A 143656-nucleotide genomic window follows, 5' to 3' on the forward strand; every position below is an offset into this window, starting at 1 on the left:
TTTCTGCTGAGCTGTCCTCAGTAGAAGTGCCCAGAAACCTCTGGCAAAATTTCTCTGCCAGCCCTGGAATTCACATATCCCCTGTGGCACCAGGGATGTGAATTCCTGCGTGGTTCTGGACTCTCTTGCAAGGAAGGGCAAATCCTTAAAACCTGTCTGGCATCTGACCCCTTAATATGTTGATTATTAACTGCCTAAAATGTATACATGTATCTGGCTAACTTTCCTTTGCCAAGCACAAACCCCACAGACCGGTATGTCTGAAATGCAAAAAAAGGGCAGGTCTTTGGGTGGGGGGACAGACGACGGGGCACGGACAGACACCGTTGAACAGTGGGTTCGTATCCTGCATGTGCCGTGTTGAGCAAAGCTCAAGCCATCTCCGACTTCCAGCCCACTGGCGCGGAGAGATCCGCGGGCAGGTGTCTCAGCTGCATGGGCAGGGCGCTCCCTTCCTTCTGCTCTCTGCGCTGCCTTTCGCTCTGGCCGTTTGCTGCCCCGGCACCGCCCGTGCCGACACACGTACAGCCCGGGCGGGCAGAGGATCTCGACGCCCCTCGCCCTCATGGAAGGGTGACGCGGGACCGCGAGGGCCGAGCTCCGGCTGCGGTCGGGACGTGCCGCTCGCTGCGGCGGAGGCGCGGAGCGGGCGCCTCGGCCACATCGCTGCCGCGGGGACCCCGCAGCGGGCGCGGGCCCGGCGCCGGCGGCAGTGCCCGCGCGAGGCCAGCAGAGGGCGGCGGCTCGCAGGCAGCAGGCGGCCGGCGCGTTGCGGGGCCTGGCTGGCGGCTCCGCACAGCTCTTCCCGAGGGCCTGGGAGCACCCTGGTGGTTTCCCTAAGGCCGGTTTCCCGATTCACACTCTTGGTTTCCTGCCACTGAGGCCTTGACGTGACTTCCAGCGCGCTGTCCCCGAGCACAGAGACCACCTCATGTATTATCGGCTCTTAGGCACCCTTAACCAGGCAGCTGGTCTTCCATGTAGCCCATTGAGGATGATGATGGAGCACGTGTCCACCTGCAGCCCATAGAAGACCCTGTGCTGCTTCTTTCTCAGCTGTCTGGACAGAGCTGCTGCTTCTTCAGAGAGGCCCCATGAGGAGCAGTGGGGGATAAGAGCTCATGAACACCAGCCCTGTAAGTTGGTCAACTGATGGATGTGCCTCCAGTGGGGGAGCTCGGTAAATCGGTGACAAATTATGACTTGATTACAAGTTAGAAGAGCGCCCCGTGTATTATTCACTGAAAGCTCCTCTGCTGTGTCAGTGTGTCACAGGACGGGCTGTCATGAGTGAACACAATGAAACTTGAGTGCAGTTTTAGGACCGACCAGCTGAAACCTGGGTTGCTTTTTGATTTGGTCCTCAAACCGGGGTGGGTTGTCTCAAGTGAAACCTTCCCTTCCCTTGCCATGCCATAGCACTGGGGCTTCCACAGTGGTTACTCAGGAGCTCCCCACAAGTCCAGTCACCTACAGCATCATCTCCCTTTGCAAACTGCAGTCAACAGAAGCCAGGCACACTCTTCTTAAAGATACAGGATGTTTATTTAATCTGAGTGAAGAAAAGAGGTTTGAATAGAAGATGTGAGCCAGCTGGGCTGCGTTACGGCACCAAGGTGAACGCTGTCTGTCAGGCTGGGGCAGGGGCGGTCTGTATAGCAATTTTAATACCTTCAATAAACAAGTCCCAAGAAAATACTCAGTGACATCACAGCCAATGTTATATTTATTAATCTTACAGCCAAGCACGGGCAAAAATAGGGAAATGCAAATCCATTCTGCGTGTTTTCAGTCCTTTGGTTCTTTTCCTGCCTGGCTCTTCTGGAGCCTGTGCTTCCCCGTTGTTTGTGTTTTTCTGCCCTTCAGTTTCTTCATTTCTCACACTCCTTGAAAATCAGTGCATTTTAATCTCCGCATCATAAATATATAATAAATGCAAATATATTCCATTTAACTTAATCAAGGGCAATCTTTGTCATTTCTAAACCTAAACTCTAGATTTTTAGGTTTGGTATCGCGGGGTGATCTGGTGTTGGGTTTTGTTTGGTGGGGTGAGCTGTCAAAGTTTCAAAAAAAGGTTAAAAACACTGGAATGAAAACAAGGCCGTGAAGAGCCCCAAACAAAATCACAAGGAACATGATCTTGAAAAACGTCCTGAAGATGTAGGTTTTTGCTGCAGCCAGGACAACTACTCCCAGTATAGTAGAAACTGCACCTTGTAGTATAGGGTAGCCCAGCAGGGACAGAGCGTCAACTGCCCTTTTATTGGCGGACGACTCTCCACTCGTAACAAAGGCATAGGAAATATGAGCCGAAAAATCCACGGAGAACCCTATGCAAATGACCAGGTTGATCATGGATATGGAATCCAGATTGACTTTCCAAAACGCCATGAAACCAGCAACACCAACTATAACAGAAGCGATGGCAAAAGTCACCCACAAGCAGCACAACGGGTTGGGAATAAGGAAAAGGGAGACGACGAGCATTGCCCCAGCAGCAATGACAATGTTCTGAATGGTGTTCTGCACTACCACCAGGTACTGATCGTAGTAGATGAACGCTGGGTGGTACACCATGAATGGAATACTGCACTGCTTGGCTGTCTCTCTCAACTGATTGAGAAGATTCTTCTCATCAATGGCTGAGGTCACGTTCACGGTCTGGATGAAGAACTGTGAAGCTTCTATTTTATCCTGAGTCCTGCTTTTTGATTTGGTCCTCAAACTGGGGTGGGTTGTCTCAAGTGAAACCTCCCCTTGCCATGCTGCCCAAATATGCTCCGTACAGCAACACCACAAGTAGCTGGATCCCTTTAGTTCTGAAGAAAGGGCCATAATACTTTTTAAAGAAGATACTCATTGGATGCTTGCCTTCTGGCTGAGAAGGCTTCCTAGAGCAGCTGCCTGTGCAGCAAGCGTTGTACAAGCAGGACGTCTCAGCCCCATCTTTCTCCACTTCCACCGGCACGCATGTTAGCCGGTGTCGGTTTCCTTGCTCCCTTTTATGATTTAGGACAATACTTGCCCCAAAGAAGGTCATGGTATATATGTAGCAGAAGACAAAAGCAGTGCCTGTATAGAGACAAAATGATCTCACGGACGGAAAAGCAGTCCAGGTGCCAATGAAGAAGGCCAAAACATCCGTGAGAGTGGTGATGGTCACAGAAAGGGCTGCTTCTGCGTAAGTCTCGGCCAGCAGAGTTTTGATGTTGGATTTCTCTTTTTTCCTCAAACTTTGTTCCCAGGAAGCGATCATGATGAACATGTCATCAACACCGACTCCTGCAAGAGGAGAAAAAGTTAATGCTTCACTGCAAAAAGCAGCTTCCACTAACACCCAAGGAAAGCACAGAACTAATCCCATTCAAGCCCTTTTCTGACATCAAAGTCAGAAAAGTAAAGTCAGGATATTCACATTGCTTTAGGGCTGAGGCCGGATCAACAGATACAGGAAAACACATCCTTTCTGTGTCGCTGAATGTCTCACATTTCAGAAACCCCTGGTGACCTGATGGGTTGCTGAGCCCTCACCCTCCTCTGCTGAAGCACTGAGCACACCTAGCCCATCTCTGACCACGTTGCATCTGCTGTCCACGTCTCCAGTAATACAGATTACAGAGATTTAAATAAATTGTTTATTCTGATGCTCATCTGGAAGAGTTCCCCATTACCTCTGGAATCTCTTCTTCATCACTGAGGCAAATTAGACCAGTAATATCTTTCTCTGACTTCAGCAGACAGGGAGAACAGTTACTTTCACATGGGAGAACAGTGATCCCAGTTCTCCAGTGGTTTGGGGGTTTTATGCTCTTTGCTCTCCACTTTTCTTCTCTCCAGTTTACCTTTGAATATTTCTTCATGAGTTATGTTTGTTTATCTTTACGTTTATACTGATGCTCCTGCTTGTATTATCCACCAGTCCTGGGAAACCCTGCCAGGAAGGCTACAGGTCAGACCTTTCACTATTTTGCCAATTGTACTTAATCTTCTATTCCCTAAAAATTAACCATGCAAAAAGGGGAGGCAAGCCTGCCTGGACAGAGGAGCAAGCGCAGACAATACAGCTAAGCATAAAACAGAGAAAACCACTAATTGTAGCCTGAACAGGGAACTGCCAGTAGACATGCAAAGACGAGTTAAGTCACCAGATAATAGGGGATGGCAGCGAGCCAGGCTGCTTCTGGAGGGCAGGCAGGCTTCAAAGCCATTGTCTAATGGACTGATAATTTGGTTGTTTTAACACCAATTAGACAAGTCTGCATGTCATTTACACCAGGTAAGGATTTTAAAAGCAGTAATCTGCTTGCAGCAACATTAACTCCTGGTATTTGGATAGTGCAGTGCTGTCTGTCAAGCAGTCGGTGCAACTGTGATGCTACTAACTTCCTTGCATTTTGGGAGGAGATGGTTGCACAAATGGTACATCACTTCACTTGTACAGCTACGTGAGATCTTTTGGACACAGTCAATATATCACAGAGGAAATTTCACCTCTTCACCAAATGAGATGGATTTCTACTTGAAATCACAGACAGTCCAGCTCACTGCTTCAGGCACGGTTTTACCTGAGCAAAGACTACACTCTGAAAATGGGATACAAAAAGTTAGGGCAACTCACTTCCCAGAGTCACCTCAGAATACAGGTACTGGGTTAAGCCAGTACAAGTGGAGCACGAGCTGCACACGGGACACATGTTCCAAGGTGTCCCTGTTGAGCTGCCTGGAGGTGCCACTGTTGAGCTGCCTGGAGGACGACTAACAGCAGAGAAGTGAAGATATCTCCCTGTGTTGCAAAAAGTGGTAGCCAAGAGGTGGAGGCTTTGGGGGAGGCTTCTGTACCTGCTTAAACTGCCGACAAATTCAGTAGTCTCACAGAACAGCCCTCACAGCAAACTCTTCTGGGGTAGACAAACTTACCCAGAGCTAATGATACATATAAATGCTTTCTGTACTATGCCTCTAGGAAAGAGAAGAGGACGAAACAGGGAAATACGGTGAGGAAGGAGCTCAGAGAGGCTCCACCTCCACGGTCTTTCTGTCTGAATCCGAGTCGCTCTGTCTACTTACCGAGAATAAGAAATGGTGCGTTTGCTACAGTGACCACAAACGGCACTCCACAGAAGAGCATCAATCCAAAGCTGCTTAATACAGCTAAGCCGGCAGAGACCACTCCACAGCACGCGAGCCAGACATTATTTCTTATACAGCTCAATCTGAAAATAGTTTGAGGAGCATCTTAGTTACGTGTCAAGCATTTCACCAGGATGTTTGGCATGGCAAGTGCACAGATAGCAACGACTGTCTGTGAAAAGAACTCTTGATGCAAGCTGTGATCTGTAGGAGAGCTCTCAATTCTCCGTGAGCTGTGGAACCCTTTCATAATGAAAAGCATTTACTCTGTCAGAGTGTTTTTCAGTTATTCAAACAGTTCCCCAACCATCTGCTACAAAAAGGATTCTTATGAGGCAGGGACTACAGAAAGGTCTGATGGCTTCAAAGAACTGACAAATAGATCCGAGCATTCGGAAAGCTCTGCGTGTCTGAACCAAACACCTGTTCAGGTATTCGTCTGGTACTTTCCATGAACACCATTTAAGCAGTTGGGAAACACACACCCAAGGAGGAGAGAATCAGCAAGGCCATACACACTGCCTGTTACTCCGTGAAGCCTGCAGCTTCAAGAATGACTTTGCTTTACAAGCGCAGAAGCAGCTTAGGCAAGGTGAAGAAGAGCAGAGGTCACCCCTCATCGATCCGTAGCTTAGAAGAGGTTTTACCTTAGGCAAGAGACGATGGAAAAGGTTATTGTCAAGAAGTATGTTACAGAGAAGAGCGGGATCACGCTCTCGGTATTTCCTTCAAACTCCCGTTGCCTCGACAGTGAGGTAAAGTAAGTCACCTGCCAGGGAAACAAGGAGGAACATGAAGCACTCGCGGCTCTTTTTCTCGGTCTCTACACACACGCACCGGCACCGATAAGCAGCGTGGTGGCACGGCGGCACTTCCGCGGCCCTCGCAGCCGCCTCAGGCGCTGCCTGCACCCAGCGCAGGCCAAGGCAGGTGCCTGGCATGGGCAGCGCGGAGCGGAGGGCGCTGGAAGCCCCGCTGGGAGCGCGGCAGACAAGCCAAGAGACCGACCCAGCCTCTCGCCACCCTCCACCATCGGCCTTCTGGCGACGGGGTGGCCCCTCTACGGCCGCGGACCCCGCTGCCTTACCTGGACTGAGGCGAGGCGCATCTCCTCCAGTTCGGACGGGATGTCCCGCAGGAACTCCTCCAGCCACCGCTGGCTCTCCGCCGCCGCCGCGGGACCGTCCTCCCGCAGGTAGTACAGCAGCTTCAGGGCCCGCGCCGACAGTACCCTCCCGCCAGCGTCCGTCTGCACACCGCCCAGCGCGGCCCCCAGGAAGGTGCGGCCGCTGAGGGGGAAGGTGAGGTTCTCCAGGGCAGCGGCCGCCGCGTCGCTGAGCAGCGGCAGCAGCGGGTTGGCGCTGGCGCAGGTGTGGCCGCTGCGGGCGCACACCTGCTCGTAGCCGCAGGCGCGCACCGCCGCGTCCAGCTGCAGCACGTCGAGCCGCGCCGGCCGGGCCAGGACCGAGCTCCCTTCCGCCGCCACGGCCACGAGAGCGGCGTAGGCGCCCTCGGTGGGCAGCCGCGGCGCGGAGAAGCGCTGCGAGTCGTCGGTGGGGAAGTGCCGCCGCACGAAGTCGCGCTCGGCCTTGGCCGGCCCCCGCGTCGGCGTGAACTGCCCCTCGATGTCGTTCGCCTGCCGCTGTGGCAGGAAGAGGAACCCTATCCCCAAAGCTGCCACCAAGAAGAATTCTAGGATCACCTGGCAGTAGACCAGGTTGTGGGTGATCCACAGACATTGTATCAGGCATGAGGAGACCATGTTCATCTCAATGGTTTCACAATAAAAAAACAAAACAAAACAAAATAAAAAACCCAAGAAAACCAACCATAAAACTGACATTTTAAAGCCCAGCAAGGCAGAAAATAAAAATTGACCACTTGTGCTAGCCAGTTTCTGCCCCCTCAGGACCTGGAGACAATCTCTGGTAATGGGGAGGAGGTAGGAAATGGCCTGGTGGCAGGCGATGCCTGGTTGAGTACCCAGTGCATTGGGCACAGGTAGGTGCCTGCAGGTTAACTCTTCGTGAGGCTTGTGGGTTTGTCTGGCTTATGGCATGGGAAGATGGCTCCAGTAATGCACAGTTCAGTGTGGTACGTGTCAGTCTTTTCTCCAAGAATCTGCATTCTTGTCCTTGTTGCCCAGCCTATTCATGCATTTTATCTTAAATTCTAATAGGATAAACTCTGAAATATTCCATGGGACAGGGCCCGGAACTGGACTACAGGGCTTCCAGCAAGTCAAGCTTTCCTGTGTTTTTGGATGAAAGCACAACCTCTCTCCTGAGAGGTTTACTGGATGGAAGACTACTCGAGAGAAAGACAAAACTGAGTGCAGATCTCCCTTTCAATGGGCATGTGTTTTCTGCTAGGCTAGTAGATAAAACCCCCAGGTGATACTGCTACCTTTTGCAGCCAGGTTTGGCAAAGAAAGTGGCTGCTGTTCTCTTTCTTTCATAATCCAGTTGACAGTTGTTGGGTGTGTGCTGTGGTTAACAGGATCAGTGGCTTTTCAGGGAGGCTTCATACAGTTTGCATTTCCCCACTGGCTTAGAAGGGATTTGGAGGCGTGATGCTAAAGTCATGGTGTTTCTCTGTGCGTGTGTTTGCAGAACGCAGGGACTTGGATCCAGATACTGTAAAAGATGAAAAGATAGGAAAGAAGAGAATTCAGACTTCCTGGTTAGAACACCATCTCTGAACTTTGGTGCTTAGACTGACTTAGGCTGTATGTTAACTGTAATCTTTTTCTCAGTAGTGGAAACAAAATCAAATCTGACAAATACAGGTTGAAAGTACCTCATGAGGACTGTGACAAAATGCAGATATGGTTTCCTTGTGTGGATGTCAGGCAGTGCCAGTGCCTTTGCTGTGGACATTTCCAAGTGAGGTCCCAGTGAATTACAGTTTGGGAATATTACTACATAGGTCCATATTCACAGTAGCACATTTTTTGGGTGTTTCCCAGTGCTACTGGAGTGGTGACAAGCAAAGCAGCCATAGGCCTGACAAACCAAGAAGAGAGCTGAGTGGGATACCCAATGCTGTTCCTGCCTGTGGACGTGATCTGTGGGGACTGAGAAAGAGAACCAATTAACTTCTGACATCCCCAGTGAACTCCTCTCTAAATGGTGTCAGAAAGTGCCTAAGACAGATACATTGTCCACCTCAGGCCCACATAATCCAGTCAAGAGCAGCTGTGGAAACCAACTATGAATGAGAAATAAAACCAAACAAGCAGGGCCTGTTCAGGTGGGGGAGTTGCCTCCCTGTTGAACAGCACGCAGGGTCAGACCATTTCCTAGGAGGGTTGGAGACCTGTGTTCACAGAATCACAGAATCACAAGGTTGGAAGAGACCTTTGAAGATCATCGAGTCCAACCATTCCCATCCTATGCTAAACCATATCCCTGAGTACCTCATCTACCCTTTTTTTGAACGCATCCAGGGAAGGTGACTCAACCACCTCCCTGGGCAGCCTGTTCCAGGCCCTGACAACTCTTTCAGTAAAACATTTTTTTCTAATATCTAATCTAAACCAGCCCAGGCACAGCTTCATGCCATTTCCCCTTGTTCTATCTTCTGTCACCTGGCTGAAGAGACCATTGCTCACCTCTCTACAACCTCCCTTCAGGTAGTTGTAGGTGGTGAGAAGGTCTCCCTTCAGCCTCCTCTTCTCCAGGCTAAACATCCCCAGCTCCCTCAGCTGTTCCTCATATGATTTGCCCTCCAGCCCCTTCACCAGCCTCGTTGCCCTTCTCTGCACTTGCTCAAGGACCTCAATGTCCTTCTTATGGTGGGGAGCCCAGAACTGCACACAGTACTCAAGGTGTGGCCTCACCAATGCCGAGTACAGGGGTACAATCAGCTCCCTAGACCTACTGGCCACACTGTTTTTGATACAAGTCAAGATGCCATTGGCCATTGGCCATTGGCCTTCTTGGCTGCCCAGGCACACTGCTGGCTCATATTCAGCCTGCAGTCAACCAACACCCCCAGGTCCTTCTCTTCCTGACAGGTCTCCAGCCAGTCTCCCCCAAGCCTGTAGCACTGCATGGGGTTGTTATGTCCCATGTGCAGCACTCTACACTTGGCCATGTTAAACTTCATCCCGTTGGTCTCAGCCCATTGGTCCAGTCTGTTCAGATCCCTCTGAAGAGTCTCACTAGCCTCAGGCAGATCAACACTTCCTCCCAGCTTAGTGTCATCTGCAAACTTACTGAGGGAGCATTCAATCCCTTCATCCAGGCCATTGATAAAGATGTTGAATATGACCAGACCCAGGACTGAGCCCCGGGGGACGCCACTCGTGACCGGCCTCCAGCTGGATTTGGTTCCATTCACCATCACCCTTTGGGCCTGGCCATCCAGCCAGTTTTTAACCCAGTTGAGGGTCCACCTGTCAAGGCCAGTGGCAGCCAGTTTCTCAGTCAGAATGCTGTGAGAAACCGTGTCAAAGGCTTTACTAAGTCCAGGTAGACTACATCCACAGCCTTCCCCTTGTCCATTAAGCGGGTCACCTTGTCATAGAAGGTGATCGGGTTAGTTTGACAGGATCTACCTTTTGTAAACCCATGTTGACTAGGCCTGATCCCCTGGCCATCTCACATGTGCTGCATGATAGCTCCCAAGATGACCCTCTCCATGATCTTCCCCGGGACAGAGGTCAGGCTGACAGGCCTGTAGTTTCCTGGATCCTCCTTCTGGCCGTTCTTATATATGGGTGTCACATCTGCCAGCCTCCAGCCGAGTGGAACTTCCCCAGTCTGCCAGGATTTCTGGTAGATGATGGAAAGGGGTTTGGCTAGTACATCTGACAGCTCTCTCAGCACCCTCGGGTGAATCCCATCTGGCCCCATTGACTTGTTAGTGTCTAACTGACACTGTTCAACCCTACCCTCTAACCAGGGTGCCAGAACCTTCTCTCCTCCACAGTGAGGCCCACCAACCAGCACAACCACATAACTGCAGGGCAGTTGTACCCCGCAGGAAGCCCAGAGAAAGCAAGCATTCAGCCTCGCTCTCCCTCAGGCATGGCCCAGGAAGATTGACAGGTGCAGGCAAGGCTTTGGTCATGGCTTGAAGGTCACAATGGCTCCAGGGCTGAACCAGCTCCTGGCCCAAGAAACAGCAGGGTAGGGAGAGCACACTCGGTTTCTGGCAGGTGGTAGATACTCCACAGTGCTTTGAAATGCAGAATCAATCTATGCCTGGCTGGTGCGACTCCCTGTTGTGCTACATTTTGTGTCTGAAAGCTGCCTTTCAGTTTGCCTCTTCAGGCTCTGTTCCCCTCTCCTCAGAGCAGGAGCCAGCTGTAGCTGTGCTTGCCTGTCATCTTTGCTCACAGACTGTGAGAATAGTTACTTACCTGCAAGGGCAGGCTGGCTGTCCTCAGTAATGCAGAGAGAAACATGTTCTGCTCTGCCTTCCAAACCTCTCCTGGGACTGAAAGTGATTCAAACAATTCTGTAGAGTCACAGAATTTGACTGGCGCTGCAAAGGCTCTGTGGGCCCCATGTCATCTGCGCCCCTCTCAGAGGAGGGCTGGCATGGGCATTAGGCCAGATTGCTCAGGGCTTTGTCCAGCTGAGTGTGGAGCACCTCCAAGGACAGGGCTTCCAGAGCCTCTGGGCAACTTGTTCAGTGTTTGATAGCCTTCATCATGATTCCACCCGTCCTCCCCCCTGCCATGTTGTCAAGGTTTTGGTAGCTGGGCTGCTGGGAGGGCCCTCTGAGGAGAGACCAGAGGCTGTCCTGAGCCGGTCACAGATGGTTCCAGCTGGCTTCAAAGGATCCTTGGCAGGACACCCTCATGGGGAGTCTGTGGCACCTCTGTGAAATTATCTTAAAGGGGTGAGCACCAAGCAAAAGGAGAAACAAGGCCTGAGCAGGAGGACAAAAGAGAGAAGACCATGCCTGGGCTGGACCTGGAGCTATGGGGCTGCTTGAGCAGGAGCCAAGAGGTGCAGCCGGAAAGGGTTGCTGCCAATGAAGGAACCACCATGCACATGCTGGTCGCAGTCTCCTGGGCCACCCAACACCTCACCAAAGGGGCTGAGCATAGTGTGTGGTGAAGGGACTGAAGAGCTAAGGGTGGGGAGAAGTGGTGTCTGAACGGAAGGAGATAGGGGTGATTGTCCTAAGGGCTGGTTGGTTGGTTTCTCTCTGCCTTCATACCAGAATGTGTAATTAAACGATTGTTAACTGGCAAATGAATTACAGTAATGGAAATTCCCTGTATGAGGATAAATTGTTTTTCCTGTGACAGTATGTTACTGGAATCTCTCTTGATACAACTTGTGGCAGTTGGTTCTTGTCCTTTCCCAGGCACATCTCCTAGAACAGCCTGGCTCTGTCTTCTCTGCACCTTTCTATCACATAGCCAAAGACAGCATGAAGATCCTCCCCAGCCTTGAACTTAATTACAGACGGAATTACAGCTTTCTTGGCCTGGTACGTATGTGCTTCAGGACCCCAGCCATCATGGTGGCTCTTCACTGGTCTCACTCCAGTAGGCTGAGATTTGTCTTATACTGGGGAGCCCAACCTTGAGCATAGCAGTACCAACGAGGTGTGCTGTGCCGAATGGAGGAAGAGAATCACTTCCCTTCAAGTGCTGGCTACTCTTTTGCTAATTCAGCCCACTGTATGGTTGGCTGTTGCCACCACAATGTTATGTTGTTGACACATGTTGATACACTGCTGACTCATGCCTAGGTGGGTAGCAGTATAGGCTTAAAATAAAATTAATGTCTAAATTCTTACGACATAAGGTGGAGGAGATGTCAACAATCTCAGCTCCATGAGTATTTATTTCCAAGCACGCATTAATGAAAATCCCTATCTGTTCTGTGTTTCTTTGGCAAAAATATCTCTGTGATTTCTGTTGTTTCAAGAAATTGTGCCCAAAATAGTACCCAACAATGACAGGGTAGTTGCCTTGCCTTGCCTTGTCTTGCCTTGCCTTCCTTTGCCTTGCCTTGCCTTGCCTTGCCTTGCCTTGCCTTGCCTTGTCTTGCCTTGCCTTGCCTTGCCTTGCCTTGCCTTGCCTTGCCTTGCGTTGATGAGGCAGGAGTGCTGTGTGGACTGTCCAGCTACTGCCTCTGTTTGCATGCATCCCTGGGTGAGACAGGTGGACGTCGCTACCCCTGCTAGGCAGTGACAGTCTGTGGCCCCGGGGTTACATGACTGCAGATGACATGGGAAATGCAGCACTTTAACCCCCTGTATCCAAAGCAAATAGTCTATTTGTCAAGCTGTGGGCTGTCACCTGGGAGATGTGTGTCCTCTGTGCCCTCACTAGCCAGAGTGCAAGAAAGAATCGTGTTTCAGGGAAATGCACACACAGGATCATGGGTATGGCCTGATTATGAGGGTGGCCAGATGGGAGGTGAATTCCTGGTTTCCTCCTGGGTGTCTTATCTCTTCAGAATACATAATTCCAAAGAAAACCTGGAATTTATTCTGCAACCAGGACCCGGAACTAACAGATGTTCATTCGCATTGAAGGTCTGCTCTTCCTCTCTTTGGGAGCACATGGTAACTCTTGCAGTTGCCATCTGCTGAGAGCTGGCAGGATGGGTGGCTGCAGTAGGGCACAGGTGCAACACAGAAGCAGCTGTGTTGTGCAAAGAGTTGTTGCTGCCTTACGTGAGCTGGCAGTATGTGTTAGGCATGTTCTGGGACCCTGTTGGTATGAGGCTGTTCAGGAATTTCTGTGCTCATTTGAGTTTTCTTTTGTATTTTTAGTAAGAATGAAGTGACAGAAGTATTTTAACTGTCTGGGTGATACGCTGTTTCTATTGTACATCATAGTGATAGACAGAATTTCAGCTTATCAGTATAGGATACAGGAAAGGCAAGGTGAGCTGCCAGATTTTCTTTATTTCTTTTCAAGCTGACATAAAGAAAAATTCCTATCTCCACTTTGATTTAATAATCATGTGGTTTTCCACGAGGACCACTCTACACTATACTTTTAAAACCATGGAATTCTATGATGTGACGTGAGGCTACTGAAGTACCTAATCGAAATTCGTACATGGCAATCCTCACAAAACATCCATAAAAGTTTCCTTTCCTTAATGCATATAAACGATTTCACAACCACTCCCATGAGAGCTGTAAAAATTGTACCTCTCTAAGCTGTATCTTATTAATGAGGAGTATATTATCTTTCAGGCTGCTTTTTTGTTGTGTACATGCTTATAAGCTTACTCTAAAAATGGTCAGGTCTAGAGGATCTTCAGGAACTCCTCGTGCACCTTCTTTACGGAGAAAATCTGCAGAGCAAAACTACAGTGACAAGTTTTTCTCTGGTGTCCATTTGGGCTTTTTTCATAGTTTTGTTATTTTTTTGAAGCAGCAACTTGATATTTTGAATATTTATGTATTAGAGAATGCTGATCTGAGCACAGGCTAAACTTTGATTCAGCAGAGCTCAAATACACAACTAAGATATCAAAGGGGCTAACATGAGCATTTTCTCTGCTATGCATGTGAGGAATGCCCTATTGTAGCCCTCCACATTTCATTTCTGAAAGGTAATTTTATAGATCCCTGAGATGGAAAGTTTCTGGCAACAACACAACCAACGTAATCATCACCCCTCTGCGCCAGTGTTTCTGTGCCAACAGGATGTTAGAGATGGTATCTCCTTCTCAGAGCAATCCAGGCTCACCTGCCAGGCTCACCTGCCAGTTATCTTTATTTTAGGTATGCATATCAGACTAGTATCTTCTGTTGCTGATAGAAGTTCAGAATTGTATGAAGTGGATAATATGTGTGGATAATACCTGTGCCTATATATGTTTTTATTGACATGTGGTTTTAAACCACATTAAGAGGGACTTGCGCAAGCTCAGAAAGTGAGCTATGTGAACCTCATGAGGTTCAACAAGGCCAAGTGCAGGGTCCTGCACCCGCATCAGGGCAACCCCTGGTATTGATACAGGCTGGGGATGTGTGCTTGCAGCCCAAAAAGCCAACTTTGCTACATAAAAGGAACCATGGCCATCAAGTTGAGGGGAATAATTCAGCCCCTCAACTCCACTCTAGTGAAACCGCAGCTGGAGCGCTACATCCAGCTCTGGGGTCTTCAGTACAAGACAGATATGGACCTGTTGGAACAAGTTCAGAGGAGGGCCACAAAAATAATCAGGGGGCTGGAGCACCTCCCCTATGAGAAAAGGCTGAGAGTTGGGCCTGTTCAGCCTGGGGAAGAGAAGACTCCAGGGAGACATTACTGGGGTCTTTCAATGCTTAAAGGGGGCTTATAAGAAATATGGGGACAGATTTTTTAGTAAGACAAGGCATAATGGTTTTAAACTAAAAGAGATTCAGACTAAGTAAGAAATTTTTTTACTGTGAGGGTGGTGAAACACTGGCACAGGTGGCCCAGAGAGGTGGTAGATGCCCCATCCCTGGAAACATTCAAGGTCAGATTGGAATGGGCCCTGAGGAACCTGATCTGGTTGAAGATGACCCTGCTCATTGCAGGGAGAGTTGGACTAGATGACCTTTAAAGATCCCTTCCAACCCAAGTCATTCAATAATTCTACAATTCTGTTTCAGATCCCTTTGAGGTCTCATGCATTACTGAGAATGGACTGAGTTAAAAAGTCAATAAACAAAAGACCAACAAGCCAACACATTCTTCCTTTTTGAGGAAGACTGTATTTTGGTGTGGAATAGAACTTCAGCAGGCAGACAGACCAAAGGAGTGATTAGTTTTGGCACAGCAGCATGTTATTTTTCTACTCCCAGAGTCTCCTTGAACTCTTTTTTAGCTTTGTGATTGCCCTCTCAGAGAGTGCTTGTCATGCAAGATACATGAGATAGTATAACCCTGTTGGGGAGTGTCCTGTTAAGGGATAAGCAACATAATCCTTCCTTCTTTAGGGGAAAATTGGGTCAAGTATGCATCATCTTCGTTATGCCTTCATTTGGAGCAATATGGTAATATCTGTCCCTGAATGGGATCTTCTCTGTGCTTTTGAAGTTTCAACAAGGCTTCTTGTTTCCTCCTTGTTGTCTGGGTATCTTTGGTCACTCAGGAAGATATGTGGGTGCTGAAGATTAGATCATGATTCTTTTTAGACTAATTTTCTATGACATAAGTTGTCGAGAAATGCCATTTCACTTGACATTTTGAATATTTTCTACAGCTTTCAGAAGAAATCATAAATAGTTTGAAATTTGCTCAGTATTTCAGTATAATAAAAGGAAATAATCAGCTAATTTTTCAGGAAGCTCTTATTTTATGTGACTTCAGTATAAAGTCTGTAATTACGGTCATGGTAAATCGTAAGTTTATGACATTTTTCACTTTAAAACTAGCTGTGTCAACAGTGACTGTTACGAATGCCTTGGAAGGATACGTCCCATAGAATTTTAAAACAAAGTATGTTATAACTTTATTTCACCTTCAAAGAGAAACTTTTTTTTTTGATGTAGGGAAGACCCAGGTGTTCAAGGCAGCGTAATGTGGTTTCTTTGTGTTTGAATGCAACAGAGAAAGTCCTTGTCCTCAGTCCAGCCTCTATCATATCTGTAACATGCCTTGACCCAGTTCCACCAGAGACAGAGACAAAATGGTCAGTGAATTTTTGACACTGCTCAGCCAGTCCCTGAGTAGTGGCCTTTCCCCAAACCTCACCCCCTAGTTTTACTGCGGAGCATGATGTCGTATGGGGTAGGGTATCCCTTTGGTCAGATGGGGTCAGCTGTTCCAGATGTGTCCCTTCCCAACTTTTTGTGCACCCCCAGCCTACTCACTGTCGGGGCATGGGAAATCATGCAGAAGCAGAGGAGCAGAAGACATCTTTATGTTGTATAAGCACCGCTCAGCAGTAATTAAAACATCGCTGTGTTGTCAGCACAAATCCAAAACATAATCCCTTAAAAGCCGCCATGAAGAAATTTATTCCAGCCATAAGTACAGTGAACTGGGAATTTTTTTGAGGAATTGCTCCCTAAGTGTACCTGGTCAGGACCCTCTATACATTTGCATACAGCTTCCCTGTGTATGGGGCAGGAAAACATAATCATGCTTTTGCGCTTGGGGCTCCATCACAGCAGAAATTTCCAGATATTCACAGCACTGTCTGAATTCTGTTGGTACACCTCCACTGGCTGTGTGGGGAGACAGGAAGGGTAAATCAAAACCTTTGGGACCTGTGCCATTTTGACATTGCTTGCTGAAGAGAACTGTGGATTTATAAGGAAGACTATAGCCAGAAAGAAAGAGAAACTTGGGTGCTGTGCACTCACCTAGCTGATACATTTACAGCCCGAATCCAGAAGCTAAAGGTACGTGGCTATAGTCCCCCAGTAGAGTGAGGAGACAGGAGCCTTAGAAGGGGCCAAACAACAACAAATACAGAGATTAAGGAGTGGGAAGAAGTCCTACATACTAGTGAAAGAGGAAATGACAATTCGGGGTGGCAGTCATCATGTGTTTTGCAGGCTGCAGATGGATACTTCTGTGTACATGGAACTGAAAAGAAGTGAACAGCAACAAGGTGAAGAGGTGCCAGTTTCTTCAACAGTGTCTTATTGGTTACAGCCCCTATCCAAGAAGGGTAAAGCATGGGTATAAGTCTCGTAAGCTGGGTGGCTGCATATGGAGAATGAAGAGGACACCAACTGGGCAAGCTTGAGGGAGCTTTGTTCTTCAGTCTAGAGGCTAGGCTCGTTTCATATGGGGAGTGGAAATGATTGTTTCAGGTTCCCAATCAAGACTTAAGTGTTTTATCTGAAACAGTTACTGACTCAAATAGCAAAATAATTCAGTGTAGAAGGGGTAAAACCTTCCTAGTGATTCCCTGATGCGTAGAGACACATGGAGGGCAGATGACTTGGGACCTCACTGTGGCGAACAGTTTATTAGCTCTGACCAGTAGCTGAAAATGTGTGTGACTGTCTTCAGTGAACAAAGCTAAATGCATGTTACCAATGCTGTGTTTTGAAATGACACATTCATGTTGGTTGAAATAGGTGTACACAGGGCCTGCTAAACCAGATTGAATTCGTAGGAGTGTCTAGTGTGTCTGACTGGAACCTCATAAGCTTGCATTGTTGCTTACCTTTTCAGCTCAGAGCACTTGCTGGTGCAACAAGAAGACCACAGGGATCTTTTAAAGTAGAGGAATCCTGTCAGTTCACCTCCAGGTGAGCAAATTTGTTTGTTTGTTTATTTAATTAAATTTATCTTTTAAGTGCCTAACATTCACTGAAATCTTGAGATTGCTCTTGAAATATTTATTTGGATCCAGTCTGTGTTGTCTTCCAGTTGACAACAGTAGATGAACACATGCTTTAATCAGAAAACACAAAATGTTGGAGTTTCAGAATGGAGTATAAAAAATAAAAGGGTCATTGCATGCAGGTATCTATACCAGGGAATGCTTCTTTTAGGTAAGTCATATTTTTTTTACTCCCATTGCTGATGTGTTTTGGAGCCTCACCTCAACTTGCCTGTTTTCACGGAACTCTTCTGACTAACTTTAGGTGTAACTGCTTGAGCAAAGAAGTTGAGCCAGATAATCTCCAGAAGTACTTTCCAAACTGAACTATACTGTGATTCTATGAAAACTTGCATTTCCCACATCTTTTGTTGACATGCCACTTAGTCGTGCTTGCGGGGAAATGAGTAAATGAGCTCGTAGGTGAGAAAAAGTCATCATCCGTCTTTTATTTCTCCCAGGCTGTTTCTTTCTCCCAGTCTTTTGTTCCTTGTGTTGGAGATAGTGCTCTTAAGAATTACAAGTAAGTGCTGGAAGTGTACCCTGAACTGCGATTGTCTGAGGTGGATCTTAGAGGAGCCTATAACTAATAATACATCTTATGAATTCTTTTATCAGTGAGAAGCACTGTCTGTTAGCCTGCTCACTTTTTACTCTCAGAGATATCTCTACAGTGGAGTGTTTATCTACAAGTTTAGGTATATGCTCCCTGGCTGGCTTTTGTTTTGTGGTGGGTATTTTTTACTTTAAATATGAATGTGTGTACTTGGTGTATCTGAGATCCTGCAAATGGATTATTTCATTCCTTTGACTTTGGTTATCTCTCTGTTGGCTAACAGCCCTTTGTGCTTCATAAACTGCTGTCTGGAGTATATGTGCATGGCTTGTGTGGGAATGTATGTGAAGTTTCTTAAAACAGTGAACATTGCTGTCTACAAGACTGGCAAAACAACCTAGACTTCTAGAAACTGCCTTTGGAAATACATATGTATATTTAAACAGAGCTACATGGTACTCTCACCACTTGCACAAGATCCTTATAAATTCCCAGAAGATGCAGTTTCTGTGAAAGGTTGTTTGCTGTCTGTAATCCTGTAACAGCCTGCCACTGTGCAAGGGCCAATAAACAGCCTTGAGCCATTTACGGGTCTGTGGGGCCAGGAAGAAAACCAGCTTTTCTGAAAGAAACAGTGCTGGGTTGGTTGAGCTGTTAATTGAGACCTAAGGGTACAATTTAACTGTCTGTTGTACTTACCTTATTGTCCTTTGCTTACAGGCTAGGTTTAAATTTGCACAGTTTGTTTTTCCATTAAAAACTTAATTATCCAGTAATTTAATTGTGAGAAAAAGTATAAATTATCTGCTTTAGAATATTAAGGAAAGTTGGTGAGGTGTGCAGCTGTGGCAACAGTAAGTTCTGTGGCTGAGGGCTAGATCGAGGTGTACAGGTGTGTCCCTGGGGCCAGGGGGATCCTGAGGAAGAACAGAGATCCCCCTGGGAGCCAGCAGCTCCTAAGAGAGAGGCTGACGTGGCTTGGGCATTGGCAGAAGCAACCGTGGGAGATTTTCGTGTCCCTAGAGAGTGCTAGTGACACAGAGTGCTGTGATGGGGTGTCCAGGCAGGGTTCGAGAGGGCGCAGCAGACTTCCCAGCAGTTTGCACAGTGTTTGTGGGCCCACAGCCCAGGGAAGTGCCAGGGAAGTGTCTTTGCCATAATGGCGGGCACTTGCCTCAGAGGTAAAACTAGTGTTTCTACAGAGAAAGCCCTGGAGATGTCTGATGCTTCAACCCAGATGGAACTGCTAAGGAAGGGGACTTTAGTACAGAGGGGAGGTTGCTAGGATCCCAGACACTTCTCCTAGAGAAAAGATAAGTACCTGTAAAAGATGTGTACAGCTTGATGATCTGTTGTGTCAGGTGGTCAAGCTTAAAAGGCTGTGCAGTATTAGAGGGGCCTAGAAGGAGGTGGATAAGAACCATGCTGCTGTGGTGGGCACCACAGAGAATGAGGAACCTTGGACGCTGGTGACCTACAAAAGCTGGACTCTGCTTCAGTCCCACCTTCCAGCATTACAACAAAACCCAGGTATGAAGCTTTAACAGCTGTAGACGCTCACGAGCAAGATCTTGTTGCAGTTTTGTGAGGCTGTGCTGCTGAGACGGTTTCTTTAAGCAGCAGTTAGAGTTTTCTGCCAGCCTAACTATAAACAACGAGCAATTCAAGGCCAAAGCCGCCGCACAAGAGATAGTCAAGCACCTCTGTGAATCACATATAGGAGAAAACAACCCGGAAGCAGCTGCATTTTGCCACTGGAGAAGGGAGCGAGGAGATGTAACGAGTTGTGCAGACACCAAGGCCGGAGAAGGGCGGGGGAAGAGGCGGCCCAGGTGCCAGAGAGAAAGATGCCCCTGCAGCCCATGGAGAAACCCATGGAAAAGGCCGAGACCCCACCTGCAGCTCGTGGAGGGGCTCCACGCTGGATGGAGCAGGTGGAGACATAAAGGAGATGCTGTGACCCTACGTTGGAAGAAACCCCTGCCAGCACTTGCAGCCCATGGAGAGAAACAGAGACACAGAGATGAGTGAGAGAGAGATTTGTACTGGAACAGGTTTGCTGGGGGAGGCTGGTGACCCCACAGAGGACTGGGACTGAGAGACATTGTGATTTATGACTGCCCGCCATAGTAGTGACCCACGCCAGGGCATCTTGTGAATAGATGAAGCCCTGGGGAAAGGATTCATGTTGGAGAAGTTCGTGGAGGACTATCTCCTGTGGGTGGGACCCCATGGTGTAGCAGGGGGAGGGTGTGGAATGAATGCCCCCTCCCTCCCGGCCGAGAGGGAAACCAACTTGCAAGGGACTGACCGTAGCCCCCATCTCCCAGTCCCTGCCCCCTTGTGCTGCGATCAGGGGGAAAAGGGAGTGAAGTCATGGCTAGAGTGAAGTCTGCTAAGAAGGGAGCAGGGGGGAGGTTAGAGGTGTCTTAAGATCTGGAAAAGGAAAACAGCTCATGAAGAAGTAACTGAGAACCCCATTTTTTTTTCCCAGTCCCTGCCCCCCTGCACTGTGAACAGGGGGAAGAATGGAGCAAGATCATGGCTAAAGGGAAGTCTGCTTAGAATGGAGGGGTGGAGAGAAGGTGCTACCGAGAACCCCATCTTCCCCAGTCCCTGCCCCCTCTGTACTGCGAGCCGGGGGGAAGAAGGGAGCAAAATCCTGACTGAAGTCTGCTAAGAAGGGAGTGGTGGGGGGAAAGTGTTTTAAGATCTGGTTACATTTGTTTTAAGATCTGGTCACGCTGCCAAATCCGTTTTTTCTTCACTGTTCTTTGTAGTTGTAGTGTAGTGTAATAGAGTAGAGTAGTTTCTCTCTTCACTTTGTGTTGAGTCTGTTTGGCCCACATCGTCGATGACAGAATGATCTCTACCTGTCCTTATTTTGACTCCTGAGCCTCTTAATATATATTTTTTCTCCCCTGTCCAACTAAGGGGAGTCATAGACTGACTTTGGTGGACGTCTGGCCTCCAGCCAGGGCGAAACCACGACAGATCTGCAAGGAGAAACTATACTAGCAGCACACAGTGAGTACCACAAAAGGAATGCCAAGTGCTCATAGTGATTCTGTTAAGGGTCATTGAGGTGCCCATCTGCCAGTCTGACAGGGAGTCACAAGAGGTATGCTGCCTCTACAAGTACTAAGGTCTGAAATGATGCCAAGAGGGTGTAATAACTTATCAAGAGCTCAGACTACTATCCATTGCTAGTCTTTCATGTGAATAGCTGCTTCCTCATCCAAATGTTAAATGGGCCAACCAGGACTGGGGCACTGCTGGACTTGCTACTCACAAACCAAGAAAACCTGCTTTTTAATATCTCTGCTAATGATATCCTTGGCTGTAGGGATCACAGTATTGCGGGGTTTGGGATCTTGCTAGGCACACTCAAGTTTAGTGCTAAGGCAAAGGGTTTAGATTTTAGAAGAGCAAAATTCTGTTCACTCAGAGCTCGTGGAAGCTTCTCTGTAGGAAGCTTCCATGGAGGATAAAGGAGCTAGTGAATGCTGGGAGTTTTTCAAGAGCGTTCTCCTGGAAGCACAAAAACCAGTTCATCCCTATAAAGGCAAGGGGAGCAGAAGGAGCTTGACTAAACCACAAGCTTCTGACTGCTCAAAACCAAAAGACAAGCATAGCAGAGATGGAAAAGCAAAGGAATGCCCATTGAGAGCTACAGGGGCATTGCCAGGGTGTGCAGAGATGCAGTTAGAAAAGCAGAAACTCATTTTGAGAAACGTAAAAGCTCGTCTCGAATTGAAATTGGGCAGAAATGTGAAAAACTGCAAGAAAAGGTTCTTCAGGCATGTAAACAAGTAGAAACACAATGAAAATATTGGCCTGCTCTTAAACAGGAGAGGTGAATTAGTCACCACCAACTGAGAAGGCTTCTTAACCTTTTCTTCATGTCTGAGCTTGTAAAAAGAGCTGGCTGATGTTTTGTGAGGCCATCATCTTTGAGAAGTTATGGAGATCAGGGAATATCTCAGACAACTGGAAGAAGGCTAATGCCACTCCCATCTACAAGAAGGGCTTAGAGGAGGAACCTGGAAATTATAGGCTCATCAGTCCCTGAGAAAGTTACAGCACAAATCCTCCTGTGGGCTATCACAAGTCAAATGAAGCATGTGATTGGGAAAAACAGCACAGATTCACCAAGGGCAAATCATGTTTGACAAACCTGATCACCACCCACGACAAAGTAAGCTGCTCAGTTGACGTGTGGTGAGTGTTGGACATTGTCTGCCTGCCTCCTAGGCTTTCAATACAGGTTCCCACACCCATCTCCTAGACCAACTGATGTGTTGTGGTCTAGTCAAGAGGTCTGTATGGTGGGTAGGAAGTGGTTGACAGGCTGCACCTACAAAGTGGTGGTAAATAGCTCCTTTTCAATCTGGCAACCTGTCACAGATGGGGTCCTGCAGGGATTGGTATTTGTCCCAGTGCTGTCTAATGTCTTCCAAAGTGGTCTGAACTATGGGATCAAGCATACCCTGATGAAGTTTGCTGATGATACCAAACTGAGTGAGGAAGTGGACACTTCGGAAGGGAGAGCGACCCTGAAAGAAGACCTGGATAGGCTAGAAGAGTGGACTAACAAAGCTCAACAAGGACAAGCGTAATGTCTTGCACTGGAGAAGACATAATCCATGAGTGTAGCCAGGGAGTAATTCTGTGGAAAGGAGCCCGGGGGTCCTGGTGGACAACAAGCTCAACGTGAGTGAACAGTGTGTGGCTGTGACAAAGAAAGGGCATCATCAGCAGAGATAGAGTCATTATCCCACTCTACTCAGTGCTTGTCTGGCCACACCTGGAATATGGTGCTCAATTTTGGTCCCACAAAAAGATGTGGACAGGCTGGAGAAGGTCCAGAGAAGGGCAACAGAAACGGTCAAAGTACTAGGTAGCCTGTATATGAGGGAAGGCTGAGAGAACCGAGTTTGATCAGCCTTGAGAAAAGGCAGCTTCAGATAGACAGTACCACCACATTGCTGTATTTAACAGGTGGCTATAAAGAAGATGAAGACTCCCTTTTTACAAGGAGCCACAGGGAAAAGTCAAGGGGTAACAGGTGCAAGTTACTCCTGGGGACACTCTCAGTGGACACAAGAGGAAAATTTTTCGCAATGAGAACAATGAGCCATTGGAATAATTTCCCCAAGGAAGTGGTGGGTTCCCCAGCATTGGATACTTCAGCTGTTCACAGTGCTGAGCCATCTTGTCCAGACCGTGCTTTTTCCAAGAAAGGCTGGACCAGATGGTTGTTGAGGTCCTTTCAAACCTGATACTCTCTGTTTTTATGAAAATCCATCTTTGTATTTATTGTAAAGACTGCACATGGCTTTTCCCAGTGGTTGAGTGTAGTTCTACTTTTTTTTTTTTAAGTGTATGTATTCATGCAGAGTATTGTGCTATTAAAAAAACAAACCCAACAGTTTGAACATCTCAGTTTAAGCCTTGATGCCAGATGCTATTGCTTAATAGTAGAATTACCAGGGAAACATTTTGAAATGGCTAAATGCAACGTCAGGAATCAGGAACAGAGAAAATTGGGGATTTTGACAGGATGTGGTATTACTTTTGAAGCTGTGAATCTTAATAGGAAACTGGTAGTCTTGTTATGTAACCAGGTTATTTCAGATCTCAGATTAAGTGATTGATAAAAAGAATTAATGACATTCCTGTATATATTAAAAAGAATATTGAGTAGGTATAGACATTCATCAGTCATAGTGGCTTTATCTAACTTTAACCATCTAAATTGATCTAATTTTCCCCCTGCAGGCTTTTTATCTATTGTCTTTGAAGAAGGCGGCTAGGTAGCTCTAACATAGTCTATGTACCTAATGTTTAAGTAGCTCAACTTAAATAAGATCATAGAATCACAGAATCACAGAATGGTTTGCATCAGAAGAGACCTCAAAGATCATCTAGTTCCAACCCCCCTCGCATGGGCAGGGACGCTAGACCAGGTTGCCCAAAGCCCATCCAACCTGGCCTTGAACACTTCTGGGGAGGGGGAGCCACAGCTTCTCTGGGCAGCCTGTTCCAGTGTGTCACCACCGTCACAGTGAAGAATTTTTTCCTTATATCTAATCTAAATATACCATTCCTGATCTTAAGGTCATTACCCCTTGTCCTACAGCTACACTCCCTGATAAAGAGTCCCTCTGCATTTTCCTGAAGGCCCCCTTAAGGTACTGTGGGAATGCAGTAAGGTCTCCCCTGAGCCTTCTTTTCTCCAGGCTGAACAAGCCCAACTCTCTCAGCCTGTCTTCATAGGAGAGGTGCTCCAGCCCGCTGATAATCTGGCCCTCCTCTGGACTCACTCCAACAGATCCATGTCTTTCATATGTTGAGGGCTCCAGAGCTGAACAGAGGACTTCAGGCGGGATCTCACAAGAGTGGAGTGGAGGGGGAGAAGCACTTCCCTCAAATCTGCCGGTCACACCTCTTTAGATGCAGCCCATAACACAGCTGGCTTTCTGGGCTGCAAGTGCATATTGCTGGCTCATGTTGAGCTTTTCATCCACCAACAACCCCTAGTCATCCTCCTCAGGGCTGCTCTCAATCCCTTGATAAATTGAATCCAAGGTGAACTCTATTCATGGCCCAGCAATGTGCCCTTACAGCAAAGAAAGCCAATGGTCTCCTGGGGTGCGTTAGACAAAGTATTCCTAGCAGGCCAAGGGCGGTCATCCTTTCTTTCTACTCAGCACTGGTGGGGCTACATAAGGAGTACTGTGTCCAGTTCTGGGCTTCCCAGTACAAGAGAGACAATGATATACTGGAGAGAGTCCAGTGAAAGGCCACGAATACAGTTGAGGGACTGGAGCATCTCTTACAAAGGGGGAAGCTAATAGAGCTGCCACTGTTCATCCTGGAGAAGGCTCGGGGGAACTGCTCAATGCATATATGCTTTGTCCTTTCCTTACTGTCCACATTTTAGGAAAATTAGGCAAACATTTTCATACTACGATGATCTCATTTCTTCTCCTTGTTGATCATCAGGACAATAGTTGCTGTTGTCCGAGTTCAAACTATCAGCAGTGGCACCGGACTCTGAACACTTAGACTGAAAGGGGCAAGGCCTGGAGATTGTGTTTCAAGCTCTCAGCAAGTTCACGCAGCCAACTTTGTGTCCTTTACTGTCATATAGAATGCTTCTTATTCAATCATAGGCGAGGGTGAGATTCCTATTAAAGCAGGGGAGGTGGGAGGGGGGCGGAATAACATCAAAGTCAAATAATTTAGAGTCCAGAAACTGCTCTTCTTTTACTTTTTTTTCCTCACCAGCCCCATAGAGCAGAGCACTGGAAACTTATAAAAGGAATGAGGAGTTCCAGACACCTTGCTCTTTGTGGTGAGGCAATTTTGCTCCAACTGGATTAGTATTCCTCCTTGGTGTCATAATTAATGCTATAACAATTACAACAGTGGTGATGATGATCATGATGACGATGACCACGACATCAGCAAAGTGCTGGAAAAAGTCATACAGCATGAAAAATGTAAATACAGCTCACTCATTCAATGACACATTAATATCCATTAATTATCATTATGTACAAAACTAATTTTTGAGATTTGACTTACAAAAAATGGTTTGTCTATAAGCCAGTGCCTTTTCTTGCTAGATTTTCACCATAAAGCAGAATAAGATATTTGTGTCACCACCTCCTAGCTGGGCAGAGCACTGCTTCAGTGAAGAAACAACTGGTAGTGATTTGCACAGTAACCCTTCTTGTGTTCTGTTTGAAGCAGGGAATCATAGAATCATAGGGGTTGGAAGGGACCTCGAGAGATCATCAGGTCCAACCCCCAGGTATTTTTGTCCTAATACCTACTTGAAACTAAAAACCTTTCAGAAGACATTATTTTTTTGCTTTTTCTTTGTGATCTGTTTATTTCATGATAAATGCATAATTGTTTGAGCTGGCTGACTCTTACACCTGTATTTTGCAGGCTGAGAGATGGAGATCGAAACTGGAGATGAAATTGCTATTGTGGGAATAGGGTGCAACTTTCCTGGAGGTAAGTTTTGGATAAAACCAGAGCAGGCTGCTGAGCAGACAGTGAAAAGCGTGCTCCCTCATTCATGCTGAGGTAGAGGAAAAGAACACATTCCTCCCTGGCTTCTGTAGAATTTGTTGCTTTGCTACTTGTAGAACCTTTTGAAAAGGTGACACTGCTGCAAAACACTTGGTTCAAATACTAGTAGAAGCTACTAAATTGCTAGCAATTATGTAGCAGCAGTGTCTTGCCATAGCATGAAATATTAGTTGTGTGCAAGCCATCTGTTGGTCCAGACATGCCAGTACAGGGACTTTTTTCAGAAACGTTCTTAATTACCTCACCATGCAGTAAGCGAACCATGTCCTGATCCTGCATTGTGCATGGTCAGAACTGTGTTTCTGAAGGTGCCCTGAAAGAGCAACGGGAGCTGTTAAAGTACCCCAGTCCAGCTATGGTGTGTGGCTGTGTCTGTGGTGATGGACTGATGGTGGGAGGGCTTAGGTGGGCGTGCTGTCCTGTGATCCCTGGTACTGACTGCTCGCTAGCACAATCCACAGCCCAGCACTGGCCCATGTCTGTTCAAAGGAGGAGGAGAAATGTGAGCCATGGTGCGGATGCCATGTTTGTTGGTTTCCAGAATAAGAAAGGGGAGTAGACATATCTTCAGGGCCTAGAGCTGGAGCTCTGGCTTTCAACCAGTAAGGACAGGGGCCCTCAAAAACCAGTGAGGTGTGGGGCTCTGTCATTGTTGAATATACACATACTTTTATGTTTGATTTAGGTGCCTTTCTAGTGCCAGAGACAAATGATAAGACCTCTGGCATTTATCATGGCATTTACCTGTCACTGATTGGCTCGGCCTTGGTCAGCAGCAGGTCCAGCCTTGAGCCCAGCTGGTATTTACTCCATCAGGCCCAGGGAAAGCTTCTAGCAGCTTCTTGCAGAAAGCCACCCCTGCAGCCCCCTACTTCTCCACCCGAACCCAGCCACGCAAAATCACCACACCTGGGACTTGTAAGCTCAGTCTGCCTTCAGAGAGCTCATGCCCAGAGCTGACCTTTTGCTGCCAGTGGAGTTGCCTGGGGAGTGGTGCTGTTCAGATACAGAAAGACTTCATCGCACTCGTGGGGGCATTGGGGACACGGTGCATGTATATAGGAGATACAGTGAGATGGGAGGAAGATGGGGGCAGCAGTAAGTTAAGGATTTTGTGGGGTTCCTTTGCCTTTAGGCAAGCAGTGGAGGGATCAGTCATGCCTTGCCATTTTCCTCTTGCCAGAGAATGATCGTTTCTTTCTCTGGTGATTGTAATTGAGCAACCCAGATGTATACGTGGAAGTTCCTTGGAACTGAGTGTGCATTTCTGAGTCTGCGTGGGGAGGGGAGCACATAATCTAACCTACTTTAAACCCTTTGTACAACAGGTGATGGAATTGACAATTTCTGGAAAGTCTTGGAGGAAGGCAGAAACTGCACAGGAGAAATTCCCATTGAGAGATTTAATGTCCAAGAGTGGTATGATCCAGATGATAACAAGCCAGGAAAAATGTGTACAAAGCGAGCTGCTCTTCTCAATGAGTGAGTCTGTTACTAAGCCATGCCACTGATTTTTTTGTTCTTCTTAGACTAACACGTCCATGCTTTCAGAGGGTGCAAGCCAAAGGGAGAGCTTACAAATGGGACCTAGGCTCTGGCTTTCTTCTGTCTCACGTGATGAACATGATTAAGCCTGGGCTTGGTTGGTTGTGTGCGTGGGCCTACTTTGAAGATTTTTCTCAAGATGAACACACATATGCATATAAAATTATTTTGAATTTGAATCTGAACCGATCCTGTATTTCCTGGTTTTAAACTGTAAAGCATCTCTGTGTGTTGTTTACAACAATCTAGAAGACAGTATTTGTTTGAAACTTGCTGAGTAAGACCCCATTACAGCAGAGGGAGTCTCATTCTGCAGATGTTCATAATCTGAAGAGTCCTGTTGGTATTAATGGGATAACCAAGTGAATAAACATTTCTAGGGGTGGACTTGTAACTCTGAAATGCAGAATCACTGATTAAAGTACATAAGTTGTGGTGGGACATAAACCATCCTTAGCCTATAAACATTTTATTCCGAATTTCAGGAGTGAGAGCTGTGGACTAAACACCACTCACCGCTTTGCTTTTCATGAAAGTGCAAAAGGGTGTGTACTTTGAGCTTGGAAGTAAATGCATATGGTAAATCAAGTCTATTGCCTGGTCTCTGTGTTTTAGATTTAATTCCTTTGACAACCACCTGTTTGGGATTAATGATCTGGAAGCTGAACGCATGGATCCGCAACAGAAGTTACTGATAGAATGCACCTACAAGGCCCTGGAGGATGCAGGAGTCCCTGTAGAAGCTATCAGTGGCACCAGAACGGGTGTTTTTGTTGGTAAGATGAAAATTTCATGGTGAAAAATGTCTGCTTGAGTCTCACAAAGACTGATGCACTCCTTCATAAACTTTCCATATGTATCTAGCACTGGAGACCTAAAGGCTGCTGTGCTATGACACTACTGGATATTTTTGCCAAGAGTTACTAGGCTACTCTCTAAGTTCATTCCATAATTCACAGATCCATTTTAGGTGTTCCTCTTAGTGTCTTCAGGCACTGAAGTTAAACTGCCTCCCCAGCCCTTCCCAGGAATGATACTCTCAAGCCAGGCCTACACTTTTTTCCAGTGGACTCTTTTCCAGTAAAACATTGTTTGAGGTGGTGCAGGGGTTAAGAGCCTCTTAAAGCAGCAGAAATCCTCATGTAGGTACCAGAACGCTGCCAAGGGGCACCTGTCCAAATGCTTGTGTTGTCAAGGTGCTAGAGTAACAGCACGCGTTTGCTGGGGCAGTCTGTGCCTAAGCAGGCTACACCCAGCTTTCCTGCATCATACACTGAGCTAAGCCATCAGGAAAGGCCTGCCATTTGGTGTGCAGGCAGAACTTTCAAGTCTTTGCTATGTTTGGGTAATTTGGGTCCTGGGGGATTGCTGGGAGATCTGGCACTGACTTGCGCTGAAGCCAGGTTTCACCACAGGAGCGCTGATGCCCTGTAGTTTACTATGAAAACAGAAACCCCAAACACATCACCAGGTTTAGAGCTGAACTTCCCTTTTGTTTCCTTGGGTTAATGTGACACATATTTCATATCTTTACAGGTCTTATGAACCGAGACTATGAAATTGTAACAAGCAGAGCAGTGAGTGAAATAAATCATTATGACGGTACGGGAACAGCAATGAGCATTGCTGCTAACAGGGTCTCATTCACGTTTAATCTGACTGGACCATCACTGACTATTGACACGGCATGTTCATCTTTTCTTTTTGCTCTGCACTACGCCTTACGAGCAATTAAATCAGGTAATGGGAGTGAAGAGATGCTGGGCAACAAAATTAGGATGGCTGCTGTTTCTGTCCGTCGTCCTGCACATCTCAACATCACTATGTTTCTGTTTTACTCCAGGAGATTGTGAGGCAGCAATCTGTGGCGGGGTGAGCTGCATAATAGATCCCCGCACCTTTGTGTCTCTCAGTAAAGCAAAAATGATCTCTCCGGAGGGAATAAGCAAACCCTTCTCCAAAAAGGCAGATGGCTATGGAAGGGGAGAAGGCTGTGGTGTTGTTTACCTCAAACCACTGAAAAAGGTAAGGCCTCTGGCGAAACAGCCTAAAACAAGACTGGTTGCTTACCTGAGTTTTGTAGCTGCAGTTTGAGCAACTGCTTTGCCAGGAAAGATTTTCCAATTCAACCTGAAGACTAATGAAGCATTTATTAAGCATTAAGCATTTAGGCATTTCACCTACCACACGGTAGGGTTCACACATTTAAATGCTTGTATGTTGCTCTCTCTTCTTCTCGGTTGTTTTGTTTTGTTTTCTGCTACACAGAAAAAGCATGAGATTGCTAAAGCAAATTTTACCTCTTCATGACACAGGCAAAGGAAGACTACAGCAAAATCTGGGGTGTTATAAACATCAGCGCAGTAAATCAGAACGGTAGGTCTGTGACTCCAATCACAAGACCTTCAAGAGTAGAGCAAGAGAAGTTACTGCGAAGTATTTATGAAGCTCATGTTGATCCTTCAGTTGTGCAGTACATTGAAGCTCATGGTACAGGAACTGCTGCTGGAGATCCAACTGAAGCTGAAAGCCTTGGCAATGTCATTTCTCAAAACCGGTCTTCACACGTTTCCATCCTGAAAATAGGTTCAGTGAAAGGAAATATTGGCCACACGGAATCAGCCTCTGGAGCAGCAGGGTTAATCAAAGTGCTTCTGATGATGCATCATGGAAAGATTGTTCCGTCCTTACATTACTCAAAGGAGATGAGCAGCTTCGATACAGAGAAATTAAACCTGGCAGTTCCCACAGCTGTAGAGCCCTGGGAGGAATCCAGTGAGTATGGAAGAGTGGCTGGCATCAACTGCTTTGGATTTGGAGGAACCAATGCTCACATTGTAGTCAGGCAGGTTAAGCAGCTAGAGCCTCTTCCAGCCTTTAAGAGGCCCCTTGAAATAGTTCTGCTGTCTGCAGCATCGCATAAATCCCTTCAGATGATGATGGCTGATACATCAGAGCAGCTGAGCACAAGAAGCTCGGTAACTCTCCCAAGCCTGGCCTATACATCTGCCTGCAGAAGAAGCCATGGCAACTACAGGTACCGAAAAGCGTTTGTCACAAATTCCCTGCAACACTTGCAGCAAGAGGTTATGTCGGCAGTGAGCAGTGAACTTCCCACCTCAAAGGTGGAACCACACCTGGTGTTTGTGTTCTGTGGCAACGGCGTAATGCTGAAGGAGTTCACTCTGTCCCTGCTGAGCTCAGAGCCAGTGTTCAGAGACAAGTGCAGGGAAATAGAAGCGCTTTTTCAGAAGCATGCTCCCATCAGCCTGCTGCCAGCAAGGGGTCACAGCCCAGAGGACTTGTTGAATCCAGAGCTTTGCCAGCCCTTGCTTTTTACCCTGCAGGTTGCCTTAGCTTTCCTGCTGAAATACTGGGGCATTGAGCCAGTCGCTGTCGTTGGCCACTCAATAGGGGAAGTTGCTGCTGCGCACTTTGCTGGGTACCTTTCCCTGGCAGATGCAGTCAAAGTGATTTATCACCGGAGCCGGCTGCAGGCAAAGACTGCCAGTGGCAGAATGTTGGTGGTTGGAAACATTCCTGTTGGAGAGATTGCTGAACGTCTGCATCGCTACTCGGGGAAGGTGTGCATTGCAGCTTTCAACAGCCCAGTTTCCTGCACCTTGTCTGGGAATGCAGACTCTGTGGATGCTGTCCAGAGAGATTTAGCTCAAGCTTTCAGCCACAGAAACATCTTTCTTCATGTGTTAAATGTCTCAGCTGCATACCACAGCCCCAGCATGGATGGGATTCTTGGGGAGTTGGAAAGGCACATAGCACCTTTAGAAAAACAGAGGGGGGAAATTGAAGTGATTTCAACCCTGACTGGGGGGGCTGTTTCTGAGAAGGACTTTGCTCAGGGCAAATTCTGGGCCCGGCATACTCGTGAGCCGGTTGCTTTCAGTCAGGCCATAGAAACCGTGGCTAGAGGGAGGGAAAATGTGCTGTTTGTGGAAATAAGTCCTCACCGAGCATTGCAGCGAAGCATAAAGGAAACGCTGGGAAAAGGCACAAAGGTCTTCTCTGCTTTGCAAACTGATGCAGAGTATCAGACACTTTTCACCCTGGTAGGAAATCTGTTCGAACTGGGATGCAATCCCAGCTGGCAGCACTTTTATAATGGGTATCAAAGTGCTCCAGTGGCCATTCCACGGTATCAGTTTGATCGCAAAAAACTCATGGCTGGCCTGAGTATCCATCAACAAGCCAAGCAAAGACGTGTCAGCTCCAGTCATGCTTTGATTTACGCCACAAAGAGTGATAACATGGAGTTTGGCTGCCTGCTGTCTCAGGACACAACATCGTACTTATATGAGCACAAGAACAATGGTGTGGCTTTGGTCCCTGGTGCTTTTTATGTGGAGCTTGGTCTGGCCTCTGTGATGCGCAGCTCAAGACCTAGGGAGCCTCTAAGTTCTTGCCAGTTGAGTATCAGTTTTTCTGCACCGTGTGTTCTCACACAGAGCTCCCAAGCCTTGACTATCAAGCTGAGTCCACAAAAAGCAGTGACAGCCTTTGAGATACTCTCTTCCTCCAACGCGGTTTATGCTGCAGGCCAAGTTATAAAGGCGCCTGAAACTGTGGTGGAAGAAAGTACCATCTCCTTCCAAGCCATCTATCAGAGATGCAGGTCAGTGGTTAGCAGAGAGGAGGTTTATGAAGCCCTGTCGCAGCTGGGCTTTCAGTATGGCTCCATATTCCAGCAGCTCAGCGATGTGCATTATTGCCAGGAACTGAAGGAAGCTATAACAAGCATAAAGGTGAACAAGGAGACCATCAGAGAGATGTACAACTACTGCATCCATCCAGTGCTGCTCGACTGTTTTCTGCAGATGACCGCTGTCACCACCTCAAAGATGTTCCCGTCCACGGCAGCCTTTCCTTCAGGGATAGGCAGCCTGGTGGTGCTGCGACCGTTGGAGGAAGAAATGATGATATATCTGAGAACAAGCAAATCCACTGGGAACTCTCTAGAAGTCTGCGGATGCTTTATGGACAAACGTGGCTGCGTGTTGGCTGAACTCAAGCGTGTTGCCATCACCTTCATGAAGGAAGCATCTTCCAGAGACAATGAGTTCATGTTTGAAAACAAGTGGAAAGAAGTCTCTCCTTCCCAGGTGCCCGGTGCTCTGGGGGCTATGCCCAGAGTCCTAGTGTTTGCAGACAAATTTGGGATAGCTGAGCAGCTCAAAAAATATTTGCATCCTGCTTCACGATATGTTATGTATGAAGACTGGGAAGCTCTCTTGGAAGGCCACGCAGAGGATAAAATGAGAGCAGAGGTTGAGGATTATGATGAAATTCTGTTCCTGTGGGGAATTCACAAGTTGAATGAAGATTACCCAAGGAAAGTGGTAGACCAGTTGGCAAAGTGTTGTGAAGCCTATCGCCAAGTTATTGTGGCATTAAGAGAGAAAACGTCCCACTGTTCAGTCAGAGTTATCACCTATAAAACGACGGAAAGAAATGTGGACCACATCAATTGCGGGTTTGCGCTGCATGGCATGACCAGAACTTGTGTCGTTGAGGTTCCAGAAATCACCTTTCAGCTAATTGACCTCAGCTCTTCCAGTTCCCTGGACATCTCAGTGCTAGCAGATGTTCTTGTCAAATGCAAAGGTGTGGAGTATCCAGAAGTTTGCATCAGCCAAGGAAGAATGTACGTGTCTGAAGTCAGACGCTCACCGTTTGTAGATGTAGATGACAGCCAACCCGTAAGATCTCTGCAGAAGTCAGAAGCATTCACTTTGTACACTTCTGACCCATACACAGCTAAAGACTTGTCTGCTGAAATATCCACCAGCACAACTACTCAGCTTGCAAAACAGAGCGTTGAAATTCAGGTGGATAAAATATGTCTGCACTCAGAAGATTATTTTCCCATCACTGTTTCTAGTCGTAACTTTGGTAGTACCCTGTATTGGAATTCACAAGCAGTAGACAAACATGGACTTTTAGCTCTTGACTTCAGTGGCACAGTAACAGCAACAGGCATCGATGTGAAGAAAGTTAAAGTGGGAGATCACGTGGCTTCATGTTATCCAGCTGCTGCGTCATCCCGAGTTCAGATTCCAGGAGCAGTTTGTTTCAATGTAAAGAAATTCCCATGCTTTCAGAATGTCCCTTGTGTGTCATACTTTATCATTGCCTGGGAAATCTTCAGTCAGAGGTTACCCAATGGGAAAAATGGCAGAACAGTGGGCATTATTTCTACAGAGCCATCGTCAGCTTTGTGCCATGTTCTTTCTGCGGCAGCAGAAGAGATGGGTTGGAGAACAGTACTTGCGAGGCCCACTCCAGACAAGTTCCAGTATATAAACCTGTGCAATGCCCTTGTTGTTCTTCCTCCAGTGAACAGCCTGTCTCGGGAGGATCTGGCCCGCATGTACTTTCTTAAGGACGTGGTGCTAGTGTGTGGCAATCAACAGCCTGAATGTATCCAGAACCTCAGTGGACTTGATCATGAAGATACCTGCTTTCATATCCTTACACTTAGCAGCATTTTCCAGAAAGCTTCCCTAAAGGAATTGCAAAAGACTGTGCAGGCGTGGATCAGTTCCATGGATATGAAACGGTTTAGACATCTCTCGGGTTCTGTTTTTCAGCAGACTGAGAACTTTGAACGAATGAATTCTGCAATGTCCTATTTTACCGACCAATCTGTCCCGCTTGCTGTACTGAGAAGGCAGAAGGACATCACCCCGCTTTCAGATATCCCATTGTATGAACCCCAGAAGAAGTTGTTTAAGCAGAATGCTGTGTACGTGGTAGTCGGGGGGCTCACTGGACTTGGCTTTGAAACGGTGAAATTCATAGCCAAGAACCGAGGCAAGTTTATTGCGATACTCTCCAGGAGAATTCCAAGCAAGGAGAAGCAAGAAGAGATAAAGGCTTTGCAGCAGCAGTATGAAGGAAGCAAAGTAGTGTACGTGCAGTGTGATGTTACTTCGACCAGCGATGTTGAGAAAGCTTTCCGCTATATCGCAAACATCTTTGCAGGGACTCCCATCAAAGGTGTGTTCCAAAGTGCTGTTGTTTTACACGATGGCTGTCTTGAAGTTCTGAACTTGGCTGACTTTCAGAAAGTGCTGAGTCCAAAAGTAGCAGGGACCCTAAATCTTCACTGGGCTACCAGAGGCCAGGAGCTTGACCACTTTGTGTGCTACTCCTCTATTACTTCCTTTATGGGCAATTCCACCCAGGCAAACTATGCAGCTGCAAACTCTTTCTTGGATGTCTTCTGCCTCTACAGGAGGAACCTTGGGCTTTCAGGCCAATCCATTAACTGGGGAGCTTTGAACCTTGGCGTACTGTTCAATCAAAACCATATTCAGAGCATCCTGGAGTCCAAGGGCATAGACGTTCTGCAAGTGCATGAAATTCATGAGTATCTCAGGAAGAGTTTAGTTATGAATAACCCACAACAAACTGTTGCCAAGTTAAATTTTCACGCTTTGGCGCATCATGTCTTGTGTCGGTTTATTTCACTCAAAAGTCGCTTCATGTCACTTATGTCAGAAGAATTCTGGAACGAACTTGAAATCTCTGAGGAACCTCAAGTCCAGGGTACTGCCATGGTCAAATCTGAAGACTATATCACTTCAGTGGTGAGTGACCTCACCGGGTTAAGCCCAGATGAACTAACCATGAATACACCACTTTCATCCTTGGGCATAGACTCTATGTTAGCAATGACAATTCAGAACCGTGTCTTTCAAGAGAGAAAGGTGGACATACCTCTTCTGAAACTGCTTGATCCTCACACAACTCTGTCAAGTTTAGTAGTAGTTTTAGAAGAAGCAAGCAATCCAAATGGAGTAGTTGAGAAAAAAAGTGCTGCAGTTGAAAGTATATAGGATGGGAGCTGGCTATAGGAGTCTTCTCACTCAGGCACTGTGTGACTTTTGAAGATACGTGGAGCATTTGTAGCATCTCAGAATATTCACTGCAGACAGAAGAGAATATCTGATGGTGCTGAATGTACTCTTCTGCACTGACCCAGAAAAAAACATTCCAGGTTCTTCTGCCACTCCACTAGCTGTACTAAATTCAGTCAGTTGTTTGTCTTGATACTCTCAGTATCTTAATTTTTCAACATTTTAAACTAGAACTGTGTGGTTTAATACCGACACATTTTCATTTGGCAAATTTCTGTGCTCAATGAACACTGCATTTTTCAAACCATATCAAAAGCTTGATGAAAATGATGCATTTGCACTTCTAAACAATGAATTTACATGTAAAGCAGTTTAGGATTACCACCCTTTTTCTCGTTATTATATTCTTAATCTGTTATTCTTTTTTGAATATTTTCAAACATGTATACATATGGGCACCTTTTCGAAAGACTTCTAGTAGTTGTGAATTTCAAAGGTTTCTCCTCAAAAATGACACGTAAGTTTTTCCTTAGTTCGGCAGGAATATTAAAAAAATACTAGTTGCAAACCATACTGTTTTTCTTTATTAGGTAAACAAATCTTTTGGAAAGCCCAAATACACAAGGGTAGTAAAACAGTTTGAAGTGGAAAACCTAAAGTGTATCCTTGTCTTATTTAACTTTTTGTCACTGACCCACTCTCGAAGTTTAAATTTTCATAATCCCAACAGCCACCTTTCGTTTAGTCTGGGGAGAAAATACAGACTTTTCCCCAAAGGCACTGAAAGAAACCGTGTTTACAGTGTCTTAATGTGGGAATGAGGTCCCTGTATTGTTCCTCCCTTTAATACCTAATTACCATTCATCCCGAGGTGTCTGTTATAGCACTGGCAGTCTTCTCCAGTGCATGGAGTACCCATGGACTGTGAGGTGACCCTGAAACCACCTCTTCTCCAGGCTGAACAAGTCCAGTTCCCTCAGCTTCGCCTCATAGCTCTGGTGGTCCAGCACCCAAGTGTCTGAGGGCCTTCTGCTGAGCTCTACTCAAACTTATCTATATCTGTGTTATACTGTCAGGCTCAGAAGTTGATCAGGGTTGCAGGTGTGGTGTAATGAGTGAAGTGTGGTGTAGTGGTGGTGTGCATTGTATCACCAGTGTGAGCTAATGAGTAAAGGTGAAGAATGCTTTCCCTTGATCTCTGGGCTACGCTGCTGTGGATATAACATGCTTCAGGGTTGCCGGTATGGGCCATGGCCTAGTGCTTACTCCACTGCTCACTGGGACCCTCTGGTCCTTTTTATGCAAGCTGCTCCCCAGCCATTCAGTCCCCAGCCTGTGACGTCGTGGAGCTTGGACTGTCTCCTGTGCAGAGCTGGTGTGGGGAGCTGTTCCACCCTGGGTGTGAGGCCTTGTGTTTGCCATGGGTGAAATTAATGAAAATTCTGTTAAGCTCTTTGTCCCTCTGAATAGTGGCCCTGCCCTTTGATGTGTCAAATGCTCTTGCCTAACTTGTCCTCCATGATTTTGCTGAAGGTGGACTCTGTCCTGTTGGCCAGGCTGTTCATAAAGACTTGTGGGGTGCTGCTAGCAACCCACTGTCAGATGGACCTGGTGCTGCTGCTATCACCCTTTGGGCCTGGCAGTCTGGGGAATGCTCCACTCAGCTTATAGTCCTCTTTGTCAATCTCTCGCATCTCAGTTTGGCTACAAGGATGTACCAGGAGACTGTGTTGAAAGCCTTGCTGAAATCATGGTGAACAACTGTCCATAGCACCAGCCTTTCCATTCTTCAAGGTAATCAGGCTCGTCAGGCATTCTGGTTGTCTCCAACCACATCTTCATTCATGTTCTTTACAGCCTGAATCATTTGAATTTATGTCTCTTGTGCTGGTTGTGGCCAGGCCAGAACTAATCTTCCCAAGTAGCCAGCCCAGGTGAGCTGAGTTAGCCTCAGCTGTTTTCCTCACCACCTGACATCACTTCCCCATAAAAGGGACTGGGTGGGGAGGGGTAATCCTGGGTGTCTCCAGGGCAGTCTGAGGGTGTAAGCTTGGTCCTCATGTTGTGCAGCGCTCTGTAATCATTGGGTTGGTAAGGTACTCTGTGTTATCACTGGGTGTGAGTATAATTGGCTGTTACTGTTCTACTTTCATGGCACTTTTGTCAGTAAACTGTCCTTATGCCAACCTTTGGAGGCTCTGTCTGTTTCTCCTTCGGGAGCGAGTGAGCGGTGTGTGGTGCTCAGCCACTGGTTGGGGCTGAACCACCAGAGTTTTTTATGGGTGGACATTCCCTTACCTTGCCCAAAGATACTGGAGGGAAGCATGGTAATGAAATGAGGAGCAAGAACCTGTATATGTATACATAGGATTGTAGAATCACAGAATGCTTTGGGTTGGAAGTGACCTCAAGGATCATCTAGTTCCAACCATCCTGCCATGGGCAGGGACACCCTCCGCTAGACCACGGTGCCCAAAGCCCCATCCAACCTGGCCCTGAACACTGCCAGGGAAGGGGCTTCCACAACATCTCTGGGCAACCTGTGCCAGGGCCTTACCACCCTCATAGGAAAGAATTTCTTCCAAATGTCTAATCTAAACCTACCCTCTTTCAGCTTGAAGCTGCTACCCCTTGTCCTATCACTACACACCTTAATGAGCAGGCCCTCTCCCACTTTCCTGTAGGACCCCTTTAAGTATTGGTAGGCTGTAGCTAGGTCTCCCTGGAGCCTTCTCCAGGCTGAACAATCCCAACTCTCTCAGCCTGTCTTCATAGGAGAGGTGCTTAAGCCCCTGGTCATCTTCACGGCCCTTCTTTGGACTCATCCCAACAGCTCCATGTGTTTCCTTCACTGGGGACCCCAGAGCTGGACACAAGACTCCAGGTGGGGTCTCATGAGAGCAAAGGGGCAGAATCCCCTCCGTGGACCTGTTGGCCACACTGTTCTTCACAGAATCACAGAGTTGTAGGGGTTGGAAGAGACCTCAAGAGATCATCGGGTCCAACCTCCCTGCCAAAGCAGCTCCCTAGGACATATCACTCAGATAGGCATCCAGATGGGTCTTGAATATCCCCAGAGAAGGAGACTCCACCACCTCCCTGGGCAGCCTGTCCCAGGGCTCTGTCACCCTCACTGTGAAAAAGTTCTTCCACACGTTGGTGCGGAACTTCCAGTGCTCCAATTTGCAGCCATTGCCCTTGTCCTGTCTCCACAGACCACTGAAAAGGGGCTGGCCAATTCCCCCTGCATCCCACACTTCAGATATTTATAAACGTTGATTAGGTCCCCCCTCAGTCTTCTTTTCTCCAGGCTGAACAGCCCCAGCTCACTCAGCCTTTCCTCATAGGGGAGATGTTCCAGGCCCTTAATCATCTTCTTGATGCAGCCCAGGACAGGGTTGGCTTTCTGAGCTGCTAGCGCACACTGCCAGCTCATGTTAAGCTTTGTCATCAATCAGCACCTCCAAGTCTTTCTCCTTGGAGCTGCTCTCAATCCGTTCTCCACCCAGTCTGTTCTTGGGATTGTGCTCACCCATGTGCAGGATCTTGAACTTGGTCTTGTTGAACTTTGTGCAGTTCACATGGGCCCATCTGTCCAGCCTGCCTAGGTCAATCTGGATGGTGTCTCTTCCCTCCAGCATGTTGACCTCATAGAGATCCACATATACAGAAAGAAACAGGGAGGATTTCAAATGCCAAGTGGTTCTGGTGTAGCAGAACCTGGCCAATAGCCAGGGAACTCACAGAGCAGAGAAACACAGAGTTATCGCTCTCGCTGCCTGTGCTGTTCCCTCTAGAAAAGCACAAGAACCTTCAAACACCGAGGGCCAGGTCAAGGCAGTAATGCAACAGAGCTGCTTTGAGCAGAATGAGTAGATTAAACGGATGTTTGTAACTATGATACAGAGGCTGGAAGATACTTTTGGGCATCAGTCTCTCGTCAGTTGATGGCTTGATGGGACACACCATGGAAAGTATGATGTCAAGGCCAGTTACTGTTAATTCAAACATGACCGTTAGTCACAAATATTGCGCTCAGGAGTGTGACGTGTGAACCAGGAAAGACGCCACAGACACCGTTGCTATAAATGTCCATATGGGTGTGACACGCTAACGGACAGAAGCAGAAGCTTCTATTGCCTTAGATGACTGTTTCTGCACCATATACTCAAATGCCAGAGGCAGCAATACCACAAATGTTGCACTGTGTCATCCTGACCATCTGAAATGATGTTTGTGTAATTAATGCATCCCACCTGCAAAGCGGCAAACTTGTTGCCTGAGTGTAATGCAGCACTGGTGAGGCCACACCTGGAGTGCTGTGTCCAGTTCTGGGCTCCTCAGTATGAGAGACACATACTCAAGAGGGTCCACTGAAGGGCCGTGAGGATGATTAAGGGACCAGAGCATCTCTCCTATGAGGGAAGGATGAGACAGCTGCAACTGTTCAACCTGGAGAAGGGAAGGCTTTCAGGGAGTCTTATTAATGTATATAAATACCAGAAGGGTGCCTGCAAAGAGCTCGGCGTCAGGAAAAACTCCTTCACTGTCAAGGTAGCCAAACACAGGTATAGGTTTCCCAGGCAGGTTCTGGAGTTTCCCTCCTTGGATGCATTCAACAGGCTTCTGGACATGGTCCTGAGCAATGGGTCTTAGGTGTCCTGGCTTGAGCAGGGAGGTTGGTCCAGGAGACCTCCAGAGGCCCCTTCCAGCCATTCTGTGATTCTGTGATAAAAGCTGCCTTCAAATCTGTAATCAGTTGTGTATTCCAAGACTCTCAGTCAAAAAAGAAATCTCCTCTTTAAGGGAGAGAGAAAACCAACATGCCACCTCTCCTGCCATGACTGGGTCTGTTAGCTATCATCCATGTGAGGTATCACACTGCTTAAGTGTCTGCGTTTGCTCTGTTTCTATACATGGATAGACCTATGTCATATACATTTATACTTTTACTGGATTTGTATTCTGAGAAACCTTTCAATCCCATACTACAGCAGCTGTTAAGCACTGCAGGGCCACATGTCACTGAGAAATCACAGTTTACACAGGTTACGGCTCTCCTATGAAGGAAGTCTTAGTAAGTATTTTTCCAGCTGCCAACAAATCAGGCCTGGCTATGGCCCATAAATAATTTCCAAAGAGCCAACTTGTGCTGGATGACAGCAAAACCCCAGCAGCAAGTCCACCAAAATGTGTCAAGTGCTCTGGAGGGGAGGAGATCAAAGGCCTGAGCTTTTGCAGGCATCCTTGTCTGCAAAGAAAAAGGTGGAGATACGTACAGTCATAGAGGGAGTAGTGTGACAGAACTTCATTGCTTCTTCAAGACAATTTGAACTCAAAAGTGGCTTCTGTGGCCTCACAGACCTTGGAGATAACTTACAGGGAGCTGCTACGCATGTATTAACTGAGACGGGCTTATATTCATGCTAAACCCATCTACACCAGCTCCTGGCAAAGCAGCAGATGTGGAAAGATGTGAGGAGGCTCAAACCTCCAGGACAAACTGTCAGCATCAAAGTTCAAAGCAAGGGCAGCTATGGTTTCTTATTTAAGCAGGAAGAGGAACTGCGAAGAGAAAATGCCCCTTGATATCTTCAAACAAAGGCCAGTTTGGGAAGCAGCCTGTTCTCAAGCTGGCCTATGGCTTGGGAAAAGAAGCAGTTCAAGCTGAACTCCCCAAAGCTCCTGCTCCATCCATAAACTCATCAGCCAGAGGCTCACCGCAAGTGAGCAGATATATTCCACAACACAAAAACCCAAGTGCTGTCATGATGTCTGTTGATGGTTTGCCCACATCTACCCAGTGGCTGATTGAGGCTTGCCAGACCACTCAGGGCTGACATGGCAGCAGGGGAGAAGCAGCAGCAACCCTGGGACACCTCATGGGAGTGGGATGGGGTGTCCCAGGGAAAACACAGCAGCAGATGTCCATGCAAGAAGCCTAGTGTGAATGGAGCCACCAATGGTTGGGTCCATGGGGTAGGCAGGCAGTGGGAATGAGTCCCAGCAGGGCTTAGGGACCCAGGAGCAGCTGCACATTGGAAAAGGATCAGTGGGAGGTGGGTTCTCCTGCCTGGTGCATTTTGGAAAGGCAGGGCCTTGGCTGGCACATAGAAATGCCTCATGCAGAGAGCAGATGAGGGCTCCCGACTGCACTACACGGGGAAGGCACATAATTATGTAGCTTAAAAAATATATCCAAGCCAGTGAATTATTAGTTTCCAGACTGTGGAATGTTTTGTTTAGATTTTTTAAAGGCATGGGTTTGTATTTGAGGGCCATTAGGTGTATTTCTCTAAACATGCTTCTATTTGCCTGCTGAGCTTCTGGTACTGTGATTGTTGCACTCTGCCCAGATACTGACTTTGGTAATCTAAGAGTTAAACCATGAAGCACACTGAAAACTTCCCTACGTTTTTATACTGATGATCTTACTATTGCTTGAAGGTGTGGAACACGTTGTTCTTTGATGCTGCCCTACATTTGAAAGGGCAATCTGTTCTCACACCGAAACAAAGTCATCCACCCTGTGTTTTGTAAGTCCTTCTTGCGTTAAGCTGACGGAAGCAGAACTGGAGGTGATTTTGTGAAACTAGAGGAGAAATGGGGAAGAGAGAAGAGAGGGAGCCAGAGCTTGACAGGGTTATAATGCACAGCAGGGTGACTCCAGAGCTTGCATCCCCAGCTCCTGAGCTGGTATGTACACCGACACACGTAGGCAGCAAAACTGTGTTGTTAAGTAGATGTGAGAATCTCTCAGATGTCTCCACACTGTGCAGTTGAAACTGAACCTATTGATTTTAGCCTTGATAAATGCAGGTCTGATTCTGTGGGACTGAAGTACCAATTTTTTTTGCTGGGTGCAGTCAGTGCTGCTCTTTGGCTTCCTCTTGCCAAAGCAATCACTCTGAAAGCTGGGTTTTCATAATCCTCTGATGGTGCTTGCATTCCGAGGTACTGCTGAAGGAGCTCCAGTCTTCTCTGTGTTTGGGTTTCGACTGCTTCCGTGGACCTGCCAGGGATATCCTGGAGGCTGGAATATTTGAATAAAAACAAGACTATCGCCAGCTCCTAAAAGTACAGTGAGAAACCTGATCAATGCTCTGGGCATTGAAACAGTGAGTTTTGGCTGCAGCCAGGGCAATCAGTGCTGCCTATTCTGACAGCAGCAGTTTGCAGCACAGGGTCATGCAGAAATGGCAGAGGAGCACTGACTACTCTTCCACTGGTGTCTGACAAATACGTAGGACACATGACCAGAACAACAGCCTGGAAAATCCACACACATGACATTACTGCAGAGATACATTCAAAGTCTTGAAATATGCAGTCAGCTGGAGAAGGAAAAGTCACCCACGAGCAAAGAAGGGGCAGCAAAAACACGGAAGCAACCTATGTTGCTGTAGGAGCGGTGACAAAGCTCTGAGCACTGTTCTGTACCGCCAGGCATCCAACCGGAACACGTGCACAGGACCCTGCAGTTCTTCCCTATGCCTCCGAATTAGTTTAAAAGGGTCTTTTTTCTTCATCAGTGCTGTCAAATGTGATTGTTTGAAGAAAGCTGTAGTTGTCCTTTCCTCATGAAAAATGATGTTCTGCTCAAAATCTGCATTGTAATTAGATAAATTACTTGTGAAACGAATCTGCATCTGTGTTTAGCAGAAGGCTTTTAGTGACAGTGTTTGGTTAACTACATGGGGTGTATTTTTAAAGATTCTCTGCTTTCAGTCTCCAAACCCTCAGTCCTGTTATCAGAGGAAGGATCCATTAGCAGGATGCATATTCAGTAATAAGACAGTCATGACTCTGGCACAGTACTTGGAAAACTATTAATTTTTCCAGTCAGACCCTCAAGTGATATAACATTTAGCCAAACTACTAAAACATCTGTGTCCCATCTCTGAGTACAACCAGAAATGCAATTACTCAGACACGTTCTAAGCAGCAGTGGCATAAAAACAGAATTAATGGCACAGAACCCTAGTGTTTCTTTGGCACGTGCTCATGGATGAGCTTCTCGCTTTCTGCCCCAGGCAGCTCAACTAAACAGCCCCTGTTGCGTCAAAGGAGCTTTCAGGCTGAACTAACTTTGTTTTCCTGCAGATAAACATATGTCTGTTTCTTGTTTTGCCTGGATCACATAATGCCTGATAACGTGCATGATGGCCCACGGCTGCGATCGGTACCCACATCAGGGGCCACAGCCAGGTTGCGGCAGGACCACAGCAGTGGCCACGGTTCTGGCAAGGGCCAGGCAATGGAGCTTGCAAGCAGTTGCCAGGGGCCAGGGCTGGCTGTGGCCTCCCCACAGCGCCTCATGAACCCTCTCTCTCCACGGTCCCAGCTGAGTACCTTGCCCCTGAGCCAAGGCAGCCAAACCTCAGGATCTTATGAAGCTGAGCCATGTTTTCTTCCTCAGATAATATCCCACAGAAGTAGGATTCAGTTGGTAGCAGCAATGCTGCTGATAATGGCAACCCTCCAGCATGTGTTGCTCCTGCACAAAGCATTGGTTATCCCTGTGGAGTAGAATTGCTGTATCCTAAATCAATCTATGTAAATGTGAATTTATTCAATGTAGCCAGCAGATTGAAATGCATCTTCCTTGACAGGCTGGTGGAATGTTGTCCTAACTCCGCAACTGACCACTTGCATCTGTGACCTCAGAGACAATTACAATAAATGATGGCATGAATAACAGAACTAGACATGCATTTTGTAGGATTCTTGGAGAGCTACAGCAACGTTCTTCACACATCTGTGGCTGTAGGGATGATTAAAGAGACTCAAGCACCTCACATAAAAGAATAAAGATGGAACAGCTATGACTGTTCAGCCTAGAGGAGGGAAGGCTCAAGGGGGATCTTATTCATGTCCATAAATACCAGAAAGGAGGCTGCAAAAGAGGACAGAGCTGAGCTCTTTGCCCAGTGATAGCACCAGAGACAATGGGCAGAGGCTGGAACACAGGAGGTTCCCTCTGTGCATCAGGAAACACTCCTTCACTGTCAGGGTGACTAAACACTGGCACAGGTTGCCCTGGAAGGTTGTGCAGTCTCCCTCCTTGGAGACACTAAACAGCCTTCTGGACATAGTCCTGGGCAACAGGTGTTAGACATCCTAGCTTGAGCAGGGAGGTTGGTCCAGAAAACCTCCAGAGACCCCTTCTAATTTCCACCATTCTGTGACTCTGAAATCTATTGGTGGGTGGATTTGATCATCTCCATTAGTTCAAATCTAGGGGAGTGTTTGACACCACCACACTAAACAGTGCCTTGTGAAAAGGAGTGATCAGTTCAGAAGCCTGTGACCAATCTCCCCCTTTCCCCTTACATCTCTTTCAACCACCCTTCGTGCTCTAAGGGAAGTCCTACCCCATGCTTTTGGAAGAAGCGCCCAGAGAGATAAATGTGACGATACGTAGAAGTAAGCCAATTCTGGAAGTTCCAGCATACTTTTTAAAGTCTTTTGGTTTAAAATCAGAGCGTTGTGTTCAGCTGCCACCTTGACTATAAGATGTTGTTTTCACATGGCTCAGGAAGCATCTTCTATTGCAAACTCAGAAGCAAATCATATGCATCAACCCAATATAGCATACAATTTCCATGCAGGCAGTCATTCCCTGTGGCTTCATATACGACCTGAAATTCATCAAGAGACAACAGTCTTATCTACTGCCTCAAACACAGACCCTCCTCAGATACTTTCTTCAGCTCAGACCAAATCATTCTCTATTTGGTAGAAGTTTGTGAGACTGGACAGGGGGCTGTGTATGACAAATGTCGGACAAAAATTCATGACAGCATTACTCAAGTCTACACATATCAGCCTTCAGTGGAAGAGTAGCTTGCCCATGCTTGTGGCATGGATGACAAGTGATGAAATCGCTTGCGCCACGGTGCTGATTTAGAAAGACTCCCTTACATTTCTCACATAGAAGTGAAATGTTGGGTTTCTTCTCAGTTCTCAGAGTATGAAGAGGGTCCTGTACAGAACTGTAATTTCTTGTCATCTGTGACTTTACTTGCAAACCATTAGGAAATCCAAAGAATGCAACATTTCATATTGACATAATGTACATTTACTTACATATATGAACTGAGGAGAAAATAGCCCATTATTCTGCTTTTTAATTAAGGAGGCCAGTCAGTGGTAGAACTGACAGTTTATGGAAGCAGACAATTCATATGGTGGAAATATTTTTATATTAAACCTTTCCAATAGTAAGAGCCAGGTAATAACCACACAAGGAGAAAATGTATAAAACATGAGCTTTCTTCCTGACAAGTCTGTCACTGTGTTGTGGTTCAGCCCCAAGCAGTGGCTGAGCACCACACACCACTCACTCCCTCCCTCTGGGAGAAACAGACAGAGCCTCCATGCGCTGGGATAAAGGCAGTTTACTGACAAAAGCACCACGAACATAGAACAATAACAACCAATTACACTCACACCCAGTAATAACACAGAGTACCTTACCCACCCAACAATTACAGAGTGCAGCCCAACACCCCAGCCACACTCAGACTATCTTAGAGACACCAAGCCCATGCCCCTCCCCAACCAGCTCCTTTTATGGGGAAGTGGTGTCAGGTGGTGTGGAAAACAGCCCAGTGTAACTCAGCTCACCTGTGCTGGCTGCTTGGGGAGGGTAATTCTGGCCTGGCCAGAACCGGGACATACTGTGATCTACAACCTCTCAGCATGGAGACTCTAATCCTGTTCCTGTGAAGTAAGTAACATTGTTATTTAAAGATGTGGTGGTTTGGCCCTGGCTAGAGGCCAAATGCCCACCAAAGTTGCTCTATCACTCCTCTTTTCAGCTGAAAAGGGCAGAAAACACATATTGTGAGGCTTAGGATTCGAGGTGAGGACAGTGAGGCATCACTCTGCAATTAGTGTCATGGGCAAAACAGACTCAACACAGAATAAAGGAAAGAAAACTAATTTATTACACTGCAACTACACATCCAGTGAAACCAGAGTCGGGTAATGAAAAGTGCGGCCAGGTCTTAAAGCACCTTCCTCCCACCTCTCCCTTCTTAGCAGACTTCATCCATGATTTTACTCTCTTCTTCACCCCTGACTCCCCAACATGGCACAGGGAGGGACAGGAAATGGGGGAATGGGGCTCTGGTCAGTTCCTCACAAAACTGCTTTCCTCCTCCAGATCTTAAACCATCTCTACTTCCCCCCACCTCTCTCCTCTTAGCAGACTTTAGTCATAATTTCTCTCCCTTCTTCCTCCCCTATTGTGGCGTGGGGAGGGGCAGGGAATGGGGAGTAGGGGTTTTCAGTCAGTTCCTCCTGAGTTGTCTTCCTTCTTAGCTGGGTGGGGGCATTCCACACCCCCTTCCCCTGCTGCACCGTGGGGTCCCACCCACGGGAGACAGTCCTCCACGAGCTTCTCCAATGTGAGTCCTTTCTATCAGAGAGTCATCTCCTCACCAATTGCCTCAGCGCGGCTCCCTTCCATGGGGTGCTGAACTTCAGGCCCAGACTGCTCCAGCCTGGTCCCCCCCAGAGTCACAAGTCCCCTGACAAACCTGCTGTGGTGTGGGTGGATCTCTTCACAGGCCGTAGATGGTCTCTGCTCCCCATCATTATCCATGGGCTGCGAGGGGACACCCGCTCCACCATGATCTTCTCCACGGTCTGGTCATCTCTCTCTCTGGCACCTGAAAGGTGTCATTCTTCCCCCCTCCTCTTCTTCCCTGGCTTTGGTGTCCGCATGGCTTCTTTTATCTTCTCACTTCCTTCTCCGGTGGCAAAATGCACCTGCCTGTGTTCATTCCTCCTAAATGTGATTCACAGAGGCGCTGTGACCATCTCCAATTGTCTTGGCCCTGGTCAGCAGCAACTCTGGCCTTGAATCGGCCAGTGTTTACAGTCTGGGGCCTGCAGAGAGCTTCTAGATGCTTCTTGCAGGATCTCTGCAGCCGCCCCTCCACCCCCCCCACCCCCCCCTCTACCAGCATGTTGCTCTACAAAACCACGACAAAAGATCAAAGGTAGGTATTTGTGTGCACACATATATGTGGACATGTATTTCACACAATGTGAAAGCTTTTCTGATGAAAAAACTGTTCCAAATAATTTCAACAAATAAGGACTTGAGTTGCCTTAAATGTTACTTGGAGAAAATATGTATACAGCTTGCTGCCTGAAGCTGAGTTATAGCAAACAAGCTCTTTGCTAAACTGCATAGACTCACAGAAGCAAAGAGGTTTTTGCTCACAGCTAACATCATTAGTAAAACCTTGCAGGGAGGACTCCCAAGGTTTAAAAGCGGGCTGGCCTGTGATTAGCAGCAAGGTATTTTGTTTTGCAGCAGAATAGTGACTACCATAGCCCAAGTCTTCAAACACCTGCCTTAGTGGTGAGCTCCTCATTAGCTGGTGTTTAGACCAGGAATGAGTATGCAGCAATTCCCAGGGCACTCTCTGATGGGAAGAGGATACTATAGAAGTCAGGCATTTCTCACACACGTAGCAGCAAGGTATTTGGAATTTGTGACACAGGGACCAAACATACAGATCCAAAGGGGTTTTGTTGCCATGAAGTCAATAGTCTTAGGGTGCAAGACAGGTTTTTTTACAACTCGAGGCATATATCTCAATAGAGACACTCGTAATGAAAATACATGGAAACACTGGAGCTGGAACAGCTTTGATAATTGCCGTTGAGCTTTCTGAATTACTATTAGGTCTATATTTTATAGATTGTATGTTGTAAATACTCATGTGGTAATTCAGAATAGATGGCCCATACTCTGGTTGCAAACACAGCTCAGTTTCAAGCAAGAAACCTACTTTTGCTCTATTTCTCAAGTTGACTCTCAATTGAGCAATCTTTACAAGTGCTTACTCTGAAGACTGACTTTGTTAAAAATCAACTAGGGTTAATCAAATTTGCTTATAAGGATGCGTACATTACATCAGTGAAGAGTTTGTTCAGTATTGGTGTTCCTTAATTATCTGTGTGGGAGAGTTATGAAGAAGTGAAACCTCCTATTTTCAGCGTCTCTATGCAAATGAGAAGAAGCCGACAAGTTCAGGACAGCGTGGGATTGAGCAAGGCTAGGTTTTGGAGAAACAAGGTCTTAAAATGGCTTATGCAAATACAAGCTTCTCCTCCCTGCAATGCAATTATTTCTCCTTTCTGCACTTGAGATTAATACCTCAAATTGATGACAGAAAATACAGCTGAGCAGCTGAATGCAAGAAATCAATTGCTTTCTCCGGATTTGCCAAGTTACTCGCACGTAGAAATGCCAAGTTTGCTACTGCTTTTCAGAAATAGTTGTTTTAGCACTCAGCAGAAGCAATACCTGTCTTCATCTTTTAAACACCCCCTTGTGTTCCACAGCTTGTATCCAGTACTACAGACCCTGGAAAAGAAAATACTGAATTTAAACCACAAGAAGTGGCTTCAACACTGCTTGGGATGGCTGCTCCTGCAGAGCGGGCCACAGAGCAGGCCACAAAAAACTTGTGGTGTGTTATTTATAGAGAAATAGGAGAAAACTGGAGAGTTTGTAGAAACACGTCCTCAAAGAGAGGTTAAGTGGTATGTCATAGACACTCAACCAAAAAAGGAGGATCAGCCTCCTTGCACGCTAACTCCAAACACCCCCAGTCAGTTTGACCTGCCCGGCAGCCTGCCTGTGCATCCTTTGCTCTTTACCTGAACCACTAATGAGAGTGTCCCAGCAGCTGTTCCATGGTACCCATCTGATCCCAAAAAACTTGTGGCCTGTCTGGCCGTTTCTGCTGCTGAGCAGTACCGGGGCTTGAACCGTCAAAGGCTCTGCAAAAATACAAAAGTTAAATAAAATATTGGCATTTTGCTCAACTGGAATTCCATTGCTACATTTGGAAAATAAAGAGAAAGAACAGGTGCAGGACATCTGAGTGTTAAAATAAAACTTGTTGCACAGTTAGGGTTGCTTTATACGGAACAGAGCGGAGACCTGGAAACAGTGACTACTGCCAGTAACTGCAGCATCTCCTACATCTGTCTCCTGAACAGTTTATTTTCCCCACAAGTGCATCCAGACTTGACAAACATGAGAACATGAACAAGCACTGCCAAGAAGCAAACCAAGGTGTGTTAGGCCAGGGGTTAGCTTGGTGTGCAGAGACCCGCGCTGTGAAACTCCGGGGGCACGGCTCCACCTGGCATGTCACCAGGCTGTGCTTTTATGCCAAAAGCATCCAGCTTCCTCATTCCTTTCAGGTGCCCCCCCACAACCACCCCAGCATGTGAGCACTTCCTGGAGGCTGACGCAGCCCCGCTCTGCAGCTGTGCATTTCAGAGCACGGTGGGAAACCCTCCGTCCATCCTGCCCTGCATCCAGCGCTGGCTGCAGTGTCCACCTGCGCTGAGCTTGCCGGGCCCATGCAGTACTGCAGCGGTGTGCTCTCTCAGAGGCTTTGAATACTCAAAGTCTTTGTCCCTGTCCTGTAACTGCCCCCAAGCCCTCCCATCTCGTGTTGCTGAAGCAGGCAGCAGTGAAGGTGACATGGCCCACCTGACTGGCCTGGCAGCGCAGGGGCTGGTGAATTGCTTTCTGCTGAGCTGTCCTCAGTAGAAGTGCCCAGAAACCTCTGGCAAAATTTCTCTGCCAGCCCTGGAATTCACATATCCCCTGTGGCACCAGGGATGTGAATTCCTGCGTGGTTCTGGACTCTCTTGCAAGGAAGGGCAAATCCTTAAAACCTGTCTGGCATCTGACCCCTTAATATGTTGATTATTAACTGCCTAAAATGTATACATGTATCTGGCTAACTTTCCTTTGCCAAGCACAAACCCCACAGACCGGTATGTCTGAAATGCAAAAAAAGGGCAGGTCTTTGGGCGGGGGGACAGACGACGGGGCACGGACAGACACCGTTGAACAGTGGGTTCGTATCCTGCATGTGCCGTGTTGAGCGAAGCTCAAGCCATCTCCGACTTCCAGCCCACTGGCGCGGAGAGATCCGCGGGCAGGTGTCTCAGCTGCATGGGCAGGGCGCTCCCTTCCTTCTGCTCTCTGCGCCGCCTTTCGCTCTGGCCGTTTGCTGCCCCGGCACCGCCCGTGCCGACACACGTACAGCCCGGGCGGGCAGAGGATCTCGACGCCCCTCGCCCTCATGGAAGGGTGACGCGGGACCGCGAGGGCCGAGCTCCGGCTGCGGTCGGGACGTGCCGCTCGCTGCGGCGGAGGCGCGGAGCGGGCGCCTCGGCCACATCGCTGCCGCGGGGACCCCGCAGCGGGCGCGGGCCCGGCGCCGGCGGCAGTGCCCGCGCGAGGCCAGCAGAGGGCGGCGGCTCGCAGGCAGCAGGCGGCCGGCGCGTTGCGGGGCCTGACTGGCGGCTCCGCACAGCTCTTCCCGAGGGCCTGGGAGCACCCTGGTGGTTTCCCTAAGGCCGGTTTCCCGATTCACACTCTTGGTTTCCTGCCACTGAGGCCTTGACGTGACTTCCAGCGCGCTGTCCCCGAGCACAGAGACCACCTCATGTATTATCGGCTCTTAGGCACCCTTAACCAGGCAGCCTGTCTTCCATGTAGCCCACTGAGGATGATGATGGAGCACGTGTCCACCTGCAGCCCATAGAAGACCCTGTGCTGCTTCTTTCTCAGCTGTCTGGACAGAGCTGCTGCTTCTTCAGAGAGGCCCCATGAGGGTATAAGAGCTCATGAACACCAGCCCTGTAAGTTGGGTAACTGATGGATGTGCCTCCAGTGGGGGAGCTGGGTAAGTTGGTGACAAATTATGACTTGATTACAGGTTAGAAGAGCGCCCCGTGTATTATTCACTGAAAGCTCCTCTGCTGTGTCAGTGTGTCACAGGACAGGCTGTCATGGGTGAACACAATGAAACTTGAGTGCAGTTTTAGGACCGACCAGCTCAAACCTGGGTTGCTTTTTGATTTGGTCCTCAAACCGGGGTGGGTTGTCTCAAGTGAAACCTTCCCTTCCCTTGCCATGCCATGGCACTGGGGCTTCCACAGTGGTTACTCAGGAGCTCCCCACAAGTCCAGTCACCTACAGCATCATCTCCCTTTGCAAACTGCAGTCAACAGAAGCCAGGCACACTCTTCTTAAAGATACAGGATGTCTATTTAATCTGAGTGAAAAAAAGAGGTTTGAATAGAAGATGTGAGCCAGCTGGGCTGCGTTATGGCACCAAGGTGAACGCTGTCCGTCAGGCTGCGGCAGGAGCGGTCTGTATAGCAATTTTAATACCTTCAATAAACAAGTCCCAAGAAAATACTCAGTGACATCACAGCCAATGTTATATTTATTAATCTTACAGCCAAGCACAGGCAAAAATAAGGAAATGCAAATCCATTCTGTGTGTTTTCAGTCCTTTGGTTCTTTTCCTGCCTGGCTCTTCTGGAGCCTGTGCTTCCCCGTTGTTTGTGTTTTTCTGCCCTTCAGTTTCTTCATTTCTCACACTCCTTGAAAATCAGTGCATTTTAATCTCCGCATCATAAATATATAATAAATGCAAATATATTCCATTTAACTTAATCAAGGACAATCTTTGTCATTTCTAAACCTAAACTCTAGATTTTTAGGTTTGGTATCGCGGGGTGATCTGGTGTTGGGTTTTGTTTGGTGGGGTGATCTGCCAAAGTTTCAAAAAAAGGTTAAAAACACTGGAATGAAAACAAGGCCGTGAAGAGCCCCAAACAAAATCACAAGGAACATGATCTTGAAAAACGTCCTGAAGATGTAGGTTTTTGCTGCAGCCAGGACAACTACTCCCAGTATAGTAGAAACTGCACCTTGTAGTACGGGGTAGCCCAGCAGGGACAGAGCGTCAACTGCCCTTTTATTGGCGGACGACTCTCTACTCGTAACAAAGGCATAGGAAATATGAGCCGAAAAATCCACGGAGAACCCTATGCAAATGACCAGGTTGATCATGGATATGGAATCCAGATTGACTTTCCAAAACGCCATGAAACCAGCAACACCAACTATAACAGAAGCGATGGCAAAAGTCACCCACAAGCAGCACAACGGGTTGGGAATAAGGAAAAGGGAGACGACGAGCATTGCCCCAGCAGCAACGACAACGTTCTGAATGGTGTTCTGCACTATCACAAGGTACTGATCGTAGTAGATGAACGCTGGGTGGTACACCATGAATGGAATGCTGCACTGCTTGGCTGTCTCTCTCAACTGATTGAGAAGATTCTTCTCATCAATGGCTGAGGTCACGTTCACGGTCTGGATGAAGAACCGTGAAGCTTCTATTTTATCCTGAGTCCTGTTCACGTCCCACTCAAAACTGGGAACAATGTGGAACAGGGTCGGTAAGCTATTCATGAAAAGGGTCTGATTTGTTATATTTACCAAGCCCCCTGCAGCAAGTTCTGCGTATACTCTCAGCCATGACTCTGAGAGGTTCTTATCCACATAGGAAAGGTCCTCTAAATTCTGCATGCAGCGCTCAATGCCAAGGCGAACAGTCTCATTCCAGTAATCTACACTTTCAGTAATGACAACCATGACCCGGGGTCCGTACGCCAAGAAGTATTTGTCGTTATCGTCATAGTAAGGAATAACGTAAGAGTCATCGCTCGCCAGGTTTCGCAGATCGATGCCTTCCCTGATCTGAGTACAGCCATAGATACTGCCGCCCAAATATGCTCCGTACAGCAACACCACGAGTAGCTTGATCCCTTTAGTTGTGAAGAAAGGGCCATAATACTTTTTAAAGAAGATGCTCATTGGATGCTCGCCTTCTGGCTGAGACGGCTTCCTAGAGCAGCTGCCTATGCAGCAAGCGTTGTACAAGTAGGACGTCTCAGCCCCATCTTTCTCCACTTCCACCGGCAGGCATGTTAGCCAGTGTCGGTTTCCTTGCTCCCTTTTATGATTTAGGACAATAATTGCCCCAAAGAAGGTCATGGTATATATGTAGCAGAAGACAAAAGCAGTGCCTGTGTAGAGACAAAATGATCTCACGGACGGAAAAGCAGTCCAGGTGCCAATGAAGAAGGCCAAAACATCCGTGAGAGTGGTGATGGTCACAGAAAGGGCTGCTTCTGCGTAAGTCTCGGCCAGCAGAGTTTTGATGTTGGATTTCTCTTTTTTCCTCAAACTTTGTTCCCAGGAAGCGATCATGATGAACATGTCATCAACACCGACTCCTGCAAGACGAGAAAAAGTTAATGCTTCACTGCAAAGAGCAGCTTCCGCTAACACCCAAGGAAAGCACAGAACTAATCCCATTCAAGCCCTTTTCTGACATCAAAGTCAGAAAAGTAAAGTCAGGATATTCACATTGCTTTAGGGCTGAGGCCGGATCAACAGATACATGAAAACACATCCTTTCTGTGTCGCTCAATGTCTCACATTTCAGAAACCCCTGGTGACCTGATGGGTTGCTGAGCCCTCACCCTCCTCTGCTGAAGCACTGAGCACACCTAGCCCATCTCTGACCACGTTGCATCTGCTGTCCACGTCTCCAGTAATACAGATTACAGAGATTTAAATAAATTGTTTATTCTGATGCTCATCTGGAAGAGTTCCCCATTACCTCTGGAATCTCTTCTTCATCACTGAAGCAAATTAGACCAGTAATATCTTTCTCTGACTTCAGCAGACAGGGAGAACAGTTACTTTCACATGGGAGAACAGTGATCCCAGTTCTCCAGTGGTTTGGGGGTTTTATGCTCTTTGCTCTCCACTTTTCTTCTCTCCAGTTTACCTTTGAACATTTCTTCACGAGTTATGTTCGTTTATCTTTATGTTTATACTGATGCTCCTGCATGTATTATCCACCAGTCCTGGGAAACCCTGCCAGGAAGGCTACAGGTCAGACCTTTCACTATTTTGCCAATTGTACTTAATCTTCTATTCCCTAAAAATTAACCATGCAAAAAGGGGAGGCAAGCCTGCCTGGACAGAGGAGCAAGCGCAGACAATACAGCTAAGCTTAAAACAGAGAAAACCACTAATTGTAGCCTGAACAGGGAACTGCCAGTAGACATGCAAAGACGAGTTAAGTCACCAGATAATAGGGGATGGCAGCGAGCCAGGCTGCTTCTGGAGGGCAGGCAGGCTTCAAAGCCATTGTCTAATGGACTGATGATATGGTTGTTTTAACACCAATTAGACAAGTCTGCATGTCATTTACACCAGGTAAGGATTTTAAAAGCAGTAATCTGCTTGCAGCAACATTAACTCCTGGTATTTGGATAGTGCAGTGCTGTCTGTCAAGCAGTCGGTGCAACTGTGATGCTACTAACTTCCTTGCATTTTGGGAGGAGATGGTTGCACAAATGGTACATCACTTCACTTGTACAGCTACGTGAGATCTTTTGGACACAGTCAATATATCACAGAGGAAATTTCACCTCTTCACCAAATGAGATGGATTTCTACTTGAAATCACAGACAGTCCAGCTCACTGCTTCAGGCACGGTTTTACCTGAGCAAAGACTACACTCTGAAAATGGGATACAAAAAGTTAGGGCAACTCACTTCCCAGAGTCACCTCAGAATACAGGTACTGGGTTAAGCCAGTACAAGTGGAGCACAAGCTGCACACGGAACACATGTTCCAAGGTGTCCCTGTTGAGCTGCCTGGAGGTGCCACTGTTGAGCTGCCTGGAGGACGACTAACAGCAGAGAAGTGAAGATCTCTCCCTGTGTTGCAAAAAGTGGTAGCCAAGAGGTGGAGGCTTTGGGGGAGGCTTCTGTACCTGCTTAAACTGCCGACAAATTCAGTAGTCTCACAGAACAGCCCTCACAGCAAACTCTTCTGGGGTAGACAAACTTACCCAGAGCTAATGATACATATAAATGCTTTCTGTACTATGCCTCTAGGAAAGAGAAGAGGACGAAACAGGGAAATACGGTGAGGAAGGAGCTCAGAGAGGCTCCACCTCCACGGTCTTTCTGTCTGAATCCGAGTCGCTCTGTCTACTTACCGAGAATAAGAAATGGTGCGTTTGCTACAGTGACCACAAACGGCACTCCACAGAAGAGCATCAATCCAAAGCTGCTTAATACAGCTAAGCCGGCAGAGACCACTCCACAGCACGCGAGCCAGACATTATTTCTTATACAGCTCAATCTGAAAATAGTTTGAGGAGCATCTTAGTTACGTGTCAAGCATTTCACCAGGATGTTTGGCATGGCAAGTGCACAGATAGCAATGACTGTCTGTGAAAAGAACTCTTGATGCAAGCTGTGATCTGTAGGAGAGCTCTTAGCTGTGAGCACTGGACTCCCAGTGGGAGACTTTGCATGTGATGCTACTGACAGCAGTACACTGGGGTGTGGGGGTGGGTTGGGTGGGAAGTTATATTTTGCAGGCTGTAGGCCATTTCTGAACCCCAACAGAACCTCTCATTTCCACAGGAAGAAGCCTGTGTTGGTGGAATTGCTCTTGTTCTGGCTGCACTCAGAAATAACTGCACGTGACACAGCAGATATCCAGGAAGTGTACAGGCTAATCAGCATGATGCTTTATGCAAGTGCTAAAGCAGTAAGTCCACCCTCCAACTAAGACTTGCATTCTGAAGTACAGCACACAAAAGCTGCCATACAGTTGTCAAATGTACGGTTCACCTTCCACCAGCACAAAAAAGGGCAGGCTAAGTTCTCTGTGGACAGCAGGTAAGGTTCAGACTCCAGTAGCAAGCAGAATGCCTAAAGCTGTACCCAGCCTTGCAGTAACCTCTGCAGCTACTGCTCTTTTAGTTGTGCTGAGACTGAGCGAGTGGCAGAAAAAAAGTGCAAACAGATCTTATCATGATATCCTTTCTCCTCCCTCCCATGCTTCCGTCCCCTTTTAAATGATCTTTACAACAAATGAGTATGTTGTGGGCAGGATGAGGCTAAAAGCTACAGAATGAAGCAAGAAACTAGCAAAACAACTTTAACAATAGCATCACTTCTTCCTTCCCTCCCACCCAATGCTGACTTTTCCATTTGACTTCTGTACATCTTTTCATGGAACATTTCCCAGGGGAATGCCACATCTGTCTGGGAAGTTTTATTCCACAGAAGTCTTCGTGCAGAATTCTGCTGCTGCTAGGCTGGCTAGATCTCATTTCTGCCCCCCTTCCACACAGGCGAGCAGTGGAACCCTTTCATAATGAAAAGCATTTACTCTGTCAGAGTGTTTTTCAGTGCCAAAGCTGCAGCACCTCTGACATCTTAAAAAGATAAAGAGTAGGAGGTTGTTTCAGTTATTCAAACAGTTCCCCAACCATCTGCTACAAAAAGGATTCTTATGAGGCAGGGACTACAGAAAGGTCTGATGGCTTCAAAGAACTGACAAATAGATCCGAGCATTCGGAAAGCTCTGCGTGTCTGAACCAAACACCTGTTCAGGTATTCATCTGGTACTTTCCATGAACACCATTTAAGCAGTTGGGAAACACACACCCAAGGAGGAGAGAATCAGCAAGGCCATACACACTGCCTGTTACTCCGTGAAGCCTGCAGCTTCAAGAATGACTTTGCTTTACAAGCGCAGAAACAGCTTAGGCGAGGTGAAGAAGAGCAGAGGTCACCCCTCATCGATCCGTAGCTTAGAAGAGGTTTTACCTTAGGCAAGAGACGATGGAAAAGGTTATTGTCAAGAAGTATGTTACAGAGAAGAGCGGGATCACGCTCTCGGTATTTCCTTCAAACTCCCGTTGCCTCGACAGTGAGGTAAAGTAAGTCACCTGCCAGGGAAACAAGGAGGAACATGAAGCACTCGCGGCTCTTTTTCTCGGTCTCTACACACACGCACCGGCACCGATAAGCAGCGTGGTGGCACGGCGGCACTTCCGCGGCCCTCGCAGCCGCCTCAGGCGCTGCCTGCACCCAGCGCAGGCCAAGGCAGGTGCCTGGCATGGGCAGCGCGGAGCGGAGGGCGCTGGAAGCCCCGCTGGGAGCGCGGCAGACAAGCCAAGAGACCGACCCAGCCTCTCGCCACCCTCCACCATCGGCCTTCTGGCGACGGGGTGGCCCCTCTACGGCCGCGGACCCCGCTGCCTTACCTGGACTGAGGCGAGGCGCATCTCCTCCAGTTCGGACGGGATGTCCCGCAGGAACTCCTCCAGCCACCGCTGGCTCTCCGCCGCCGCCGCGGGACCGTCCTCCCGCAGGTAGTACAGCAGCTTCAGGGCCCGCGCCGACAGTACCCTCCCGCCAGCGTCCGTCTGCACACCGCCCAGCGCGGCCCCCAGGAAGGTGCGGCCGCTGAGGGGGAAGGTGAGGTTCTCCAGGGCAGCGGCCGCCGCGTCGCTGAGCAGCGGCAGCAGCGGGTTGGCGCTGGCGCAGGCGTGGCCGCTGCGGGCGCACACCTGCTCGTAGCCGCGGGCGCGCACCGCCGCGTCCAGCTGCAGCACGTCGAGCCGCGCCGGCCGGGCCAGGACCGAGCTCCCTTCCGCCGCCACGGCCACGAGAGCGGCGTAGGCGCCCTCGGTGGGCAGCCGCGGCGCGGAGAAGCGCTGCGAGTCGTCGGTGGGGAAGTGCCGCCGCACGAAGTCGCGCTCGGCCTTGGCCGGCCCCCGCGTCGGCGTGAACTGCCCCTCGATGTCGTTCGCCTGCCGCTGCGGCAGGAAGAGGAACCCGGCGCCCAGCCCTCCCGACAGCAGCAGCGGCACCAGCACGAAAGGCCAGGGGCAGGCGGCCACGCCACTGCTCAGCCCTTCGAAGAGCCGCCTCAGCGGCCGCTCCACGCAGTCGGTGTTGCGGCAGGAGCAGCCCTCCGCGGGGCCCCGGGGCTCGGCCATGGGCGAGACCGGGCGTGGGCGCGGGCTGCCGGCGGCAGCTGCCCGCTGCGGGTCTGCTGCTGCGCGGACTGTTGCTGCACCGGGCGGGGGAGAACCGCCTGCTGCACGCCGTGGCCGCGGAGAGAGTGAACGTTCCTCAGCGGCGCGGCCAGCGCCTTCCCGCTCGAGCGGGCGGTCGCAGCCTTCCCGGCTGTGACTCACCGGGGTTTCCTCCGCCTCCCCGGGACGGGCGGGGACACGAGGCTCCCCCCCGCCGCGCCCGGGCTCGGGCTCGGGACAGCTACGTCTGCCCCTCCGGCTCCGGCCCCGAGGGGGCCCTGTCCCGGCGACGCTCGGTGCCGTTATAGGGCTCGCCGTGCAGAGCCCACCTGCGCCGCGGGGCCGGCTGCCGAGCGCAGGCCCGGCTCTGTCATGCACGGGCCGGCTCCTCCTCTGGGTTTCACCGTGGGCTTTACTGCTTTCCCGGCATCTGCTGCAGTCATTGCTTCATGACTAAGGATTCTTCTTTTGCCTGGGAGCGTAACCCGCGGCGTGGCGCTGTGCATCGCTCTGCGTGAGCACATCTTGCTCTCTCAGTTGACAGCTTTACGAAACCGGAGGGCTGAGGAGGGAAAAGACTGAAGTGGGGCTTAGTGACTGCACCGGGCGAGCCACAGACGCGTCAGTGCCATGGTGTGCCAGAGCTCTGTGTGTAACACTGACACCAGCATCGTCCCATGTCCAGAAAGACAGACAGCTTGCCACCGGCCGGCATAAACCCGCCAGCCAGGCTGTGAGCAGCGGGACAGATCTCGCTGTGGCCAGCTTTTGGTGCAGGTTGGATCCCGGGGGTTCCCTTTGCTGTGCCCTGAGGAAGCTGTGTCAGTTCCGAACGTCTGAGTGGGAGAAAGGCACTTAGACGGTGTTTCCTGCAGCTCCTACCTTGTTGAAATCTAGGGGGTTTCATGAATCTGACTCGAAACTGACAGTCGGCCACATTCTGTTCTCAGTTGCCTGGATTGACATCATGCTAGAGAAAGAGCTCTTGCCCCAGGAGGAATCTCTCAGAAGAAAAGGGGTAAGCTATTTGATGTCACATAGTCATTTGATAAATTGTTGTGAAAAGAGTTATGCAGCTGGAAAAGATAACTTCTCTTAAGTGGAGATAACTCCATGGAAAACCAGCCCTGTGCATGGGAATAAACCACAGAGAGACACCTATCCCCAAAGCTGCCACCAAGAAGAATTCTAGGATCACCTGGCAGTAGACCAGGTTGTGGGTGATCCACAGACATTGTATCAGGCATGAGGAGACCGTGTTAATCTCAATGGTTTCACAATTAAAAAACAAAACACAACAAAATGAAAACCAAACCAAAACCCAACAGCACCAACCATAAAACTGACATTTTAAAGCCCAGCAAGGCAGAAAATAAAAATTGACCACTTGTGCTAGCCAGTTTCTTTCTGCCCCCTCAGGAGCTGGAGACAATCTCTGGTAATGGGGAGGAGGTAGGAAATGGCCTGGTGGCAGGCGATGCCTGGTTGAGTACCCAGTGCATTGGGCACAGGTAGGTGCCTGCAGGTTAACTCTTCGTGAGGCTTGTGGGTTTGTCTGGCTTATGGCATGGGAAGATGGCTCCAGTAATGCACAGTTCAGTGTGGTACGTGTCAGTCTTTTCTCCAAGAATCTGCATTCTTGTCCTTGTTGCCCAGCCTATTCATGCATTTTATCTTAACTTCTAATAGGATAAACTCTGAAATATTCCGTGGGACAGGGCCCGGAACTGGACTACAGGGCTTCCAGCAAGTCAAGCTTTCCTGTGTTTTTGGATGAAGGCACAACCTCTCTCCTGAGAGGTTTACGGGATGGAAGACTACTCGAGAGAAAGACAAAACTGAGTGCAGATCTCCCTTTCAATGGGCATGTGTTTTCTGCTAGGCTAGTAGATAAAACCACCAGGTGATACTGCTACCTTTTGCAGCCAGGCTTGGCAAAGAAAGTGGCTGTTGTTCTCTTTCTTTCATAATCCAGTTGACAGTTGTTGGGTTTGTGTTGTGTTTAACAGGATCAGTGGCTCTTCAAGGAGGCTTCATATAGTCTGCATTTCCCCACTGGCTTAGAAGGGATTTGGAGGCGTGATGCTAAAGTCATGGTGTTTCTCTGTGCATGTGTTTGCAGAACTCAGGGACTTGGATCCAGATACTGTAAAAGATGAAAAGATAGGAAAGAAGAGAATTCAGACTTCCTGGTTAGAACACCATCTCTGAACTTTGGTGCTTAGACTGACTTAGGCTGTATGTTAACTGTAATCTTTTTCTCAGTAGTGGAAACAAAATCAAATCTGACAAATACAGGTTGAAAGTACCTCTTGAGGACTGTGACAAAATGCAGATATGGTTTCCTTGTGTGGATGTCAGGCAGTGCCAGTGCCTTTGCTGTGAAATGCTGAGGGACATTTCCAAGTGAGGTCCCAGTGAATTACAGTTTGGGAATATTACTACATAGGTCCATATTCACAGTAGCACATTTTTTGGGTGTTTCCCAGTGCTACTGGAGTGGTGACAAGCAAAGCAGCCATAGGCCTGACAAACCAAGAAGAGAGCTGAGTGGGATACCCAATGCTGTTCCTGCCTGTGGACGTGATCTGTGGGGACTGAGAAAGAGAACCAATTAACTTCTGACATCCACAACGGCCTGGTCTCTAAATGGTGTCAGAAAGTGCCTAAGACAGATACATTGTCCACCTCAGGCCCACATAATCCAGTCAAGAGCAGCTGTGGAAACCAACCACCAATGAGAAATAAAAACAAACAAGCAGGGCCTGTTCAGGTGGCCGAGTTGCCTCCCTGTTGCACAGCACGCAAGGTCAGACCATTTCCCAGAAGGGCTGGAGACCTGTGTTCAACCCTACCCTCTAACCAGGGTGCCAGAACCTTCTCTCCTCCGCAGTGAGGCCCACCAACCAGCACAACCACATAACTGCAGGGCAGTTGTACCCCGTAGGAAGCCCAGAGAAAGCAAGCATTCAGCCTCGCTCTCCCTCAGGCATGGCCCAGGAAGATTGACAGGTGCAGGCAAGGCTTTGGTCATGGCTTCAAGGTCACAATGGCTCCAGGGCTGAACCAGCTCCTGGCCCAAGAAACAGCAGGGTAGGGAGAGCACACTCGGTTTCTGGCAGGTGGTAGATACTCCACAGTGCTTTGAAATGCAGAATCAATCTATGCCTGGCTGGTGCGACTCCCTGTTGTGCTACATTTTGTGTCTGAAAGCTGCCTTTCAGTTTGCCTCTTCAGGCTCTGTTCCCCTCTCCTCAGAGCAGGAGCCAGCTGTAGCTGTGCTTGCCTGTCATCTTTGCTCACAGACTCTGTGAGAATAGTTACTTACCTGCAAGGGCAGGCTGGCTGTCCTCAGTAATGCAGGGAGAAACATGTTCTGCTCTGCCTTCCAAACCTCTCCTGGGACTGAAAGTGATTCAAACAATTCTGTAGAGTCACAGAATTTGACTGGCGCTGCAAAGGCTCTGTGGGCCCCATGTCATCTGCGCCCCTCTCAGAGGAGGGCTGGCATGGGCATTAGGCCAGATTGCTCAGGGCTTTGTCCAGCTAGTGTGGAGTACCTCCAAGGACAGGGCTTCCAGAGCCTCTGGGCAACTTGTTCAGTGTTTGATAGCCTTCATCATGATTCCACCCGTCCTCCCCCCTGCCATGTTGTCAAGGTTTTGGTAGCTGGGCTGCTGGGAGGGCCCTCTGAGGAGAGACCAGAGGCTGTCCTGAGCCGGTCACAGATGGTTCCAGCTGGCTTCAAAGGATCCTTGGCAGGACACCCTCAAGGGGAGTCTGTGACACCTCTGTGAAATTATCTTAAAGGGGTGAGCATCAAGCAGAAGTAGAAACAAGGCCTGAGCAGGAGGACAAAAGAGAGAAGACCATGCCTGGGCTGGACCTGGAGCTATGGGGCTGCTTGAGCAGGAGCCAAGAGGTGCAGCCGGAAAGGGTTGCTGCCAATGAAGGAACCACCATGCACATGCTGGTCGCAGTCTCCTGGGCCACCCACCACCTCACCAAAGGGGCTGAGCATAGTGTGTGGTGAAGGGACTGAAGAGCTAAGGGTGGGGAGAAGAGGTGTCTGAAGGGAAGGAGATAGGGGTGATTGTCCTAAGGGCTGGTTGGTTGGTTTCTCTCTGCCTTCATACCAGAACGTGTAATTAAACGATTGTTAACTGGCAAATGAATTACAGTAATGGAAATTCCCTGTATGAGGATAAATTGTTTTTCCTGTGACAGTATGTTACTGGAATCTCTCTTGATACAACTTGTGGCAGTTGGTTCTTGTCCTTTCCCAGGCACATCTCCTAGAACAGCCTGGCTCTGTCTTCTCTGCACCTTTCTATCACATAGCCAAAGACAGCATGAAGATCCTCCCCAGCCTTGAACTTAATTACAGACGGAATTACAGCTTTCTTGGCCTGGTACGTATGTGCTTCAGGACCCCAGCCATCATGGTGGCTCTTCACTGGTCTCACTCCAGTAGGCTGAGATTTGTCTTATACTGGGGAGCTCAACCTTGAGCATTGCAGTACCAACGAGGTGTGCTGTGCAGAATGGAGGAAGAGAATCACTTCCCTTCAAGTGCTGGCTACTCTTTTGCTAATTCAGCCCACTGTGTGGTTGGCTGTTGCCACCACAATGTTGTGTTGTTGACACATGTTGATACACTGCTGACTCATGCCTAGTTGGGTGGGAGTATAGGCTTAAAATAAAATTGATGTCTAAATTCTTACGACATAAGGTGGAGGAGATGTCAACAATCTCAGCTCCATGAGTATTTATTTCCAAGCACGCATTAATGAAAATCCCTATCTGTTCTGTGTTTCTTTGGCAAAAATATCTCTGTGATTTCTGTTGTTTCAAGAAAGCTCTGTAGCCTGAAGTAATTTCCATATACAAGTGCAAAGATCTTTTAGAATCATGTTATTTGAAGTAGAATGAGATAGCATTTCATGATGTGTGGTGGTTTGACCCTGGCTGGAGGCCAGATGCCCACCAAAACCGCTCTATCACTCCCCTTTTCAGCTGGACAGGGGAGAAAATGTATATTGAGAGGCTTAGGAGTCGAGATAAGGACATAGAGAGAGGTCATTCCACAATCAGCATCACGGGCAAAACAGACAACACAGAATAAAGGAAAGAAAACTAATTTATTACACTGTGCTACACATACAGTGACACCAGAGTTAGATAACGAGAAGTGCAACCAGATCTTAAAGCACCTCTCCCCACCTGTCCCTTCTTAGCAGACTTCACTTTAGTCATGATTTCCCTCCCTTCTTCCCCCTATTGTGGCACTGGGAGGGGCAGGGAATGGTGGAACATCTCCTCACGATATGTTTTCCTTCGTAGTTGAAGGGGACATTCCTCACACTCTTCCTTTGCTCCAATGTGGGGTCCCACCCATGTGAGACAGCCCTCCACTAACTTGTCCAATGTGAGTCCTTTCCCATGGGGCTTCATATCTTCACCAGCTGCCCCATTGTGGGTCACTTCTGTGGGGTGCAGCCATAAATCATGGAACGTCTCTCAGGCCCAGACTACTCCAGCCCGGTCCTTCATGGAGTCACAAGCCCCTCCCCAGGAAACCTGCTCCAGTGTGAATGTCTTTCTGTCTCTGTGTCTATGTTTTGCCATGGGCTGCAAGTGCTGCCAAAGGCTGGGGTCAGAGCATCTTCCATTTGTCTCACCTGCTCCAGTGTGGGGCCTCTCAGCAGGCTGCAGGTGGGGTCTCTGCTCCCCATCCTCTTCCATGGGCTGCAGGGGAACCCACCCCACCATGCTCTTCTCCATGGGCTACAGGGGAACCTTTCTCTCCAGAGCCTGCAACAGTTCCTCCCCCCACTTCTTCACTGACCTTGGTGTCTGCACAGTTTCTCACTGCCTTCTTTGGTGGCAGAAAGCAGCCACTCGTGTTTTCTTTTCCTCTTAAATGTGATTGACAGAGGCGCTGTGACCGTTGCTGATGGGCTTGGCCTTGATCAGCAATGACTCCAGCCTTGAGATGGCTGGAGTTTACTCCGTTGGGCCTCAGGGAAGCTTCTAGCAGCTCCTTGCAGAAGTCACACATGCACCCCCCCCACCTCCCCCTTCACCACCAGAACCTTGAAAACCACAAAAATATGCTTCCCTGCTTTTTTGAAAACATTCAGAATTTCTAGCTTATTCCATTGTTTGGAACGTTCACCTTACAAACAAGAAATGGTAATTTTTCTTCACTGGATTTTACATTATATTAATATTTTTCTTTAACTTTTATTTCTCAGCTGTCTGCTTTCATAAAAATGGGGAAATTGGAATGTTGTAATTCATTGTAAAGTGAAATAAATTTCACAGAATCACAGAATAATTCAGGTTGGAGAGACATCTGGAGATCTAGTCTAACCTATCTCACTGAAGGGTCAACTAGACCAGGTTGCTCAGGATATTGTCCTGTCCAGCTCTGAACATGTGCTGAGATGGATACTGCACAACCTGTGTGGGCAACCCATTCCAGTACCTGACATCCTTTACAGGAAAAAAGTTGTAATTTGATTCTTACAAGTATAAGGGTAGTCTAGAAAAGTTGTAAAACTTCTGGTGAATGCCAGTATGGCTCAGGAAGGTAAGGAGTAATTTTCTCATTTGTTTACTGTCATAAAGTCTCTGAACTTGGTGGTAGACTCCTGCTGTCTGGTGAAGTGCAATACAACCAAGCATCAGAAAGCGGAGTGCAGTTTTAATTTCAAAATGGTGAGCTCTGTGCTTACACCTGGGTTGGATATTTGTAGTATGAAGTTCTCAGAGCAGAGATGTCTGTCTGTCCCTCTATGGAGCACTAAAACAGAGTGGCATTTCTGTATTCAGCATGACCATGGAAAGTGCTTTGACAATTGTGTGATATGCACTGGAGCCTAGAATAAAAAAAAGGGGCATCAATTTTATCCCATTCTTTCCACCATAATACAGCATCAGTTATACCTATGCCATTTCTGAAGGAAATTTGGCTAACCTGTTCTTTCCAGCGCTACAGTAGTACCCAACAATGACAGGGTAGTATCCCTTCCCTTCCCTTCCCTTCCCTTCCCTTCCCTTCCCTTCCCTTCCCTTCCCTTCCCTTCCCTTCCCTTCCCTTCCCTTCCCTTCCCTTCCCTTCCCTTCCCTTCCCTTCCCTTCCCTTCCCTTCCCTTCCCTTCCCTTCCCTTCCCTTCCCTTCCCTTCCCTTCCCTTCCCTTCCCTTCCCTTCCCTTCCCTTCCCTTCCCTTCCCTTCCCTTCCCTTCCCTTCCCTTCCCTTCCCTTCCCTTCCCTTCCCTTCCCTTCCCTTCCCTTCCCTTCCCTTCCCTTCCCTTCCCTTCCCTTCCCTTCCCTTCCCTTCCCTTCCCTTTTCCCTCTGGATGAGGCAGGAGTGCTCTGTGGACTGTCCAGCCACTGTCTCTGTTTGCATGCATCCCTGGGTGAGACAGGTGGACGTCGCTACCCCTGCTAGGCAGTGACAGTCTGTGGCCCCGGGGTTACATGACTGCAGATGACATGGGAAATGCAGCACTTCAACCCCCTGTATCCAAAGCAAATAGTCTATTTGTCAAGCTGTGGGCTGTCACCTGGGAGATGTGTGTCCTCTGTGCCCTCACTAGCCAGAGTGCAAGAAAGAATCGTGTTTCAGGGAAATGCACACACAGGATCATGGGTATGGCCTGATTATGAGGGTGGCCAGATGGGAGATGAATTCCTGGTTTCCTCCTGGGTGTCTTATCTCTTCAGAATACACAATTCCAAAGAAAACCTGGAATTTATTCTGCCACCAGGACCCGGAACTAACAGATGTTCATTCGCGTTGAGGGTCTGCTCTTCCTCTCTTTGGGAGCACATGGTAACTCTTGCAGTTGCCATCTGCTGAGAGCTGGCAGGATGGGTGGCTGCAGCTCCACTGCTTGATGATGACACTGGTATTTGCTGGGAATATGGTAACCTGAGGCATTATGTAGGAGGACACAGGTTCAACAGTCATTGTCCTCAGTCTAGTCTCTGTCACATTCACAACATGCCTTGGCACAATAAAAGCCACACCACAGTCTGGGAGACAAAATTGCCAGTGAACTTTTGACACTGTGAGCTGAGGATTCATGTTGAAAAGCAATGCCAAAAGCAGAGCTTGCAGAACTGCTGCATCTTTTGTCTGAGACCCCTTGACCACCCACTTCAGGGTGTTGGATGAGCTACATGTTCAAACAGGGAGGCACCTAGATCTTCTTCCTTTACTGTTTATCTCAAATCTGCATGCAGTCTTTTCCTTACTCATCTTCCTCCAAAATTCAGAAAAATGACTGAGATTTACAGCTATGAAAGGAAGAGCAGAATTGGAGCTTTTCAGAGTAGGTTATGAAGCAGTGGCAGTGGCAGAATAAACTTTCTTCTTGGCACAGTGGTCTGTTGCTGACTCTTTGGAAAGAGTTGGGTCTCACAACCAGGGAAAACGTTGACCACATGAAGTCTCCTGGCTCATCCAACGCTGTGTTGCCATTACAGAGTAAGAAGAGGAAAAGGATGCGTTTGGGTGATTGGGATGAAATGAAATGAGGGGGAGTTAAAAAGCATCTAGCAGAGACCGTAGGACCTGATTCCTTCAGAGGTTTCTTCTGGATATTCTACTGTTCATTTAGCTTTTAAGAAGATAGCAGGTTTTCGAAGGAAAGCTCAATATTGCTTTTAATGTCCTGGGACATTAAATGGGATGACATAATCCATGAGCGTAGCCAGGGAGTACTTCTGTGGAAAGGAGCCTGGGGGTCCTGGTGGACAACAAGCTCAACGTGAGTGAACAGTGTGCGGCTGTGACAAAGAAAGGGCATCATCAGCAGAGATAGAGTCATTATCCCACTCTACTCAGTGCTTGTCTGGCCACACCTGGAATATGGTGCTCAATTTTGGTCCCTGCTATACATATAAAGATGTGGACAGGCTGGAGACGGTCCAGAGAAGGGCAACAGAAACGGTCAAAGTACTAGGTAGCCTGTATATGAGGGAAGGCTGAGAGAACCGAGTTTGATCAGCCTTGAGAAAAGGCAGCTTCAGATAGACAGTACCACCACATTGCTGTATTTAACAGGTGGCTATAAAGAAGATGGAGACTCCCTTTTTACAAGGAGCCACAGGGAAAAGTCAAGGGGTAACAGGTGCAAGTTACTCCTGGGGACACTCTTAGTGGACACAAGAGGAAAATTTTTCGCAATGAGAAAAATGAGCCATTGGAATAATCTCCCCAAGGAAGTGGTGGGTTCCCCAGCATTGGATACTTCAGCTGTTCACAGTGCTGAGCCATCTTGTCCAGACCGTGCTTTTTCCAAGAAAGGCTGGACCAGATGGTTGTTGAGGTCCTTTCCAACCTGATACTCTCTGTTTTTATGAAAATCCTTCTTTGTATTTATTGTAAAGACTGCACATGGCTTTTCCCAGTGGTTGAGGGTAGTTGTACTTTTTTTTTTTTAAGTGTATGTATTCATGCAGAGTATTGTGCTATTAAAAAACCAAACCCAACAGTTTGAACATCTCAGTTTAAGCCTTGATGCCAGATGCTATTGCTTAATAGTAGAATTACCAGGGAAACATTTTGAAATGGCTAAATGCAACGTCAGGAATCAGGAACAGAGAAAATTGGGGATTTTGACAGGATGTGGTATTACTTTTGAAGCTGTGAATCTTAATAGGAAACTGGTAGTCTTGTTATGTAACCAGGTTATTTCAGATCTCAGATTAAGTGATTGATAAAAAGAATTAATGACATTCCTGTATATATTAAAAAGAATATTGAGTAGGTATAGACATTCATCAGTCATAGTGGCTTTATCTAACTTTAACCATCTAAATTGATCTAATTTTCCCCCTGCAGGCTTTTTATCTATTGTCTTTGAAGAAGGCGGCTAGGTAGCTCTAACATAGTCTATGTACCTAATGTTTAAGTAGCTCAACTTAAATAAGATCATAGAATCACAGAATCACAGAATGGTTTGCATTAGAAGAGACCTCAAAGATCATCTAGTTCCAACCCCCCTGGCATGGGCAGGGACGCTAGACCAGGTTGCCCAAAGCCCATCCAACCTGGCCTTGAACACTTCTGGGGAGGGGGCAGCCACAGCTTCTCTGGGCAGCCTGTTCCAGTGTGTCACCACCGTCACAGTGAAGAATTTTTTCCTTATATCTAATCTAAATATACCATTCCTGATCTTAAGACCATTACCCCTTGTCCTACAGCTACACTCCCTGATAAAGAGTCCCTCTGCATTTTCCTGAAGGCCCCCTTAAGGTACTGTGGGAATGCAGTAAGGTCTCCCCTGAGCCTTCTTTTCTCCAGGCTGAACAAGCCCAACTCTCTCAGCCTGTCTTCATAGGAGAGGTGCTCCAGCCCGCTGATAATCTGGCCCTCCTCTGGACTCACTCCAACAGATCCATGTCTTTCATATGTTGAGGGCTCCAGAGCTGAACAGAGGACTTCAGGTGGGATCTCACAAGAGTGGAGTGGAGGGGGAGAAGCACTTCCCTCAAATCTGCCGGTCACACCTCTTTAGATGCAGCCCATAACACAGCTGGCTTTCTGGGCTGCAAGTGCATATTGCTGGCTCATGTTGAGCTTTTCATCCACCAACAACCCCTAGTCATCCTCCTCAGGGCGGCTCTCAATCCCTTGATAAATTGAATCCAAGGTGAACTCTATTCATGGCCCAGCAATGTGCCCTTACAGCAAAGAAAGCCAATGGTCTCCTGGGGTGCGTTAGACAAAGTATTCCTATCAGGCCAAGGGCGGTCATCCTTTCTTTCTACTCAGCACTGGTGGGGCTACATAAGGAGTACTGTGTCCAGTTCTGGGCTTCCCAGTACAAGAGAGACAATGATATACTGGAGAGAGTCCAGTAAAAGGCCACGAATACGGTTGAGGGACTGGAGCATCTCTTACAAAGGGGGAAGCTAATAGAGCTGCCACTGTTCATCCTGGAGAAGGCTCAGGGGGAACTGCCTAATGCATATAAACAGCTGAAGGGAGGTTATGGAGTGTTCCTCCTCCTCCTAGATAGTAAAAAGCCATCCTGACAGGGTCCTGGGAAAAGAAGCTCTAGGCGTCCCTGCTTGAGCAAGGGAGATGGACCAGAGGCTCTCCAGAGGTCCTTTCCAACCTCAACCATTCTGTCACTCCTTTTGACAATCTTGGAATAATGTCTTCAGTTTCAGTATTCTTAGTTCAGGGCAGATGCTGATCTTGCTCTTTCAAGGCTTGGGGAACATCAGATCTATAACACAGAAGGTAAACTTTTTCCTGCTCAGTTTGTAGTGCTTCATATTCACATTCCCTATGATTCTCATTATTAATAACAATATATTTCCATATGGTTGGGGAAAAGACTGTTTCTGTGACCCGGAACAAGAGACTTCATTTGATGCACAAAACCTGTGTTAATTTAAAGGCTATTTTGGTTCTAGTCTGACCACTTCTATTAGTATAACTCAGTGACTTTCAGAGGTTCAGAGTTTATGCAATGCATATAGCTTCCAGATTCCACCTCTAGGAAATGAAGGGGAAACCCTTTGTGCTTTGTCCTTTCCTTACTGTCCACATTTTAGGAAAATTAGGCAAACATTTTCATACTACGATGATCTCATTTCTTCTCCTTGTTGATCATCAGGACAATAGTTGCTGTTGTCCGAGTTCAAACTATCAGCAGTGGCACCGGACTCTGAACACTTAGACTGAAAGGGGCAAGGCCTGGAGATTGTGTTTCAAGCTCTCAGCAAGTTCACGCAGCCAACTTTGTGTCCTTTACTGTCATATAGAATGCTTCTTATTCAATCATAGGTGAGGGTGAGATTCCTATTAAAGCAGGGGAGGTGGGAGGGGGCGGAATAACATCAAAGTCAAATAATTTAGAGTCCAGAAACTGGTCTTCTTTTACTTTTTTTTTCCTCACCAGCCCCATAGAGCAGAGCACTGGAAACTAATAAAAGGAATGAGGAGTTCCAGACACCTTGCTCTTTGTGGTGAGGCAATTTTGCTCCAACTGGATTAGTATTCCTCCTTGGTGTCATGATTAATGCTATAACAATTACAACAGTGGTGATGATGATCATGATGATGATGACCACGACATCAGCAAAGTGCTGGAAAAAGTCATACAGCATGAAAAATGTAAATACAGCTCACTCATTCAATGACACATTAATATCCATTAATTATCATTATGTACAAAACTAATTTTTGAGATTTGACTTACAAAAAATGGTTTGTCTATAAGCCAGTGCCTTTTCTTACTGGATTTTCACCATAAAGCAGAATAAGATATTTGTGCCACCACCTCCTAGCTGGGCAGAGCACTGCTTCAGTGAAGAAACAACTGGTAGTGATTTGCACAGTAACCCTTCTTGTGTTCTGTTTGAAGCAGGGAATCATAGAATCATAGGGGTTGGAAGGGACCTCGAGAGATCATCAGGTCCAACCCCCAGGTATTTTTGTCCTAATACCTACTTGAAACTAAAAACCTTTCAGAAGACATTATTTTTTTTCTTTTTCTCTGTAATCTCTGAAAAAAATGCAATCCTACAGGAACTTCACTCATGCGTGTTTTCCCACTAGAAGACAGAAAAACTTGATTGAAATAATGACGACTAGCCAAATGAATAGTTATTTTCCTGTCTGAGTCTTGGTAGGATGTAATTGTTGGTTTGAAAACATAGATTTGTTTGGAGCAAACCAATGGTTTGGGTCAGAAACTGGCACTGTAGTGATATGGGACAGAAAGCAGATACAGTGCCTCCAACTTGACAGGTCTTTGGTTTCCACTTTCAACTTTGAACATTTACATTCAAGTGAAATGCATATTAAACAATGACTAACCAACTTTTTTAGCTCTGTTATAAATAGGCTGCCTACGTCAATAGTGGTATATGCAATCCATTATTGCTACATCTGCTTCCCTTTTTGGTTCGTATTTCTCTTCCCAGCATTGCTCAGAAAGATTGGGCAATCGTTGCTGGATTTTTGGTATATGAATAATTAATACCTAGCTGTGATGAGATTTGTGCAAATCCATTGGTAAGTAAACCAGTCTTATTTGAAACAGTGACATTAACAACATGTTCTTAGTACTGCACTAGTCTTTGTGTTATTCCCATTGTCTTTGGGTCACAGTTTTTCAGGTTGGCTTAATTTACATTGAAATTAACAGCCACAGCTGTGCAGGATTCATTTCAATATCCTTTCCAAACCCTAACCAATACCTTGAAAAACAGCTGAGCATTTATTGCTTTCAGATGGTAACTTCGAAAATGTAATGGAGGTTCCTCACTGCACTCCTGGTTCACTTGAACAACCCACATTCTGCTCTGCACAGAGATGTTAATGGCACCAGCACTGAAAAGAGTGCTCTTTAGACCTGCGTAAAATACATGGATGCTCAAGTCAGCTTCAGACTAGCTCTCTAAGCCTAGTACCAACATCAGTAAAGTGGGTTAATTTAAAGAAATCCTTAAGTAAGTCCCAATAACATCACAATTCAGAGAAGTGACTGAGTGAGATTTACAGCTATGAAAGGAAGAGCAGAACTGTAGCTTTTCAGAGTAGGTTATGAAGCAGTGGCAGTGGCAGAATAAACTGTTCCTTCTCGGCACAGTGGTCTGTCGCTGACTCTTTGGAAAGAGTTGGGTCTCACAACCAGGGAAAATGTTGACCACATATGAAGTCTCCTGGCTCATCCAACGCTGTGTTGCCATTACAAAGTAAGTAGAGGAGAAGGATGCGTTTGGGTGATTGGGATGAAATCAGATATGAGGGAGTTAAAAAGAATCTAGCAGAGACCGTAGGACCTGATTCCTTCAGAGGTTTCTTCTGGATATTCTACTGTTCCTTTAGCTTTTAAGAAGATGGTAGTTTTTAGAGGGAAAGCTCAATATTGCTTTTAATGTCCTGGTGGACTCAGAAATAGTTTGGGACCATTTGTCTTTTGACAAGGCTTTTTTGGCTTGTATATGGAAATGCTCCTGCACAGTAAAAGAATGCAGCTGTGACTCAAACGTGAAGCTCAGGCTTCAAGTTTATAGAGTTTGTGTTTAGTTTTCTCCAGTGGTGCCTCCAACAAATAGACGGGGCTTTAACCAGTAGTTCAGATTTGTTGATAGGAAGAGCAAACCAAACTGAGTTGTTACGTTAAAGAAAGAGTCTTTCAAATCATATTCTAAAGATAATAAAATCTGTATGGGCTATTTCATGGCAAGGATATCTCCAAGTTATTGTTTGCTAACTGTAAGAAGTTAGATAAGAAGGTGATTTTACTCTTGTTGTGGTGTAAAACCTGATTTTAACAAGAATTTACTACTTCAGGGAAGTAGTTTTGAACTTTAGTCAGGGCCACTGACTGATCTCATGACTCACTGAGTTTTTTTTTCCCCTTTGAAAGGCGTTAACATTTTCATCACATTTAGCACACGTATTTAAAAAAGAAACCTCACAGAATCCTTTATAAATAACTTCCAGAGACAGCCTGTTAGTACACCCTACTGGGACGATACAAGGTAAGAGATACATAACTCACTGGATAACTCTGTAGATGGCAAAGATACATTTTATGTTACAATTGTATGATCCTTCTTTTTCTATGAAATGCCATTTAAGGGCTAACTTAGAAACAATGCTTAGAATTGCCTCTGTGATAGGAGTAGCTGTGCTGGGCTTTGCAGCCTGAAGTTAGCAACAAAGGGAAAACATGAAACAGAAAACCCATAGAAATCATAGACAATCTAGAGAGAATGAAAAGGATTTTTATAGCATTTGAGAATTTGTATTATTGGTAGAGTAGAATTTTCTTCTAGAAAGCCAGTTTAGGTCTCCTTATTTTTGCTAGGTGGCCTTTTAACATTCTCTGTCTTAGTTAATGGAAGCATGAAGTACATTTTTCGAAGTGTGCATCTGAGGAGTTGGTTTTAATTTCCCATTTGAAAGCCTAACTATGAAGGATGTGTGAGGTTGTACAGCAGCCTGATCTCTGCTTCACTGCTGTCGGTATCTGAGAAGGGCTCTTTTGGACTTCCCGTGGTATCACTGAGGTGAGAATCTGTCACCAGTGCCAAGAATCCCCAAAATCCCTTTCAATGTGAATTTTGTCCTCTTTGTGGGATAAAGCAAGCCTGGGAAGATTGATGGATTCAGAGGTGGACAACCTAGAGAGTGCTAATTAATTGAATTCAACTGGGTTTTTTTAAAGCTTTCCTTGTGAAGCTGCAAGTGAGGTGAAAGACCAGTTATTCCTTTGGCTGTAGTGGAGCTGCTGGAGACTGTACATTGTCAGGAAGACAGAGATCTTGTAGCTGTTGGTGACTTTCAGCGTGGTCTGTGGGGGTTAACCTCTGCCTGCTGAGGAAGCTGATTTAGATAAAAGCAAGGCAACCCTGGGATCCAGCACAGCACAGCTCTGGAGAAGGTTTTTCTTTCCAGACACTGGAATTTGCTGAGTCTGGGAGATCTGCTTAGTGCACAGGATAGAGGTGGTGATAGAACTGAAAGCGTGCCGTGGTGAATGCACAATTCAGTTCTGAATGCAGGAGGTGAAGCAGGACTGCTCTAGGGAGAGGCTCAAGAGCAGATCACCTGGTGGCAGTAGCAGAGGTTAAGCACAAGGAACGAATTGTCTGTGAATGAGGGAGTCTGGGCAATTAGTCAGGGGGTCTTCATCTAAATGTAGAGAGAATGAGAAAAATCCATCCCAGCTCTTGCCATCTGTGGGGAGTGTCATTTATTATGACAACTGAAAACATATCCTTCAAGATTACAAAGAACTGAGCAAGTATGTGTGTCTGTGCAAGGTTTACCTTTTAACTTAATGTTTATTTAATGATAAATGTATAATTGTTTGAGCTGGCTGACTCTTACACCCGTATTATGCAGGTTGAGAGATGGAGATCGAAACTGGAGATGAAATTGCTATTGTGGGAATAGGGTGCAACTTTCCTGGAGGTAAGTTTTGGATAAAACCAGAGCAGGCTGCTGAGCAGACAGTGAAAAGTGTGCTCCCTCATTCATGCTGAGGTAGAGGAAAAGAACACATTCCTCCCTGGCTTCTGTAGAATTTGTTGCTTTGCTACTTGTAGAATCTTTTGAAAAGGTGACACTGGTGCAAAAGACTTGGTTCAAATACTAGTAGAAGCTACTAAATTGCTAGCAATTATGTAGCAGCAGTGTCTTGCCATAGCATGAAATATTAGTTGGGTGCAAGCTATGTGTTGGTCCAGACATGCCAGTACAGGGACTTTTTTCAGAAACGTTCTTAATTACCTCACCATGCAGTAAGCAAACCATGTCCTGATCCTGCATTGTGCATGGTCAGAACTGTGTTTCTGAAGGTGCCCTGAAAGAGCAACGGGAGCTGTTAAAGTACCCCAGTCCAGCTATGGTGTGTGGCTGTGTCTGTGGTGATGGACTGATGGTGGGAGGGCTTAGGTGGGCGTGCTGTCCTGTGATCCCTGGTACTGACTGCTCGCTAGCACAATCCACAGCCCAGCACTGGCCCATGTCTGTTCAAAGGAGGAGGAGAAATGTGAGCCATGGTGTGGATGCCATGTTTGTTGATTTCCAGAATAAGAAAGGGGAGTAGACATATCTTCAGGGCTTAGAGCTGGAGCTCTGGCTTTCAACCAGTAAGGACAGGGGCCCTCAAAAACCAGTGAGGTGTGGGGCTCTGTCATCATTGAATATACACATACTTTTATGTTTGATTTAGGTGCCTTTCTAGTGCCAGAGACAAATGATAAGACCTCTGGCATTTATCGTGGCATTTACCTGTCACTGATTGGCTCAGCCTTGGTCAGCAGCAGGTCCAGCCTTGAGCCCAGCTGGTATTTACTCCATCAGGCCCAGGGAAAGCTTCAAGCAGCTTCTTGCAGAAAGCCACCCCTGCAGCCCCCCACTTCTCCACCCGAACCCAGCCACGCAAAATCACCACACCTGGGACTTGTAAGCTCAGTCTACCTTCAGAGAGCTCATGCCCAGAGCTGACCTTTTGCTGCCAGTGGAGCTGCCTGGGGAGTGGTACTGTTCAGATACAGAAAGACTTCATCGCACTCGTGGGGGCATTGGGGACACGGTGCATGTATATAGGAGATACAGTGAGATGGGAGGAAGATGGGGGCAGCAGTAAGTTAAGGATTTTGTGGGGTTCCTTTGCCTTTAGGCAAGCAGTGGAGGGATCAGTCATGCCTTGCCATTTTCCTCTTGCCAGAGAATGATCGTTTCTTTCTCTGGTGATTGTAATTGAGCAACCCAGATGTATACGTGGAAGTTCCTTGGAACTGAGTGTGCATTTCTGAGTCTGCGTGGGGAGGGGAGCACATAATCTAACCTACTTTAAACCCTTTGTACAACAGGTGATGGAATTGACAATTTCTGGAAAGTCTTGGAGGAAGGCAGAAACTGCACAGGAGAAATTCCCATTGAGAGATTTAATGTCCAAGAGTGGTATGATCCAGATGATAACAAGCCAGGAAAAATGTGTACAAAGCGAGCTGCTCTTCTCAATGAGTAAGTCTGTTACTAAGCCATGCCACTGATTTATTTTTACTGGTTTTAAATTGTAAAGCATCTCTGTGTGTTGTTTACAACAATCTAGAAGACAGTATTTGTTTGAAACTTGCTGAGTACGACCCCATTACAGCAGAGGGAGTCTCATTCTGCACATGTTCATAATCTGAAGAGTCCTGTTGGTATTAATGGGATAACCAAGTGAATAAACATTTCTAGGGGTGGACTTGTAACTCTGAAATGCAGAATCACTGATTAAAGTACATAAGTTGTGGTGGGACATAAACCATCCTTAGCCTATAAACATTTTATTCTGAATTTCAGGAGTGAGAGCTGTGGACTAAACACCACTCACCGCTTTGCTTTTCATGAAAGTGCAAAAGGGTGTGTACTTTGAGCTTGGAAGTAAATGCATATGGTAAATCAAGTCTATTGCCTGGTCTCTGTGTTTTAGATTTAATTCCTTTGACAACCACCTGTTTGGGATTAATGATCTGGAAGCTGAACGCATGGATCCGCAACAGAAGTTACTGATAGAATGCACCTACAAGGCCCTGGAGGATGCAGGAGTCCCTGTAGAAGCTATCAGTGGCACCAGAACGGGTGTTTTTGTTGGTAAGATGAAAATTTCATGGTGAAAAATGTCTGCTTGAGTCTCACAAAGACTGATGCACTCCTTCATAAACTTTCCATATGTATCTAGCACTGGAGACCTAAAGGCTGCTGTGCTATGACACTACTGGATATTTTTGCCAAGAGTTACTAGGCTACTCCCTAAGTTCATTCCATAATTCACAGATCCGTTTTAGGTGTTCCTCTTAGTGTCTTCAGGCACTGAAGTTAAACTGCCTCCCCAGCCCTTCCCAGGAATGATACTCTCAAGTCAGGCCTACACATTTTTCCAGTGGACTCTTTTCCAGTAAAACATTGGTTGAGGTGGTACAGGGGTTAAGAGCCTCTTAAAGCAGCAGAAATCCTCGTGTAGGTACCAGAACGCTGCCAAGGGGCACCTGTCCAAATGCTTGTGTTGTCAAGGTGCTAGAGTAACAGCACGCGTTTGCTGGGGCAGTCTGTGCCTAAGCAGGCTACACCCAGCTTTCCTGCATCATACACTGAGCTAAGCCATCAGGAAAGGCCTGCCATTTGGTGTGCAGGCAGAACTTTCAAGTCTTTGCTATGTTTGGGTAATTTGGGTCCGGGGGGATTGCTGGGAGATCTGGCACTGACTTGCGCTGAAGCCAAGTTTCACCACAGGAGCGCTGATGCCCTGTAGTTTACTATGAAAACAGAAACCCCAAACACATCACCAGGTTTAGAGCTGAACTTCCCTTTTGTTTCCTTGGGTTAATGTGACACATATTTGATATCTTTACAGGTCTTATGAACCGAGACTATGAAATTGTAACAAGCAGAGCAGTGAGTGAAATAAATCATTATGACGGTACGGGAACAGCAATGAGCATTGCTGCTAACAGGGTCTCATTCACGTTTAATCTGACTGGACCATCACTGACTATTGACACGGCATGTTCATCTTTTCTTTTTGCTCTGCACTACGCCTTACGAGCAATTAAATCAGGTAATGGGAGTGAAGAGATGCTGGGCAACAAAATTAGGATGGCTGCTGTTTCTGTCCGTCGTCCTGCACATCTCAACATCACTATGTTTCTGTTTTACTCCAGGAGATTGTGAGGCAGCAATCTGTGGCGGGGTGAACTGCATAATAGATCCCCGCACCTTTGTGTCTCTCAGTAAAGCAAAAATGATCTCTCCGGAGGGAATAAGCAAACCCTTCTCCAAAAAGGCAGATGGCTATGGAAGGGGAGAAGGCTGTGGTGTTGTTTACCTCAAACCACTGAAAAAGGTAAGGCCTCTGGCGAAACAGCCTAAAACAAGACTGGTTGCTTACCTGAGTTTTGTAGCTGCAGTTTGAGCAACTGCTTTGCCAGGAAAGATTTTCCAATTCAACCTGAAGACTAATGAAGCATTAAGCATTTAGGCATAGGGTAGAGACACCCATTGAAATGCTTGTATGTTGCTCTGTCTCTTCTTCTTGGTTGTTTTGTTTTGTTTTCTGCTACACAGAAAAAGCATGAGATTGCTAAAGCAAATTTTACCTCTTCATGACACAGGCAAAGGAAGACTACAGCAAAATCTGGGGTGTTATAAACATCAGTGCACTAAGTCAGAATGGTAGGTCCACAACGCCAATAACAAGACCTTCAAGAGTAGAGCAAGAGATGTTACTGCGCAGCGTTTATGCAACTCATGTTGATCCTTCAGTTGTGCAGTACGTTGAAGCTCATGGTACAGGAACTGCTGCTGGAGATCCAACTGAAGCTGAAAGCATTGGCAATGTCATTTCTCAAAACCGGTCTTCACACGTTTCCATCCTGAAAATAGGTTCAGTGAAAGGAAATATTGGCCACACGGAATCAGCCGCTGGAGCAGCAGGGTTAATCAAAGTGCTTCTGATGATGCATCATGGAAAGATTGTTCCGTCCTTACATTACTCAAAGGAGATGAGCAGCATCGATACAGAGAAGTTAAACCTGGCAGTTCCCACAGCTGTAGAGCCCTGGGAGGAATCCAGTGAGTATGGAAGAGTGGCTGGCATCAACTGCTTTGGATTTGGAGGAACCAATGCTCACGTTGTAGTCAGGCAGGTTAAGCAGCTAGAGCCTCTTCCAGCCTTTAAGAGGCCCCTTGAAATAGTTCTGCTGTCTGCAGCATCGCATAAATCCCTTCAGATGATGATGGCCGATACAGCAGAGCAGCTGAGCACAAGAAGTTCGGTAACTCTCCCAAGCCTGGCCTATACATCTGCCTGCAGAAGAAGCCATGGCAACTACAGGTACCGAAAAGCGTTTGTCACAAATTCCCTGCAACACTTGCAGCAAGAGGTTATGTCGGCAGTGAGCAGTGAACTTCCCACCTCAAAGGTGGAACCACACCTGGTGTTTGTGTTCTGTGGCAACGGCGTAATGCTGAAGGAGTTCACTCTGTCCCTGCTGAGCTCAGAGCCAGTGTTCAGAGACAAGTGCAGGGAAATAGAAGCACTTTTTCAGAAGCATGCTCCCATCAGCCTGCTGCCAGCAAGAGGTCACAGCCCGAAGGACTTGTTGAATCCAGAGCTTTGCCAGCCCTTGCTTTTTACCCTGCAGGTTGCCTTAGCTTTCCTGCTGAAATACTGGGGCATTGAGCCAGTCGCTGTCGTTGGCCACTCAATAGGGGAAGTTGCTGCTGCGCACTTTGCTGGGTACCTTTCCCTGGCAGATGCAGTCAAAGTGATTTATCACCGGAGCCGGCTGCAGGCAAAGACTGCCAGTGGCAGAATGTTGGTGGTTGGAAACATTCCTGTTGGAGAGATTGCTGAACGTCTGCATCGCTACTCGGGGAAGGTGTGCATTGCAGCTTTCAACAGCCCAGTTTCCTGCACCTTGTCTGGGAATGCAGACTCTGTGGATGCTGTCCAGAGAGATTTAGCTCAAGCTTTCAGCCACAGAAACATCTTTCTTCATGTGTTAAATGTCTCAGCTGCATACCACAGCCCCAGCATGGATGGGATTCTTGGGGAGTTGGAAGGACACATAGCGCCTTTAGAAAAACAGAGGGGGGACATTGAAGTGATTTCAACCCTGACTGGGGGGGCTGTTTCTGAGAAGGACTTTGCTCAGGGCAAATTCTGGGCCCGGCATACTCGTGAGCCGGTTGCTTTCAGTCAGGCCATAGAAACCGTGGCTAGAGGGAGGGAAAATGTGCTGTTTGTGGAAATAAGTCCTCACCGAGCATTGCAGCGAAGCATAAAGGAAACACTAGGAAAAGGCACAAAGGTCTTCTCTGCTTTGCAAACTGATGCAGAGTATCAGACACTTTTCACCCTGGTAGGAAATCTGTTTGAACTGGGATGCAATCCCAGCTGGCAGCACTTTTATAATGGGTATCAAAGTGCTCCAGTGGCCATTCCACGGTATCAGTTTGATCGCAAAAAACTCATGGCCTGCCTGAGTATCCATCAGCAAGCCAAGCAAAGAGACATTGGCTCCAGTCATGCTTTGATTTACACCACAAAGAGTGACAACATGGAGTTTGGCTGCCTGCTGTCTCAGGACACAACATCGTACTTATATGAGCACAAGAACAATGGTGTGGCTTTGGTCCCTGGTGCTTTTTATGTGGAGCTTGGTCTGGCCTCTGTGATGCGCAGCTCAAGACCTAGAGTGCCTCTAAGTTCTTGCCAGTTGAGTATCAGTTTTTCTGCACCGTGTGTTCTCACACAGAGCTCCCAAGCCTTGACTATCAAGCTGAGTCCACAAAAAGCAGTGACAGCCTTTGAGATACTCTCTTCCTCCAACGCGGTTTATGCTGCAGGCCAAGTTATAAAGGCGCCTGAAACTGTGGTGGAAGAAAGTACCATCTCCTTCCAAGCCATCTATCAGAGATGCAGGTCAGTGGTTAGCAGAGAGGAGGTTTATGAAGCCCTGTCGCAGCTGGGCTTTCAGTATGGCTCCATATTCCAGCAGCTCAGCGATGTGCATTATTGCCAGGAACTGAAGGAAGCTATAACAAGCATAAAGGTGAACAAGGAGACCATCAGAGAGATGTACAACTACTGCATCCATCCAGTGCTGCTCGACTGTTTTCTGCAGATGACCGCTGTCACCACCTCAAAGACGTTCCCGTCCAGAGCAGGCTTTCCTTCAGGGATAGGCAGCCTGGTGGTGCTGCGACCGTTGGAGGAAGAAATGATGATATATATGAGAACAAGCAAATCCACTGGGAACTCTCTAGAAGTCTGCGGATGCTTTATGGACAAACGTGGCTGCGTGTTGGCTGAACTCAAGCGTGTTGCCATCACCTTCATGAAGGAAGTGTCTTCCAGAGACAATGAGTTCATGTTTGAAAACAAGTGGAAAGAAGTCTCTCCTTCCCAGGTGCCCGGCGCTCTGGGGGCTATGCCCAGAGTCCTAGTGTTTGCAGACAAATTTGGAATAGCTGAGCAGCTCAAAAAATATTTGCATCCTGCTTCACGATATGTTATGTATGAAGACTGGGAAGCTCTCTTGGAAGGCCACGCAGAGGATAAAATGAGAGCAGAGGTTGAGGATTATGATGAAATTCTGTTCCTGTGGGGAATTCACAAGTTGAATGAAGATTACCCAAGGAAAGTGGTAGACCAGTTGGCAAAGTGTTGTGAAGCCTATCGCCAAGTTATTGTGGCATTAAGAGAGAAAACGTCCCACTGTTCAGTCAGAGTTATCACCTATAAAACGACGGAAAGAAATGTGGACCACATCAATTGCGGGTTTGCGCTGCATGGCATGACCAGAACTTGTGTCGTTGAGGTTCCAGAAATCACCTTTCAGCTAATTGACCTCAGCTCTTCCAGTTCCCTGGACATCTCAGTGCTAGCAGATGTTCTTGTCAAATGCAAAGGTGTGGACTATCCAGAAGTTTGCATCAGCCAAGGAAGAATGTACGTGGCTGAAGTCAGACGCTCACCGTTTGTAGATGTAGATGACAGCCAACCCGTAAGATCTCTGCAGAAGTCAGAAGCATTCACTTTGTACACTTCTGACCCATACACAGCTAAAGACTTGTCTGCTGAAATATCCACCAGCACAACTTCTCAGCTTGCAAAACAGAGCGTTGAAATTCAGGTGGATAAAATATGTCTGCACTCAGAAGATTATTTTCCCATCACTGTTTCTAGTCGTAACTTTGGTAGTACCCTGTATTGGAATTCACAAGCAGTAGACAAACATGGACTTTTAGCTCTTGACTTCAGTGGCACAGTAACAGCAACAGGCATCGATGTGAAGAAAGTTAAAGTGGGAGATCACGTGGCTTCATGTTATCCAGCTGCTGCGTCATCCCGAGTTCAGATTCCAGGAGCAGTTTGTTTCAATGTAAAGAAATTCCCATGCTTTCGGAATGTCCCTTGTGTGTCATACTTTATCATTGCCTGGGAAATCTTCAGTCAGAGGTTACCCAAGGGGAAACATGGCAGAACAGTGGGCATTATTTCTACAGAGCCATCGTCAGCTTTGTGCCATGTTCTTTCTGCAGCAGCAGAAGAGATGGGTTGGAGAACAGTACTTGCGAGGCCCACTCCAGACAAGTTCCAGTATATAAACCTGTGCAATGCCCTTGTTGTTCTTCCTCCAGTGAACAGCCTGTCTCGGGAGGATCTGGCCCACATGTACTTTCTTAAGGACGTGGTGCTAGTGTGTGGCAATCAACAGCCTGAATGTATCCAGAACCTCAGTGGACTTGATCATGAAGATACCTGCTTTCATATCCTTACACTTAGCAGCATTTTCCAGAAAGCTTCCCTAAAGGAATTGCAAAAGACTGTGCAGGCGTGGATCAGTTCCATGGATATGAAACGGTTTAGACATCTCTCGGGTTCTGTTTTTCAGCAGACTGAGAACTTTGAACGAATGAATTCTACAATGTCCTATTTTACCGACCAATCTGTCCCGCTTGCTGTACTGAGAAGGCAGAAGGACATCACCCCGCTTTCAGATATCCCATTGTACGAACCCCAGAAGAAGTTGTTTAAGCAGAATGCTGTGTACGTGGTAGTCGGGGGGCTCACTGGACTTGGCTTTGAAACGGTGAAATTCATAGCCAAGAACGGAGGCGAGTTTATTGCGATACTCTCCAGGAGAATTCCAAGCAAGGAGAAGCAAGAAGAGATAAAGGCTTTGCAGCAGCAGTATGAAGGAAGCAAAGTAGTGTACGTGCAGTGTGATGTTACTTCGACCAGCGATGTTGAGAAAGCTTTCCGCTATATCGCAAACATCTTTGCAGGGACTCCCATCAAAGGTGTGTTCCAAAGTGCTGTTGTTTTACATGATGGTCGTCTTGAAGTTCTGAACTTGGCTGACTTTCAGAAAGTGCTGAGTCCAAAAGTAGCAGGGACCCTAAATCTTCACTGGGCTACCAGAGGCCAGGAGCTTGACCACTTTGTGTGCTACTCCTCTATTACTTCCTTTATGGGCAATTCCACCCAGGCAAACTATGCAGCTGCAAACTCTTTCTTGGATGTCTTCTGCCTCTACAGGAGGAACCTTGGGCTTTCAGGCCAATCCATTAACTGGGGAGCTTTGAACCTTGGCGTACTGTTCAATCAAAACCATATTCAGAGCATCCTGGAGTCCAAGGGAATAGACGTTCTGCAAGTGCATGAAATTCATGAGTATCTCAGGAAGAGTTTAGTTATGAATAACCCACAACAAACTGTTGCTAAGTTAAATTTTCACGCTTTGGCGCATCATGTCTTGTCTCGGATTATTTCACTCAAAAGTCGCTTCATGTCACTTATGTCAGAAGAATTCCGGAACAAACTTGAAATCTCTGAGGAACCTCAAGTCCAGGGTACTGCCATGGTCAAATCTGAAGACTATATCACTTCAGTGGTGAGTGACCTCACCGGGTTAAGCCCAGATGAACTAACCATGAATACACCACTTTCATCCTTGGGCATAGACTCTATGTTAGCAATGACAATTCAGAACCGTGTCTTTCAAGAGAGAAAGGTGGACATACCTCTTCTGAAACTGCTTGATCCTCACACAACTCTGTCAAGTTTAGTAGTAGTTTTAGAAGAAGCAAGCAATCCAAATGGAGTAGTTGAGAAAAAAAATGCTGCAGTTGAAAGTGTAGAGGATGGGAGCTGGCTATAGGAGTCTTCTCACTCAGGCACTGTGTGACTTTTGAAGATACGTGGAGCATTTGTAGCATCTCAGAATATAGAATCATAGAATCATAGTATTTTCTTAGTTGGAAGGGACCTTTGAAATTATGAAGTGTAACCATCAACCAGCAATAAACTATGTCCCTAAACATCGCATCTATGTGTCTTTTAAATACCTCCAGGCATGGCGTCTCCACACCTTCGCCTTGCAGCCCGTTCCAACGCCTAACAACCCTCACTGTGAAGAAGTTTTTCCTAACATCCAGTTGAAACCTAGCCTAGCACATGTTGTTGCCATTTCCTCATCCTTTCTCTTGTCACCTATAGAAGAGGTCAGCCCTCACCTCTTTACAACCTCCCTTCAGGTAGTTGCAGAGAATGATTAGGTCTTTTCTGAGCCTCCTCTTCTCCAGACTCAACAACTCCAGTTCCCTCAGACACTCCTCATAACATTTGTCTTGCAGTACCCTCACCAGCATTGTTGCCCTTCTCTTGACACACTCCAACACCTCAGTGGCTTTCCTGTAGTGAGGGGCCAAAAACTGAACACAGTACTCAAGGTGTGGCCTCACCAGTGCTGTACAGGTCCTAGTCCTGCTCGCTGCACTGTTCCTGATACAGGCCAGGATGCTGTGGGCTTTCTTGGCAACCTGGGCACACCGCTGTCCCATATTCACTTGGCTGTCTATCAATGCCCCTGGGTCCATCTCTGCCGGGCAGCTTTCCAGCCACTGTGCCCAAAGTCTGTAGGACTGCCTAGGGTGGTTGTACCCAAATGTACGCCCTGGCACTTGGCCTTGCTAAACCTCATATCATTGGCAGGTGAACACTCCCACCTAACTTAGTGACATCTGTGAACTTACAGAGTGTGCACTTAATCCCCTCATCCAGGTCATTAATAAAGATATTAAAGAGAACCAGCCCTAGCATTGAGCCCTGGGGAACACCACTGGTGACAGGGTATAAACTAGATTTAACTTCATTCACCACCACTCCTTGGATTCAGCCATCTAGCTAGTTACCAGGCAAAGAATAAACCCATCCTGCCCTTCATGAACCCATGCTGACTGGGCCTGATCACCTGGTTGTCCTGCATGTGTCTTTTAATGGCACTCAGGATGATCTGTTCAATTAAATTTCCAGGCACCGAGGTCAGACTTTAACTTGATGAAGTTGCTCAGAGCTTTTTCGAGCCTGACCTTTAATGCCTCCAGAGATTAGGCCTCCACCACCTCTCTGGGCAACCCATACCACTGTCTTACCATCCTCATAGTGCTGAACTTCTTTATTGGACTGTGTCATCCTGACCATCTGAAATGATGTTTGAGTAATTAATTCATCCCTCTTGCAAAGCAGCAAACTTGTTGCCTGAGTGTAATGCAGCACTGGTGAGGCCAAACCTGGAGTAGGCTCCTTAGTATGAGAAAGACATACTGAAGAAGGTCCACTGAAGGGCCCTGAGGATGATTAAGGGACCGGAGCATCTCTCCTATGAGGAAAGGGTGAGACAGCTGTGACTGTTCAGCTTGGAGAAGGGAAGGCTTTCAGGGAGTCTTATTAATGTATATAAATACCAGAAGGGAAGCTGCAAAGAGGACAAAGCTGAGCTCTGCCCAGCAATGGGACCAGAGGCAACGAGCACAGGCTGGAACACAGGATCTTTTAAACACCTCGTTGTGTTCCACAGGTTGTATCCAGTACTACAAATCCTGGAAAAGAAAATACTGAATTTAAACCACAAGAAGTGGCTTCAACACTGCCTGGGATGGCTGCTCCTGCAGAGCAGGCCACAAAAAACTTATGGTGTGTTATTTATAGAGAAATAGGAGAAAACTGGAGAGTTTGTAGAAACACGTCCTCAAAGAGAGGTTAAGTGGTATGTCATAGACACTCAACCAAAAAAGGAGGATCAGCCTCCTTGCACGCTAACTCCAAACACCCCCAGTCAGTTTGACCTGCCCGGCAGCCTGCCTGTGCATCCTTTGCTCTTTACCTGAACCACTAATGAGAGTGTCCCAGCAGCTGTTCCATGGTACCCATCTGATCCCAAAAAACTTGTGGCCTGTCTGGCCGTTTCTGCTGCTGAGCAGTACCGGGGCTTGAACCGTCAAAGGCTCTTTCATCGCAGCCTCTGGGCTGCTCTGCGCTGCCTTTCGCTCTGGCCGTTTGCTGCCCCGGCACCGCCCGTGCCGACACATGTACAGCCCGGGCGGGCAGAGGATCTCGACGCCCCTCGCCCTCATGGAAGGGTGACGCGGGACCGCGAGGGCCGAGCTCCGGCTGCGGTCGGGACGTGCCGCTCGCTGCGGCGGAGGCGCGGAGCGGGCGCCTCGGCCACATCGCTGCCGCGGGGACCCCGCAGCGGGCGCGGGCCCGGCGGCGGCGGCAGTGCCCGCGCGAGGCCAGCAGAGGGCGGCGGCTCGCAGGCAGCAGGCGGCGCCGCCGGTGTCCCAGCCTCACCCTGCGCGGGCCGGGGCCGGGGAGCCCAGGCGTGCCCGCCGGGACACCGAACCCAGCCTGCCGGGACACCGAACCCAGCCCGCCGGGACACCGAACCCAGCCCGCCGGGACACCGAACCCTGCCGCCGTGCTGTCCCTGTTGGCGTCCCGCCGCGGGCCGCCCGCTGTCACGTATTCTTCGCGCTAGCGCAGGGCTGAGACCCCCTGAGCTGGGCGTGAGGATGGCGAGGTGCGGGCTCGAGGGAACTGTTCCTGGAATATTTTAGCTGGCAGTCGGTCAGCCGGTTGTTTGCTTTCCTTCCTCACCCCCGCCCCCCCGCCCCGCTCCACACCCCCACCCCCTCCCCACCCCACCCCCTCCCCCAGACCCCAGGTTAATTTTCTGTTTTCAGTTCACAGCCGGATGTTAATTTGGCGCCATAGCCTTGGCAGAACTTTCTCTGGTGGCTCAGGTCTGAGGTAACTGTCAGGAGCACACAAGCCAGATGAGAAGTAAACACTGAACACGCTGACTAGAATCAGCAATGTCAAAACAGGGAAGCAAAACTAAGATGGGAGGCTGACAGGGTCAGACGAGAAAAGCAACTACAAAACCTGTAAGTAAAAGCACAGTTAGGCCTGGGCAGTGTGTGTGAAGGTAGGAGAGGTGTGTTACAGGAATTTTTTTTTCCTTCTGTTATCTATATTTATCAAAATCAAAGAAAAGACTCCAAGAGATAATTCAAAGCAGGATGTATTCTCCGGAAACTTTCCTTGGTGGATGCTTGTTTAGCTTGATCTTTGAAAAATTCCAGGAATGGCAGTTCCACAGCACCCTAAGTAACCTGCTTCAGCACTTAATTACACTTTATGTAGAGGAAGTTTTTCCTAATACATTGGACTGCTTGATTCTTCTGTCTGTTTTCATGGAATAGTTTGCTCTTTTTTATGTTGCTGTTCTGAAGATTTGAGGCTCTATATCTGGGTTCTTAAAGCATTCAGACAACTTGTTTAATTTCACATTTATCACTTGCTTATGACTTGGTTCCAAAATCCATTTTCATTTCCCAAAATTATTTCACTCATGTACATCCATTATGAAAGTATTTGGGTTGCATATTTTAAAGCAGTTCATTGATATGAATATACTGCTGTGAACCAGAGGCAGCTGTCTGTGAATCACGTTGATAAAGTTAATACAGTCAAAATTAGCCTTTAAGAATTGACCTTGGCTGTTACACAATCCGCAGTTGCTTACATTTTCCCCTAGTGATTTTCCTGATATTAGTTATAAATTCAAGGCTGGGTAAATGGTTTGGCAAAATATTCAAAGCTTCCCGACTTGGCAGACTGGTGAGCACCAAAACCAGATGTTCATCCTGATGTTTCAAAGAAGTAGCAAATACACTTACTGCACAATGAGCAAGAGCAACAGAAATCCAATTCTTTTTGCTGTACTGTGGATACAAAAAAAAAAAAAAAGAGTATGAGGTGGGAGAGACATGTCTTCTGTTCTCCAACAGCAAAGTGAAACTTTTAGAATTTTTTTTCTAAAAAGCAGAGCAACAACACTCCCTTTGGCATTACATGAGAAAAAAGAGAGAACACTGGTTCTATTCCCTGCAGTTTGCTTATAAAAGCAAAACAGAAAATATGCATGGAAAACTTCAAAATACCCTACTTTCTGATGGATATGGAAATACCTGGAAAGTGCTTACAGAGAATGGAAGTCCTAGTTTCAGATAGGTGTGCATCATCATCTTACATCTATAATAAGTGGCTTTATTGCTTCTGCTCTAAAGGACCTAAACCACTGCCAACTTAAACAGCAATCAGAGGTCTTTCCATGTGGGTTCAAACAAGGAATGAATAGGCTGCTATCTCCTACAGGCTGCTGCTGCTTGCAGGTCAGGAAGAGAGAGGAAACATCCATTATGACTCATCCTCCAGGCTTTGCAGTGACTTTGTAAGACACGCTAATAACCACAAACCTTCAGCGCGTGAGCCCCTGGGCTTTGGATTCTTTCGGCTTGTTATTGTCAGTACTAATCCTGCCATCTTGTTAAGGGCCTGCATCATGGCTAAGGGCTCTGCTGCCTTAAGCGCTGTGCCAATACTGCTTTCCAAACGCTGTGGTAAATCTTTGAGTAATATTTTCAACTATGCCAAAGTGACTTGGGTCCCTAAAGCCAGAATTGATTTAGAGATGTACATTTGTATTGACTTAAGCATTTATGCCTTACTTCATTCAGCCTCACTCGGTGTCTGTCTGTACTTCTGCATGCCAAAGGGCAAGACACCAGGAGACATTCATGCAAAACTTCCCATTCATCCTTCTTTTACTCATGTTGCCTTGCCTTGCATGCATGATGGTGGTCAAGGTGCAAGAGTAGTGTTAGAAACACACACACATCTCTCACACACACTAACATTTAGTTCTGTGTGAGATTTACAGTGAGAGGAGCAAAGGTTTTGGGACAATGACTTATAGCTTTCCCCTCTTAATTCCTGCTGCCTAAGTCATTTAATTACAGGGCGAATCTTCCAAAGCTCAGATTCTGGTTGCACTAAGCTGATGAAATACATGCACTTGCCTGCCAACTAAGGAGATATTTCTCAAGTAATCTGTCTAACTGGCAGGACAGTGTCTCTCAAGAAATGTTTCCCAAAGGCATCCTGGCTGATGTGGTGCAGGAACTTGCTCCAGGTGTTGGCTGAGACAGGGCAAGCTGGCTCTGTGGCTGCCACACGGTAAGTCGATGGCCCCACAGAGTAGGTGCTTATGGCAGTCTGAGGGCCAGGGGATGCTGAGCTCCCAGCAGACAAGAGAAAGGGCTCAGCTGCACTGTCTTCAAATGTCTCTTCCCAGGCCATGCTGTGGTGCCTGAAGTCCCCACAATGTGCCTCCTCCACTAGGAAAGCAAGGTGCATGGGGAATTTTAGCAAAGATGCAAGAGTTGAGCTTCTGACACTGTCTTGGGCTATTTTGAATGAGTAACTGAATCTGTTTTCCTTCACAGCTGCACATACTTCAGTGTAACTTTATGTACGAACACTCACTTAGGAGTAAGAATTTCCTATCTTGACTTAATTAAAGTTACTTTAAAAAAGTAAATCTCCTTAAATTAAGTCAAGCCCCTTAATTTTGTCCTCACATAGCTTTGTAGCAGAATTGCTGGAAGCGTGAATTAGACCAGATGTAGTCGATTCAGTTCCAGCGTGTGTGCTGAGGAAACGCTCCTGTGAACTGATCATCTGAGGATTTTGCTATATATTTCTTGTCAGCAGTCGCAACGAAGCACTTCACGGCCTAAGCCGCAGCAGCACGGTTGGATGACAGAATCCATAAACAGCTCGCCGTGGCCTGTGATTAAAATAGAAAATGGCTTATTTAACTTCAGGCACAAATCCCACCACAGAACTTGGCCCAAATCCACATGAGTGCTTCCCAAGGTCAGGGAGAATTCACACTTCGAGCAGAGGTCATGGCAATGCCTGGCTTCTTGCCACAGCAGTTCATCAGAAAATAATTACAAAAGTCAAATTGGTGATGCTTACAAAGTGCCTGTAAGGACACATCAAGTAAAGTATCGTGCTTTCTCTGCTAGCTACTTCTGGACATGGGGAGCTGCCATTTCTCAGTCCATTGACTGCTCTTCTACACAGAAAGAAAGGCAATCCCACTTCTAGTCAGAAAGCATAGTGTCCCATACGTATGCCTCCATAAAGACAACAAAAATCACAGAATCACAGAATCACAAGGCTGGAAAAGACCTTCAAAGATCACCAAGTACAATGAATCCCATCCTAAGCTAAACCATATTCCTAAGTACCTCATCTACCCTTTTTTTTAAACACATCCAGGGAAGGTGACTCAACCACATCCCTGGGCAGCCTGTTCCAGGCCCTGACAACTTTCAGTAAAAAATTTTTTTCTAATGTCCAATCTAAACCTGGCCTGGCACAACTTTGTGCCTTTTCCCCTTGTCCTATCTCCTGTTCCTTGGCTGAAGAGACCATCGCCCACCTCTCTACAACCTCCCTTCAGGCAGTTGTAGGTGGTGATAAGGTCTCCCCTCTTCTCCAAGCGAAACAGACGCAGCTCCCTCAGCCGCTCCTTGGAGGATTTGCCCTCCAGCCCCTTCACCAGCCAATTTTTAACCCAGTTGAGGGTCCACCTGTCAAGGCCAGTGACAGCCAGTTTCTCAGTCAGAATGCTGTAAGAAACAGTGTCAAAGGCTTTACTGAAGTCCAGGTAGACTACATCCACAGCCTTTCCCTTGTCCATTAAGCGGGTCACCTTGTCATAGAAGGTGATCGGGTTAGTTTGACAGGATCTACCTTTTGTAAACCCATGTTGACTGGGCCTGATTCCCTGGCCATCTCGCATGTGCTGCATGATAGCTCCCAAGATGACCCTCTCCATGATCTTCCCCAGGACTGAGGTCAGGCTGACAGGCCTGTAGTTTCCTGGATCCCCCTTCTGGCCCTTCAAAATTGAACCCTGGCTGCAAAATCCCCATGGTGTGGTCTAGTCCCTGTGTAACAGGCCCTTGCCTGTGTGTATGCAGCCAGAGTGGTACAGCTGTTGTCTGTGTGGGAAGTCATATCTCGTGAAAGGATTCTGTAGCCACAGGAGAGATTTTTTGTTTTAAACAGAAAGGGTAAAATGACAAGAAGCCCTAAGCAATTTTAAGAGCTGTTGATTAGCATGTGTTTTTAAGAAAATGTACTATTATAGAGCATGCACTCTGGTGAGGGAATCGTTTTCAGGCCTGTACTGATAAGAATAATAAGCTGTAATACATGACGAAGGCACAGGGAAGATGGGAAAATGGAAAGGTGGCCCTTCAACCCCCACGAAAATATAAATTATATGTTGTTGTGATTAATACGGAGGTTTCTTTGGTGGATGTCTTGAACTGCATAGTTACAATACCTACAGAAGAACACATGCCTGCTTTTAAATGTTCTATATTTTAGCAAAGCACCAGAATCTGGAAGCAGAGAACTGGCCTTTCCCACTTCAGCTCCCTCTATTATTCTCCCTCCATTGTTTTTTCAATTTTTGAATGAAACTCAAATTACCTGATGTGCTTGAGGCTAAAGTCCCCTTAGTAGTCACAGTAGAGAAAACCTGCTCAAAACCAGACAGAAATATCCCTGTTGCAAGAGGAGTGAATAAGAGGCCGAACGGTGCTACTGCTTCCTGTGGTGGGTGCTTCAGCCCCCCATGACAAAGTTTTTGTCATCTCCCCTCTCCTTCTAAAACATTCCAGCGTTATTCCACGGTCAGGGAAGCAATGCCAGCTTGCAAGGAGAGGGGAGGCAAGAGGGGATGGTTTGAAAGAAGCCACAGAAAGAAGGGAAAATTCCCAGAATTTGTGAAGGGTGTTGTTTGGGGTTGGGGAGGTGGGGAAAAGTCAAGTAGGAAACAGTCCTAAATGCTTGTTGGAAGGGCATATGGCAAAACCACACTGCTTGAAGGGGTGAACCTTTCCTACAATTAGAGCTGCCCACTGCTGAACATTCACACTGCGTATGGATGAGCAGCCCCTGGGTGAGGAGTGTCCTGTTGCTAGGGGTCCAGCATGGGAACTGTCAGACTACAGGGCTATATTGATACAGCCCATAAACTGAGGAAACCAAATGCAAAGGCTCCATTTTGTGAGTCAGTTGGTTTTTTTTTCAGCTTTCTTTTCAGAAAAAATTCCTTATTCCATCAGTGTCAAGGCAATGTAAGTCCTAAGTCTCTCACCAGACCCCTAAATCTCTTCAGAACATTCTGCTCTTTTCTCAAGCTCTTGTGTATGGGGCTGCCACAAGTTTACTTGTAAGACCATGTTTCTGCTGTCTGCAGAAAAAAACAACAGCTTCTGCAACAAGACTAAGCCCCTTTGCCAAGTCCTTTTGCGATGAAGCACCCCCTTTGTCTGTAACACTTACTTGGTGACATTATTTTTTATATATTTTTAATAAAATATGAAAATATGCCCAACCTGGCCTCTAAATACTTGTACAGAAGCTACCACAAAGCTCAATATAAAGTATCCCCAGATATTGTGATTATGGTCTATCAAAAATTATCAATGGCAATTTTTCTGGTTTTCCTTTTAGTTTGAGAAAAAGTTAGTTATCCCTGTCCTCCTAGAGAAGAAACTGGTCATCTGTTGTTTGGCAGCACTTAGAGAAAAATTCTAGTTGAAAATCATGTATTTCTGTTCATTTAAAAACCCGTTAGATGATAGTTTATTCTCAAGGTATCTGCATGCCCTTTTTCTGTTGTAGCCAGCCTTCCTCAGTTCCTCTTGCCATAACGTGTTGTCTCTCCCTTGTGATTCATGCCTCCTGTCAAACTCAAAAGGATTTTCCTTTTCCTACCATCCTCCTGTTAGCTAAATTAGACAGTAACCTCTTGAGATTAATCTAGTCGCTGAACATACAGCTAGAATGCCTAAGGCGCTTTTTCATTGCAATACTGCAGTTTTCAGGGAGCTGGAAAGGAATTCTCAGTGTCAGCCAAAGGTTTGAAATTCTGAAAATCGGATCCTCCCTCTGCTTCAGCCGTCTCCAACACCTTGCCTTCCTAATTCACCTGTTGGAGGTGCCCCTGCCTCACGCTTGCACAACCCAGCGACAGTGGCAACTCAGACCTCGCCGCTATTGCACCTTTGAGCTGAAAAATCAGGAGATGGCAGAAAGAAGAAATGTACATGAAAACAAAATGATCTGTCCAACTATATTTTCCTTTGTTTCCTGGGGTGAGGCCTTGGGGGGAAGCTCTGCTCCCCATTTTCATCTACTCATAGAGAAAAAACTAATAGAAGTGCCACTGACAGTACCATCAGGCTCCATTGCAGATGTTTTTCTAAATGGTTGCAAGACTGCAGCACTGGAGATACTACAGCCCTAGGGCTCTTTTTGAGCATTAGTTTATTCTAAAGTATGGCCTGAAATACATACCAAAAAGGAGGTGGGAAAAGGAAGTGCTTCCTTTACTTTCTTGCTGCAGAGGAGAATCCTTCCCTTTCCAGAGTCCTCACAGATGCTCTTACTGCACATCGCTACCTTCTCTCCCCATGGCCACTTTCTCTTGCTCTCTTTAAATGCCTGGTTGACTCTGCAAGGCTGTCACATGCTTTCTGAGTGGCCTCTAATGACAGCAGCAGCAGGATGACTTGGGAGGAGATGGTAGAAATGGTGCAAACAGGGTGGAGTGGGATCTGTTGTCTCTGTTTCTGCCTGTGGAAAAGAAGTGGCAACAGGGAGGTATCTGTAATAGGTGGTTTCAGAAGCATATAGTAGTTGTTCATATTTAATTCTGAAAATGGAAGTCAGTTGCAGGACATGGAAGGACAGACCCTGGGGTGGATAATGTTTTAAATCTTTACATTTCCTTACAACACTTAAAATATGCTCTCATTAAGGGTATGGTAGACCTTGCCAAATCTGATTTTTGTACTTGCAAGTTATGTACCTCAGTACCTCTATGACACATGTAATAGCTACCATTAGTTTTGAACGTCAGGTAGCCATCTGCTGTGCTTCCATCATAAATATCAACCCGTTTCATTTAGGTTTCTTTGGGTTTGGTTTTTGTGGTGTTTTTCCTGAAGGGCCTGTGTTCCTTGAATTGTAAAGAATATGGAGGAATTTCAATTTGTATAACGTAAAAGTTTTCTAGTACTTATTACTGAAAGCTGTAGGGTTGAAACAAGGACATGAATGTCAGAAAGCAAAATTTGCAGTCATGATTTTTAATATTGTTGCTGGTGATGCTGGAACAATAAATGGGAAACCAGGTTTCAAATCAGACCTTTAAAACCTCATCTATTCCCAAAGGTCTGTGGGTTATCCTGTATACAGTGACCTTCAGCCGTGAAATTTGTTCGTTCAAAGGGCTGAAGGCTATTTCTAATAGTTTAGCACCTGAAACCGTACCTGGCTGCTAGGAGCATCACAGGGCTTCTTTCCAGCCAGCACCTTCTGGAGCAGATCTGCACCTGCAATCTCAGAAAGGCACAGGAGGTGGCACCAACCTCCCAGCAGTGACCCCCGCAGGCAGGTTGGGCAGATTTTGCTTCTCCTGAATTTACACCTCCAATTCCTCCAAAACACCTCTTAGCCCAGAGGTGCTGGGGAGGACGTGAGAGTGCTGGGGAGGATGTTCCTGTGCTGAGTGCGGGCCAAGCTGAGGAAAATAATCAGCAGTTTGGGGGGTTGTTTTCTTTTTTCCTGCCTCTCAGGGGGCCTACAGCACTGAAAGCTGAAGTGGCTGTGCCAAGGGCAGTGTCACAGGCACCTGCAATATTGAGGGTGGTTTTGGGAAAGGACTGGACTCTGGGGAACATCTCGCTGGGACTAGTTAGAAAGTCAGCAAAGTTTTTGCTTGCCTTGTGCAGATCCTGTTGTGAAGCTCTTGTTCAGGCAATGTGTAAAGTGTTTGTTTAATGTATGAGGCATATTTATAGTGACTTTTTAAAGTGTACTGTAATGTAATAGTTAATAGCCCAGTTTCTGATGACATGAGTAAATGGATGATAGCACACAAATAATAGCAAGAATGTTAAAATAACTGGAGGAGTTATGAGGACCCTGAGTTCCTACAGCATAAAATATTTTTTATGCTAAAGGGGTATTTTTTCTTCTTCCTTACAGAAAGTGCAGAATTCAAAGTGGAAAATCTAAGATTAAATCTAAAGCTGCTAGCTTACAAGTGAGAGGTGAAAAAGTGACAGTCTTCATGGTAATACTATTCCACATGGCAACCGGCAGTATTTTCCATTCCTGTTTTTCTTTTAAAATGTTTCTTTCTGGTGCTACTGAACTTCTTGCCCTCTCAAATGCTTTGCTTTCTGATACAAGAAGCACTGCAAGCTCATCCTTCTTGAAAGGGGCTATTTATTCAGTGAAGTTTTTGTCAGACCACTTATGTAACTTCAAAACCAGTTCCCAGCGCTTTCCTTTCGCTGCCTCTTTGTGTGAAGCATCTGGATTCCTGGACGGGACAGATATATTATATAAAAACAATACACTGTGCTGCTATATCAGCATCGATGGCTGAGGTTGGATCCCAAGTGCTGTACAGCTGCAGAGAGGAAACAGTCTTGACGAATAGGATATGTTGGATTTTTCCAGTAGAGTATTTAGAAAGAGCTGCCACGTGAAATCCCCGTTAGGCAGCACGAGCTACATAAAGTGCCACAGCAGCAAATGTGGATCTCCTGCCTCCTCACCGAATTCTTGCTTGCTGCGATCATAATCATCATGCCTAAGTGAAGGACAGCAAAATGTATTGGATTATCAGGCATTGGAAAGCTGATGACTGATTGAGAAAAGCAACTTTACTCCAAGGCACAGATGGGAAGCACACACTGTCCTGAATTCGTCTGCTTTTCCTGTAGAGAATGACAAGTATTTAGCATTATATGTCCCCTGGGTATCAGTGCTGAACCGCGAGTGTTAGCTGCGCCGAACAGTTCAAAGCAATCCTACTGTTAGCACAGTTACAGACACACTTGATTAAACCGGCCTGCACTATGAAAAGAAGTTAAAACAATAGAATCAGGACCCGCTTTTCTGCTTGCCAGAGACCTGCTCAGAAGGCTTCAAGTAGGTCAATTTGTGGGCATAATCTAGGAGAGGGCTGAAGTAGTGACACAAACTGTGTTGTTGAGGGAGTAAATTATACTCCACCACTAAGTTATTTGTGCTTTTCCCTGTTTGTTTTCCTGGTACTAAGCAGCCAGTTTTGTGATACTTGTACAAACTGGCAGGGAGACTGATGCTGCTCAAACATCACTCCACTCAGATCACTTCATGTTCTTTCCACTGAGGATGGTGGCACCAAGCTCCATCAGATAAGATGTATGTACTTCATTGCTAGTAAAAATACTCTTTTATTCATTAATGGATCCTGACAGGAGGGAAGACAAGAATCAGCCCACAATCTATTCTCTTGAGGTTACCATTGACAAAACATTTTACCTAAATATTTTCAGGATGAGGATCCAGTATCAGATGGATTGGAAAAGGAATAGAAATGACAGGAAGATTGTGAAGATTTTTGGGAGAGACCTGAAAAATGAAAATGTCTTTTCCAGATCTTTCCAACATTCCTCAAGTTGGCCAAAAAAGGGAAGGCATTTTGCATCTAAAGACTGTTTTAGTAGAGAACCCAGAAAGTGCTACTGGGGGAAAAAAACCTTACCTTTGAAAACATCTTGGCTATCAAAGGAAAGAATTAGACTGTCACTTGGACTGTTAAATTATTTGAAATATGAAGGATACTATTGAAAGGGGTATTGGAGATGATGGATTATACCTATTTGCTACACAGTGGCAAAATAGATGCATAGTAGTATGGTTTCTAGTTTGCCTCTTTTCTATTTCTAGTGATTTATTGGCAGAAGGCCTGTAAAAATAATGGAAAATCAAACAAAGAAACCTGTTAGTTAAAAAATGATAGGATTAATACTCTTAATCTGTTCAGAAGCCATATTTTTAGTTTAAATAATATTAGTTGCTTTTTAAATAGGGTATTGTATGCTTTGTCTGAGGTCAGAGCAGGTACATGGTGTTTGCATAACTCACAGGGTACAGAGCTCGCTCTGCTCTTTCTGGATGCTCAGAACACCATTGAACCAAGACTGTGTATTTATAATGCACATTTTCTTCTTGAAGCTCATGTATATCTCTGATTATAATTCCTACAAATTACTTGAATGCCTCCGTGCAGTTTAAAGTCATGTGTCAAAGTCAAGTCTTTTTAAAGAAGTGATTTGCAGAAAACGAAAATACACTAAGCCTTTTTATCTTAAATCTTGCCCTCTCAGCAGAAGAAAAAGGATCTGAGTAGAAAAATACAAGCCTGCCCTTATGAAAACCAGTGGAAAATGTATAAGAGGAAAAAAAAAATACATCAACTGCTAATACTGGCAATCGAAATCTTTTGGATGCTGTAATACTGAGAATTAAGAGAATGTGTGTTCTGCTGCTGAGATATGTCCACTGATGGAGAAGGAAGAGCCTGAAAAAGTATGGAAGTTTAGGGGGTATATTTTTAAAAGAATTTACCAGAAGAAACAAGGTTTGCAAAGCCCTATTTCAAAAGTCTGTTTTTACAATGAAGGATGCAAAATTACTCATCAAGTGCTTAATCACAATCTTCTATAGTTTCTTGGCTGCTTGTTAATATGAGTATTACCATCCAGACTGATTTAGTTGGCTCGGCTCTTCCTTTGATGGCTTAAATGATTTACTATCCATCCTTCTGAGAAAAACAGGCTCCAGGAACACTTGTTCCAATCTCTAGGACATGCCTGCAATGTGCCTGCTCTGAAGAAGGCTTTTTTTTTTTCCTCCTGTTTTTTTCTTTAGCTTTCTTGTCTTATACTGCTGATAAAACCACACACGTGGGTTGTGAGATAGGTGTTGCATGTGCCAGCTGGTTCAGTTGAAATACTTCAGGCATACTAAGGCTCGCTGGACTTAACATGCTTAGGACTGAACATACTCTTGCAGCAAGGAAGTTGAGAGTAATGGATTGAGTAAATTTATTGACTTTTAGAACAGATAGTATGTCTGTGATAGCTGAGCTAGGGAAAGTGTGAATTTTGTAGGCCACACACCATATTTTGTGAGGAGTAAGTGTAATGTCTAAGAGCAGAAGCAGCTCCATTGTCTTCTTGGTCTCTTTGGCCATCCTTTGGTAAGTATGTTCAAGATTTCAGACTTCAAGAGACCCGAACTCAGTCTATCAAGCTGAAATGGAAGCAGTCCCTGTGTCTGCCTCTCCCTTCCTGGAGAACCTGTTGGTTTGCTCCAGACCCCCCTACCAACACCTACATGGTGTGAACCACGAGGCAGCTGGGGCTCAGATGACCATATGACAGGGTACCAGGGAGAGGACTCTACTGTATAGTGGGTAGAGTCCTACACTTCTCCCACTCTTGCCTTTGAGCACAGTACCTTTGGTTTCAGCAGGAACCATGAAGAACAGAGGGAACAGGCAGCTCTCTTTTACTGGAGCATTGTTTTGTATTAACAATAGCAGCATAATAACACCCAAGAGAAAAGGATTTTAAGTAGGAGAGGTTTACATCATACATGTGTGATCTCAAGCAGACTTCAGTTTCCTGAAGACTGTGGGCTGTTCCCCTGCTCCAGATTGCCCCTCTCTTACAGCTCTGCATCCCTGCCTTGCTCTTAACAGCCTCCCCCCTGCTTACGGTATATGTCCTTTTAATTCGCTTTGTTCAACAATGTCCTGTGTTCATCAATTTGCTCCTTCTGCTGTGCCCACAAGAAACCCTATTCCTGTGAGTTCAGCAGTGCTTTAAGGGTAAAAACTCTAAGTGAATGCCCTTTCTGTCAGTGGTGCTGGGTGTGCAGTCTCGAGGCAGTGTCATAGGTCCTGCCTATTCTTCCAGTGTTCCCCTAAACTAAATAAATAGATTTATACAGAAATACGCCAGTAACAGGCACACAGGCATACCCTATTTGGAAAACAACAGTGACCAGCTGTGCCATAAGAAGAGCTGGTAATGCTGAACTTGAAATTGCTGGATCATTCTCTTTGTCATTCTTCAACATGAGAAATGAAATGAGATGACGACTCCTTTGGGCTGAGTTTGGTGTTTTTCATAGTTAAGACTTTTCTGTTAAACGGGAGTTTTGACCTACGAGTCCAGTCTCAGTGCTTTTTATTTGATTAGAGAGTAACTGAGTGTTGAAATAGAAGCAAACATGTAAAGCAATCGGGAGCTCTTTTGGATCAGTAAGTGTAATGTTGTATTTTGTAGTGCAGACTCCGCTTTCCTGACTAATACATATTGGTCATTGTATATACCTATAGAAATAAGCCTTTATTCTGTACAATTTGAGCACATCTGATGTTTTGCCTGCTTTCCTCCTTTTTTTTTCATGTGTTAGGGAGGCTCAGAATCCTGCTGTTAGAAAACCTAATCTGTATTACATTTTATGTGTGTAACATAGGAGTGACAAAGGTCATAACAGTTGTTCCATTCGCACACACTAATGTTTGCAAAACACGGCACTAAGATTTTAGTTTACCACTTTAACACATTTTGCATGCATGTTGTTAGATATCAGCAGAGGAATATACTTCCTTTATAGCCAAGGGACCTTGCGTGCAGTCTCTAAATAGCCTTTTCAAAAGGTGGAATTAATCCAAGTTACTACGTGACTGGAAAATCTCTAGAGCCCAAGCTTAGGAAGTGGCACGGTTGGTTTGATAGACTGGGCTCTACCATCAGAGCAGACCAAATGGGCACAACAGGCCAATCCTGAGAAGCCCTGTTCTGAGGAAGGCACTCACCAGATAAGATACTCACTAGATAAGACACATCACCAGATAAGGCACTCACTAGATAAGACATAAAACCGAGACCATCACTGCTCATGGTCATCAGAGAGCTTAAACTACTTCTGTGGTGTCAATGCCAGTGCTGTGGCAAAAAGCCACACATGACATTATTTTCCACCCACCTGAATCCCCCAGCAATTTCAGTGGTATACAACACCCTTCCCTGCTTCTGACTACCAGCTCATGCTCAGTCTTTCGTGGTTAAGCAGCTACTGCGTTCCCTCTTGGGGTGGGAGTCCCAACTCCTGGGGCTACTGTATAGCATTTAATATTTCATCCTTCAACATTCTCTGAAGGAGAGAGAGAGAGAAGGCCAGATGCAGCACATGAATATATGTGTATTTTAAAGCTTGCCCTGTGGGCCCAGAGCTGAACAACTCCCATGGCTGGCAGCAAGTTAAACTTCAAGCAGAACTTTGCAAGAGACTCACAGTTGTGATACAAGTGAATTTTCTGAAATGCTGACATTTTCCCTCCCCTTCCCTCAGAGGATAAAATACAAAAGTTCTAGGACCTAGTGTGAATTTTGTGGTTTGATCTGTTTCCATGGGAATGTAGGACTAATAAAAGAAGATGCTTCCTAGGTCACAGAATCTAGTCCTGTGACATCACTGGCAACAAGATCACACTGTCTTGACTATAAATTGATCTTCAAAATATTTTTGTTTCTTCTTTCTACCTCCACAGCAAAGCCCTCCTAACTTTAGACTGGCTTTCTAGTCCTTTTGGAGTTTATTCTTCCAGGGTCAGCATCATCACTATGGAAGAGAGAGTGTGACAGGAAGCTGGTAGCTGTTTATTTTCTTTTACTGGATGTGAGAGGACTGAAAGCAACATGCCACTTCAGTGGCCTCTGGCCAGTTGCTGCCAGCTTTTTTGGCCTTTTTCAAAATCATGGTAACTTTTTGGGTTCTTCAGGAAGAGAACATGGGATCCTTGTGGGTATTTTCCCATTGGGTGCTTTGAGTTCTGTGTATTTTGACCGTATTTTACCGAAATTTTGGACACTGGGTCTTCCAGGAGAAGAAAATCCCACAAGAAGATCTTCCAAGTACCCTGCAGTTAGTGAAAATGTAGGTAGCGGGCAACATTCAGGGGAAAACAGTTTCATTCTGCGAATAGATAGGGCTGTTATATATTCCTCAGTCCCTTTTTAGTCTCCAATTCTTTTGCTCTTTCCAGTTATTTCTTTATTTCTAATGGAAATAAGAAATGGAGTATCTTTCTTTGCAAGACATCTTACCAGCAATTACTTGCTTGGAAACTTAGATGGATACTTAGGAACCTTGCTTAAGTGGAATCCATGGTGGAAGACATCCAGGAAAATCTATTGGCGGCTCAGAGTGGACTGAGTAGTGTTAGAAGATTTAAGTCTCTCCAGAGATGCTTAAATCTCAACTAGATCCAGCAACTGCAGCATCTGCTGCAGCTCTTTTTAAAAAAAATAAAATAAAAATTAAAATAATTTTTAAAAAGTAAGTTACTAATAAAGCCCGTTACAGTGCTCTATCAGTACTCGTGAAATGTAGAACTGACAGCATGGAATCTAGCAAGGGAGCAAGAGATGTAACTGAAGGCATATCAGAAACAAATTCCACCAAAATCAGTCACTAGGCAAACATTTTCAAACAGCAGGTCCTTCCTTGTACAGGTGTACGAAGTACTGGCAACAGAACCAGAAAAGTTCAGCTGTGACTCAGTTTTACTGGGAGAGAAAGTTATTGATATAACGAACACCATGAAAACAGTTATGTTTCAGGACTGTCCACGTTTTTGTGCATCTGGAGCATATTTTCCTTGGAGCACAAGTAGAGATAAATCCTCATTTGAATCCTAAAGAAGCCAACACAAGTCTTTAAATTGACTTCAGTGGGTTTTTCACCAAGCCTTTGGCCCATCGTGTAAGCAGAAGTCTGAAATGAGAATGAGACTAGTTCCATTGGCTTGCACTGCTGTGGACACCTTTCCTAGCATTTTGGATGGGGAAGCAGCACAATATTCTATGGAAATACTTTGCTTTCTTGCAATGCATGTGAGGCAAACGCATTGTTAGTGACAAAACCAACAGTACCAGGGCCCTATAAACAGGAAGAAACAATAGAGCCCTGGGCAGGTGTGTCTCCACCAGCGCTAACCCATGCATTTCATTTAAACCTGGGTCATTTGCTGAACTGAAGCCAGAATGCTCAGTGCCAGGCATTAATGAGCCTGCAATGCCCAGTCATTAGGAGTTTGCCACAGGGACTTAAAATACCAATTTCAGGAGCTCAGAGGCTTTGTGGTATTATCTGCTGGAGTTTTACCTCATTCCGCAGTGCTTAAGTTTCTTTTGGGCTTTCCATGAGTAGGCACCGACCCAGTATTTGGCCTTTAATGAAGAACAGAAGCATTAAATGCTCTAAAGTTTTCCAATAAAGAAGCAAGCCATTACTGAAATTCACTCATTTTATCCTAATAACATTGCATTTCCTGCCAATAGCTTAAAATATGCCGTTATTCTCCCTGAAAAGAAAAAGGTCTTAACTCTAAAATAAGACTCTGGAAATGATATCATATAAACATGTGCTGACATTAATTACTGTAATATTTATCTATAAAACAGATGGTAGTGCTTTCAAAAATGTGTGAGCAATGATCAGAATGAATTCATTAGGCATTTATACGGCTGTCATGTACTTGCATAGGTGTTGCCTTGGACCCTGCTCTATGCTAAGGGGCTCTTTCTTTTTAAGTGAGGTTTTACCAAACAGATGGAAAACATTATTAACTACTGTTTTCCTTTCTTGTCAAAGATGTTTTGTCTAATCATCGCTATAATTACACATCCACATTGTAGTAAATCATGCTGTATAAACATTTAGAACAGAGTGGATTATTAGGGTGAAATGCAAAGTATTCCAGACATTAAAACAAAACAAATACGGACTGGACTCTGCTGAATAATAACAATTTTCAACATCAAGGACAGACAAAACATAATTTAATAGCTTTGGCTTTTCATTCTTCCATTTATGTCCCATTATTCTATGTACAGTGTATCCTGGGTGCTTTCAAATGCCTCCCTCCCCTTTCTTTGTGTGAGTATCTTAGCGAGGAGACATTTTCCTTTGTACAGCAGTTCCCTTCAACAGCTTTCTGCCAACGTTTTCTTCTTTCCACTCAATATATGACCACGAAAGCATTCAGGAACAAAGCAGACAACAATGACATCTAATGAAGCCCTTTGTTTCTTAAGATAGCCACAAAATTTCCGTTCTGGTTGAAGCAAATGTGCTTGATCAGGATAAGCAACTATTTTGGGACCAGATCCTCAGCACTCAGCTTTTCCACCTGCAGCTCCACATCTGTCAGGTCCAGAACCACAAAGCATCAGCTTGAAAAACCGTATTTCTATGGTGCTCATGAGTCCATGCAAAGGCTGCTGCAGACCCGCTTTGGGCCACCACCTCAGTGTGGGAACTGCTGGCGCGGTGGTGGTTCGGCGCAGTTCACACAGTGTGGCTGTGCTTGGCCCTATTTGGCCAAGCAGTGAGTGCAGTGGGAATGCAGCTGATTTAACATCTAGGTTGTAGGTACCTACAGGTGTGCTGGAGCTCTCCTTTAAAGTCACTGGGAAGAAATAGGGGCTTTTATAGCACTGGATTAATTGACCATACTGACAAGGGTGAATTCTGCTCTGGTGCACAGATCTTTCTGATTGCAGGCTCTCTGAACTTCTAGGATTTAAAAGGTCCTACTTGAAACTAATCTCTTCCTATTATCCCAACATCTTGTGAATACAGTTTCAGAAAATTTCTGACTTTACAATGTCAGAAAATGGAGCTATTCTCCTTCTGCAGACATCACAAAAGGTGTCTGTTCAGTTCTTACAGACAAAATTCAGATTCCATCAGAGACTGGAAGCACATTTATTGCATCTTACATATGGTTCATGCTTGGAAAACAACAAATACTTTAACACTGTGTAGAATTTCAGAACAATTGTCACATCTTCTTTTCTAAGACTCACGCTGCATAAAGTTTTCCCCTTCTGTCTTAAAGGTTATTGCACCCTTTCGTGCAAAATCAAAACTTTATGATAGCTGTAGGAGCTGTGGCCAGACACTAAAATACAAAAAGGTTTTCATTTGCTTTAGACCTTTTCTGCATGCTTTTGTATCCAAAATAGAATTGTGCAGCGTCCTGCTGCTCCTGAAAACACTACAGCGAACTGCTGAACTAGCAGAATATCAGTGACAATGGGCAAATAAAGTTGGTTTACAGGGGACCTGAAATACTGAAAAAACCCCCGAACACCACAAGGAGAGATATAAATAACTTCTATGAAAAGCAAACTAACTATATTCAACAGGAGAAAAAAATCTTTACAGAATTCATTCACCAGGCAGTAACAGCTTGATCCCTTGGTCTTTTGTGGTACAGTACCGAGATCTACTTAAAGGCTACAAATGCCAGTCTATTAAAATAAAAAGCCCATGAAAAGACATGTTTATCTTTAATTTCCAAAGAAATTAGTGTAACTTTCCTCATTGCATCAATGCTGTTTTTATTCCTATAAAAAGGTAGTTGAAAGCAATGATTTACTGCTGTAGATTAATATATTTCTATCTGTAGATTTTTACGTAGTATGTCTGAATTGGTCATGGCTTACATTTTATCAGCAATGTTCTCTTTCTTGTAATTCCATATGTTGCCCAAGGAAAACCAAGGGTACCGAGTTGGCTGCTTCTATAAGCTGATTACAAAGCTTGCAACAAATTGTGAGAGTTGGGCTTGATTAGTGTCTGCTACAATAATAAAAACTCAGGCAAATTGTTACTACATTGAAAAACGTTGATCATCAGTAAATCACCTTTCCACAGATGCATTTTTTTACAGCCTACGTACTCAGCTCCCCTACATGGGTGGCAGAGGGTTTACTCAGCTTAGTTTTTCTGTGTTGAAATGACCCCACAGTACTACGGTGCCATTAGCTGGCAAGGCTAAGTAGGTGTTTAATGTTGTTCTTACAAAGCACATTAAGGCCACCACAACTTTCCTGGCTCAGGAGATCCATTTCCAGCTGCTGCTTTGCCCTGCCAGTATCGCACAAGGACAATCACGTGTGGTCACCCTTTGTGCCCAATACTGCACTGAGGTGAGGTTGACCAGATGACAGCTCCCTGCTTAAATGCTGGTGCACGGTTAGGATCAGTCTGTTTGCAGTGGTGTACCCTTAGGGTTGTAGCAGAGCATGCTCCTGACCTTCCAGTAAACGCTATTAAGCACTGACATGCCATTCATCTCTACTGACATCAATGCAGAGGTGAGGCACATTGTGTCTGCTGGAAAAAGTGGATATTCAGGATCTCTTTGTGAAGAACCACCGAAGTCATGAAAGAAAAAGGTAAGGGATGTCACACTTGGTACAGAAATCCATGCCACATGAAGAATAATTCATGAAGGGGCTCTCATGCTATGAGAAAGCCAAGGACAAAACTGGACCTCCGGCTGCTTTGAAGCCACCTGATGATACTGGAACAGGCTGGACAATTTGCAGACACCCTCACACCCCATTTTAATGCTGACATTAGCGAGCTGTGAAAGCTATCAAGAGCACTGGGACTGACTGATAACAGCAGGACCTCACCCTACACCAGGGTGTCTTTGATACAAAGTCTAAGGCAGGAGGAAAAGAAATGGGCACTAAGCCCTCACCTGGTCACCCTGATGGGGAAGCCTCCTCTCTTAAGTACAGTTCTTGTATTACACAGTGGAGCAGATGCTTGGAGCGCACATCTATTAACAATTTTCCTGTTACCATGATAAAAGAGTTTCTGTGATGTTGCTGGACTTTTCTATTTTAAGGTCATAAGAGACTAAAATGATGATGATGATATACGATGGTAAATATTATATGACTGCTGTTTAGGGCTATAACTCTTCCTTTGGGTGCTAGCTGGATGTTATAATTTTGGGGGGATTTGGGCCACTAAACAGTCTTTTTAATGCTGAAAGTATGTAGGGGAGGTATCGCTCTAAAAACGATGCTGTGAAATGGCTGTCTGGCTTTTCCTTTCCACAGACCTCTCCTCATTTCTTCCTGTCAGCTGCCAGCCATAACAAACTCTTACTACCAAAATGTACCCGGGGAGGTGGATCAGGAGTGGTGGTGAGGAAAGGGGCTATTTAAGACACCACTGCTCTACGAAAGCAAAAGTTCTCAATCATCCAGCCACGTCTCTCTCAGTTTGCCTTGGATGACAGAAAATGGTGCTCTTCAGTGCACCAACTTCAATAATATTACCTTATACTCAAAATATATTGAGGATTACGATAATGAGACATAAAATCAGCTTGCTTGTTTAATAGTTGGAGTAGTGTCCAATCCTAGAAAAGGGCCTATGTCTCAGCATTGGACTTTTTGAGTTGCCAGAAGGATGTCAGGAAGGAAAGCTTGGGGTGAGAGTCAGTTCACACACCTCAAGTTGGTTAGCTCTTTGCTGTAGGAAGAACCTGGCAAAGTTTCAGATGGCAACCAGATTTATCTGAGCAGTGAGGGGTGCCCACCCAGGGGGTATTGCAGGGGTGAGCGCTGCACCCAGTCAGTGCTGCTGAGCTCCATGGCTTCACTGTTGTCAGGGAGTTCTGCAGACAGCAGTGCTGCTGCTACCAGGCCTGCAGCAAGGTCCCTTTGCTCTCAGCTGAGGACCAAAAGCAGGATTGGGAACAAGGCAAATGACTTAAAAATTATTCCTATACTAGTGTCTGCTCAACGTGCACTTTCCTAGTATTATCGTTACTATTTTCCTACCGTTACCACCATGGATGGGGTACAGCACCACTGAAGAAAAACACTACAAACTCAAAACCTGGTAAATTTGCTCTATTTCAAAACTTTTGGCAGACCCTCAAATATATCGCTGGAAACTGCCAGCTCCAATAGTGTTTTCTCCATGCTAGCCTGCAAGAGATCAATAGCAGTGCTAATCATGAAAGTAAGGAGAGGTCATAAGAGAGCAGTAAAACAAGGGAAACTGTGAGTTGCACCTGTCACTCCTGTTGATTCTGGATGGTTTCCGCTAGTAATTTCATAATGCACCATGAATTTCCATAAGGCAGAGGGCCCAGCGCACGCATAAAGAACTTTTGGAATTTTTGCCCATAGGGTTGAATGCTTAATATAGAGAAAAAATTTTGATCTATGGAAATAGAGGCTGAGATTGCAGAAGGGGACAATTAGCCATCTGGACCCAGGAATGATAGGTTGTCTGGTCAGCCCCAGTGCAGCGCAGAGAGCTGTAACCTCCACACATGGGTAGACAGGTCCTCTGGCTGCCCCAGTAGCCTCTTCAGCTTCAGTAAAACGACTCCAGGCTTCTGCCAGTGTGAAACCAGGCACAGCTCCTGGCAGCTGAGTTCAGAGGTTATCTATACTTACACTGCAGGAGTCTAGCTTGATTTGCAGACAAAGGGGACAGAAGATGGGCTAAATTAAGTGGGATTAGGGTCACTTAGCTGCATCTCAACATTTGCACCAGCGTGTCACAATGCACAACAGGGCCATTGATTTTTTCCCAGATGCCAACCCTTGGGAGCACTGCAAGAACAGGACACAATTTGTGAGAAGAAAGGGCTGCTATTCCCCCTCAGCAGCCTCCTCCAACCTCCTGTGCCCAGCATGAAGTTGAGAGTAAAAGGTGAAAGGACTCTTCAATGTTTCTCTGCTGGGAGGACACTTGTCAAGAGATGGGGCTCATGCCAGGGCTGTGGAGGAAGCAAACAGGAAAGAAGCTTCCAGACAGCAATTATAAAACAATCCCAAAGAGCAGACTTTAGACAGACCACTTTAGATCATAGGAAACAATTTATGAACCTATCATGTTCTGGTTTTTGCTAGACTGAACGCTGAGTACGCAGACAGTATGTGGTCAGGTTTCCTCACCAACACATGGATCTACACCGCCTGCTGTGCTGGAAGGTGACGTGCCAAGCAGCCGGGTTGCAGACGTGCAAAGGCACAGGGCAGAGAAAAAAACCTGCAAGGATGATACTGTTTATACAGTGAAAAGTGAGTGCACTCAGCCTTTTAAAAGATAGGTAGGAAAAGCCACATTATCATACTTTTGATAAAAGGAAGTAGTATAGACTTCACAGAATTAGGAGGAAAAGCCCATATATTTTTACTGAAACATTTTGTGTTGTATTTCATCTGTAACGAAACCAGAGGAACTATGGAAAGAGGTGCATGTGGCCCTTGACTGCTTACTTAGAAGAATTATTATAGAATTTATATGCAGACCATGTCCCATCTCAGGCAATGTACTTTTCTGTCATTCATTCAGACACACACAAACATAATATAATCAAAGCTGATCAAAAATGCATTCTGTGGCATGATCAATATGAATGTTGAACCAGCTTTAAAAGGAAAGTGCAAAGTCCAAAAGCTGTAGAATAAATAAATAAAACATCACACTACCAAAAGATAATAATTTTTATTTTACTTGTTATTCTTTCCTCAATTTATCCCTCGAGAGTTTAAAATCTTCATGCAATTTATATACTTTTAACATTTTTAGAGTTCTGCTATAGCAGAAAACAATCTGTGATCCTTTATGGAGGTTAATTAGTCCAAAGTTTCTGAATTTTGGGCGCCTGCTAAACTTGCAATAGTTCAATATTGTGAAATTCTTCTGACATGTATCAACAAAACAATGATCGAGTACACAGTGGTGAGAAGTATGGGTGTTCTTAGCAAGTCGTCAGATTTGTCAGTCTTTGAACAGTTTTTGCTATAACTTTCCTTTCTTTCCTTAAAAAATCCTGCTTTTTCTTGGATTGCATCAGTCTCCACATCACCACTCAAGAAAAATGAAACTAGACATCAAGCTTGGAGTTGTATATACCCCAAAGTAATTTAAAGACAATGGCAGATTGTATCACCTGTGGATACACAGTCTGCATGTAACAAACTCCTAGGGCACGGCAATGAGCCCAGTGATGTCCAGAGAAGATGTCATCCGCTGCCCAAAGCTGCTGCTTCCTGTTTCAGATACACAAGGGTATTATTAGGTGATTTTGATGATGTAATGTTTGCAATTTTGTATCCTGTTTCCATAGTTTTTGTGGGTGTAATTCCTGGGCTGAAATTACCTTTGTGTGGTTGAATTAATCTCTCCCATTTGAAAGAGGTTGTTTTTATTACTTGTCTACAGTACCTGAAACAGCGGTACTCCAAGCAGATGGTTATCCTCTTTGTCACAAGACAGAGGTCCTGACTTATGGATTCTGTTTATGAATCAAGATAGATCTCAGAGGTAACTATTTGCTTTTACACATATTAGCACAATTTTTCCCAGAAATAAAGCTAAACTAAACATAGAAGAAAATTGGTAGAGAGAAAAGTCATTTTCTCTGCTTCATGTACCTAGTAAAGATGGAGAAGCACAAGCAGCTCTCAATAGTAGACTGCTGTGGAAATAAATGTGTTTTCCTATAGACACAAAGCTTACCAACTTCCTGTTGTCTGCGTCACCTCAAGTTGTCTAAACTCATAGAGTGAGGATTGCAGGAAGGGCTCAAGACCTAAGACTGTGCTGCCACTGAGCACGGGGGGGATCCCCTGACCCACTTTGGGTATGTGCTCCTGCCTCTTCATCTGTGCCAGCCCTGCCCATACAGTGCAGCCATGGGGGAGCAAGACTGACTTACTGATCTAATAGAAACCTTCTTTCTGCAAGGTTTGTTTTCCATCAGGAACTGGAGCTTTCCCACTGCACATCATCTGGTGGCAGTGGGAGCATGTGAGTGAGTGGGAATAACGATGAAGTCCCTGCTTTTGGCAGCAGTATGGTCTCAGAGAGGCTTCTGCAGCTCTGTGTGTGCCTGTGCCCTGGAGGATACATTAAGACGGTTTGGGCAGCTAATAAAGCTACCTCTTAACTTTAGTCAAAACAGAATTGTAGGAGCTGCACAAACTCTTTTCTTTGTATCATGGCTCTCATGTAATTAATTTGTTGTATTGGCAAGCATGTTTGTTTCCTGGAAAAGCACTCTTGAGGAATAATGGATGAGGAAGGAGGCCTTTGTTTTGAGAGTTGAGAGACTAATAACAATACATGCGTCCTAAAATGTAGATGGTTATAACCTCAACTTATGCTCTGGACCTATTTGATCTCTAGTACATGTTAATAATTAAATCATGATTTAGTTTTTGCTTAACAGTCTGTAACCTTTTAAGGCCTGTAATTTCCCATAACATCCAGGCAGAGCTTACCCGCTCCTTCTGTGATTTTGTTTGTTTTGTTTGTTTCAAAGGGTAAATTCTGGAACCTGCACACAGCCTGATCACTCATCCTTGGTGAAAGGCCTGGTGGAAGGGCCTCTTCATGGGAGCTGTGGCAGGAAAATGAAGCTTTTCTATGTTGCTAGTACAGTCTCAGGCCTGTATTAGCTTGTGCATCTCATCTGTTGCAACTCCATGGAGTGAGTGAGGGAACGGCTGGCAGACCTGGGCTACCCTGTTCTCCCTCATAGCAATAACATCTGGCAGAGCATGCCTCTGTACTGTCTGGTCCCAAAGCATAGAGGCCATGCACAATCTCCTTTTGCTGTTCCCTGGCAGAGCAGGGCCATGCCTTCAGCTTCTATTGAGGCCGAGGTAGGATCTGGTTGAGTTTGACTAGAATATAATCTTAGCAGACAATGCAACTGTAGAATAAAAGGAAGCTATGAAGAAATTAGGCAGTATTAATATGTCGTTAATATGGGAAGTGCCTTTCACATCTGCCAATGTGCCTGCTAGCAGAAAGCTTATGGTGTCTAAAGGTCAAAAGGAAGTTTTCTAATATCAACTTTCTTTGCTTTTGTAGTGCTTGTAAAACACCATCCAACATATGGAGCTAAAGTCTCACACTATTTCTGCCCCACACTATGGCTCCATAGCGATGTGTAGTTCTTTCATGATGCTTTCCATCACTAGAAATGTTCTGTAAAGGGGCTTATTTTCTTATTCTAAATTTACAGAAGAAGGTAATAATAATATAAATACATAGTGTCACTTTTATAGGTCATCCAACTAACTCTCAAAATTGAACCCTGGCTGCGAAATCCCCATGGTGTGATCTAGTCCCTGTGTAACAGGCCCTTGCCTGTGTGTACGCAGCCAGAGTGGTACAGCTGTTGTCTGTGTGGGAAGTCATATCTCATGAAACATCCTGTAGCCACAGGAGTGATTTTTTGTTTTAAACAGAAAGGAAAAATGACAAGAAGCCCCAAGCGATTTTAAGAGCTGTTGATTTGCATGTATATTTAAGAAAATGTACTATTATAGAACATGCACTTGCTTATTTGGCTAGAAATTAGGTTGCTGTTTAGATTTCAAGGCAGGGGCAGTTTCTGATCTGTTCAGACCCTTCTATTTGGTTGAAAAGCCTCCTCTGGGTTTCCTGGGTAGCCTCCTCTGTATTATGTCCCCTCCCTCCACGAATTGCTCTCCACAGTCACCCTTGTACCCTGGCCTCAGGCCACAGCTCTCCCTGTTTTGAAGATCCCTCCAGCTGGGTTTGCTCTGCCAAGACCTCCCTGAGAACAGCACTGGCCTAATTCTTTCATACATTTGTGTTTGTTTTTACTAAGAAGCTGATATTTTCTAATAAATGCATCGTCCTTCCTGAAGAAGTACAAGGGAACACTGGAGCATCCCAAGTAGCTCAAGATGCTGTTACCACTAATAAATTAGTCTCCAGCGATTTGTGAAAACAAGGAAAAACTATGGGCCATTTCTGCATACACAAGTCCATGAACACATCCTGAATAGCAAAAATTATGTAAAAATACTTCCCTATGTATAGCACTGCACATTCTCCATTCAACATAGCATACCAAGTAAGATTAATGAACAAAAACTTACTGAAAATATGTGCTTGCAATTGCTTGTTCAGAGAGTCTTAAAACACTAAGCCATGTAAGGTGATGCACTAAGAAACCACAGTTGAGACAAAACTTTATTAAAAAAATAAAAGAAACAGGAGAGTCAAAACCCACAGAAGGCTGAAAAAACCAGGAGTTAGTTGCAAGGAATCACTACAGATTGTGAAGGAAACAGATTGGATGATATATGAGAGGAAACCATTATGACTTAGTTCTGCTTGTAGAGAAATCACTGTGAGATTTATTAGTAGTTCCACAGGAGCAGGACCAAACCCTGTATAAGTGGGTAGTGAATGAGAACAAGAGGTCTGGTGCTAACAGTTTACATCCTCTCATGCTGAGTGTGTGCATTCAGATATTGTGACATATGCAGATTCAAAATCAAAAAAGTTCACAATCAGAGAGTTATATAAAAATTTGCTTTGGAATACAATTCAACATAAAGGGTTTTTTCCCCTTATGGAAAAAATATAATAATGACTTAATTTTTGGAAGAATTTCTCTAATTTCACAAACTACAGTCACATGGAAATGTACTGAAATGGACTCAGAAATTATCTGTAAGTAAAAGACTTTATATGAACTTTGTCAGGCTGATATTTCAGTCAAGAAGAGATTAATTTCACTGATCTTAACAGGAGCTGAAAAAAAGCCAAAATGTGAAGTGATTGTAACTCTCTATACCCAGTAATAAAGACAAAAAACCTTGACTGCATTGTCTACTAATAACTGAATAACATTATGGACCTGAAATTGATGGAAAAAAATAACAGCCAAGCAAACTTAAAAGCCCACAGAAGCCCAAACCCCATGGCTGGCCATGGAAAAGCCAAATAACATGTTTGCTGAAATACAATAACAATAGGTATTCATCCCTTGTCAAATACCAGCCAAGAGAGAGACCTTGAAAAAAATATTTAGTTCGAGGAAAGTGCATAGATTCATAAAAGGTCACAGAAAACAGGAAATTACTCATATTGCAGGACTTCAAAATCTCCTGCCACTTACAGGGGTGAGCATACTGTGCCTCATCTGCTCAAATTGTAATGGATATGATTTAAACCTGTATTATCTTGTTAAAGCAACTGTGAATGCAAAGGATACATAAGTTCAAAGGATCAAATATATACGAAATCTGCAAAAGTGCTTCCAAAGCTCAGTGTGCTTCTAGGACATGAGGTGGAAAGCTCAAGTGACAAATGGAAACCAAAGACTATAAAGTCCTTAGCAAATGCTAAGTATCAATTCGTAATTCAAACGCCTCTGGGAAAAAAAAATACTTTAACACAATGGATAGCGGATGATGGAACAAAAGATCTTACAGGTTGAATACAAGACCCTGGGGACTCCAGTAGTATACCCAAAGACTAAATGACAGATCTAAAAACTGTAACTTCATTCAGGTTACCGGACATACTATAAACACAGAGTTGAACAGACGAAACCAGAGAATCAAGGGGAAGTGTTACAGTGATGCAGGAAACCCAGTGGAAAAATAATCTTTTCAAACCCATGGGAAACAAAAAAAAGTCTGTGTAACTATATATATTGTATAACAGAGGAGGATTAGGTGAAAGACAAGGAATAATCCTCTCATGCCAGGAAAATTCAGTCATCTAATTCAAACTCCTGATCCAGAAGAAAATATTTTGGTTTGTTTGCAAGTGTTTTGGCTTACATGTTGTCATGAGATGACAGCAGATTATACTTAATGTTACCATCCAGGACATAAAGAATGATCACTACTTGGAGATAGATAGCACCAAGAAAAGCCTCCTATAGGGAAAATTCTTGCCTGCGTAAGTAGGGCTAGTTTGCTCTTTCAACAGTTTCAGAAGCCCTGTGATTTTACAGAAATGAATACAGTTGGCCCCCATTCTAATGAAGGTCTCCAGGCATTTGTGCAGTGGAAATATAGAAATAATAGGAAATCAGTACCTCAGCCTGGTATTAAGAAGGCTTGCTCATTTATTGGCACTGTTTTGTATCAAATGAGAAGTAAGGAAAAAGATTAGGAACATGAGCTGTAAATTCCCATTGCAATTTTTGCAACAGTATAAGGGTACTATTAGCATCATTAAATTTTGACTGTGTCTATCTATGTTTTGGCTTCAGTTTCAAATGGAGACTGAATTTTGCCTTGCCTTCTCTCCTAAATTGGTCTTCAAGGTTGATGTGTTGCATAGGCTCCGGCTGCTGCCTCAAAGAGCTGTGCTTCTGCAATTGTTCAGAGCCTCCTATAAAGTTTACAGATAACACTCAGGAGAAAGGGGTCATAGAAATATATTATAAAGTCGTTGTAATTTTTTATGATTGACTTGAAAGCAAGAAATATTGACTACCTACACCTCCTCTTAAAGGGGAGTTGCAACAGATTATCAGGATGACCAGAAGAAAGTTTCATAATAATACCATATCCTAAATACAAGAGAGATGTGATGAAAGTGTGTAAGAGTTACTCAACCACACTACTGCAAATCCTAAAACCCTGATGTGCTGCAGTTTTTATAAGGGGAGATCTAATGATGCACAGTGTTTGTTATTATGCTGCTATGGCCACCTAGTGAGGAACGTGCTTAAGAGAAAGTTGAATAAAGACAGCACAGTTAGACTAACCTTGGCGTAAGCCTTCTGTTGGACACAGAAACAAGGGGCCTTTGCCAAGTATGTCGGTGGATAAAATAAGCTGTGCTCTTGAAGGAGAGGAGGACATCACATTCTTTGCACTGTATTTTGTTTTAATGCCCAAGCACTCGCAGTGATGCCCAAACTCTGAGGAACTCCATCTCCCAGGGGGGTTGTCTGAGATGGCCCATCCTGTGCCAAATGCCCATTTCCACTGCCTCTCTTTGCCACGTTCACATGACCATAAAGGTACTGCTACATGGATTCTCTCAATGGATTTTATATTCCTATCTTATCAGCCAGTTTGTGTGTTGGGGCAACCTTTGAGCCACATGGTTATTATGGCTATTAGACTAAAGGCTTTTCCTGATTGGAAACCAATTAGTTAATATGCAAACAAAAACAATGTAAGCCTGGGAGTGTGCAACAGACTGCCTGAGGAAGGCGGTCACAGGGCCAATGACATGATGAACCTCTTAGCAAGAGTAAATCTCTCAGGCTGAGAGGAAAGAAACTCAAATAATAATGAAAGCTTCAGTTACCTCCAAGGCAAGTGAGATACAACATCATGTCTAGACATGGTGCTAGGAGTGAAGGTTTGGATTTCAAAAATAACTTCACCACTAATCAGGTAGCTCAGCACAAGAGGAATAACAACCACTAATATTGTCCTGGATGATAGAACAGTCACAACTATGAAAAAACCTTACTGTCACAACTGTGTATTCAACAGCCTTGCAGAAATGACAAAAGAAGGAAAATCTAGTACCTAAAAAAAGAAAAAGATGGAGAGTGCTTAAAAGAAGCCTAGAGAGTAGGCAAAATGCAGACTATTTAAAGATACCATACGTGAAGCTCTGTGCAACTGTAAACCATCTATTGGTAGCAGCTTTTGAAAGATTCAAAAGTCCAGCAAGATTTTAAAATTAAGAGGGCATACCTCACAGTAATGAAAGCAAACAGATTCCTGGTTTGTATTAGGAAAAGCATTGCCAGCAGTTCATGGGAGGTGATCCTTCTCTGCTCAGGTAGAGGCCACACTGGACGGCTGGGTCCAGTTCCTCAGAATGATACCAACATAGTGAAGCCAGTTCGGTGAAGAGTTCCTTAGGAAGCCAATGCCACATCCAGTCAATGTGTTCCACTTTGCAGTCAATAGGTGTTCAACAAGAGCCTTCATCAAAGATCATGAAGACAGTAAGCTGCCATGGAAAAAGAGAAGATCTTCATGTGGACAAGTAACCGCTTAAAAGACAGAAAGCAAAAGAGGGGATTAGAGAGTTAGAGGGGATTCACAAGTGACATCTGAGCAGCAAGATGTGTGCTGTGGCCTGTGATCTACCACATGCCTTTCTGAATGAGCAGGATAACAGGTGACATGGTTTGACTCTGCTGCAGAATCATTCAGGAGAGGACTGAAGAAGAGTTGCAAGGATCTTGCACTACTGAGACACCAGGAGACAAAATGGCAAGACAAAATTAAACATAAGTAAGTGAAAAGTAATTTTCACTGGGAGAAACTGTCACATGAAGAGAAATTGAGAGACCTGGGATTGTTTAGCCTAGAGAAGAGAAAGCTCAGAGTGGATCTTATCAATGTGTATCAATACCTGATGGGAGTGACTAAAGAAGATGGAGTCAGGCTCTTCTCAGCAGAGCCCAGTGACAGGACAAGTGGCAATGGGCACAAATTAAAATACAAGAAATTCTGTCCTTAGATTCTGCAATTCTGTTTAAGTACATTTGTAAGGAAGAGCTCTGCCCTGGCTGTACCACTCTAGAATGAATGAGAGGGCAGGATTTCAAACAGATAAATACTGGCTAAAATCTAGGAATAAAAGGACAAGAATAAATATACAAAGGAAGGAAGCAGAAAAAATTATAACACATAGGTCTATGAAAACATCAGCTCAGGGCTAACTGGTGACCTATAAAACTAATATATTGTTAGAAACTACTAGAAAACACTCATCGAATAAAACAGAAAACATTCCATTCTCAGCCCTAGGTGCACTCATTTTTTGTGTACTTTGTATAGTTCTAGTCTTCTCATCTGGAAAAGGGTACAGTGGGAAAGGCACTGCACAGCAAAGTGAAAATGGGATAATTAAAATTGTAATGGCTTCTATATGAGGAACAATTAAATAGATCATGATTCTTTTGGCTAAAAACATTAAAGCTATGGTAGGATATGATGGAGATCTACAAAGTCATGTGCAGCATGGAATAAGCACACAGTTCCTCACAGTCGTGTGTGTTATGAGAAGGGAAATCAAATTAAAGTATCAGGTGGAAAGTATGAAATAAAAATGGGGATGTATATGTAGTTAACCTGTGCAGCTCTTTGCTACAGGAGGCTCTATATTTTTACTTCAAAATAGGTGGATGAGAAAATCTCTTCTGTGAAGAGAAATACAGCTATTATATATGATGATACCATCACTATGGACTCAAGAAGCCCTGGATCACAAACCGATGAAGTCTGCAGCAACATTCTGGGCAAGTATCACTACATGCTTGTCCTGTTCACATGCTGCTGCCTAGGCAAAGCTGCTCACTGGTGACAGATGGACTTTGCTCTGACCTGGTGAAATTGTTTGCCATAGTAGGCCTTGATTTGCCCCCACTTGGATTTACACTTGTGTGAGAATTTCTTCCAATAACCGCCACAGATTTAATACAGACTGTTGTTTGGCTTACTTGGCAGTCCCAGCCTTGATATTGTGTCTCTGTCCTTTGCCCACCAGAACCTCTGATTTATCAGGATTGCTTCACACATTGTTGTGCAAAGGGCAAGATACTGATGACAGTGGTTACTTAATCCACTCTGTCCCATTCTAACTGCTAATCCTGCAGACACATGCAACTGAAGGCTACATGAGGTACGTTATCCCTTCACAGAGGATTATGGATAAGATGGTCGCACAGTTGGGGATGAATTATCCCTTCCCTCCCCCCTCTTAACATTAACCATGTTAAGTATTAAAAGCAACTGGAGAAGAAGAAATTCATATGGTCTTTACTACATGTAAAGTCACTCTATTTCTCATTTCCCCCTTTGAAATGGTGATTTAAAGTACTCCCTCCTTGAAAATGGGAATAGTTCTTTCAGAACAGCTGCTTTCTGAGAGGGAACCTGAGAACCCTGCTTGTGGGAAGTACAGATTTTGCTAAAGCAGAAAGGTACTGCCCACAGAAGCATGCCTACTCTGTCTACTTTAGCAAGTTTACTGTAGTCATAAACCACGTCTTTAGCTCTCCCACCAACATAGGTGGTCTACAGTGAATCCTAAAGGGGCCTTTGAAAAACTGAAGGATCAATGTGGAAATAGTAAGTTTAGGGAATATACCACTATTTTTTGTTTCATCTAGATAAAGAAGAAACACTTGATATCAACATGATCTGGTTTGGGCTTTTTTCTGTCTTCTCTCTCAGTGGTAAATACATTATATATTGTGCTGCACTGGATACAAATATATTTGCCATGAAAATGAGCAATTCACAGCTCAGCATGTTCGTGAAGTGTGCATGAAGTGCAGCTGTGGGAGAGGTCTAGCTCTCCAACTTTGTTGTTCTAACTGCACCCTTTGAAAACTGCTCTCACCCTTTTCACTCTTGGTGTGCAGTAGATGATAGATAGCCTTCAAACATCAAAGCTGGTTTCTTACAATGTAAAATGTAGTTAATGGTTTGTAAGGAATCTAGCAATCCTAAACAGGAATCTACTTCTGTATCAATATTGTTTACATATTTCAATGGTTGCTTTAGAGACATTTAAAGGTCTTCCTTAAAAGCTGTCCTTGGTTTAAAGGTTCGTGACACAATACAGAAAGATAAACTGTCATTTTTAAGACTACTACTTGCATTAGTTGGGATTAAATGCTTAATCAATTTATCTGAACAAATTCAATATAAGTAGGAGGTGGCTAGCCTTTTTCATCGTTTTCCAGCAGAGAGGTAAGATGTGGTGTCTCCTGAGTGTTACACCTTGGCCCTGGCAACATAACATTTCAAAGCATGCAACGAAATTTTTTGTATTATCTTCAGCAAGCAAATTATTCTAGCACAAAATCAGGAATGTACTTGTGATCATTGTACAAGATTTAGTTAATGATCTTCAAAATGCATGTTGGGTTTCCCTGAAAAATGCTCCTCTCATATATAGCCATAACTTTTTGAGTGGCTGAAACACTATTTTTCTTGTTGTTCTTCCACAAATGCCTGGTTTCTGTCTAACCCCCAGACTGTGTGTAATCCACTTTTTAAAACTGCGTTGTCTGTAAGCAGTGGATTTTAATTGCCCAGAGCTAATGTGCTTATAGTCTTAAATCCTCCTTACGGTTCACAGAAACTGAGCAGGCACTGAGAGGATCAACAGATGGGAGTGCCCAGCTCTGGCTGCTGTTGGAGAGGGGGAAAGAAACATTATTATCTAGTTGCTTCATAAAAATAGCCTGAATTCTTCAGAAAAGGAGTGGCCAGTCACAGCAGGGTCATTTACATTGTAGTGTGGTCTACAGAGAAGTCCTGTCCAGAGTTCTGGGACTGCTGCAGCACTTCTCACTTCTTGCTATTATTTGCTGAATGTGAAATCATATGGGTGTGCTGACTGTGTTTAAGGATGTCTACACAGAAAAGGAGCCTCCCTGAATCTGACACACGTGACAGTCACTTTTACAAACTTTGGGGATTACTGCATGAAGAAAATAGAATGAGTGTGTCTCCGTGCATCATTTCTGCTAAGAGGGACTGGAGAGCTTAGCAGTGCTGCTTGTTTCACTGCGAGTCATACTCCTGACTCATTGCCACAACAACATACGGGTCAGCCTTACAATCTGGAAATGGGACAGCAGGAAGAGTCTTTGCAACATGAGACCTGTAGATTGCTGTCAACTTCCCTCTGAAGTAGTTGAGCTTCTCAGCTTCTGCAGGACATTTTGTGTCCTCCAGACACAAAATATATATATAGCTGAGATAATCTCTGAAAGTCCCAATGAATTAAACTCCTGGAGACATGCATCCTCCCACGACTTACGTGTACCTAAACAACCTAAAGAGAAGCTATGCATTTCAAGGCCTCTTTTTATTTGTGGTGGCACTGATGAAGGGAGAAAAAGAATAACCATGTAGTTATATAGCCACACTCCCATCATGAGTTTCACAGCTCATGCTAAACTAGGCAGTGCCAGCAGGGAGGACACAAACTCTTAGCTCCCTTGGCATATCAGCCCTTACCATTATCCCCATGTTTAAGCAGTGGAAGCTAAGGCAGATGGTTCAAGTGTACTCTTACCAAAGGCTCCCAGGTGTCTTTCAGACACAGAATGAGACTGCTGCAGCCCTGTGTTGTTTATATCAGGTTGTCTCTCACTTTACTGACTCATTACTGACACACTCATGTCAGCCAAGTCTCTAACATGGTGGACAGAAAAGTTTGATGCTGAAAATACAGAGCTATCATTGTTAAGATGTTTTCCATGTTTTCCCTTTTTTGTCACATCCCTGAAGTAATTAACACCTCGGGAACACTGATTGCATGCATACATTTGTGCTAGCTGAGATGGAGCTGACATTTTTCTACTTCCCTGAGCCCTGTATCAGGCCAGGAACTGGGCAGCCTTCATGCAGGACTGTAAAAACATGAGGGGAAACTCTGAAGAGGAAATCTGATCTCTCTGTAGATATATCTCAAAACATGGCAGTTCCAAGGGAGCTGCCTTGGAACCAGTTATGCTAGTTTTCTACCATTAGACTGCTTCCCTTAGCAGCATATGAAGAATCAGTAAAGTATACGTAGAATTATTTACAAATATTATTTGCAGACAAGTTGATTTGCTTGGCGCTATCCTGCCTGAAATTCAAAGATAGCTGGAAAGATATCAAGATGCAACAGAATAGCATTAAAAACAGAATAAAATGCAGTCAAAACATCTTCAGTGTTCTTCTAGGAAGACTAATTATTAGGGAGAGCTAACCAAGCTGTTATGGCCTGACCCTCCCACATCTGAGATCTGGATCAAATGGGATAGTAAATGATAAAAAGAAAAAAACCCACCCTCCAGCCTTATTAAAAAAATTAATTGGGTTTCCTTGAGTAACTGAGGGCTCCCCGTGAGTAGTGAAAGAGCACGAAAGAAAACAGGTGGCTAGATGTCTCTCCCAACATGGAGATGGCTTTACTGAAGAGACCCTAAAAAAGCTGGATAGGAAAGTAAGTTCATATTTTCCCCTGATTGTTGTACATCTCTTAATGCATAAATACTCTTATTCTGAAGGAACATAGTTCCACCTGGAGGAGGACAACACAAAGAAACACATGCTCAAAGGGCATGCTCAGGAAGACCCTAAAGCATCGCATCCATAAGCATGAGCTATGGAACTGTTCATTTGGGGCAGGTTTCGCCTCCTTTCTTGGCTCTGCTGACCCTTAAGCTCAAAGATCCAAAAGCCACCCTGGCAAACTCCATCATTTTGAGTGGCATATAGAATTATAATCGGAACCAGGACTAATACCCATATGGATTCGTTTGATTCTGTGGTTATGATGGGGAAAAACACACACACTCTCTGGCTTCAAGGGATGCGGTGTCCTTTGTGTTTGTGCACCTTCCAAATTGAAATTCTCATCCTTTTCCATACTAAGATCCCACAGCTCCTATACACTTCAACCAAAACCTGCAGAGTATAAACACACTGGCTCCTTCTATGACTTCAAAGCACAATCCAGACCATGAAAACTAAGTCACACCTTCAACAAATCTCAGATTATTACTAATAAAATGTCAGAGTCCCAGTATAAACACTGCCACCCATTTGCACTTTTAATTATAGAATATGCTTTCATAATTTAATAGGATAATTATTGTTATTGTACTCATCCTGAAAGGTTTGTTTTATGAGGTAAAAGAAGCAGGAGAGCAGGTCCTGAAACCAGAAGGAGCTATGGAGCAGTGAAGTTTGCCACACCAACACAAAAGAACAGTTACTGTGTTGACCATGTAACTCAGCTGAAGGCAACCTCTTAGCAAATCCAGGGCTCTACTAGAGTAATCGTGCTCTCTGCAGCCAGCATTCTGACAAAACCTACCAGTCTCACAAGCACACCTGCCTTGTGCAAACTGCCGACATGGCTTGATCTGTTATTCTGTGACTATAGAAGTGGCCAAGGCTGTTTACATGTGCTACTGAGTCAGTCTTTGGAGATGAACAGAGGCTGCCTAGCTGGTCCAAGAAATATAGCATAGACCAAGGACAATTTCAGATCCACCTCAGACAGGCACATGATTAATTTTAGAAGTTGCACTTGTTTATGAATGGCCTGAGGTAGGTTTTAAGCTCTTACAGCAGGTTAGCCAAATTGGTTATAAATAGGGTTTCTCACTTGAAGGGATGCAAAAGGTTAATAAAAAGACCTTTGTGAAACCAATTGTGGCTAGTATGTAACAAGAGCCCTGAACAAATACCACATCCATCATTGATCCTTAACATACTAACAAGTAACCCATGAATTGGGTTTAGTTAAGCAGAAGGTGGAAGGTGGTTTAGTTTAGCAGAAGAAAGGCCTTGAGGAGGAAACTTTGTAGATAAGCAGAGCTTTGAGGAGGACACTAGATAGATAGATAGATAGATAGATAGATAGATAGATAGATAGATAGATAGAAGAGGAATTCTCCATGTAATTGGACACATGCTGAAATTGGGCCAACCATGAACTTTAATGAACTGAAGAATGTGATGGGAGGAAGCTGTGACCCTTGAGGAACACAAGGATGAGGAATAGTGCCCCTTGACTCGTATCAGTTGAGAGGTGGAAATACCATAGAAGGAAGAAAGAAGGTGTGACCCCCAATTCCCAGAATAGCTATGAGTATGTATCAGATTTCTCCAAAATATGTTGAGTATGTACTCAGTGCTTGTACATAAACATGCTACACCTACAGCTTGGTGTGCCTTTGGAGGAATGACCCCCTGTGCGCCCAGTGCTGCAGTACAGGATACCTGCCCAACAGCCACCTTAGGCTCCGACTGTTACGAGAATCACCACGTCTCACACCGCAATCAGCTGCAGAAGAACACTTTGGACCTTCGTGGAGGTTGGAGAGTTCTGCCGGCAGGAAACCACACAGCATAACGTGCCAACCGGCCTACCGGGGGCGGGATGAAACGAGTCCAGGATCTGGGCGGCAGGTCCTGCCCACCCGCTGTCCGCCCGAGAGGCGGTGCCGCCCTGCTGCGGCACAGGGCGCTGGCCGGCCACCGCTCTGCGGCTCCAGCTTTCTGCTCCCCCCTGTAACTTTATCCGCTCCCTCTTCTCCGCCGACACCGACAAACACTGAAAACCCAACCGCAACGACCACCTCCTTCTCGGCCGGGCCGGCGGGGCGGCAGCGGACTGACCAGGCCGACACCGCCTCACCCCGGGCCGCTCACAGGGCCGCGCCGGGCCGCGCATGCGCGCAGACTGTCAGTACGGGCGGATCCTTCCCGTCCCGCTGTAAACAAACAGCTCGGCTCCCGTCCCTCTGCGCATGCGCCACCAGCAGGGGCAGGAGTGATTGTCTTCGCTCCCCGCCGCGGGCACACCTGAGGCACCCGAGGCGCATGCGCGGGGCGGGCGGCAAGGGGGCGAGTGAAAACGGGTGGCGGGGCGCGCAGGCGCGGGCGGTGTCGCTGTAGCCTGCGTAGGGAGCGTCGGTCGGGGTCGGGCCGGGCTGGGCCGGGCGCGGTGACGGGATGGACGAGGACGTGCTCACTACCTTGAAGATCCTCATCATCGGCGAGAGCGGCGTCGGCAAGTCCAGGTGAGGGGGCGCCCGCCTCCCCCAGCCTCTCCTGCCACGACGCGGGACACCGGTTAGGCCCGGCCTAGTCTCCCGCTGTGTCGCGTTGGACAACCCACCTCCGCCTCAGCGGCCGCCCGGGCTGGGCGCGGCCTGCCCTGAGGAGGGCTAGGCCCGGCGGGGGGGACTTCATCGCCCTTTCTCGGTCCGTCCTCCTGCAGGCGGGGGGCTGCCCCCGCTCGGGGCTGCCTGCCTCTTCCGCAGCCTTCCCCCAGCCGCCGGCCCCTCGACAGGGAAGGGAGAGCTGGTGTCTGCCTGACCCAGTTGGAACCTGAGACGAAGCAGAGCTCTGCCGGCCTGGCCAGGGGATCTGGGCCTCCCTGCGTCCTGTGTAGCCTTGTGTCGAGTGAAGATGGGCGCTCCATAGCGCTTCGGGGTTAATCCAGTCCATGATGTGTACATGTAGAGTCACAAGTGACCCAGCGCTGGGTGTAGGGGAGGTGACAGACGCAGATGAGGTAGACGGTGAAGTAGTTAGTTCTACCACTGATTGTTCTGCTGACTAATTACGTTCTTTTTCAAGTACAGTTTGGGTTGACTTTCCCTCATCCTGTCCCCTGCCCTTTTCATAGCTTTTGTCTAAGATACCTTTTTGGTCTTGGAGGATTATTTTGCTTTAACTTTTTATTTTTGTTAGGGCCATAGGCCATAATGTGGGAGGTGGGATATAAATGCAGGAGGACATCTGGATATGTACCACACTAGTCATTAGATTCAGTGTTTTTCTATGGTTACAGTCTGAGTCTTCTAGCATGATCATAAAAGTTGCTAAATAGAAAAAAATCCCGCAATATATTTGTTAAAAATTTGGCAGTGACTGCTTTGAGTTAGTTGCTCGATTGATAATCTGGTATGGTAGGCCTCTCATGACAGATGTGATCTGAGCAAGTCTCTTAGTTGAGGCCACCTCTCTTAGTTTTCCTGTGAGAGATACTATGCGTAGTGGTTTTGTATACCTGCTTATAATTATTTCTTCACAACTGGAATGGTGTTAAAAGAGACTTTGTGTGAGGAAATAATTGCTATGAAATAATATTATGGTTGTTCAGGTAGGGAAACTTAATATGGAATAATTCCTGAATTTGTGTCCTTTATTACTTGACTAGGAGGTCAGATGCTAAACTTCTTTTAGTATTGTGTGGTAAGTGGTTGGAGTCCTGTGAATCCAGTGCTGTCCTAAACATCTGCATATGCTGTGCTTTGTAGGGATATTTGATACTCTATGAATTCTATGATTCTATGATTTGCATATGAAAGAAAGGTGGGGAAAGTTGAAGTCTGAATTTAGTACTCAAGACTTGTAAGTTGATGGTTATATTCTATTGCCATTATGGGGGTTCCATGTTTTGTCTGCTGTGTGTGATCTAGTTTTGGTTGTAACTAAAAATAACTGCTCTTAAATAGCCTCCTGGTAGGTTTTTACTCATACTTTCAAATGTTTCTATGTGCTATCAGTTGTTGAGGTTTTTTTCTTTAATTATTCTTTGGTAAATAAAAATGCTGTTTGGTTTTGGCATTCTGGAGTAAGGGGAGAAAAAAAAAGTAGGTCTGTGGTTAACTTTGGAATTATCACCCAGCCTGATTGAAGTAAAGGAATTTCAGTAGTCCCCTTTCTGTCAGACCAGGACCATGTCCAAATACTAAAAAGTACTTGGCTGCTAAATTCACATGCAAAAAGAGGAGGGGAAAAAACAAGGCAGAGGGAAAGACCAAAAAATAAATAGGGCTTTGTTTGGTTTCTCTAGCCTGAAAATTAATCCAAGCTGTCAGTCATAGCAAACAGCTGTCTGTCACATGGTAATATACACTTGCCACAGATGCCTAATGCTGATTTGGCTGATTTTTAAATTTTTTTTAAAAAAAACCCTACATGTCCACAATCCTTGTCTCTTGCCAAAATATTTACATTTGACACAAGTTCAGGGGCATTATGGGCACTTCTTCAAAGGACCTTGCTACTGTAGTGTGATGTGCTTAGTTGTACCTGTTCTTGCGTTGGTAGCAAACATCCCTCAGGATCAGGGAAAATGTGTGTGTGAAAAATCGTATATTCAAAATTGTAAAACAATGGCGAGGTAATTCTGCTCTAGAACTTCTGCATCTTTTATTTCTGAAGGGTGTAGTTCTTACTGCTCTGCTGTGTGCCCAGTTCAAGGAGTTATTTCTGGAGTGGAAAGCTGACTTAGAAATTTCTTCTTAAGCTGACAGAAATACTGTGTGAAGCAATATGAAACAAACAAAAAAATCTTCTGTACTGAATTCTGGGAGAACAAAAATAGAGTAAGATAGAAGTAAAGTGGTTTTAGAAGCAGAGCATGTGATTGTTAGGCAACTGATTTGACAACTTGTGTGGTACTTTGTTTTCAGAGAGGCATTCTTGGTAATAGGAGCAGGAAGAGGCCTGGGTAGTTATTTTTGTGTCCCTTTGGTTTTTTGTGGGAAATAAATTATAGAAGAATGAGATGTGTTTACATTTAGCTATGTCATCTTTTACTTTCAGATTTGCAATTTATAGGCTTCTGGCAGCTTATAGATATGCTGCACTAATAGTAACTCTTATTTTCCTTCCCTATCAGCCTTCTGCTGCGGTTCACAGATGATACCTTTGACCCAGAACTTGCAGCAACGATTGGTAAGTATCTGCTGATGCCACCTTAGAAGATTTTATACCAACTTCAGTACAAAACTGTAGTTTGTTTGGACTTCCTTAACCGCTGGTGAAGCTCAGACATGTCTGCCTTTCTGTATGGAAGGAATGATGTGGACACAGCAGCGCTTATGGGTGTAGAGCATTGACTGTACTGGCCGGTAGTTTTTCCCCTTTATGCAACAATATATACTTGGCTAGGAAAACAGATAGGAATGTTGCCTTTCACCATGAGGATGGAAGTCATAGGTATGGGCAGCGACAAGGTCTCTGGAACAACCTACAGTTGACTGTTTGTCAGGGTTTCAGGCTGGAATACAAGCTTAAGAGTTAGTTATATATCCTACTGCTTTATCTGTGCAGGATAGTTAAGTTGTGTGAGTAGTAGTATTACTTGTGAGAACTTGTGTTCTATGTGATATAATCCTTGGTAGCTATCTGAGGAAGATTTAAGACCCTCTTTAACAGGGGTGGTAAGCTCTTGCAACTCCTGACAGTACTAGTGAGTGCTGGGATGTCTGTAGCTTCTGCTTTTCCTGTGTTATAATGTGGCTTTTTTCTCTCTTAGTAGTCGATTTCCTGGCAGCTAAACTGTTGAGAAAAATGGAAGAAGGCCAAGGCTGGGGTGGGGAGAAGCAGTGATGTTTTATTGCTCTATAGGTATGATACATACCAAGAGTGAAGTCAGTTGTGTTGGAGAACACCCAGAATGCCAGAAGTGTAGATGGTTGTCAAAGGAAGCAAAATGAAATTTCCAAGAATGTGATGCATCTCTGTGCCAAATTAACTGAAATAACGAGAATAGAGATGACTTTTCCACACAATGCATTGCAATTGCAATTTTTACTTTCTCTAGGAAAATTTCTGCCTAAGGACTTACCAGGCTTTTTGAGTTGATTGTTGGTAAACAAAGCTAGCTCTAATTAAGAGGTTAATAAATTGATGTATTTCTTATTAATAGGATACAGGAGTATACTGACTGTTTAATGTAAAACAGTGAGCAGCTGAGGGAAGAAATATGGCATCTTTTGTTAATTTCATTGTGCATAATGAATGAACTTGTGTGAATATCACAGAATGTTAAAGGTTGGAAAGCACCTTGAAAGATCATCTAGTCCAACCCCTCTACCAGAGCAGGATCACCTAGATTTGGTCATACAAGAGCATGTCCAGGTAGGTTTTGAATGTCTCTAGAGAAGGAAACTCCACAGTCTCTCTGGGCAGTCTGTTCCAGTGCTCTGTCACCCTCACAGTGAAAAAGTTTGGGATTTTTTTTTCTTATGTTTACATGGAATCTCCTGTGCTCCAGCTTGCACCCATGAATAGCCCTGCATCAGTTCTTGGGGGAGTAGAGGGTGGAAGGAAATGGGAATGGAACAGGTCAGGTGGTGAAAATAGCAGTCTGGTATTCTCATCTTAAAAGATTTGGCACCGTATATACTTCAAATCCTGTTACTTTCTTGGTATCTTAACCATATGGGTCAGGAAGTCAGTGCAGAATAGATACTTGAGCTTTCATGGTGTTCTGGATACCAAAAGTTTGTTCGCAGTGTGGGCATCTTTTATTGGGTGTCTTTGGTGGCTCTTCTGAATTGTGGGGTTTTTTATTATGCTGTTCATACAGCATGCTCTTTACCAATGTGAAAAGCTGACATCAGTGCACTGTTTGAGAAACCAGGGAATTTATTTCCTGAAGTTCTTTGGTATTGCAGTTTTTTCTGGTGAATGCATTGCTAAGAAGCAATGTGTCAGCTTTAAAGTTAGGGCAGGTTTGTTGTTCATAAGGTACTTGGAGTGAGTTCTTAGACATAACTGTGTCCTGCTGCATGAGAACAGATCCTAGATTCCAAAGTCAGGTACTTGTAAGGTGGTGAAATGCCAAAACACTTTGTGAATCTCAGCCCGGATTTCTTTTTGTGCTGTTTTGTGTGTGTTTTTCCTTCAAAATTTTCTAAAAAACCTGTGGTAGTCTCAGAATAATAAGCTGCCTTGTACAAATATATTTTGACTTCATTAGCTTCATTGTATTAACAATGCTTTATTCAGTTTCACAGATCACTTGTCCGCCTTGTGTTTTGTTGAGGCCAACTTGTTTGCTGGGCTTTGTCATATGGATCTGATCAGACTATATATACCCCAGTATTTTGTCATCCGTACTGCGTGTGCTTGCCTTGACTTGCCTGCTCCTTGTATAGGTATTTTAGATAAGTGTTCAGTGCAATCCCTGTTTCATAAGTCAAGTAGTGTATTACACAGATCTCATGTCTCAACTTTTTAGCCTTCCTTGCACATGGAGTCTTCCAGGTCCAAGCTGTCCAGCTTGTCGGTTACCTACAACGCCAGCCATATAGTGTAGCTGGTTTTGCATTTCCTGTAAATACAGCATGGCATCCTGGCCTCAATGAGAGCGCTGTCGCCTCCGTGCTGCTATTTCTTGCAGACTGTGAGTCCACAAGATGTTAGTGTGTAGTGCTGAGGCAATAGGTGCCAGCACGCACAAGTAGCAGTCTAATAGTGTCTTATTTCTGGCTGTCTTCCAATGTATGGTGAAAAAACCTGTCAAGTTTCTGTTGTTAAGGGTAGAAACATCACTCTTGCAAACTTAAACTGACACCTGTCACATAAACATGTCTATATTTCATGGACGTATTCAGGGAACATAAATACCATAGTGGTTCGATTTAACAAAATTTTCTCGAGCCCTGCATTTTTTCTGTGTCCTCTTTTATGGCAGATTGATAATAAAAACCCCTAGCTATTTAAGATTTCGTTAACTGGCTTTTGTATGTGTTGAACTCTTTTTTTGTTGTTGTTGTTAGAATTGTAGTTGCCATGTTTGATCACTTCAGAGTGTCTATTTTGACCGTGCTGTTTTCGTACTTGTTTTTCAGTTAGCGGTCTATAACACATGGGTTTTATTCACTATTTTAGTTTCTTAATTTACTTGCATTATTTGTGCACATTTTAAAACATTCTCTTTTAATTTTAAGCCAGCAGCAAGGCTAGCAAAGGTGTATATGCACTTCCTATGAAACTACTGCAACATACTTTTGTTTGTTATGTGAAGTATCTGGTAGGCTTGTAGTAGCTGCAGTTACAGGTTTTGATGTCAGGCTAATGGATAAAAGAATACATTGTGAGCTGTTGAAGGACATCCTGGCTGAGCAATGATGACTTTTACTGTTTAAGGATGGAAATAGGCAATTACAGTGGAAGAAGATACCCTATTAATCTAAAAGTTACTGCTGAGTGCTGAAAAATGGCAGGACAGTAAGTTCTTTATAATCAATTTGAGCAAACTTGCTAGCACAGCAGTTTTCTGTGAACAAGGTGCAGTTCTAGGAACTGGTGTTTAGAACAAAGTTAATAGTGACTGTTCTTTTCTGTGAACACAACTCTAGAATAACGTATCCTCTTTGTGGATGGCACAGAGCATTATGTTACTAAGGTAGGGACTAAGAGTATTAGTCTGTGTCAAACAGAGTTCTGCTCAGTTACTGCAAAAGTTAATATACCTTGGCAAAATTTTGCTTGAAATAAATTCCAGTACTGAATGTAGTCTGAAAATCACTTGATGCTTCAGAGGACACCAGTGATCTGAAGCTGTGAGATGGTGGAATTAGTGTTCTTTAGTTTAAGTAAACCTATTTTAAACCTCTGTTGCAATGAAACTGTAGTTTCATTAGTATCCTATCTGCTCTGGCTTGAACAAGTTGGACATATTTTACTGGCTATTTGCACTTGTTTGTAGTGTGAGTGGTTTTGGGAATGGAAGTGCAGCTCACTTATGAGGCCTTTTTTAAACATGTTAGAATAGTTAAAACAAATTCTTTGTCTTGTCGCAAATACAATGAATACCATTTAAGTCTAAGTGTAAAATGTGTGCTGTTACTTGTAAGTTTTTCATATAAAGAGTTGAGTTTTACACTCTTGACTACCTCATTGCAGAGCTGTTGACTGGTGTGGAGTGAAAGTCGCTCCAAAATAATTCAAATAAACTTCCAGTTACTTGTTATTTGTAACCAAAGAATTAAATTACAGCAAAATGGATCATAACTGTACTCAGCCTCTCAAATTATGTGATGCCATATCCTTTAAATATGGACAGTTATTAACATCATGCCTGTCTTGGCTTGAATTTTGTGTGGCTTATCCTTGGATAAGTAGTAGGCAGCTAGTTCATCTCTTACATAGATTCCAGCATGTTCAAATCATCCCAGGCGTATTTGACATGTCTGCTAGAGGAATTACTGTTATCCAACATTTTTCATAAGACGGCGATCTCATCTACTCGTAGGACATGAGTCTGGATCAGTTTACCTCTGCATGATCACCTTGATGTACGTGATCAGGTTGAGAGAGTTAGGGAAGCAGAGCAAATAGCTAAATGCAGATCCTCCTTTATTTTGAAAGCTCCTCAAAATCAGGGGCATATTCAAGGAGAGCATGTGTATAAGTAATGAATATGAAATTAATCAGTGAAATGCTAAACTTGAATCTTTATACAGATATGTGTTTCAATGCAAGAAATGCGGTCTTTACCTTACTTCTATGCAGTATTTTGAGTCAATGGCTTAAATGACCCTTAGGCTTTAGCAAAAGTCTGTCAGCAACAAAGCCTTGACTTTTCAGCATGGTTCATAAATAGCTAATGAAACCTACTCTCTTTGCTTCTGTCAAAATGCAACTTGTTTTCTGAGTTTGGTTTTATTTTTTCCTTTTCTTTGGAAAAAGAAAAATAATTGTAGTGTGTTTGAAGAACTAAAATATATTTCCACCTCTAGGTGTGGACTTCAAGGTAAAAACCATTTCAGTTGATGGAAACAAAGCTAAACTGGCAATATGGGTAAGTCTCTCCTAAGTTTTTAATGTATTGCCTTGCTTTATGCAAGCTATCACTGTTCCTACCATACAGTTTGTATAGATTTCACTTATTTTTAATATAAAGGTGATATGGAGGAGTGGGAGGTTAGTATTGAACCATTCAGAAAGTGGAATGAACTGTGGGAGAGTGGGCACAATTCTGTTGCCTATGAGCTGCTTCTGTAGCACTGATTCCTACACTGATTAATAGGCTGGGAATTATTGTTGCTTGCTCAATTTATGCTCAAATGTTACATTTTAGAACAATTTTTTAGCCTAAAAACGTCGTAGCCCTCATAGAAAGACTTTTATAGGCTCAAGGTCAGGGTTATTTGTAGCAGATGCAGCTGAAAGAGGTCAGTATTTGTAATCTTAGCCTTAGAATGTTCAACATCTACTGTAGTTAAAAGTAGAACTTGTGAATTCGTGGCAACTGAAGAATGAAAAAGTACTTCCAAGCTTTCTTAAGCATTCTTCATTCTGCCAGCCATTCTCCATACTTCTGTGAACCTGAAGCACCTTTTGAATATTCAGACCCAATTAGAACCTCTTGTAGTAAGCAAACATAAAACCTTATTTCTCATAGAAGATATGACCTGCGCTTCCTTGGGAAGTAGTAGTGGAACATGAAATATATATTGCAATACCTCTGTTGCTTTGAGGCTGTTTCGTATCTCAACTAACAAACAGGACTTCTCTCTTAGTGTGACAGTAGTAATCATCGCTAAAATAAAGGGGTCGACAAGGAAAATAACTGCAACAGCTGTATAGACAAATAGACACATAGAAGGATAAACAGCCTGATAGCAGAATGAGTGAGTGATTGTGGGATGGAAAACATTACATAGGGCTAATGGAGGGTTTATTAATGTAGCTTTTTTTTTTGTGTTTGTGATACATCTCTACCAGCTTGAAATGTGTGGGATTGACTGAATGACATAGAGAATATTGGAGGGCCAGTTCAGCTATTCAGAGTCTTCGGCAGGAAGCTGTTTTGAACCCACAGTGTCTCATATGTTGCTCCCAACCTGGGGTAGCTTGAAGTTACTTGAATCGTCTGTGCATAGTCTGCAATGAGTGTGCATTATAACTTAATCTCTTCTAAGAAATCAGCATTCTAATACTTGTTTTTCTTGCAGAGCTGTTGATACTTTAAATTTGAGGCTATAAATTCAACTTTCCTTAAAACCAGAAAAACATCTGACTTATTTCTGGTTCCGCTTTGTCAGAGCGTGTTAAATGCATTTACCCTGGCACTGAATCAAGTTTAATTGGACCAAGGTGATTGAAGAGGAGGAACTAGTTTAGTTGCCATGGGTTTTGATGCTTGTTGCAAAATCTTAGTACTGCAGCTGTACTTTTTTTATCTTGCTGGTTGCTGCTATAATAGCTGCAAAACACACATTTCCACAGAAATGGCTATTGTATTGCTTTATAGTCTGGTTATTTACTACATCTAACATGTTAAGGGTGCTTCCCAGGACAGAATGCATAAAATTTTGAAGTTAATGTGCAGTAAAACAGCAGGGGAAGTATAAACTCAGTTAATCTGGTAGTTGAATATACCTTGAATCTTATTTTGTATGTTCATTAGAAACAGAATACCTGAAAGCTAGACTATTATCTGCTCAAATTCTGAATAATGGAACTTTCTGAATGGCTTGTAGGACACTGCGGGTCAGGAGCGATTCAGAACATTAACACCCAGTTACTATAGAGGTGCACAAGGTGTTATCCTAGGTAAGTATAGCTTTGCATGCTATTTTGAGTAAGTTTCTGGTTTTCTTATGTGTTGGAGTTATGTAATTCATACAGCCTTTCTATAGTCACAGAATGGTAGGTGTTGGGAGGGACCTTTCAGTACCATCCAATCTAACCCCTTCCACTAAAGCAAGGTCACCTGCAGTACACTGCACAGAATCACATCCAGATGGGTTTTTAATAACTCCAGAGAAGGAGACTCCGCAGCCTCTCTGGCCAGCCTGTGCCAGTGCTCTGTCACTCTCAGAGTAAAGATGTTTTTTTTTTCCCCCTCATACTGAGATGGAACTTCCTGTGTTCCAGTTTGTGCCAGTTGCCCCTTGTCTTATCACTAAGCACTGCCATATGCCTGTGCTCACGAAGGCCAGAGTCAAAAAAGGTTATTCTCAGTGTGTTCTTTCTGTATCAGTATTTTTAGAGCTTTCTCTTTCTTTTCCCTATTCCTTTTTCCTAATGAAATCAGTGTAAACACTTGGAGTCTGACTGACTTTTTTTTTTTTGCTATTTGTGTCTCTGTGCTAATGGGATGTTACACAGTCAGAATCACTTAGAAAAGACTAGCTGGGAGTATAAAAAGCATCAGTCTCTGTGGGAGAAACCCAGGCCAAACCCTGTAATTGCAACTTCACAGTGAAGTCTCTTGCTTTTCTTTCGTCTTTAGAATCTTGTTTAGAAGTTCTGCTTCTCCATTGCTAGAAGTGAGGAGCTAACTAAAGTAAGGGCAGGGAAGTAAGGTTGGTTTTTTTTTGAACTTACATCTGACTTGAGAGATTCTTGGTAAGTTATTATGTCCAGTTAAATTGTTGAACTTCGAATAACCTCTGTCACAAGACCTCCTGTAGATTTTGGGTTTTATGTAGTCTTTCCCAAGTCTGAGTTGCATTACCTTGCTGGTATTGGAAGGTGTTGTCAAGGCATGTCTTGTTGAGTCACTTAGTTGACTTGCCACTTAGTGTTGAAAGCTGTAGAAGTAAGCAGGCACTGGTTGGGAGCTAGAAAGTTCTGCTGTTGAGATTCGTGCTTGAGATAATCTTCTATTTCTTTATTAAACAACTTCCTGAAAATAAGGTGGTTCATGCAAGCCAAACTTGCTCATTTGATTGAAACCAACCGGTAATGCCTGTCTGCACGTGGGACGTGAGTGAAGGGAAAATATTTTCACAGCTTGAAATGGGAGCTATTAGATAGTTGCTGGGTAGTGGATTTTAGGTTTAACCAAGTCTGCTTTGTCTCGTATTTATGCATCTAGCATGCCTTATTACTTACATCCCACACAAGTGCTAGTTAGTTTGAAACACTAAAATGCTGAAAATTCAGTAGTTCTCTGGAATTTGTGAGGATTAGGTAAATCAGCAGCCCAGCAGTGGTGTTAAGTCTTATCAGTAATTAATGCAGAAGGTTACACTGTACTCTGTATCTTCTCTATAGTGATGTTCAGTATCCTACATTAGGGGTCTGCAAGTGTGGAGTTCTTTGGAGAAGCCAGTAGCCTAGGATGTCTCAAGATAAATTAGTCTGAGAACAGCACATGACAGAATCTTAGAGTCACTCTGCATTAGTATCATCAGTGATTTGAGCTGGTCTATGTGCAACCTTTTTTTTCCAGTTACTGCCTTGCTGTAAGTAAGTAAATTGAAATCCTTGGAACTCCTTCAGTTTCCTAATGTAAAAGCTATATAGCTTTTGCTCCTTTTAAATAACAGCTTACTTTCTTGTAAAAAATATTGTGCAAATAAGAATTCCAATGTCTTTCAGTTTATGATGTCACAAGAGGAGATACTTTTGTCAAGCTGGATAACTGGTTAAATGAACTGGAAACATACTGCACGAGGAATGACATAGTGAAAATGCTAGTTGGAAATAAGATTGATAAGGTAAACCACATTCAACTGCAGTAAATAATGTGTTGGTGTATTTTGTTAATACTGCATACTAATGCAATGTCTTACAGGAAAACCGTGAAGTTGACAGAAATGAAGGTCTCAAATTTGCAAGAAAACATTCCATGCTGTTCATAGGTATGTTATATGCAGGGATCTTACTTGATTTTTGCTATTGTGTAATGAAAAGTACCACTTCTGAAGGATTTATGTCTTTATATGTAAAATCCAATTAATGATATCTCAGCTGCTGTAGGTACAAAGTTAGTAGGTATTGGCCTTTTTAGATGAGCCTAAATATGTTATCTAGCCTAACTGTGAAGGGATATACTGAAATTTATAAGGATTGAGGACAGAGTACAGGCTTTACTGTAGTCTGACAAAACCTGGTTTAGGTTTGGGATTTTGACTGATCTCTTTTCCCATCTGAATTGCTCAGAAGCAAAATGAAAGAAGGAAAACTGGCACTAAGTGGCCAACTTTGAGCGTAGCCAATGTGCTGGTGCTCAACAGAAATCTGTTAGAACTGGGCTGTAAAAATAGGAGAATTAACTTAAATGGTGGTTGGGATTGAGTAATGACATAGTCATGACTGGAGCCATCTTGCTGCAAAATGAGATGGGCCTTAGTAGCTAAAGCTAAATTATAACTAAATAAATGTATATCTGCATGCTGTATAGGCAAGTATCAGCATGGCTACGTAGAAGAACAGGGCAAGCGCTAGTGGGACTGAACAGTCTCAGATGGTATCTGTTGCTCTCATAATATACCCTTGTCTTGTGACCATATTTCTTGGGTTTTGCCAATGCAAGACATCTGCGTGAAGTTACTTAGAATTCTGCTAATGGCAGAAGAAATGAGGCTCCTTATTGCTTTTATCAGATGAGTTGTATCAGGGAGGCTGACCCAGAATGCTACAGTATGGATCCTTGCTGCTTGTGGTATGGTGGTATTGTAGTTCTGATTAATGTACAGAAATTAAACACAGAACAGTAACCAGGTTTACTAGACATTTTAGGTTAGTATTTGTCTCACTGAAGCACTATGCACAGGAAAATACAACTAAGCTATGGCATATTTGCCATATACTCTGGTAACATTCAACTTGGAAGCTCTTCTATTAACAGTGTTTTGAGGCATTGCCTTTTGTGGGAACAGAGATCTGCATACCTGCTAATTTGGGCACTATGTTACCATAGAATTTATTGTAGAAGTCTCAACCTACAATCTAGACTTACCTCAAAGAGAAATAATAAACAACTTAGTGGAGGCTATGCTAACACCTGACTTCTTGTGTCCCTTCTCCAGAGGCAAGTGCAAAAACATGTGATGGTGTACAGTGTGCCTTTGAAGAACTTGTGGAAAAAATCATTCAGACTCCTGGACTGTGGGAGAGTGAGAGCCAAAACAGAGGTGTAAAGTTATCAACCAAGGAAGAAGGATATGGTGGAGGAGGAGCATGTGGTGGATACTGTTCTATGTTATAAACTTTGGGAAGCTTATTCTTTGCATATTTAAACAGATAGTCACATCTTTCTGTACATAATTCATTAAATGCTATTTTTAGGGACCTTGCAGTTTGCACATATTTGTTTTGTACCATGGCAGTGAACACTTGTAGGAAAAATGTTCTGCAGCTTTCCCAGTTTGAAAATGTTATGGTAAGCATGCCCAATTTGCAATCTTCAGGTTTTTATAAGTAGCATAAATAATGTGCAAGAATAAATGCACTAAAAATTTTACAACTGTATACATTCATCATGTAACTATTCTAAACAAATCTTAACAAACACATTACTGCATTGTCTGCTCTTTGTCTTATTTTTAAATACTCTTGAAATTATAGAACTATATATTGTGCACAGATCTTGAAAACGGTGTGAGCTATAAATGTTACATTTCATCTCTTCTGGTAAATGTTTTTTTATGGTATTAAAACCAGCAAGATTATAGAGTTCTTAGACAAATCTGCTAAATTTTTGTCTTTCAGCAGAGCTGTCTAAAATACAAATTGGCACAGCCTATAGTTGGTATCAGCACCTTTTTGAAGAGATGCTTTGAAATCTTCCTTTGCAAAGTTTGGAAATGCCCTTTTTTTCTTTTTAATCATCACTTCAGTTGATGGCTTAACTGAAGTTTTAATCCTGTGATATTTATATACTAAATTTGTGGTACTCTTGCACTCATGGTTTTTATGATGCAGTCAACTCTAGACTTGCTGTAGAAAGTCTTCATTATTGGCAAGGGGTCTGAAAGCCATCTTTGTTCTTTCATTGTGAATCCATTTGCCACACTTTGGTATTGATGCATAATTTTTCAAAATGTTTGTAATATAACTTTATTTCAAACTGTAGCTCACTGTAGCTGTGAAGATCTCTATCACGTCTGCTTTGTGTGGCTACTTGTTAAGAAATAAAACTTCCTCTCATAGACAGTAAATGGGAAGCTATAGGGCTTCTTGATCTCTGTATGGAAAAATACTATTGCAGTGAGTATTCACTTGAAATTACTGTCTCAAAGCCAATGGTTTGTTTCAGAAGACTTGTATAGACTAATAAATTTTTTTCCACAGTATTCAAGTTTTCTAACCTCTTCCTATTGTAAAGTTGTATATTTTCTAGCACATACAGTTTAAACAAGGTCACTTCTTACAGACAAATTATTTCTGAAGGGTAAGACAAGGATTCTGTGTGGGTTTTTTTAAAATAATCACTACAGTGCAATCAGTAACTGATCTATTGGGCAGTTTCTTGTAAATATAGTTTATGACAGTACCTTTTATTACTGCAAGGTTTTGTGTAAATGTCAGCATACATGATCTGTATTTTGCAGCAGGTCTTCGCTGCTTCTGTTAAAATACACTTTATTCTTCACAAGGAAACTTTGTTTTCTATTATTTTACACTTGCTAGAAAAAAATACCAAAATTTGAAGAAAACCATGCTAGCTGTTTTTACCTAATATTGTATCTATAGTGTTATTAATGTAGTAGTATTATTTAAATATGTAAATGTAATATTAAATATACATATCTATTGTATTAAAATGTTAGATTTGTATTACTGTTTCATGCAGAATACGTGCACTCAGCAGATCTTGTTTAGTAGCATTGAGTTCAGTGGATTTCTGGGCTTTGTAGGCTATCAGTAGAGAAGAAACTTCTAGGAGCCTTAAAACTCTGAATAACTGAATTTTTAGCATTATCTCAGCAATACTGAGCGGTTGTAACTGCCACATGCTTTTAATTTATTTCCATACCTATTTTTTTCCCTAGTCTGGATGCATCCTTGTGTTGAGAAGAGACTTTGTTTGCAGTTTGTCACAAAAGGTCCGTTTTTTAACAGGACCTGGATTCATCTTTCATTCTGACTTTGCCAGATCTAACAGCTCGTGTCAGAGGAAGGAGCTGCAGGGCACTCTGAATAGTGGGTAGTATTGTTCTGCAAAAGAATGAAGTCATCTGCCCCCCCTCTTTCCTTGCAAAATTTTTCTGAGGAGTATTCTGAAACAGCATGTTTAGTGAGACTAAGAGCAGTTTTTAGACAGCTATTTAAAAAAATGATGTTCTCTAATTGGCATGCAACTAGCTTTTCTGTCTTTTAAGTGTGTTTGAGTATGTCACTGAGGAATGGCTTTTCTTAGAGTCTCAGCTCCTTTCCTCATTGCTCTGTCAAGAAGCTGAGTACTGGAGGGGTGGGTTCCTGTGCTTCTAGTATTTGTTAGAGCAAATTTAGTATCAATTACTGCCATCTTTCAAGTAGGATTGCTCTGATGCTTTCAAAGTTGTTTTTCCTCTTTGCAGGTTATAATTGTATTGCTGTGATCACCAAGTGCAGTGTTGTAGCTGTAATGCAAGCATATCTGAAACTATTCCAAGCTGTGTAATAACCTTTGCTTGGGTCTTTGTGGAATATTGACCACTGCGGTCAGAAGAGTATGCACTAGAGATCCTTTGGTCTATCTCTAACTAACAAAAGCTTAGGGAAGATAGCTCTTGTTTGTTTTTTATCAGGCAATAAGAATGTGTCTGTTTCCACGCAGATAGTTTTATAAGATAATAGTAACCCAGAATGAGATAGCTGGAAGGTGGTTAAAACTGAAGTTGTTTCCAGTTAATTTACTGTGTAGTCCATATAAAAATACTGGCTGGCAGTTAAGTACTTCTGGCTGGCAGAGGATTTCCATAGTCTCTTTGCTAGCCTGGAAGAATATGGCACAGCAGTTGCATCTTCTTGAGCTTACACTTGAGAATACTAGGTGTTGGTTTTGTCTTGGATTTCTTCCACCTCCCTTTTTGAAACAGTGGAAGGACAGGCTTCTGGTGGAGATTCCAAGATGCTTTGCTATATAATTTTTTTATTGCTCAGGGGGCTTCTATCCAAACTACAGCATCACTTTTCCTGTTTTACTGCAATGAGGTCAACAGCTGGCTCAAAGAAAGTCTCAATAAAATGGAAACGTGAGTTCAGTAAGCCCCAAACAATACCAGTGACTGTCTCACCAACCTTGGCAGAGCTTCAGGAAACAGTGGTGGTCTTGCTGCCATCAGCAGTGGGAGCTGCTCTGTACGCTTTGTTTTGTTCGTTTCCTTGTCTGCCACTAACCTGAAGGGTGTATAGTGAGCTGTCCTTACAGTCTCGCCCACAGTGTAGTGTAATGATCTATGGCTTTGAGGCTGAACTGGTTGCATTTTTTGTACATTTGCAAAAGTTGGGCAGCCTGTGTTGTGGTTAGCACAAATTACTGTTTAGCTACTGGAGGATTGATACAAAAGTTGAAGGTGCTGCATCAGCCTACACGTGCTATCTTGTTCAAAGCTCCTCTAGTCATGCTCCGTGTATTGCTGACATGGAGGTGTCAAGCAGCAGCACTGGTATCAGCAGGGCTTTTCGCGTTGCCAGACAAACCATCGCATGGTTTTCAGAGCTAATTGAGTCTTCAAGGGCACAATAGATGTTTTTTGTCTGATTGCTTTCTAACAGCATTAGTGTTTGGGGAAAAAAAAGAGCAGTTCTCCCTTAAAACTGTTTTGTAACGTTTCTGCATACCTTGCTCTTGAGAACCTGTGGCACCTTAATTTAAAAGTTGATAAAGGATTGTATAGGCAAAGAGCTGTGGAGGCATGTTTTCAAAGTACCACATGTTTATGTTCTGTGGCTGGTTTTTATGCAGGAGTTAAGTTTTGTCATTGTCCTTGACTAACAGCATCACCATCTCTCTGCAGTGAAAATGATCATGGTGATTACCTACTGAAGATTTTCTTCTCATGCTACTAGTTTCTGAAGCATCTATACTAGGGAGACACCAGAACAAGCACCTTGGACTTCGTGGGGCTGACTTTGGTCTGTTCAGAAAGCTGCTCAATAAGATTCCATGGGAGGCAGCCCTTGAGGGCAGAGGAGCCCAAGAGGGTTGGTTGTTCCTCAAGAAGGAAATCTTGGCGGCACAAGAACAGGCTGTCCCAGTCTGTCAGAAGCGGAGTCAGCGAGGAAGGAAGCCAACTTGGCTGAGTAGGGAGATCCAGGAAGATCTTTGGGAAAAGAGGGAAAAAATACGAGCTTTGGAAGAAGGGGCAGGTGCATTGGGACGGATATAGGAATTTAGTGAGATCATGAAGGGAGAAAGTCAGAAGGGCTAAAGCTGAACTGGAACTCAGACTGGCCAGTTCTGTAGAAGATAATAAGAGGTCTTTCTATAGGTATGCTAACAGTAAAAGGAGGGGCAAGGAGAATCTCCAGCCCTTATTGGATGCAGAGGGAACATCAGTGACAAGAGATGAGGACAAGGCTGAGGTCCTTAATTCCTTCTTTACCTCAGTCTTTAATAGTAAAGATGGATATTCCCTGAGTACTCATCCTCAGGAACTGGCTGACAGACAGGAAGAATAGCAAAATTCCCATGGTTAAGGATGAAATGATTAGTGACCTACTTGGCCAGTTAGATACCCACAAGTCAGTGGGGCCAGATGGGATTCACCTGAGGGTGCTGAGAGAGCTGTCAGATGTACTAGCCAAACCCCTTTCCATCATCTACCAGAAATCCTGGCAGACTGGGGAAGTTCCACTCGGCTGGAGGCTGGCAGATGTGACACCCATATATAAGAACGGCCAGAAGGAGGATCTGGGGAACTACAGGCCTGTCAGCCTGACCTCTGTCCCGGGGAAGATCATGGAGAGGGTCATCTTGGGAGCTATCGTGCAGCACATGCGAGATGGCCAGGGGATCAGGCCTAGTCAATATGGGTTTACAAAAGGTAGATCCTGTCAAACTAACCCGATCACCTTCTGTGACAAGGTGACCCGCTTAATGGACAAGGGGAAGGCTGTGGATGTAGTCTACCTGGACTTCAGTAAAGCCTTTGACACGGTTTCTCACAGCATCCTGACTGAGAAACTGGCTGCCACTGGCCTTGACAGGTGGACCCTCAACTGGGTTAAAAACTGGCTGGATGGCCGGGCCCAAAGGGTGGTGGTGAATGGAACCAAATCCAGCTGGAGGCCGGTCACGAGTGGCGTCCCCCAGGGCTCAGTCCTGGGTCCAGTCTTGTTCAACATCTTTATCAATGGCCTGGATGAAGGGATTGAATGCTCCCTCAGTAAGTTTGCAGATGACACTAAGCTGGGAGGAAGTGTTGATCTGCCTGAGGCTAGTGAGGCTCTTCAGAGAGATCTGAACAGACTGGACCGATGGGCTGAAACCAACGGGATGAAGTTTAACATGGCCAAGTGTAGAGTGCTGCACATGGGACATAACAACCCCATGCAGCGCTACAGGCTTGGGGGAGACTGGCTGGAGAGCTGTCAGGCAGAGAAGGACCTGGGGGTGTTGGTTGACTGCAGGCTGAACATGAGCCAGCAGTGTGCCTGGGCAGCCAAAAAGGCCAATGGCATCTTGACTTGTATCAAAAAGTAGTGTGGCCAGTAGGTCTAGGGAAGTGATTGTGCCCCTGTACTCAGGATTGGTGAGGCCACACCTTGAGTACTGTGTTCAGTTCTGGACTCCCCACCATAAGAAGGACATTGAGGTGCTCAAGGGAGTGCAGAGAAGGGCAACCAGGCTGGTGAAGGGGCTGGAGGGCAAATCATATGAGGAACAGCTGAGGGAGCTGGGGCTGTTTAGCTTGGAGAAGAGGAGGCTGAGGGGAGACCTTACCACCTACAACTGCCTGAAGGGAGATTGTAGAGAGGTGGGTGATGGTCTTTTCAGCCAGGTGACAGGAGATAGAACAAGGGGAAATGGCACTAAGTTGCAACAGGGCAGGTTTTGATTGGACATTAGGAAAATATTTTTTACTGAAAGAGTTGTCAGGGCCTGGAACAGGCTGCCCAGGGATGTGGTTGAGTCACCTTCCCTGGATGTGTTAAAAAAAAAAGGGTAGATGAGGTACTTAAGGATATGGTTTAGCTTAGGATGGGAATGGTTGGACTTTTTCCAACCTTGTGATTCTGTGATATATGCATTTCAGTACACTGAAAAATTCCAGTGAAGTTCTAGAACTCTTAGGGTGTAGTTATCTATTTCAGAAGCTCAAAAACAAATGGGGCAGGCTTAAAGTGTCAAGTTGTGATTGAAAGGAAACTTTTCCTGTGTTTTCCAGGTACAATCAGCTCTGGGTTTACTTGGTTCTAGGAACAAGTCTTCTGCTTAAATCCCAGTTCTCGCTGCTTGTCAGGCTATACTTTCTGATGTGAGAAGTTTGGCTGTCAGGGGTTTCATGACAGCATGAATCTTGTTAACGTAGCTAGATCGGGAGCTGCTCATTACTGCGTAGGGTTAGAAGCAAAGCTGTGAGCTGGGGTTCAGGGAAGAGCAGTAGCAGCTGTCCAAACTGTGAAGGCAGTCATAATACATTTAATGTATAATATGTTACATACACAAAATAGATAATTATTATATACTACACCATATAGTAAACAGACTTTTATAAACACATTTTATTATAGTTGAAATAGACTTTAACATACTATATACATTATATATTTTAATAATATTTTATGTTGGCAACAGATTATGTATAAACTCTGAACTTTATCTTCAACCCTAATTCATTACTTGATTCAGAGTAGGTATGACAAGGTACATGGGACTATGTCCAGGCAGACTTTTAATGTCTTCAAAGAGGGAGACTTTTCCCACATCATCCCAGGGAAACCTGTTTAGAGGGAACCTCCTGTGTTTCCACTGCCTCTGGTCCCCTCATGGTGCTGCTCAAAAGAGCCCAGCTCTGTCCTCTTTACAGTCTCCCTTCACACATTTATATACAGAAATCAGATTTCCCGGTCCTGCCCCCAGCCTTCTTTACTCCAGACTGAACAGTTCAGACTTTCCTTATGGGAGAGATGTCCCTTGTTTTTATCCCTCCAGTATGCCTATGTCTCTTGTACTGGGGAGCCCAAAATGGGATGCTACTCCAGGTGTGGACGGTTCAGCAGTGCTGTGGAGAGGGCAAAGATCACCTCCTTTGACTTGTTGGCTGCCTTTGCTACAAGAGCACATTGCTGGCTCATGGTCACCTGGTGTGCACCCTCCCTGCCAGGTCCTTTTCTGTCAAGCTGCTTTCTAGCAGGGTGACCCCTGTGTATACTGGTGCCTGGGCAGGGAGCTGGAGGTGTTTCCTCTCCTTGGGCAGTACTTGGAGCCCTTTGGGCTTCATGAAGTTTCTGTCACTCCTTAAAAGGGAGCTCGTCCCTGGGTGGGCTTGAACCACCAGCCTTTCGGTTAACAGCCGAACGCGCTAACCGATTGCGCCACAGAGACTCATGTGCAGCATTTTTCTTCAGAAGAGCCAGATTCCTGATTGTGTTTGGTAACAGCTGATGTCAGTGTTAGTGACAGGCCAGTTCTGCTAGTGTAGCTGCAACAAACTGTGTGTTAGTGTGTCAGTGACGGGGGGGGGGGGGGGGGGGGGGGGGCGGGGGCGGGAAGGTAGGAATGCTATTACCTCCTGTGGGGTGTGAAAGATGAGATAACTTTGATCTGTTGTAGCTGTTACCACTTCTCTCCCTCAACAGAGGAGGACTTGGGGTCATGTCACGCTTGGCTGGCTGTTCAGTACTACAGAGGTGGGCTAACAGGGCTGTTTCTCAAGCCAGAGGTACATAAGTGCAATACCCATGTGCTTTTTGTGCTCATGGTTGTAAGAAGTCCGAAAGCCTGTGTGGCTGGGAAGGTTAATGCAATTGAAGAAAAACAGGTAAACTTCAGAATGTGGATTGAGAGACATCTGAGATGCTGACGACCACAGAGTTAGTGTGAACTGGAGCTGCAAGATGATGCCCCTCTTGGGCAGGTCTTAATGAACAGTAAAGATTTCTGTGGTGAAAATTGTGGTTTTACATTTTGAACTTTAGGTGTACTGCCTCAGAGAAACTATATATATAGCTTCAGTTTGTAGTGGGCATATGTATTTTTCAATGTCCTTCACAAGCCAAGAAAAGGTAGAGCCTTTCAATCATGGTAGAGTACCAAAAGGACAAAGCCCTGGAGGGAAGATGGGCCCAAAATAACAGGCTAGTATTCAAGGGTTACCTCTTCCAAGTTCAGGAGTTGTGACTCCAGCACAGAGGAAGTCAGGCAGTATTGCTCAGAGCCCTGCATGGATGAACGAAGAGCCCCTGAGCAAACTCAAACTCAAACACAGAAAGGACACAGAGGGAGGAAGCAAGGGCAGGTAGCCTGGGAGGAATACAGAGAAGCTGTCTGAGCAGCCAGGGATAAGGTTAGGAAAGCTAAAGCCCTGACAGAAATAAATCTGGCCAGGGTTGTCAAGGGCAACAAATAAAGCTTTAAGTATGCCAGTGATAAAAAGAAGATGACTGAGACTGTGTGTCCCCCCC

General features: G+C 45.2%; 5 protein-coding genes across 5 annotated transcripts; 3 read left to right on the forward strand and 2 right to left on the reverse strand.

The window, feature by feature from the left end:
• Positions 1-2067: 2067 nt before the first annotated feature.
• LOC311189112 (patched domain-containing protein 3-like) lies at positions 2068-6895 on the reverse strand (the record flags this gene model as incomplete). Its single annotated transcript, XM_084260692.1, has 5 exons — positions 2068-2697; positions 2765-3285; positions 5071-5216; positions 5781-5902; positions 6221-6895. 5 exons carry the CDS (start codon positions 6893-6895, stop codon positions 2068-2070), a joined length of 2094 nt encoding a protein of 697 aa, XP_084116818.1.
• A 19009-nt stretch (positions 6896-25904) lies between these two features.
• On the forward strand, positions 25905-35444 carry LOC311189113 (mycolipanoate synthase-like; the record flags this gene model as incomplete). Its single annotated transcript, XM_084260693.1, has 6 exons — positions 25905-25965; positions 27372-27525; positions 28204-28364; positions 29125-29328; positions 29432-29613; positions 29904-35444. The coding sequence occupies 6 exons, from the start codon at positions 25905-25907 to the stop codon at positions 35442-35444; spliced, it is 6303 nt and encodes a 2100-aa protein (XP_084116819.1).
• Positions 35445-52092: 16648 nt separating this feature from the next.
• Positions 52093-58205, reverse strand: LOC311189235 (patched domain-containing protein 3-like; the record flags this gene model as incomplete). The annotated part of the gene is made up of 4 exons (XM_084260856.1): positions 52093-53615; positions 55401-55546; positions 57028-57149; positions 57468-58205. 4 exons carry the CDS (start codon positions 58203-58205, stop codon positions 52093-52095), a joined length of 2529 nt encoding a protein of 842 aa, XP_084116982.1.
• A 15937-nt stretch (positions 58206-74142) lies between these two features.
• Positions 74143-83461, forward strand: LOC311205366 (phthioceranic/hydroxyphthioceranic acid synthase-like; the record flags this gene model as incomplete). Its single annotated transcript, XM_084279765.1, has 6 exons — positions 74143-74203; positions 75610-75763; positions 76218-76378; positions 77139-77342; positions 77446-77627; positions 77896-83461. 6 exons carry the CDS (start codon positions 74143-74145, stop codon positions 83452-83454), a joined length of 6321 nt encoding a protein of 2106 aa, XP_084135891.1. The 3' UTR covers positions 83455-83461.
• A 39080-nt stretch (positions 83462-122541) lies between these two features.
• Positions 122542-136395, forward strand: RAB18 (RAB18, member RAS oncogene family). Its single transcript, XM_084279858.1, has 7 exons — positions 122542-122631; positions 125247-125302; positions 130102-130163; positions 131848-131920; positions 133697-133815; positions 133893-133959; positions 135130-136395. Exons 1-7 carry the CDS (start codon positions 122564-122566, stop codon positions 135306-135308), a joined length of 624 nt encoding a protein of 207 aa, XP_084135984.1. The 5' UTR covers positions 122542-122563; the 3' UTR covers positions 135309-136395.
• Positions 136396-143656: the final 7261 nt, after the last annotated feature.

This window comes from Gallinula chloropus (genome assembly GCF_964237585.1).
Source record: "Gallinula chloropus genome assembly, chromosome: 2".
In the NCBI taxonomy this organism is placed as follows: Eukaryota; Metazoa; Chordata; class Aves; order Gruiformes; family Rallidae; genus Gallinula; species Gallinula chloropus.

Bases quoted from the DNA above. Each gene is read 5' to 3' on its own strand.
- RAB18 (XM_084279858.1), top strand. From the start codon at position 122,564: ATGGACGAGGACGTGCTCACTACCTTGAAGATCCTCATCATCGGCGAG. The intron at 122,632-125,246 runs GTGAGGGGGCGC...CTTCCCTATCAG, and splicing joins AGCGGCGTCGGCAAGTCCAG to CCTTCTGCTGCGGTTCACAG. The intron at 125,303-130,101 runs GTAAGTATCTGC...TTCCACCTCTAG, and splicing joins AGAACTTGCAGCAACGATTG to GTGTGGACTTCAAGGTAAAA.